Here is a 143,122-nt window from a genome sequence, read left to right on the forward strand (position 1 = left end):
ACATTGATAATTCAATTCAATTCAATTTTATTTATATAGCGCTTTTAACAATGGTCATTGTCTCAAAGCAGCTTCACAAAAAATTTAAGAATTTTTTATTTTTTTTTTAGAAAAGAAAAGATAAGGAAAATATTTGGAAGTGTGTATGTGGGAAAAAATGTGTCTATATAATAATTAGATGAATGAATGATGAATGAAATGTCTCTGATGAGCAAGCCAAGGGTGACGGCGATGGGGGCAAGGAAAAACTCCCTGAGATGGCAATAGGAAGAAACCTTGAGAGGAACCAGACTCAATCAGGGAACCCATCCTCATCTGGGTGATAACAGATAGAAATAACATCATGTGTGTTGTGCAGGGGAAAGTTCAATATAACAGAAGTTGTGTAGATTAACATGAAGTCCAGTTCAGCACAGGGAGTCAGTAGGTGCAGAGGGCAGATGGGGTCTGGGTCACTGGAAGCACAGGAGCAGGATGTGTAGCTCCAGCCGTCATAAAGCAGAATCCAGCTGGCACAATCTCCAGATGCCTCGGGATGGGTAGAAAAATACAGAAAAGATGGAGAGAATTAGCATAGTTGCCATTCAGGATAGGTGTACTGGAGTATGAGGTTATGGGATGAGTTACGCGTATGCCAGATTAAAGAGATTCGTCTTGAGTCTACTTTTGAATTGGGAAACTGTGTCTGCTCTCCGAACACTGTCTGGAAGGCTATTCCAAAGTTTTAGAGCTAAATATGAAAATGCCCTTCCCCCTTTTGTAGATTTTAAAATTCTGGGAATTACTAGAAGTCCGGAGTTTTGTGATCTTAAGGAACGTGGTGGATTATAGCGTATCAGAAGACTGGTTAGGTATGTGGGAGCTAAACCATTTAAAGCCTTGTATGTAAGTAGTACTATTTTGTAATTAATTCTAAACTGAACAGGTAGCCAGTGCAGGGATGATAATATAGGTATATAGGTAATATAGTCCAGTCTGGAGGTCATGAATGCATGAACTAGCTTTTCTGCATCAGATACGGATAGGATACTCCTAAGTTTGGCAATATTTCTAAGATGGAAAAAGGCTGTTTTTGTGATATTGGAAATATGATTTTCAAAGGACAAGTTACTGTCTAATATTACACCCACGTCTTTTACTGTTGAGCTGGTAGTAACAGTACATCCTTCTAAACGCAGGCTGAATTGGGAAAGCTGTTGTGTGCTGGTTTTTGGGCCGATGAGTAATATCTCTGTCTTATCTGAATTTAGTAAAAGAAACTTATTGATCATGCAATCTTTTATGTCCTGGACACACTCGGTTAATCTAGACAACTTGGGTATTTCATCTGGTTTTGTTGAGATATATACTGTAATTGGGTATTATCAGCATACCAATGAAAACTAATCCCATGCCTTCTAATGATGTTTCCCAAGGGAAGCATGTATATTGAGAACAGCAGAGGTCCTAAAACTGACCCTTGTGGGACCCCATATTTCACTGGCATTACATCAGACAGTAATCCATTTAGATCTACAAAATGGTTTTGATCAGACAGGTATGATCTAAACCATTTTAATGCCTGCCCCTGAATACCTATATGATTTTGTAGGCGATCTATGAGAATATTATTGTCTATGGTGTCGAATGCAGCACTAAGATCAAGTAAGACTAGTATTGAGATGCAGCCTTGGTCTGAAGCTAAAAACAAGTCGTTCACAATCTTAACTAGTGCAGTTTCTGTACTATGATGGGGCCTATGATAACAAGAAAACATTATGTACAACTAAAGGTAATGCTCAACCATGCCCCCTGCTGCCACAATTAGATTTTAGAGCATTTGTTTTCATCACTACTGTCGTTATAGTTCCTATTTACAGAAGTGATTTGCTTGTGTGTGGCAAGGTGGTGTGATGGTCATTACTGTTGCCTGGCACTGATTTTCAACTTTGTTCTTTGTGCATGGAGTGATCATGTTCTCCCTATGATTGGCAGCTTTCCTCTACATACTCCAGTTACACTTACATATATACCAAGCCTAGTGCCCTGGGATAGGCTCAAGGCCTTCCTTGCCCCTGTACAGGATAACTGGTATAAAAAATAAGTGAGTAAAAAAGTTTTTATCTTGTTGCTTCTTGTGTTTTCTTTAGCCTTTAGTTTCTAGTCTAGTCATAGATCGTATGTTGCTTTTTAGTTTCTTGCTTGTTTTTATCATTTTGAAGCTTCCCTAAGCAGCACACATACGAAATGAAAATGAGCCTATATAGAAGCCTTGCCGACGAGATTCAAATGTGGTGCTCATTCATTCCCTTATGAAGTCTTAGGGAATATTAGGTCTTAGTGTTTAAAATATTAGTGATCTTTGTGGTTGTAGTGGTTCCAGAGTTTATTGCATGACTTAATAGCCATAAAACGAATATATTAGCAGTGAGATTTGTTGGTGTAAAGACAACTATAAAATCATTGTGTTCTTTTTTTATATCTTTCAAAACATTTTTGTTTACAGATACAGTTACAGATGTAACTTTTGATTGTTGAAAAGGGTTAACCCTTTTAAACCCTCAACTCATAGAAACAACTTTACCATATCAATAACCAGAGATTATAAGATTTCTAGTTATTTTATGTTCAGAAACAGCATGTTTTTACTTTGTGTAATAGTAGGCATGGATGTGCAGTGTTGTTACTATAAACACCATAAAATATAAGTAAACTTAATTCAATTCAATTTTATTTGTATAGCGCTTTTAACAATTGTCATTGTCACAAAGCAGCTTTACACAATCAAAAGAATTATTTAAGTTTGTATGGAATGTGAATGTGTATGAATCAGAATGATCAGATTGTCCCTGGTGACAAGTGGCAAGGAAAAACTCCCTGAGATGGTAATAGGAAGAAACCTTGAGAGGAACCAGACTCAACAGGGAACCCATCCTCATTTGGGTAAAACAGGAAGCAGGAATTGATCTGCATTTATACTGTGTGTTAGGTGGCAGCCAGTTCAGCTATAACAGGTGATGTTAATTGATGTTAATATGAAGTCCAGATAGTTATTGGAGACTCAGGTAGACTTGTAGGAAATTCCAGTCTTGAACTATCGAGCAACTGCAGCCAAGTCAAGTCCTCAGAGAAACAGCTGTCAACACCAGTCGAGGCCAGAACCATTTTCATGGTAGAGTGAAACCATCCCCTGACACCAGACGCATCCCAAAGAGACACATGGGGCATCCATGCGTCGAGATCTCCAACCAGAAGCGGGGCACCAGGATGGGTCAGACAGGTCCGGAGGGCAGAGGGAGTCTGGATCACCGGCAGCTCAGGAACGACATGTGTTGCTCGACAGAGAGAAGGAAAGACAAAGAGGGGAAGAGAGGTAAGAGAGAGAGGGGGAGAGAGAACAGGAGAGGGTAGAGCTGAAAAGAAGAGATAACAGTTAGGTATGGTCACAGTCACATAATGTATAATATGAATGAATATTTAGTGTAGAGTGCAAGCAGAGACTTCGGCAGGACTAACTATAACAGCATAACTAAAAGGGAGAGCCGGAAGGAAACACAGACATGAGGGCTCGCTCAGATGTAAAGCAAACAATCACCTCACCATCAACAAACCTGAGTGATCAATCAGAGTGGGGAAGACAGCATCTAAATCCTTCCTACCTGTCTTTGGTTGGCTGTGTTCTTAATTGATCGTCCTATTGGGGGTTGGTCCAATACTATTTAAGCTGGGGGTAAGGTGGCTTGGGGTTACGGGTACCGCCCCCTATCTTTCATTGTGTGTCGTCACACCCAGAACAGAACCGGGAAGTTCGGAGGTGATTGTGTTGCAGGTAAGGGTGTCAGTCGCGGTGTATCTGTTTTCGGTGGGTTTTACATATTATAGCGGTGTGTCGTCTGTGGTATTTACACAGTTCAGCAAGCCTGATTTAAGTCGGCGGACACGGACATTCTCCTGTTGTGGAAGTGATTGTTCCTCCCAACAAACTGGCAGTCTTCCTGTAGAACTGATTGGGTTTTCAGCTTCCCGGAACCTGGCTTAAATGCCCTTCTGGTGAGACTTGATGCCACATTGCATGGTATGTAATTAAGTTGCTCATGTTTATGCAGTATGCTTTGCCGGTAATGGTTTTAATTGTCATTTTTATGCAACAGATTGGGGTGGCACGACGTGTGCTAGCTTCCTGTGGTGCTGCAACGCAAAGAGCATTATCGGCGGCCGCTGCTGTTTTGTTTTATGCTCTTTTATTCTGTTTTATGTTTTGTTTTGTTACAATCCGTTTGCTAACGTTGTTAGCCGTGTTGCTTGGTAGTAGCGGCGGTTGCGATTTTTATTTTGTTTAAGTTTGTTTTATTTACATTGTTTAAAGTACACTCAAAAAAATTAACATGGCTACCAGTTACATGTACTAAAATGTAATATGTGATTTGTACATAATAATTTCATGTTTCCAAGATGAACATGAATAAATTATGTTGTATCTACATGAAATTCAACAACTTAACCTCTATTAGATTTAATCATGTTGAGATAAACCAAAGAGATCTTGTCGGAAATATCAGATCAAACATCGCGAGAAGATATCGCAAGAAGAGAACTCAGTGTGTTGAGAAGACAAACGTTTGGCGGGCGTGTGGAAAAGGTAAGCAGGAATTAATTCCCATCTTTCTAAATAGAAACGAAATACTGAACATAAATGTCACCTGCTGTTTAGCGATGTTTAGTCACGTTATTTTGGTTTAAGCTATTTCTTGTATTTTTAATCACACTTAAAATACCGACAGTTATATGCGCGTGCTTAATCTGCGGTTCGGTTCTGGTTTCGGTCTGTTCTCATGAGTTGTGAAGCGAGAGGAACAAAGTATAAATATTGTTTATTTGCTAAATTAAGTATCATGAATTTTATTTGAATCTATCTCTGTATTTTTTCACAGGAGTTTGTGAGTGAAAGTGTCCTGTCTGAGTGTCCAGCGGAGCATGCGTGTCTCTGCGGTGTGGTGGATCAGCATGCCGCGCTCATCAATCAGCTAACCGGAGAGCTCGCTACTCTGCGTCAGAGCGTCCAAGACGTCGCGGCCTTGCGCCGCGAGGTGGCGGAGCTCCGGCGGGAGAACGCGGATCTCCGCGCGGCTGTTGCTGACGCGACGAGCCGGCCACCCGCCGCGGCGGCCGCAGCGCCGCCTCCCCCCCCTTCAGATGTCTTTCTAGCTCTACCAGATAAATGGGACGGCACGGACGGAAGATGTAATGTGTTCTTGACAGCATTAGATCTGGTGTTTGAGTTCAACGCCACCAAGTACTCCACCGATCGGCTTCGCATTGCTCTTCTCGTATCGTTGTTGTCCGGGCAGGCAGCTGAGTGGGCCACGGCAGTGCTTCGAGCAGACACCGATACCGCTCATTCTTACAACGAATTCACCAGCCAGCTCAGACTCACCTTCGAACATCCTGCGGGCGAGGTGGAGACCGACACAAAGCTCTACCACCTGCGGCAGGGAGGATTGTCCGTGAGTCGCTTATACTGCCGAATTCCGCACCCTCGCAGTACAGACAGCCTGGGGAGACGCCGCGCTCCGGACATCCTACTACGAGGGACTGGCTTCACGCATCAAGGATGAACTGGCCGGACGAGAACTCCCCGCCACACTGGAGGGGCTAATCCAACTCGCCCTCCGCATCGACCAGCGCCTCCTCTCTCGTCCGAAGCCAGCCCCGAGGACCCTGCCGCCTGCTCCAATCCACGCCTACACGTCTCCTCGACCATCCACCACCTTCACTCCCGCCATCACTGAACCTGTCGGATCTCCACCTCCTGCCGTGGTTAACACCGGAGCTGGGGAACCCATGCAATTAGGACGCGCCTCCCTAACCGTGACAGAACGAGAACGCCGGTTCCGAGAAGGTCTGTGCGCCTATTGTGGGTCAGCGGCCCATCACCGGGCGATCTGTCCGCTACGCCCGGGAAACGCGCAGCCCCGGTGAACAAGAGGAGAGACTCACCGGGCGCCATCCACCTCTCCACCACCACCCACACCACCACTTTCAGGTAGTCTCACGGTTCAGGTAACCCTCCAATTTGGCCACAAACGGGTCCGAAGTACCGCGTTCATCGATTCCGGTGCCGCGGGGAACTTCATTGACTCCACGTATGCCAAAGAAATGGGGGTAAAGATCGAGGCGTTATCCCAGCCACTTCACATCACCTCCGTCGACGGTCGGCCCCTGTCTTCTAGCCCCATCACTCACCAGACCCAACTTCTCTCTTTCATCATCGATCAGCATCAGGAACAGCTACAATTTTTCCTCACACCTATCTCATCACCTTCGGTCATCCTCGGTTATCCCTGGTTACTGCAGCACGACCCTCTCATCTCATGGGCACAGAACCGGATCCTTCAGTGGGGGCCGACCTGCACCGAGCTCTGCCTCCGGGCACCGGCTGGGACGTGTTCCAAGGAGTCCGAGGTCCCCGACGTCGACACCGACGCCATTCCACCTGAGTATCGAGACCTGGCTGAAGTATTCTGCAAAAAAAGAGCCACTCACCTACCACCTCATCGCCCATACGACCTGGCGATTGAACTTCAGCCATGCTCCGCCCCCCCCCCGCGGCCATCTCTACTCTCTATCGACCACCGAGACACAGGCTATGGAGGAGTACGTCGCCAACGCCCTGCGCCACGGTACCATCCGACCCTCCTCCTCACCAGCCGCCGCGGGGTTTTTCTTCGTGAAGAAGAAAGGGGGCGAACTTCGCCCATGTGTCGACTATCGGGGGCTAAACAAGATCACAATAAAGAACCGACATCCGCTGCCACTCACCAACTCTGCCCTGGACGCCCTCTCTGGTGCCACCATTTTCACGAAGTTGGACCTCCGGAGCGCCTACAACTTGGTGCGTATCAGAGAGGGCGATGAGTGGAAGACGGCGTTCATCACACCCACTGGACACTACGAGAGCCTGGTCATACCCTTTGGACTCTGCAACGCACCCTCGGCCTTCCAACAATTTATTAATGACGTCCTCAGAGACATGCTGGGCCGATGGGTGTTCGTCTACCTGGACGATATCCTCATTTATTCCCATAACCTTCAGGAGCACATCCAACATGTTCGGGCGGTTCTTAAGAGATTGCTCGCTCACCAACTGTACTGCAAGCTGGAAAAATGTGCTTTCCACGAGCACTCCACCACGTTCCTGGGTTTTGTCATCTCGCCCCAGGGTGTGGCCATGGATCCTCAGAAGCTCGAAGCTGTGCGTCACTGGCCCCTACCCAGGACCCTCAAACAGCTTCAACGCTTTCTGGGGTTTGCGAACTTCTATCGTCGCTTCATCCGGGGCTACAGTACAGTTGCAGCACCATTAACTGCTTTGACCAGGCCCTCGCTTCACCCGTTTCGCCTTACACCTGCTGCCATCTCCGCCTTCCAAGATCTGTGTCATCGTTTCACCACCGCTCCCATCCTTCTCCACCCAGACGCCAACCAACCTTTCGTTGTGGAGGTGGACGCGTCGGATGTGGGCGCCGGCGCCGTTCTCTCTCAACGAGGTCCAGACCAGAAACTGCACCCGTGTGGTTTCTTCTCCAAAAAATTCAACCCCACTCAGCAGCGATACGGGGTAGGGGACCGCGAACTGCTGGGCATAAAGTGGGCCTTGGAGGAATGGCGTCACTGGCTCCAGGGCGCCAGTGAGCCGTTCATCGTCTGGACCGACCATCAGAACCTCATCACCATCAGGAACTTAAGACAACTGAATCCACGACAGGCACGGTGGGCTCTATTTTTCGAACAGTACGATTTCCACCTATCGTACCGCCCGGGGTCCAAAAACACCAAGGCCGACGCACTTTCGAGACAACATGACGAAGACCTTCCCCGGGCGGATCCCGTGCCTGTCATCCCCGCTTCCTGGATCATCGCACCTCTTCAGTGGAACTTGGAGACAAGGGTCCGCCAGGCACAGGCCGCAGAGGCCGGGCCGGCAGGCGTGCCGCCTGGACGACTCTACGTACCCCAGAACGTGAGATCAGACGTCCTCCAATGGGGCCACTCCTCCGCGGTCGCCGGACACCAAGCGACGAGAAGGACCCTCTCATTCATCCAACGGGCGTTCTGGTGGCCGTCCATGAGAAGGGACATCATCGAGTTCGTCCAGGCGTGCCCGGTGTGCGCCAGGGCCAAGGACACCAATCAGCCATCCCCGGGAGAGCTTCAACCACTTCCTGTTCCTCGGCGGCCCTGGACGCACATCGCCCTGGACTTCATCACGGGCCTGCCGGTTTCCGAAGGGAAGAACACCATCCTCACCATTGTTGACCGGTTCTCCAAGGCTGTGCACCTGGTGGCCCTCACCGGACTCCCATCAGCCAAAACCACCGCTGAGTTAATACTGGAACACGTAGTCCGCCTGCATGGGTTCCCCAAAGACATCGTCTCGGACAGGGGGCCCCAGTTCACCGCCCGGTTCTGGAAGGCCTTCTGCCGTCTGATCAATTCCACCAGTAGTCTGTCATCCGGATACCATCCTCAGACTAATGGTCAGACGGAACGGACCAACCAACAACTGGAGCGCTACCTAAGATGTTTTGTGGCCGACCGCCAGCGCTCCTGGGCCCGCTACCTCACATGGGCAGAACTTTCCCACAACCTACACGTCTCCTCAGCCACCAATCTAAGCCCATTTGAGGTATGCTATGGTTTCCAACCTCCGATGTTTGCCCATCAAGAACCGGAGGTCGACGTACCATCGGCCCAACAGTTGGTCCGTAGGTGTCGACGGCTCTGGAACCAAGCCAACCTCGCTATCCAGAAGGCCAATCAACAGTATACCACTCAACACCGCCGTCGACACCCTCCGGGACGTTTGTACAGAGTAGGTGACAAGGTATGGTTATCCACAAAGAACCTCCACCTTCATACCGAATCCAGGAAACTCTCACCTCGCTTCATAGGACCATACCGCATCACCCTAAGGATAAACCCTGTCACCTACCGGCTCCAGCTGCCTGCGGCGCTCCGGATCCACCCGGTTTTCCACACATCTCAACTCAAACCCTTCATCACCTCTCCAATGATTCCACCCACCCCCCCTGCTCCTCCTCCCCGCATCATTGCAGTGGTCCCGCCTACACCGTGCGTCGGATCCTCGATTCACGCCCTCGGGGCAGAGGCACCCAGTACCCGGTCGATTGGGAAGGCTACGGCCCCGAGGAACGATCGTGGATTCCGGCCCGGTTCATCCTCGACCCCGAACTCATTCGAGACTACCGTCGTCGGGTATCCTCCACCCCAGGACCGTCAGGAGCCAGTCCTGGACAGGGGGGTACTGTCATGCACACTCAAGCCGCGACCGGCACTAGGACCCGGAAGTAAGGCGGTCGCAAACCAGGAAGTATAAAAGGAGTAAACAAACCACAGTACAACGCTCAGTCATTGAGTTGCCCGATGTTGCCTCGTTTGCGGTCATCTAACTGTGAGTACTCACCTTTTTGGTTTCGCTTTCTTGCCGAGTGTGTATTTATAGGACGCGGGTTAGATTGTGTCTTTCCCTTGCTCCCCAATCGTGAGAGTCCTTAGACTAACTGCGTGATTATCCTGCCTATTCGTGTCACTCCGCGTTTGGGTTTACCAGTCACGCTACACAGGGCTAACCGCTAAAGCTACGTCTTCTGGTCATCTCAGGTTAGTTCTTGACACCGTTTGTCTTATGCTTCCTTCCTTCACAGACTTCTGTTGACCAGAGCTTGAAATTTTAATTTACTTGAGTTGGATCAACTTAATTTACAACTGAAAAATGTGTTGTACAACAAGTTAATTTTTTAAGTGTATTTGGTTTTTGTGTTTTTCTTTCGGGTGCGTTTCTCTTATTGTCTTGTGTGCTTCCAGGCTATGCCTTGAAGCTTAATTGTTGTTACTTTCTGTGCCGGGGTTTACAGCCTTTGGGTTGCAAGTCACTGTATGTGTGTGTGTATTTGTGTGTGTGCACGCGCGCATCTTTCCCCCTTTGTTTTTGTAAATGTATGTGAGTGAGTATTGTGTTATATGTTTGATGTGTGTGCAGAGAGAGAGAGAAGCATTTAGAATAAAACCGTGAATTTATTTATTTATTTTAATTTTTTTCCCTTTTTTTTTGTTTTGGTTAATGTCTTGTATTTCCGGGCCAGTTGTGAGGGTGGGCCACCTTTGTTTATTATCTGTGCGTGACTGTACTGACTGTAAAAAAGCCTCTTACTGATAGTGCCCCGTTGGCCAACCAGAGTGTGGTTCTTAGATCTAATATCTCTCCTCAACGGCTCAACGTTGGTGATTCCAGTGAGGAGGGATCTCCTGTCTCAGGCGCAGGGGCCAATATTTCATCCCCGGCCCAAACTTTGGAACCTTCACGTTTGGCTCCTGAACAGGACCAACTAAGTCAAGCTGGTCTTCCAGCCAGCGTAATTGACACTATAAATCTCCCTCCACTGGAAGAGTTTATGCCCTGAGATGGAATGTATTTGAAAGTTGGTGCATGACGAAGCAGGTAGACCCAGTCCACTGCCGAATTGTTTCAGTGCTGGAGTTTCTGCAGGAAAAGTTGTCCTCGGGCTTGTGCCCTAGTACTCTCATGACGTACGTAGCCGCTATTTCAGCCTGCCACGTTCTGATTGATGGGGTTACTGTGGGAAAGCACCCTTTAGTCCCGTTTCATTTGTGGAGCTAAACAGTTGAAGCCACCCACTAGATCCACTGTCCCTTCTTGGGATTTATCTATCGTGCTTGAAGGTCCACTAGAGTCAGCGCCTGTCAGGCTTCTCTACCTCACTGAAGAGAATTGGAGCTCTGCATGCCTTGTCAGTCTCCCCATCCTGCCTAGACTTTGCCCCTGGGCTAGTCAGGGCCAATTTGCCCTTCCGAAAGTTCCATTCTCAACCATGCACCCTGTTGTTCTTGAAGCCTTCTGTCCTCCGCCTTTTACAGCTCCGGAGCAGGAGAGACTTCACTTACTGTGTCCAGTACGTGCTCTTCAGATTTATGTCCACCGCACCAGCCAGTGGCGTAAGTCAGAGCAGTTTTTTATATGCTATGGGGGCCGCAACCGGGAGGCGGCTGCCACTACACAGACCCTGTCACACTGGGTGAGAGATGCTATTGCCCTCTTCTATGAGGCACGTGAGCTTACTTTGCCTCTAGGAATTAGGGCTCATTCAACCAGGGAGATCACCTCATGTATTGCGCTGGCAAGAGGTATTCCCCTGCAGCAAGTGTGTGACGCGGCAGGTCGGTCTTATCCACACATACTTGTTAGATTTTATAGTCTGGATGTTCATGCTACTCTGGGCTCATGGGTCCTCGAGTCAGCCTCCCAGAGATAGTTCTGAGACCTCCTCAGCCTTTGTGTGCACACGCTACACAACCTTGGGGTCCAGACACTTGCAGTATGGCGGCGTTGGTATTCTCGTTCCCATAGCATTTTCACGCAGCATCGAGTGTAGCCTTTGAAAGGGAACGTCTCGGGTTACTTTGCTGTAACCCTGTTCCCTGAAAAAGCAATTGTTCAATTGTTATACATAGTAAGCGTTTAGTTATGGACCCGAGCATCACTTTTGTTCAATTTTACGATGTGATGTGGAACTGGAACACAACATATGTGGACAAGTCCTGTAATGGCATGAATAAATTATTAAAAGCTCATAGTCACCTTCTTTAATGTATTTAAGTAAGTGCCATATAGTATACTTCCTAGTAGTCTTCCTTATAAAAAACTTACAGCTAAGTTGACATCCTAAGTAATAATTAAAGATATCTGTAACACTCCAAATCATTACCTCAGGTTTTTCTCCTGTAATGTGACCAATGCTTACCTCAATGTTTTCTCAACTTGCAACGTGCAAATTATTTATACTCTGAATTTTATTTAACTCAAATTCACTCTCTTCAGTTACCCTTTGTGACCAATAGTTACCTTAATTTATTCTCAACTTACCTGTAGCGTGCTAAATATTTACTCTAATAGTTACTCTCCTCAGTTACCTGTTATGTCACAAATACTAGCCTACCTACCTTACCTGAAAAGGCGGGAACGAGATGCTGCGCTCCAATGCCGCACTGCCTGCGTGATCGGACGTCCCTTCAGACAAAATCAATCTGGGAAATGTTTCCGGTTTACTCCTATTTATAACCTGCAGGTGCGTCTCATCAGATGTTGTCACCTGACCGAGGTTATATAAGCCAAAATTTGGCGTGTTATATACGCACATGTTTCACAACCGGCGAAAAGATGTTCCCATAGCGTTTTCACGCAGCATCTCTTTCCCGCCTTTTCAGGGAACAGGGTTACAGCAAAGTAACCCGAGACGTTTTCATTTAGATGTTCTGATAATATTTAGTTGACAAATTACATTGCTTAATTACTTCAACTTATCTTTTTACATACAGTATATCCTACTCACAAATGTCCATGCTAAATTGTTTTGAGTAAGTTACTAAAGTAACTTATCTAATCACATAAATCACACATAACCATTTCACTTTTGCCAACTGATTAAACAGTTTATTGCAAAAAAAATTCAAATAATACATTATTTATTAGTATTGTAAACCTATGAAATTAATACAATTACTACAACGGCTATTTCATGAATGCTAAATGAGTGGGCCAAAAACAATAGAGCTTAATACGCTACTATAACTCCTCCACCCACAATAACCTCAGTAAAAAAAAATATATGTAGTATGCAGATAACCTGAACCAGGTGTGTTCAGACAACAGAAGTTGGAAGATATCATGTCAAGAGTGTGGAGTAGGGGAAGACAAAATGAATTGGTATCATTCAGCTCCTAATTGACTGAACACACCTGGTCCAGGTAATCAGCAGTGTGTGTCAAGGTGTTACGTCCCAGGTCCAAGGACGACCAACCACAGGGCACGTAACAGCACGTCCAATTAGGGTGGGGCCACCTGTAAGAAAGAGAGAGCAAGAGAGAGAGAGAGAGAGAGCGCGCACAAGCAGCTATGCATGCAACACATACATGCCAACATGCCATCGTAACACAAGGTGTCAAGGCACAAGAAACAAACAATATGGAGAAGCGCATCAGAACACTGCAGCCTAATTTACATTTGTTTTACGAGAGCAGTTTACACTTTAGAGACATTACCCTTGGGCTGGCTTTCAGCCCATCAAGATCCAAGAAAACTTTCTGGAATACTTCAAGAGTTCTTTACTTCTTTTGGGTAGCTCAGATTGAGAACATATATCAGCCCCATCAGTAAGGCACAGGCTTTGGGCACATTAAGGTCTGCTAGGACATCTGTTCCTTCAATGACAATTTTAGCGACGTCTGGGTCGGATATTGCTGCAGCTCTGGTGACCACGATCTTTACCACTTCTTCGGGAAACTGCCCCTCACCATTCTGGCAAGTAGGTCAGAAGGCAACATGTCAGTATTTTGTGTGATATTAAAAGTGTAACACAAAATAATGTGAGATTTACCTACCACATTTTCTCTGAAGAGATCCTCTTCTCTCTCTTTCAGATGCACCATTAGGCAACGGATAACGACCTCTCTCCTTATTTTCACTGAACTCTGGAGAATAAAAAAGGAAAAACAAATCTTAAGGATTAGAATTCACTAGGAGAAGAGACAGAATTGTTACATTTATGAGACTTGCAGTGTACCAATTATTAATTTTTATGCCTTTATAAAAATACAAGAGAAAGTCATTAGAACTCAAATGTCATCTGTGTTACTTAATGGTCTGCTTTGTTTGCACCGTGTTACTAGTAGGATGAGGTCACTGTGACAATAAATGTAATCTCTAATTACAGACTATTATAGATAGTTATGTGAGTTGTGTTCAAGGATTCAATTGTTATATATAGTGAGCGTTTAGCTATGGACCTGAGCATCACTTTTGTTCTATTTACGATGTGATGTGGAACTGGAACACGACATATGTGGACAAGTCCTGTAATGGCGTGAATAAATGATTAAAAGCTCATAACCACCTTCTTTAATGTATTTGAGTTTATACTCTGAATTTTCTTTTTTACTCAAATTCACTCTTTTCAGTTACCCTTTGTGACCAATAGTTACCTTAATTTATTCTCAACTTACCCGTAGCATGATAAATATTTACTCTAATAGTTACTCTCCTGAGTTACCTGTTATGTCAGAAATACTAGCCTACCTATCTTACCTAACTACCTCAATGTATTTTTGACTTAACTGTGACGTGCTAAGTAGTACTTTTTTCTTAGAAGTGTAAAAACATTTTGACTGTGTGTGTAATTCATTTAAGATTTTAACTAAATTATTCACTCTTCAGTAAAAGACAGCCAACAATGCTCCTGAGATAATGAATTAATCATGATTAGATAACCTTACAAAAACATTAAAAGTGAATTATCAATCAAGTTAAATTTCTTTATTCATACCTCTTGCATCATGTACCTTATGTGCTGGATCTTTATTTTTGCAGCCCCTCCTTTTGATGATACCAAGGACATTATTTTTGGGCAATACTGGTCCAGTTTTGACATGAACGTTGTTTCCAGGTTGACGGTGGTGATTCGTCACTTATCTGTATAATACAAGAAACAATTAAACAGCACAATTTTTTATATAAAACACAATGTCTTAAATAGCACAAGCTATCCCTAATTATTAAAAATCACCTGTGCTCCATCAAAAAGTGCAGGCCATCTGTTTCTGAAGTCTGACTGAGCAAATCTTGGATCTCCTTTTTTTTCAACACCTCATGCAGGGACTTTAAAATCGATACATATTGGAAACTTCTCTGTTCCCTAACACTAAGCAAATACTCAGTGGGTTTCACTAAATAAAAATGCTCCTTGAAATATTGGCTACTTTTGTAAGAGAGAAAAAGAGGACCTTTATTCCCAAAAGCCATTTTATTGGGTTGAACTAACAGAGGTCTGCCACCATATCTAAAATGATTAAATCATCAACTTCACAATTATGCTTCTTTAGGCTTAACTGTAAAATATCTTTTAGGATAGGACCTGAAGCAGATAAAGAAATGAATTGTAATTCTTCAACTAACTCATCAATACACCTGTGAGGAACATCGTATATACTTTCCAATTTTAGCAGTAGATGGGCTAAATTTTGCTCAATTAAATTAGCCAATTCAGCAATTTCTTCATCCTCTGCATTCACTTCATCTTCACACGCTGCACTTTCATTATGTTCCTCAAGAGGATCATCTCCTGTGTTTAAAGGATTCACATACCTCTGTAACACCTCAGGCTTGAAGTCATCCAATAAGTAAGGAGTGTGTTTTCAATTCCTATGAGAAGCATATGTTCCATGAACATTTGTTTTAAAATTACAGTTTTCAAAAACACAAGCAGCAGTTTCTATTTTTTTTAAATGAGCTAAGCTAAGATGCTTAAAATATTACCTTTGAGTGGAGAATGTGCTAAAAGAGCAACACATACATTTAAAAGCTAAGACTTCTGAACCTGTCACTGTATCGCTGGATAAATGGCTTCTTGACAAATGGGTTCGCAGACTGCTCCATGTTTTAAATGAACAGTAACAATCCCAGTATGGACAAGGCATTAACACTCCTCCATGGCCATGTCTAAGTCTATAATGCTTTAAGAGCTCATTCTTCCTTGGTGTTTCAAATTTGCACATTTTACAAGTCCAATTCATTTAAAAGTTGTGTGTAACTTGCTAATGCAAACGCTTGACTTAAAAAGCTTAAAATGCTACAATCCCACGTTTCTCATTATGCCTAATACTACTGAATGTAACTGAAGCAAGTCGTGTCTGGACACAGTAATGTTTTTTTTTTTTTTCCTCAGGCTGCAGGCTTATACTTGCGCTTAGAACATCAATAAATCAATATATTTGATTAAATAGTCTTTAGTCGGGCAGAAACATCATCTGTTTTGTCTCCAGTGCGAAGTTAACTTACCGAACACCATCTTGTGGAAACGCACATGTACTCCGACACGACGCTCACAGCTGCAACCGCATCAAGTAAAAAAAAAAACTATGCGGTTTACCTCTGCTTCCTGCATGGTCTCATTACAATGAGCATGCACCTATCGCTAACCAAACTTACACTTCACTAACTAATTTAAGTTATAACCTTCAAAAATAATGATATACTCTTACTTTTGTAGTATAAAAACTAGCATAACACAAGCTCATTGTTGGTTCACATCATTCACCCATTGTGAAACTAAACTAACACACAGGGACAAAACTGTGTTTGCTAGCTAAACAAAACAACTATCTAAAAAAGTTTTTTTTAATCAACTTTACAATGCCAAATTACATTAACAGGACAGAACAGAGGAGATACCCTAGCATTTGGGCCTCTCAGAAACAGGATATGGGATGCCTTGCGAAAAGCTTACCCTACCAAAATGGATCCAGGAAAGCTAGAATCAGTAATACTAGGAGAAGATGAGAATGCTGTAAAGTTTATCAATAACTTCCAAGCTAAATGGAGAGAAGAAACTGGAGGTTCCTGGGATCAAACAGATACAAGTAAGAGCCTGTTCCGAATGATGCTGAAAAAGTTCATGCCTCAAAAAGTACAAGCAGCCCTAGAAGGAGTAGTGGGGTTGAATACCCTACCATGGGAAACATTCCAAGCACATGTTGTACATTATGTAGACCAACATCGAAAGAAGAAGAGGGAGGCCAAAGAAACCGCTGAGTCAATCGCAACCCAGTTACACAAAATACAACTGGGAGAACTCGCAGCTGCAAAGAAAAAGGAAAAAGAGAAAAGTAAAGGTCAAGTCCAAGCAGCAGTAATGGTGCCTGAAAATCAGACAACACCGCCCCCTGCTGGACCAGTGCAACAAACACAACAGCCAACAGCAGTTAATGCCCCTCCAACATATGTGCATCGTGGAAACCAACAAGGACAAAATCCACCAATGAGGTGGCAAGGACAAGGCCCCAGACCTTATGGAGGCAGGGGACAAAGGGGACCATATCAGCAGCAACCAAGAAGACAACAATTCAGAATGAATGCCCCAGGACAAATGTGTCCTAATACTCAAGACATGCAGTGCTGGCAGTGTGGAGGAGCAGGACACATTAGAAGAAATTTTCCACAGCTGGCATGGGGAATCCAAAGTGGACCTCAACCTCAGGGGCCTTATGGAGCAATACAAGCACCTCCAGGAAATGTGGGACCTCCTGGTCTAAGACAACCTACTGGACCATGGACACAAGGACAGCCTCAGAATCAATGGGCAGGTCCCTGGATGGGGCCACAGAACTGGAATTGACGAGGCCCAGAGGAGCCAGAGGCGGAGCAGATGCAGTACGTCTCAACACTGCATCCACAGCAGGAACCAACTGAAATGGTGTCTATAAATAATTCACGACCAATTCCATTTATGATTGACACAGGTGCCACATACTCATGTACAGGACGCGAAGGGTCACAACTCTCTCTCTTAAGCAATACGATAAAAACCACAGGCTTCTCGGGACTATCACAAGTATTGCATTTCACAGAGCCCCAAATAATAACATTAGAAGACACCACTATAACAGCACCTTTGTTATTTTCACCTACTACTCCAGTTAACTTGCTGGGAAGAGATTTATTGTGTAAACTCAAAGCAAAAATTCAATACAGTATACTGGCTACTGTGCGAGGGCAAAGGAGCTCAACATGCACAGAATCTATGGGAAGAATGGATTATGCAACGTGTATGTGGTCAATTGTGTGTGTAATATGTGTAATATGCACAATTGTGGTCAGATGTGATAGAAAACACAGTCACAGATGTGTCCCTAGGAGACATAATTGTAGGCACTCCAGGAGCAGCCATCACTGTACACCTGACTGAACAAATGGAACACTGGCATCAAGTACCTAATGCAGCACCTCATATCTCCTTATTAGTGGGGGAAAAGACACAATCCAAAGAATTAGGACTGATGGTCAAGCAAGCAGCTAAAGTGACTAACTGGGAACAAACCTCCAATCCTTCTGTACACATTTCACAAGATCAGAGATTTTTGAAATTAACATTTTCGGGAATAGATAGAATGAGGGCAACACACAGAGATAGATGGGAACATGACGTTGTTAACACACCCTCAGAGGGGGATGTGTGACGTGCCGTTGTCATCGCATACACAAATGCCAGTTAAGATGTTAGGACATGTAGATGAAACAAAGTCAGCATTAGAAGAGGAATTACTGAAAACAATCCCAGAAAAACTATGGACAAAACATTCTACAGATGTAGGATTAGTTAAGTCTGGAGGACAAGCCTTAATAAAAATAAGACCAAATGCAAAACTGCCTTATCAAAGACAATATCCACTGACACCTCAAGCTATAGCAGGGATTAAACCTACCATAGATGGGTTATTAAAAGCTGGAGTACTAAAACCCACAAAGAGTCCTTGTAATACTCCTATATTTTCTGTCAGAAAGCCCAACTCAGACAAATGGAGACTCGTGCATGACTTACGAGCCATAAATCAAATTGTAGAAGCAGAATTACCTGTAGTGCCTGATCCACACACACTACTGTCTAATATACCAGAAGACACTCAGTGGTACACAGTTATAGATCTATGTTCACCATTTTTCAGTATCCCACTACATCCAGCATCACAACACTTGTTTGCTTTTACCTACGAGGGACAACAGCTGTCTTACAATCACTTACCGCAGGGATACTGCGAGAGCCCATCAATATTTTAAAAAATTATTTAAAAAAAATAAATAAAATAAAAAAAAATCTTTAATTTTTGTGAAGCTGCTTTGAGACAATGACTATTGTTAAAAGCGCTATATAAATAAAATTGAATTAAATTGAATTGAATTAAATATTTAACCGAGTATTAACTCAAGACCTAGCTTCGATAAATATCAAAAGCACTTTGTTTCAGTACTGTGATGATCTATTGATTTGTAGTCCAAGGAAAGAACAATGTATAGCGGATTCATTAAGAGTCTTGACAGTACTAGCTGAAAATGGACATAAAGTTAGCAGAGAAAAAAATGCAATTCTGTAAGCAGGAGGTAGAGTACCTAGGCAGAGTGTTGAAAGGAACATCTAAGCACATATCTCCAGAACATATAGAAGCAATATCAAAAGCACCTAAACCACGAACTGTAAAAGAGATACTATCCTTTCTAGGCATGGTAGGATTTGGCAGAGACTGGATATGTGACTTTGTATTAAAAACAGCACCCTTAAGAGCATTAGTCAAAGCAGTGGGACAAACAAAAAACAGTGCAGTGTTAGCATGGACTCCTGAAGCACTAGAAGCTTTTGAACAATTAAAAAGAGAACTCTGTGCAGCACCAGCACTTGCTAGTCCAGAGTATAACAAGCCATTTCACCTATATGTCTCAGAGCGTGGCGGCTTTGCCACAGGGGTTCTGACACAACAACAAGGTCCTAGTAAACAACCAATTGCTTATTATAGTACAGCGTAAAAAAGGCATGCCTCCCTGCTACAGAGGAGTGGCAGCCGCAGCATTTGCTTATGAGAACGCTGTACACTACCCACGCATTGCATGCACTCTTGACTAGTCTATCGTTTGTGATTACAAATGCCAGAAGAACAGGATATGATGTAATACTCTCTGCACCAGAATTGACCATACGAAGGTGTCAGACAGTGAACCCAGCGGATCGTATAATGACCCCAGTAGAGGGAGATCTTCACGATTGTCAACTAGTGTCAGCAGAATATCTAAAGACACGCCAAGATTTAGAGAACCAACCTCTGTCACATCCAAATTGTATATTTTTTGTAGATGGGTCATGTTTTAGAGATGTGGATAGCAATAAAGCAGGATATGCTATAGTAGCACCAGATCTAGATGGAAAAACATTTAGAATTGCACAAGCAGAACATGTGCCACAACCCTGTTCTGCTCAGTTAGCTGAGTTACTCGCTTTGACAGGAGCTTGTAAGCTAGCAGACGGCAAAGCATGTACGATATATACAGATGGAGCCACGCCAAATAGCCGCGGCCGTGTGAATGGCGTACGAATGGCGTATGGCTGCCCTATGCATGCCGTAGTCCCCCCTCCTTTTCCTTCGAGAAAGGCGTGTCAAGATTTCACAGTAAACACGCCCATTTAAGCCCTATTTATGCATTTACCTTCGTTCTCAAGGACACGTTAACACAAGCCAGCAATTTTGCTGCGCTGAGTTGCAATCACGTGATTTTAACAACCCACCCCCACCCCCGCCGAACTGACGCTACCAAACTGCACTAAAGATGAAGATGGCGGCTTAATGGACTATTTGCGGTAAGTGGTGTTTTAATTTATAAAATTTGTTTGGGATTAGTTTACAGTTTATTTCCCTGTTTAGTTTTTTTATCGGCCGTTTTGAAAATCACTGGCAGCACCAGCAGCGTGCGATGTAACTTTAGATATCTGTTTACCAAGTCTGGAGTTAACATTACAGCTTACTGTCAGTGTCACAAACTCACAATGTCACTCCTCTTTAACTAAAAAAGTCACTAAAGCTTTAAAAATACTATTAATGTCCCTATTACAAAAGCTGCACTACCGGATGAAGAGTGTTTGTGCTCTATAAAAATGCCTTTAGAATCTGACCGCGTGTTGTCTGGATAAATTCAGCATTTATTTATTCTTTGGGTAAGAGTTAATCTGCAGGTTATATCTGTGAATATAATGTGATGCAGTTCATAAAGGACACAAGCTGAGGATAGATGTACAGGAGCTCGCAAGCTAAACGCTCATAACCGGGTTTATATTTTTCTCAGTTCGGCCATGTATAGTATATTTCAATTTATTTCAAGTTGTTTCAGTTTGTACAGTATATTTCTCAGTACAGTATATTTCAATTTGTACAGTATATTTCTATTTTTATGTACATCAGATTTCTATTTTAATTTTTAGTTCTATTTTTTCTAGCATATTTCTATTTTTATTTTTAGTTCTATTTTTCCTAGTTTAATTTAATTTTTCTATTTAATTTTTCTATCGTATTTCTTTATTCATATTTATTCTTATTTGTAAACTTTAATTCTCTTTTAGGGTCAATGGCAGTCGTATAAGCATTTCACTACATTTCGTACTGTGTATGACTGTGTATGTGACAAATAAAATTTGAATTTGATTTGATTTGACTTTGCGTGGTAGCGCGAGCGCTTAGTTACCGAGCTGGATACAAACTCTAAAGTGTTTATCAGTTAAGGAGTGGGGGAGGGGGAGGTGTGTGGGGAGGTGTGGGGGCTTCAGTACTCGGGAAGTTATAGTTTGGCTTCAGGGATGAACTAATTTATACGAGTGTTATATCGCCTAACTTATTTGTATGAAAAGCGCATTAAGTAAATTCTCGGTTAATTTCATGCAGACGATAATACAGACAGACCGGGGTTAACACTAACAAAGTTCACTGGTTAAAGTTATCCCAGTTTATTTACATTCCAGAATTTCCCAAAACAGTATTTTACACACTCTGTGGTGTAGGTTTACTAATATCTTTTATATTTATTACAACTAGATATTCTGTAAAGTTTATTTATTTTTGTCTTCACTAAATTCTCCTGTTTTCTTTAAGCAGAGCTCCGCTGTGGAGGATTGGGGGACAGACGGATGACGGTTGGCCTTTTGGAGCTACTAGAGGAGCCTGAACAAGCTGTTGAGGAAGCTGTAGGAGGGATGACGTCACAGTGCAACAGCTTTAGGATGATGTTTGGTCAGGTCTACTGTATATTCTGAACATAGAATTGCAAAACGTCTGATACTTTAGGGGGGAAACAAAGAATTAAACAGTTCCATCTTTAATATTTAAAAAAAATGATATTTTAATATAAAAGAACCAGATAGAGACTAATAAGCAGCTGGTGTTATCCGGGTATTTTAATGACCTTTAAGCAAAAATTAAACATGTTTTCACCTGTTTTATACAAATTATTGTTTTACCTTTGACTAGTTTTGAAAGAATAAATTTTATTTTTAAAGTCATGCGTGCGTGTTTTAATTGTTGGGGGATTGTTTGTGTATTTTAAAATACATTCACTTAAACCAACAACTTCAATGTGCAAAAAATGGGACCCGATGTTGTTTTAAATAGTCAAAGAGTTGGGCTAATAATAATGATAATAATAATAATTATTATTATTATTATTAATAATAATATTATTACTGGTCATAGAAACAAATGAAAACAATAGTTAAACACTTGATCATATGTATCTGTGCTAGTTTGTGATTATGTGACCCATAATCATTTTTTTCTCAGTATAAAATTTTTTGGAACTCCATCAAAAGAGCAAAGACAAACTTAGAAGAAGTGGAAGGTAAGAAACCTCAGTGGAGAATACTGACTGTGACATGGTGCTAATTGCTCTGTGTGTGTGTGTGTGTGTGTGTTTTTGGTGGGGGGAGGGGTTTTTTAGACTTGTCTGTGCGCAAATGTTTGTGTTAAACCAACGGAGAAATGCAGGAGCGCGCACACACACACCTCTCATCCACAAACGCTTTAACTGTTGTCTTGTAAATCGTTGATTAAACCTATGAACACAGATGTTCAGCATCAGTCCTAAACACAAGCGCAGGGTCTGTTTTTGTCCTTAATTAAAAGACACCAATATGTTGATAATTTACACAATGATAACATGTTGTTTATGTTTAATGTTTATTTTGCAGGAAAAGGTAATAAGCACTATTTAAAATAAAACAAACCAGGAAGTAAGTGTTTTATACATTAAAGTGCTGTGTATAACCAAGTGCCCCAACAAATAGCAACAGTGTGGAGAGTGTGTGCGCTGTGGGGGATTGGAAGGTAAACGAAGATAATCATTTACAAGACAAAAGACGTTCAAAGGTGTGTTATGCCCTAAAACGCCCCGCTATCTTCAAAGAAAAGCTGCCGCCCCTTTTTATTCAAACGCTGCCTAAACAGCAGCAACAACAACCATTATGATCACACTTTGTTGAATTTATATTGCTTAAATATTTCGCAGCTCTGTCCTCTTTGCATTGCTACGTGGTTATTCACTTCCTTTTCGCATCGCACGTAATGCACTCTAAAATCGACACTATCAAACTTGGAAATGATATAATATCCAATCAAACATCGCGTTGTTAAAAGTAACGAATTTGTCACTACTCTTCTCTTATGCAGTAGTGACAAATTTATTACTTTCGTTACTAGACTATTTTGTCTGCAAGTGAAATACATCAATACGTTAATAATTTAGACCACGATAACATTACTGCAGAAGGATCTAGAGACGTGACTTTGAGACGTTCACAGTATATTTGAACCGTAGACAGTGTTTATTTCGCAGAACATTACAAAACAGCCATGTCCAATAAAACAGTGCATCTTTAATAAGCCACATTGGTTTCGAGTCAGTAGTAAAATTAACGAAAGACTGAGAAGCCCCGTAAACTTGACCCTGACAATAATAGTCGATTGTTTTTATATTTATGATTTTTTTATATATATATTTTTTTAAATGTTCAAATTAACGTTTCAGAGTAGCCTATATAATTTGTCTTGTCATCTGTTTACAGCGTTGGCTGATTTTGTGTTTGAGACCCATGGGTTAAATTGAAATATTTTTATTAGTAGTAGTAAGCCCTCTCTCACGCACGCGCTCTCTCTCACTCTCTCTCTCTTACACACATACACACACACACGTACACACACAAACAAATAACACATGAAATCGCGTAAAACCAAATGAAACTATGGCAAAAATATATAAGCAGTAAAAATTACAGTAGTATCCTGTAGGTGAATCCTGTCCTGCAATAACAGGTGCTGACCCTCTGGAACTGTTTAGTTCTGTTAGTATTGTGTTTAAGTGTGAATGTTTATGGGGATTTAATCTGTTTTTGCTGCCGCATCTATTCACCGTAGTGATAAGTGATTAATGTCCCATCAGATCTTTGATGTGGGGATGTTATGCTGGTTAAATGACTAAAGACATACTGATCTGTATGGACAGATATTTGTTCCAGATATTATGCGTTATTAATCGATTTGTTATGTCAATTTTTGACTATCAGCGAAAAAAAAACATTAGCGAAAACATCAAAAATATAACGAAAACAAACTCAAGCAGAAGTTAAATTTTAAGCTTTACTTTGCAGCAAAATATTATCTACCAGTGTATTAAACGGAAATAGGTAAAATACACCATAATGGAAAATACTGTACATAGCCCGCATTTGTATTCCGTACCTACAACGACTGGTATAGATAAATTACAGATGTTACCGTGTCTTTAAGTATTATTAAGGATGTCGTGAAAAATATTGCAATAAGTAGTTTTATTAATTAATTAATTAATTTAATCATTAATTAAAAATAGCATAAGCATCATGGGTTGTGTATTGAGTGATTTAAATCTGTTTTATGAATCGTTTTTATCCCTCTTTTTTACCACATCATCTATTTATGAATCTATGTTGATGTAAGTTATGCTATATATATTAAATATAGTAACCGGCTGCTTGGACACTGCAGTTAACTGAAGCAGTCAATGCTCCATCTGGCGAAATTATACAGCATTGCAACCATCTTTTTAGAAAGCGCATGGGGGCGTTTATGGGGCGGGGTATCGTTAACTACGTCATCGCGGGGGATCACATTCCGTGCACGGATCGATCATGGTCCTGTCACGGTCCTGTCATGGACCTATCATGCTCCAAGCGGCTGTTTGACGTGGCTCCCACTGTACAGATTCAGCTTATGCATATGGAATATGCCATTTGTACGGCCCCATATGGGCACAAAGAGGATACAAAAGAGCAGACGGAACACCAGTAGTACATGGAAAAGCAATATTCAATTCAATTCAATATCAGAACTGTTAGATGCAATCAAATTACCATCAAGATTAGCCATAGTCAAATGTGCAGCACATAAAAAAGATGGTACTTTCGTTAGTGACGGAAATGAAGCAGCAGATGAAGCAGCAAAGAAAGCAGCAGTAAACCAAATAAATATGATGCCAGAGACAATAGCACAACCAGAACCTAATCCGCAGGGAGATAATGAACCAAGCTCACCAGAATCGAGTATTAATCCTGATGAAGAACAAAGTGCAAGTCCAGAGCCAGAGGAAAGATTATTACTTATACCTGAAGACTATGCGCCCCCTACACCAGATTTAACCTCACTAGCGAACATGCAGGCAGCAGCATCAGGAGAAGAAATTCGCAAATGGCTCGCAAGGGAGCAACAAAAAATAATGATACTAATGTGTGGCGAAGTGCAGATGGGCGTTGTGTAGCTCCACAAAATTTTCTTTTAACCCTGATAAGACAAGTTCATGGTAACGATCACGTAGCAAAAGGGGAAGTGATAAGGAGAATCCAAAAGGAATGGTGGTCGCCTTATCTAGGTCCTTTAGTTCATCGAACATTATCGCAGTTTTGCGACATCTGTGCTAGATTTAACATTAGAAAACACTTTACATCACCGATAGGACACATCCCAGAGCCAGATGGGCCGTTCAGGCATATAATGTTTGATTATGTGGACATGGGGGAACCTAGGATACAAGGAAAACGATACATCTTAGTGGTCGAAGACAGATTTAGCAGATGGGTAGAAGCTGTGGCAACAGCTAAGGAAGATGCAACAGCAGTAGCAAAATTCTTGTGTAGAGAAGTGATACCAAGATTTGGAATTCCAGACACGATCAGTTCAGACAATGAAAAACACTTCACAAATAAGATAGTACAGAAAATTACTCAGTGGTTAAAAATCAAGCACAGATTTGGATGTGTCTATCACCCCTAATCTCAGAGGATGGTAGAAAGAGCGAATGGAGTTCTAAAGATGAAATTAGCTAAAATATGTGCAGAGACAGGCATGAACTGGTTTAAGCTTTGCCGTTAGCCTTAATGGGCATGAGATCGCAAACTAACCGTAACAGGCATCTAACTCCACATGAAATGCTTACCCGAATGCTTACTTCGGGTTTGCAATCAGATCCTCAAGGAGACGTGGAAAGACCCAGACAACAAGCATCAGATTCATACGAACGCACCGAAGGGTTGCCGTGGGAGGAGCATGAAGAGGAACAAGGCTATTGGTCAGAGTGGTCTCAAGAAGATATACAAGATTGGGAAGCTGAGCTTGAAGAAACAGAAGCAGAACAAGCAGGACCGTCTCACCGAACCAGAGCTCGAGTTAGACAGTGAGAAGATAAACGTACCAAAATTGAAACAGCACGGAGACAGTTAGAAGCTGATACTGGCTCAGATAGTGATTAGATTATTTAAATCAACTACAGTAGAAAGAACATACCCAACAAAAAACACCCCAAGAAACATATTGTGTAGAGTATTTGGCCATAGTCCCACATGTCACCGTTGTGATCCAGATGGAGAAACCACACTGTTACTACCCCCCAAATCACCGAAGAAAATTTATGGTTGTAATAATACTTCTACTGATTACTTTGACTAGTGAAGGGACGCCCAAGAGTAAAAAGCCTAAACTGGAATGGGATACTGAAGAGAAAAGGCAAATATATTGTGTACTAGCTACAATAACAAGAGCAAGAATAGTAGCTGGTTTATCAACATGGGAAAGAATAGGAAAGTGGGAAGGAAGCTTTCAGATAGAGGTAGACAAGTTACGACCCCAAGGAGATCAGATTCGCATTTATGTAGACTTATGTAGAAAATTTCTGCATCTAACGAGATGATCGCGCTAGATGGATTGATTGAGGCAATACCAAAGTCCAATGAATGGTGCGCTTTTAATAAGTCAAAAAATGGCAAAATACTAGGAGTATGCTTAGGACTACCGCATTGGCATGGATGCAAAAATACCAACCTATAGTATCAGATATTGAGTCAGCAACCTACAGATCTGGCCTCAAAAAACGCACGTTTTCGGAAAAGGGATCCCACGACTTGCCGCGAGTGCGCGCGGCAAGCTGTGAAAATGCCCTTCAATACCTGTAGGGGGCAGTCGTGTTTCAGTCTAAAGTATTGTGTGTCTACTGAAGCCGAAAAATGTTACGTCTCTTAGGCGCCCATTGACGGCAAGCGACAGAGCTCATAAACGTGTCAAGCTCAAACTGATATGTATTTATTCATCATTTTCATTCAGAATTATTATTATTATTAGTAGTAGTTCTCCAAATTTATTATTATTATAATTATTGTAACGCACCCGCGCGTGTGCAAAAGGACTACTATATTTATGCGCTTTCAACACAGACGGGTACTGGTGGCTCAGTGGTTGGTGATTCGCCCGTCATGCGGGAGACCCGGGTTCGATTCCCAGCCAGTGCTCAAAATTCCGGTGGTAAAATACCACGATATAGCCATTACATTATCAAGTTATGCTTCAGTACTAAAAGCATGTTTGCAATTGAGAATTTTTTTTTGCTTAAGCTATGAAACACATTAGCACTCACCTCACAGTTGCTATAATTTAATGATTATCATAAGCAAAAAGTGTAAAACAAAGGATTCACATTTATTACATTTTCACCCAGAGCGGGATTCGAACCAGGGTCTGGACGATTTTATAGAATATACGGATATTATACAGATATTATTTAAGCAACGCCACACCACGTGGAAAGCGGCAAAAATGCTTCAATTTCATTGGCTGTCACTGAGTGTCAGCTATTCACGACTGGCCCCCGCGGACACAGAATCCCCGGGCTTTGACTGCGCTTTCTCCATTCGTTATTACAGGGGCGGACTGGGACCAAAAAGTGGCCCTGGACTTCCTGGTCCACAGCAGCCCACACCATAATACATTGGCTCATTAATGTAGAGATACATTTTTAACACCAGTTACTAGTATTAAAATATAACACAATACAGAAATCAATGCTATTTAAACATGTTATTTGAAGTATCACTGAACATATATTGGGTCAAAGAAACAAACAAAAAAAAAGAACATCAAGACAAACAACATATAAATCTATAAAGACAATATTTTTTATTTTATTCTTTAATTATTATGGTAGTCTATATTAACATGAAATAATGCTGAGAAACATTATTTCAATTAATATTGACCACCATCATAATAACTAGCACAAGTTAATGCTGCTACTAATTTTATTCTGTTTGATTGCCATTCTTTTTACTTGGCTCTGGTAGATCAGGGGAGACGTGTTGGTCATCATCAGCATGTATTATGATGTGGGATGTGGTGCGCTGCTGGATCCAGCCTCACTGTCCCTGACCTGTTATAGGCAGAATCTGTTCATTTGAAGCATTTCACAGCATTTACCTCTAAAGCTTTTTCTTATTTTCGCGTAACCTTTTCTTCTTCCTCCTTTTCATTCATGGAAATTATTATTAATTTGCTCAGAAAATTTGCTGCATAGAGAAAGGATCAATATCTAAAAATTGCCCACGTGTGTGGACAAAGAATACAAAAGTGTATAATCTTTAATAAAGTTAGCCTAATACAATATTGTTTCCAATGCTGAAGCAAACATGATTTTGTTTTAGTCTATTCATTGAATACAACGCGACAGCGCGCTCCAAGGTGAAGCGCACCCACAGTTACTGTAATCCCCCATCTCACCTTTACAACAGGTGTGAAGTCATCAAACCGGTTTCGCTGCTGGGGGAATTCACAGAATTGGGGGTTTTAAAACAAATTAACAAGACTGAGCAGACGTCAGAGAGGGGGTTTGGTTGGTTAGAAGTGGCGCTGACGGGGGTGGGGCGGGAGGGAGTCTCGCCCGGGGAGCAATTCAGTGTAGAACCGCCACTGCCTATTTTCCACCACATCTCGTACTTCCCTGATCTCGGACTAAACTCCGCGCTTTGCTTTTATAATGTGGAGCAAGCCCGAGATCATATTAACGTAGCATTCATCATTTAAAGTTATTCATATCAGTGTATAGTAAGTGTGATTTGAAAAGTGCTATAACTCCACCTGCTACAGTTTCAGCCCAGTGGAACAATCTGACTACACGTGAAGTGCCTTGAAAAAGTATTTGCCCCTTCCTATTTTTTTTCTTTGCATATTTGTCACACTTGTATAGGTGGAATTTTACCTAAACACTTTAGGTGAGAACGTATAGGTTAATATGTATAGGTGAGAACAGCTGATTCACACTTGGGGAGAGTGAATAATTTGCATTTGAATGTTGTCTGGCATTGTAAGCACACGCAGTGACACTAAAAGAACAATAGGATTAATAGGAATAGGAGGCACTAAAGAGGAGGATTTTAATTTAGACTATAAAAAAATTAACCTGCGTCTATTTTTAGGCGTGCCAGCTGCCACTTTTTAGTCTTATAATGCCCACATGACATGCTGGTACAGAGCTGGACACAGCTTATCCATGCCAATTATCCCGGGTTTGCACCCTGCGCTATAAAATACGAGTACGACGGCCATCCGCGGACAGCAGCTCCTGCCTCCGTCCGCTCACGCTGGCTGTTCTTTGAAGTCTCTGGGGCGCGTTCCATTTGCCCCGTTTGCATGCCGCACTTCCGCGTTGTGTGTCCGCGTCTCACTCACACCGCGTAGTAAAATCCACTGTAAACCAACAAACCCCGAGTATTTTATAGCGCGGATGAACCCGGGATCATTAGCAAGAAGAGCTCTTCTTCACTATTCGTGCTTAATTCCGCAGCCCCGCTTCTTTGCATATCTGAAAGAGAGGCCGCCTAACTAGTGAGCGAGGAGCGATATTGATTTGGGCGCACGCCGTGACAGGCTGAAAAAAAACTATTGTCCTCAAAAATGTAACAGATGAGGACTCTGATTAATGTGCAAAAACTATATAATAAAACTATATAAGACTACATGCCTTTATAAGACTCAACTTTTATTTAAGCGCACTCAGAATAACGAAAAAACGTGATTTTATAAATGTTTGAAAGCAAATAAGCCGCGCTGCTCTGTATTGTTTTTGGTGAACTTGAGCGCGACAGAAAATGAACGCAAATGTTTTTTTAAATGGTCGGAGTCAGTCTGCTTGCTGTTTTCCCGACGCGTTTAGAAACCGTTTATAAATTCTTTGCGACATGAGTTGGCCCGGTGTTGTGCGCAGAGCGCCGGGAGATTTCCTGAAGCTCCGAAATCACTGGGGCATTTTTTCTAAATAGATGCTATCTTTAATAACTGATGGAGGTTTTGAGCTGTATATACACGCAGTTTTGAGGGGTTTAAAACGAATTAGTCCGAGCAGACCTACATGAAAGGTGAGAAGTGAGTAACTGCGCGTGCTGTCGCGGTGTATATACTGTACAACAAACGTTTATCAACCTTTTGATAAAAACGCTGCCTTTTGTAAAGTGAAAGTACTTTACAAAAGACAAACTGCTTTATTTCAGTCATGAATTCACAATCACATCACATTTCAGCTATTATTTCCAGCCGTGGTTAAATAATGTATGAAATAATTATTAAATGCTGGACACAAACAGCAAATATGATGATTATTATAAAAAGCCCGAAAAAGTTTGTGGTCATAAGATAATATTTACTTAATAATATAATATATATAGTTCATTCATGTCTTCTGATGATGTCGACACATTTTTTACGTTTTAAATAAGATATGTTGGCATATTTACGAATCAGGACATTCGCATAGTTAAGACTATCAGATAGCCTACTATCAGGAAATTAAATTAATTTCAACACCATGTAAACCGAGACATTGCCATGTCTTTCACTGTTTTGTCCCTGTTAAAACATTACAAAAAATATATAAGAAACTTATTAAGAATTTTAAAGCACGAATTTGGGCATCTCATTTCATCATTATGAAAATAATATGAAGCACATATACACACATTTATCATGAAAGATCTGTTGTAAAGCAAAATAAAATTCATGTTTGCTTCAGCATTGGGAACAATATTGTTTTAGACTAAGTAATTATACACAATTCTTCGTTGTACAGTACTTGGTCCGGCGTTTAAATAAAGTCCTTCCATGCGCCATCTGGCGGATATTCAGTGAAGCACAACACATTTATTTAAATTCCCGAATGTTGCTTACGGCAAGTCGCGGCACGCCGCGCGCTAAATTGAGGCATCCCGCGGGAAAACCCGCGCAGTCTTTATGACCACATCTGTATGTAACCATAATTCCACAAATAATAAAACAGATACCTGGAAACAGAAAAGAGTCTGACCCGACAACGAAAAATTGACAATGGTTGAAGTTCACAGCTGTTTCCTTAACAAAAAGAGACTGCATTGTGTGTCATGATAGAAGTAACAAACCACCAAAAGTAGTAATAACACAAGGAACAAGTGAATGTAAAGACGATCCAAAATATAGTGAATCACGATTATGTCCTATTAGCTGTCTCTTACATTCAGTTGCAGTAGATTATGGTCCAGAATGGATGCAAAATATAAGTAAATGCACATATCAACCCGTAGAAACAATCGACGCTGTCCAACAAGAAATAACACCTGTTCAACAGAACTATCCTCTGTGCATCTGCTCAGAGAGAAGTGTAGAAATAGGAAATATTTCATCAAGCTACAACGAAACCCAGCCCGCAGCAGGCTTTTCTATAGAAATGCGTCGGATATGTGACAGAGAAGCTAACGATACGTTATGTAGCGAGAGAGTAAAAGTAAGACAACCAGATTTAAGGCATGGTACAATGCCTTTAGCTGACATATTTTGGTACTATGAGGGAACCACGGTTAGACAGACTGGAGACTGGAGTGGATGCTGTGCTCCAGTATTACTAGAAGGAGAACTAATTGTGATAGGATTACAAAACAAACAAGGCAAAAGGAGCAAACGTGAGGTAAAATTTTTGGATCCAGTGGGTCAAGATGGATTATAGAAATGGGAAGTTTGATAGGGAAGGAGGTATAACAGTGAGTTGGGATGGCATTCCACTAGGCGTACCAACTGAACATGAGGTTATAAACAGGGTAGCAGGAGCATTTACGACAATTTTCCTTCCATGGGTTCAAATTGCGAAAAACGCAAGATGGGTAAACCTACTATGGTATAATCAACAGAGATTTTGGAAATCACACGTTAAGTGTTTTAGGACTCAGTGTGTTTTAGTGTACAAGAACAATTAGACAGAACAACAGTAATGGCGATGCAGAATAGATTTGCCCTGGACACTATGTTAGCACCTCAACGAGGAGTATGTGCCTTAATTGGAGAAGACTGCTGTACATATATTTCAAGACACACAGGCCCAGAGGGCAATATAACCAAAATACTAAGAGCCATGCGGAAACTAAGAGATGAACATGTTAGAGTCACCCAAGAAGTACAGAGAACTACCGCGTGGACCTCTTGGTTTAACTGGCTTAAACCTTCTAATTGGTATGGACTACCTGTGAAATTAGGAACAATAGTTCTAATAGTGCTAGGCACCCTACTCACCTTGTCATGCTGCATTATCCCCCTGGCCAGAGCAAGCATTCAGAGAATGGTAGGACAATATACTGTTGTTGTGGAGTACCATGACCAGATAACACCGGATGAAGATGAGGAGGAGGAGTCCACTTATATGGAAATGAAGTACAACACTGGATAAATAACCATTGACTACTTATTGAATCACATGTACATTGAAAACTTGTTTAGCATAGCAGCATATTTTAATCTAACATATTTAACCCATGCTTAAGTAGCTATATCAGAGAAAAAGTAGTATAGAAGAAGTATGTTTTATGTTTGGTGTTTTGTTTTGTTTTTGTGTTTTGTTTCTGCTGTACACGTATGTATTGCAGGATGGAACCGGTACCTGACCCAAGGTGGATAGTTTCCTGTTCAGTCTGCGGTGGTGCATGGAAAGAGGTTATGGAAAAGACCCCAACGAAAAGATGGGCGGAATTGAGACATGACCTGGTTGACTGGCATCCGCAACACCCAATATGGACCAAGGAGTTAATCACCATGGCTAACATCTTGACAAAGGATTTCAAATGGATTAAGGCAAAGACACAGGAAGCTTTCGACCTAAACATGAGCCGAGGACTTCGTCTGGAAACAACTACATATCAGCTTGGGAGACATCTGAAGCTAGGCGTTTATAAAGGTATTGGGATTGAAGAAGAGTGGGCTGGATATGATATCTGTGGAGTAGTTGAATTTGATGATGTCTACATGGCAGCAACTAAGATCATAGCTAAAGTAATGTTGGGGGATGACATTTTATGGACAAATACACAGATGCCCCTGCAACATGCACTGGATACTCTTCCGGAAGTTGATGAAATGTGGCTAGATTTTTTGCGTCTGGAGACGGGCAGGATAAACCGAATTCCACTGGGGAACTGTGAGGACCTGTATGTGATTGAATTCACTAAGGAGGACCGTAAGACATTGATTGAAGAAGGAACTGAAGCTCTTGAAACACTATCTTTAATTTACAGAGATGCTAACGGACTCCTTAAGTGGCTTTGACGGTTTGGAATGTTTTTGTCAAATATGTTTAATATAGGGATTAAAGTCCTGGTGATGAATACACTGTCGAGCACAAAAAGCTGGCAAGGTGTGGAATTTTCCTTCTGAATGGGCTGTATTGAAGGTTTTTTCACCCACCTCTGGACTCATCCTATCATAACCATTGCATGTTTATTTTACTCATATATACGTATTCCTACTTATATTTACTCATTTTGCTTGTCTTTCTTAGGCTGATTGTTTGATGAGGGGGTAATATGTAAGGAATATATAAGGTTAAGTTGTTACTAGTTAAGTTGTTACTAGTTTAGTTTTTTTTCTTGTTACTAGTTTAATTTTTTTCCTTCTTTCTAACTATTAGTGTCTAATTACTTTTTTCTTGTTACTAGTTTAATTTTTTCCTTCTTTCCAACTACTAGTGTTTAATTTTTTCTTTCTAATATGTACGGTTTATTTCTTCTTATTTTTTCTTTCTGTAAGGTTAATGTGTAAGGTTTCTTAGATTTTTTCTTTGATTTGATGTAAGGTTTTTAATCAAAATAGTTTAAATTTTATTTAATAGCTTAAGGATAAATAGTTTAAGGTTTCCTTCTTAGTATATAAAGTTTATTTCTTTCCTTACCTGTAATAGTATGTAAGGTTAACGTTCATAAGTTAGTATTAAGTTAGTAGTAAGCATTATTTTCTTTGTGTGACTTAAAAGTCACAGAGGGGGAAATATGTAAGCATATTTTAATTAAATATACTTGTGCATGCAGCATTAACTAATAAAATATTAATTTTGGTCAAGACTTATAGAGGTAGGGTGAGGATAACAGAGTGAAGGCAAGAACAATGTGATGTCACAGTAACAAGGACATCATCAGTATGTACCCAACGAACCTTAGACTTGCAGCCATCTTAGATATGAGATGCACATGATGTCATAGTAACCTAGACACGACACGAGCTCAGCAGATCTTACTGTGATGTAACAGGCACTGGATACACGTGCAATATATCAAATCAAAGAGACACAGACAAATAGCCAAAATGACACACACCCAGTTATATGAATAATAAATTTAATAAGAGTAGACACAAAAACAAAATAGTATGTGCATCTACATAGTAAGAAATATAAAAATACAAAGTTTACGGCCCAAAATAAAAGTACAAAAAACATAGGGGGCCTGGGTAAGCATCAATAGCATAATGAAATGCATAAAAAGTCAAGTATCTGACCTCCTTTGAGGCAGGACAAAACCAATTTGAAGATCAGTGAGAGGAACAAAAACAGACATACCGCGATTTAAAATTGGCACAGGCGCTGGAGTAAAAGCTGTTTGGGTACCAACAGACACTTTAGAATCAGTCTGGGTGCCAACATTCACATGACAAACAGGTTTTAGGACCGATGGAGGCGGAGTAGTAGACTCGGGCCGTACGGGCCTAAAAGAAAATGGATAAGGGCTATCCACACAAGGTCTTTTAGAAGGACCAGGTTTGGAGTCATCCTTCCTAAAAAAAGTAAGCCCTGTCTCCTCTAGAAACTGCAATAGCGATTCAGATGGCTCAGGCTCATCCTCAGCAAAACTCACCGAGGCCCGGTCCATGACAGGTTCAGTAGGAGTGTAGTCAGTAGGGCTGCGAGCCGGACTGCTCTGGCTGTCCGAGTCGTTTGGAGGGACGTAGTGATCATTCGTGCAGATGCGATTAGCTATAAAAAAACAAAATAAAACATGTAAATACAACAAACTTGACGAAATAAGACAAATGGGTAAAATAATGTGAAGGAGATGCTTACCCATGGCCTGTCTCTTGAAAACTGTAGAGTAAACCAAGAGGAAGCACCAAGAATTTATAGTAGACGTAAGCGCCACCCCATATTTTTTTAAGGTGGACAAGAAAAGTGAAAAGATAATGGAAATCTATTCATAAGAAAAATAAGTTATAATGGAAAATAATATCAGTAGAAGGTGGAGTTAGATGACGAGGTATATGACGTAGCATAGAAAGTGTAATTATAATGGGTAAAAAAATGTTTGATAAGAAATTTAAAAAAATTGTACAAAGGAGGGGGCTAGGTGAGTGCGCCGCCCATTTGAAATTGTATAAAAGAGGCACCTATGTCACAGTTAAATCAGTCTGTTTCTTGGCGATGCTTGGAGTCACATCCTAGGCATTTTCAAGGCTGGCTCACTTTGTTTTATTGCTGCAATAAAACTTGGTCCTTACTTTATCTAGATCTACACGGAGTCCGGAGTCTTTCTTTGATGTCTATTACTAAAGTTACAGTATTTGTTTAATATTTTAAATTAGGGCAACTTCGATGTGGGGAGAATAAAAAAAATCCACCACACACGTGTGAACACTCTCATTGACTCCTATGTGTAGAAAACACTCGCTTGATCCGTGCTCACCGGACGCTATGAACGCCAGAAAAATGCTCGATTTTAACGCCCGTGTAAACAAGGCCTAAAGCATTAAATTGTCTCGTGCTGCAGTATCTGAGTGAACTGCTAGTGTGTTACGATCCGCCATGCCTACTTCGATCAAAGGATGCAGGCTGCTTGTCAGTACTGCTTGTTATGAAAACTATAGCTGGGCTATAACTATCCAGGCTAAATACCTATTTATTTAATCAAGCATTTTTATAAATAGTTTTGCCTTGGCTAAAGGTGCAGATCTGGGGACTCATGGACATAGAGTATTACGGTAAACTGGTATGTTTAGATGCTGTCCTTCCCACTCTCATTGATCACTCAGGTTTGTCGACGGTGGGGTGATTGTTTGCTTTATATCTCACGGAGCCCTCATGTCCGTGTTTTCCTTCTGGCTCTCGCTTTTAGTTATGTTGTTATAGTTAGTCCTGCCAGAGTCTCTGCTTGCATTCTACACTAAATATACATTCACATTATATATTATGTGACTGTGACCATGCCTAACTGTTATCTCTCCTCTGTTATGTCTCTGTTTGACCCATCCTGGTGCCCCACTTCTGATTGGAGATCTTGTCGCATGGATGCCCTGTGTGTCTCTTTGGGATAAGTCTGGTGTCAGGGGATGGTGTCGCTCTACAATGATGACGGTTCTGGCCTAAACTGGTGTTAACAGCTGTTTCTCTGAGGACTTGACTTGGCTGTAGTTGCTCGATGGTTCAGGACTGGAATTTTCTAAAGTCTACCTGAGTCTCCAATATCTACCCGGACTCCATATTAACATCAATTAACATCAACTGTTATAACTGAACTGGCTAACACACCGAACACACAGTATGAATGCAGATCAATTCCTGATTTCTGTTTTACCCAAATGAGGAAGGGTTCCCTGTTGAATCTGGTTCCATCCTATTACTGTCCCAGGGAGTTTTTCCTTGCCACTGTCGCTCTTGACTTGCTCACCAGGGACTATCTGACCATTTTAATTCATGCACACTCACATTCCATACAAACATAAATAATTCCTTTGATTGTGCAAAGCTTCTTTGCGACAATGACAATTGTTAAAAGCGCTATACAAAGAAAATTGACTGCATGAGCTCCCGCGGTACATTCACCCTTACCGAGAGCAAGCTTTTGTGATCCAACCACTAAAAAGAGAAAAGGCCACTGTGCTCGCCTTTAGAGTCGCTGTTCCCAGCTAGGGAAGCTGCCCAGCCGCCTGGTATCATGTCGGATTCCTATCTGCGGCCGCACCCAAGGAGAGCTGGGCTGGGCCGGTTGGCCGAGACAGCAAGGAGAAAAGCATTTAAGGAGCTTACTGCTGCCCACACAGGCCCACTCTGCCTGCTGTCATCACTCGCCAGCCTCGTGGCGACATGGCAGCTTCGCAATGTTTCCAGAACTGCACATGCACCCCCTTACTAATTTCCTTCCCTGCTTTCTCTCCTTAAATCCTTTTTCCTATTTTTCCTAATAAAATGACCCTTTTCTTGTTAGACCTCATCTCGTGTGTGTGTCTATGGTGCCACTCGAGTGAAAGGTCTTACAATATGAGCATAGCTGCTGTGCTACTCCCTTTTCTAACTGTTATTTCTCCATCTCTTTGCTCTCTCCTTTTCTGCTCTCTCCTCTCTCTCTCTCCCTCTCTCCTTTTTCCTTTACTTATCTCTCTGTCGAGCTATACATGTCGCTCCTGAGCTGCCAGTGATCCAGACCCCCTCTGCCCGCTGGACCTCTCTAACTCATCCTGGAGTCCTGCTTCTGGTTGGAGATCTCATCACATGGATGCCCCCGTGTGGTCTGCCTGGAATGCGTGTGGTGACCGGGGTTGGTTCCACTTTTCCATGAAGGTGGTTCTGTCCTCGACTGATGCAGACAGCTGTTCTCTGAGGACCTGTGACTTCAGTCGCTCAATAGTTCAGGACTGGAATTTCTCACAGTCTACCTGAGCCTCCAGGTACAAACTGGACTTTAATCTGACACATCTCCTCTTATACTGAACTTCCAGTCTCGCATATTATGCACATCAATCCCTGCTATCTGTTTTCACGCAGATGAGGATGGGTTCCCTGTTGAGTCTGGTTCCTCTCAAGGTTTCTTCCTATTACCATCTCAGGGAGTTTTTCCTTGCCACTGTCGCCGTCGTCCTAGGCTTGCTTATCAGGGACAATCATATAATTTTGATTCATACACATTCACATTTCATACAAACTTAATTATTTTGATTGTGTAAAGCTGCTTTGTGATGATGTAAATCGTTAAAAGCGCTATACAAATAAAATTGAATTGAATTGAATTGAATTTTCTAGGATCTTGGAGATAAATGGGAGGTTTAATATCTGCCTATATTTAGACAGCTGACAGTTTAATAACACCTACTTTAAAATATTTTGGTATTTTCCCACTGCTGAGTAAAGAGTTAACTATTTTTTATGTTTTATAGTTTAATTTTTTTTTTTTTATCTGGTTCTATTTGCTTGAGGAAATGTGTACAGTAGGTACAGGATCTAGTGAACAAGTTGATGATTTTGCAGAAGATATAAGTGGAATTAGTTCAGTCTCATAAGGGGAGTAAAATATTCTTGGTGATAATCTAATATGGTTATTGTATCACCTGCATCAATGTTTATTTAATTGTCTGGGTTTAAAGCCTGAACATTTTGTCTGATGTTTACAATTTTGTTATTAAAAAAGTTAATTTCCTACTAGTACACGTTATTGATGTGAATGTTTCTGTAGTGGTCTTATTTCTTATTGATTTTGCTATGGTATTAATTAAGAATCTATGATTATTTTTTTTATTTTTTATGGGAGTGAAAAGATATGTTGATACCTAACACTAAGAGCTTTTTATAGTTTAAGATGTCTTCCTTTCATGCTATTTGAAATACTATCTATTTAGTTTAAGGCCATTTATGTTCTAATTTTCCAGTGGTTAGACTGAAACATTTCAAATGTGTGTGATCATTACATCAGAAAGCAAGTTTCTTATCTTTAATTAATTTTCTTTTAACTGGAGCTACATTATCTAAGGTATACAGTAGAATGTTGACCCTAAATATTCAGTCATCTGATCGAGTGCAGTGGGGTCGGCTGGTAATCCAATTATATCTGATAATTCTGGGAGAATACTGATAAAGCCCTTTGCTAGTGTAATTGACCGAGCACTTATTAGTGACCACACTTATGTTAGTAGAGAGAACTTCAAATTCATTAAATTTGTCTGTGTTTTTGTATGATGCTCAGATTATCATTATAAATAACTGCGACGCCTCCTCCTCTGCCGATGTACTGTATGTAGCTGTATCCAGTAGAACTAGCTTCTTTTAATGCTACATACTTATTCTGTTTAATCCAGGTTTCAGTTAAACACAGAATATCAAATTCCTGACCCATTATTGTTTCATTAACAGTAAGCGATTTAGATGAGATCTAATATTCAACAGTCCTAGCTTTAGATCAGACTGTGTATTCAATTAAATTTAATTTTATTAGTATAGCGCTTCTAACAATTGGCATTGTCCCAAAGCAGCTTTACACAATTAAAAGAATTATTTAAGTTTGTATGGAATTTGAATGTGTATAAATCAAAATGGTCAGATTGTCCCTGGTGAGCAAGCCGAGGGTGACAGTGGCAAGGAAAAACTCCCTGAGATGGTAGTAGGAAGAAACCTTGAGAGGAACCAGACTCAACAGGGAACCCATCCTTATTTGGGTGAAACAGAAAGCAGGACTTGATCTGCATTTATACTGTGTGTTAGTTGGCAGGCAGTTCAGCATAACAGTTGATGTTAATTGATGTTAATATGGAGTCCAGTTAGTTATTTAAAACTACGGTAGACTTGTATAACGTTTCAGTCCTGAACTATTGAACAGTGAAGTCCTTAGAGAAACAGCTGCCAACACCAGTCGAGGCCAGAACCGTCTTCTAGGTAAAAAGAACCATCCCCAGACACGAGACGCATCCCAAAGAGACACACGGGGCATCCATGTGACGAGATCTTCAACCAGAAGCGGAGCACCAGGATGTGTCAGACAGGTCCGGGGGGCAGAGGGAGTCTGGATCACTGGCAGCTCAGGAACAACATGTGTAGCAGACAGAGAGATGGGGAAGGAGAGAGAGGGGGAAAGAGGGAAGAGAAAGAGCAGGAGAGAAAGCAGAAGAAAAGATATAACAGTTAGGTCTGGTCACAGTCATATAATGCATAATGTAAATGTATATTTACTGTAGAGTGCAAGCAGAGACTCCGGCAGGACTAACTATGACAGCATAACTAAAAGGGAGAGCCAGAAGGAAACACAGACATAAGGGCTCCCTGAGATGTAAAGCAAACATCACCTCACTGTCAACAAACCTAAGTGATCAATGAGAGTGGGGAGGACAGCATCTAAACATACCAGTTCACTATAATACTCTACGTCCATGAGTCCCCCAGATCTGCTCCTTTACCTAAGGCAAATCTATTTATAAAAATGCTTGGCTAAATAAATAGGTTTTTAGCCTGGACTTAAACACTGAGACTGTGTCTGAGTCCCGAACACTAACTGGAAGACTATTTCATAATTTCGGGGGTTTGTAAGAAAAAGCACTGCCCCCAGCTGTAGTTTTCATAATACGCGGTACTGATAAGCAGCCTGCATCCTTTGATCGAAGTAGGCGTGGCGGATCGTAATACACTAGCAGTTCACTCAGATACTGTGGCGCGAGACCATTTAATGCTTTATATGTCAAAAGTAGTATTTTAAAATCAATGCAAAATTTCACAGGGAGCCAATGAAGTGAAGATAAGATAGGTGTGATGTGCTTGTATCTTCTGGTTCTAGTGAGGACTCTCGCTGCTGCATTCTGGACTAGCTGAATCTTGTTTATGCACCTAGTTGAACAACCAGACAGTAAGGCGTTACAATAGTCCAACCAAGAGGTAATAAAAGCATGAACTAGTTTTTCTGCATAGTTTAGCAACAATATATTTCTTATCTTGGCAATATTTCTGAGGTGAAAGAATGCTATCCTGGTAATATTATCTACATGAGCTTCAAATGAAAGGCTGGAAACTATAATCACACCGAGGTCTTTTACTGTTGCACTTGATGGAACAAAAAGGCCATCTAAAGTTACAGAGTGATCTAGAATCCTACTTCTAGCTGTATGCGGTCCTATGACTAGAACTTCTGTCTTATCTGGACTAAGCAGAAGGAAGTTAATGAGCACCTAATTTCTTATGTCCTGCACACATTGCTCAACTTTGGTAACCTGGTTTATCTCATGAGGTTTTGCTGAGACATATAACTGTGTGTCGTCAGCATAACAGTGAAAACTAATACCATGCTTACGGATTATGTTGCCCAGAGGAAGCATGTAAAGGGAAAAAAGCAATGGGCCTAAAACTGAACCCTGTGGAACACCAAACTCCATTAGAGAACATTCAGAATAATCACCATTTAAGTCTACATACTGATACCGATCGGTCAAGAGGAGAGGGCTGTACCCTTAATTCCTACTACATTTTCTAACCTGTGAAGAAGAATACTCTGATCAATGGTGTCAAAAGCTGCACTGAGGTCTGGTAATACAAGCATGGTTACACAACCTTTATCAGAGGCCAATAGGAGGTAATTTACTACTTTAACAAGTGCTGTCTCTGTGCTGTGATAAGGCTTAAATCCTAACTGATACAGTTCATGTATGCCATTTCTATGTAGATATGAGCATAGCTGCTCCGCTACTATCTTTTCCAGAATCTAAGAGATAAAGGGGAGGTTTGATATTGGCCTGTAATTGGACAGCTGACAGGGGTCAAGGTCAGGTTTCTTAATAATCGGTTAAATAACTGCTAATTTAAAAGATTTTGGAACATACCCAATGCTGAGTGAAGAATTAATTATTCTCAACAGGGTTTCTGTTATTGCTGGTATTATCTGTTTAAGAAAATGTGTCGGTACAGAATCTAATGTACAGGTTGATGAATTTGCAGAAGAGATGAGTGAAATTAGTTAATTCTCTTCAAGGGGAGTAAAGTATTCTAAGTTCCGATCTGACATGGCTAGTTTAACATCTGCATCACTTACATTATTTGGTTTCAAAGCCTCAATTTTATATTGTAAAAATATTAATTAATTATAAAAATATTTACAATTTTACTATTAAAAAAGTTCATGAAGTCCTCACTATTACACAAAGTTGTTGTAGAGATTTCTGCAGTGGTCTTATTTCTGGTTAATTTGGCTACGGTATTAAATAAAAATCTAGGATTATTTTTGTTATTTTCTATAAGAGTGGAGAGATACATTGATCTAGCTACACTAAGAGCTTTTCTATAGTTCAGGATGCTCTCCTTCCATGCTATTTGAAATACTAACAATTTAGTTTGACGCCATTTATGTTCTAATTTCCGAGCGGTCTGTTTTAAAGAGCGTGTATGATCGTTATACCAGGGAGCGAGTTTCTTATGTTTAATAATTTTTCTTTTAACTGGAGCTACATTATTTAAGGTATAACGGAACGTTGACTCTAAATATTCAGTCGCCTGATCGAGTTCTGTGGGGTCAGACGGTGATCTAATCAAAGTTGATAACTCTGGGAGATTACTGATAAAACTCTGTGTGGTAGTTGATGTGAATGTACGTTTATTACGGTAGCGCGGGGCTGTGTGTACTTTATTACTATAACACACTTGAATTGAGACGAGATAGTGAGATCTGATATAGCTTCAGACAATGGATTTGTAAATAAATTTCTTATACTTAATCTGAAGAATATTATTAAATCTAAAGTGTGACCAGTATGGACATAAATGCTTTACACACAGGGTCTTCTGGATTCTCAAAATGAATATTAAAATCTCCAGCAATTAACGCCTTGTCTACAGAAACGACTAGCTGTGAGAGGAAATCTGCAAATTCACTAAGAAATTCAGAGTACGGCCCTGAAGGTCTGTAAATGACAATTAGTGGAATCGACTGAGCTGACTTAATATTTGTAGCTACACTTGTTATGTTACTATAGAGAACTTTAAATGAATTAAATTTGTGTCCGTGTTTTTGTATAATAGTCAAATTATCATTGTGAATAACTGCGACGCGTTCTCCTCTACCAGTTAACCGAGGCTGGTGTATGTAGCTGTATCCAGGAGGACTAGCTTCATTTAGAGCTACATACTCGTCCTGTTTAATCCAGGTTTCTGTTAAACAGAGTATATTAAATTCCTGATCAGTGATAATTTCATTAACTATAACTGCTTTAGATGCAAGAGATCTAATATTTAACAGTCCTAGCTTTAGATCAGAGGTGCCGGCTGCACATTCAGTGTGATCTGAGTTTGTGGTATCTATGTTAATTAAATTACTAAAACAGACTTTGAGTGTTACTACATTTTTGCTTAGCTCGGGGAACAGACACAGTCTCAATACAGTGAACTTTGAATGACGGCTCTATGCAGCTAGCAGACGGTTGGTTTAGCCTGTCTGTCTGCTCCCTGGCCTGGGCTCTGGATTGTCACCGATTAACTAGGCCTCTTCTGAGACTATGAGCTATACTACAGGAAATGAGAGCAGCACCTTCCCGAGTGGGATGGACACCGTCCTGCCCTTACAGGCCAGTTTTGCCCTTAAAGGTCTTCCAATTATCTATGAAGCCCACGTTGTTTTCAGAGCACCACCTGGACCTCCAGCGGTTCACCGACCATAACCTGCTGTAAGCTATGTCGCCACGTCTCATTGGGATGGGACCAGAGCATACTACTTCATCGGACATTGCCTTCGCTAATTTAAACACTTCTGTAAAGTTATTCTTACTAACCTCTGACTGACGAAGGCATATATCATTAGCTCCAGCATGTACTACTATCTTGGAGAACCTATGCCGTCCTAGACCCCTACAGTAAGATTACCTGCTATGTACGGTGCTCTGGCTCCCGGGATACACCTAACCACTGCCGCCCCTAAAAACCTGGCTAATTTCACATGTCTCATGTATTCAGTGTGCTTAGAATTTATGGTCTCTATATTAATTAGATTACTAAAACAAACTTTTTGAGGCTTTCTACAGTACATTTTTTAGCTTAGAGAACAGACAGTCTTAATCTGCTCCCTGGCCTGGGATCTGGGCAGTCGCCGATCTACTAGGCCTGTTCTGAGACTATGAGCTATACTGTAAAGCAGTTCGACAAAGCGGAGTGAAACACCAACACCAGGTTCCAACAAAAACATGCTTTTAATTTACAAGGTGATAAGCAGCATCTTATAGAGTGCCTCTTTACGTTCCTCTTCACTGTAGCCAATAATCACACACTCTCTGTGGCAGCTGAGAGGGCTGCCTGGGTGAGGTGGAAGGTGTCTGGCTGGCGAAGAAGTCACTCTTGCATCTCTTACGGTTAAAGTTTTCAGTGTGACACACTTTAAAGAGTAGATCAGATAGATATAGCAGGGAGGGCATTTTAGCGCATCCCAGACATCTGTCTGATATCACCTATCCTCTATCTGATCTACTCTTTGAATTGTGTCACACTGGCAATGATCTTAAATGGCTTTTAATTGTATTATTCAGTGGGTGAATATAATGTCCCATGCATGCATGTCTAAAAGAAGTATTGCCAAAATTTCATGCTCAGCAGACGTGCATTAAGAAAAGTAACTAAGGGTATTGTCTCATTGTTGCTTGGGTGATACCATTAAGCGTAGATTCTTTATAACTTTATTAATGTTTTAACTATACAGTAACCAGTATATCAGACATGTCAAACTTATTGCCCCCAAAATTATTTTATTGTCCATGTTCTAAATAGTCTAAATGTGTCTAAATGTGTCCATGCTCTTAATACTGCTCCTGCATTTTTGGTTATTGTTTCTTAGTTAATATACAAGCTACATTCCACCTAGTAAAACAGTATAACATCAGTATTTACAATCAGGTTAATGTATTTCATAGAAACTCAAAAGGAGAAACATGCGAAGGGAAGAATAAGACAATAATTAACATGTATGAAAAACAAATTAAAGTGTATGGGCAATACATTTCAAATCAACATGTACCATTTATGTAGCATATCATCATCATCATCAATCATCAGTAAATCATTTTGCACTTCTAGTACTAGTATTTAATGCTGTCAATAAAAAGTAAAAGCAGTTAAATTTTGGGAATAAGTTAGGCTTACAAGACACAATAAAAGGTAAAAGCACTACTTAATAGGCATTGTGTCATACATGCCTATATATGTTAAATTGATTTGAATTTAAATAAGTTAATTAAGTGAGACACCAAAGGATTACATTTAGCCAAAGGAAGAGTGGCAAAAACAACCAACATTCTACAGCTATAATGCTGGCTTTACTAGTGGTGGGATGAGACATGGACGTTGTAGTGGTATTGACAGTTGAGGTGCTGTTTGCCATTACAGGGGGTGCAGTGCTGGTGATCGGTGCAGTGCTGGTAATTGGTGCTGTAGCTCTTACAGTTTTGTAGCAGGTGGCAACATTTCCAACTGTATCCACAGCAACCAGTTCCAGGTCTGGGGAACAGCAAGAGGAGTTGTAAACGACCATAGTGACATTCACGCCTTTGTCATTGAGCACAGTGGTGGTGGTAAGGTTGCCATTTCCTTGGAGGATTCTTATATTCTGTACGCCTGATCCATTTCCATCAGTCACATTGGTAGTGAGATACCACGAGAAGAGGCTGCAGTTGGCTGAACAGTTAGCATTTACACTTACTGCCTCACACACTGGAGAAGTTAAATCGGTTACCTTAAAGCAGCGGGGGGAAAAAAAGGAGATGAGTTGCTACACAACTAATATTTGAAAATGTTTTAACGAATATTTCTATTTCATTTTTCTTGTGAAATACATTAATTAGTTTTGTGTTCTAAAGTTGAAGTGCCTTCCATTTGGTCTAGCTCTATCACCCCGCACATATACAAAATGTATGGATGCAGTCCTGGCTCCCTTGCAACTCCAGGGCATCCGTATTTTAAATTACATAGACGACTGGCTGATTCTGGTCTCTCTTCCCAGTCTCAGCAGCTAGCACCTCAACATCGGGATGTCGTCCTAGCTCATCTCCATTCTTTAGGATGTAGACTCAACGCTACGAAAAGTGTTCTCTTTCTAGTTCAGAGGACAACATGCTTGGGTGTCACATTGTCATGCGGGCACAGCTGTCTCCCGCTCGTATCGAATCCATTCTCAACACCCCGAAGGAAATCAAGCTAGACCAGAATTTGGCAGTTCACTTTCAAAGATCTTTGAGTCTCATGGCAGCTGCATCCACGGTGATACCTTTGGGCCTTCTGCACATGAGAGCGTTTTAGTTGTGGCTAAGAGCCAGGGGATTTCACTTTAGGGCTAATCCTCAAAGGCATATAAGGGTTACGCGCAAGGACTTTGTACCCTTTCTATGTGGTTCAGACCCCGTATTCTGACTTTGGGTCCCACTCTATGTCCGTCTTGTCATCGCAAATGCTAACGACAGACGCTTCCCTGACGCTTCCGTCTTCTCGCGTGGCACATCAATTGCCTTAAAATGATGGCTCTATTTTTGGCCCTAAAGCACTTCCTCCAGCAGTTGAGAAGCTACCATGTTTAAGTGCTGGTGGACAACACATCGGTAGTCTCGTACATAAATCACCAGGGCGGATTGCGCTTGCGCCGCATGAACAAGCTAGCGCACCAGGTTCTGCTTTGGGCACAGGAGAAGTTCCTGTCCCTCAGGGCGATTTACATTCCAGGGCACATGAATGTGGGAGCAGACTTACTTTCCAGACAAGCTATGACACATGGGGAATGGAGACTCCACCCAGAAGTAGTCAGTCAAATCTGGAGAAGATTTTTTATAGCAGAGGTGGACCTCTTTGCCTCCCAAGAGACAGCACAATGTCCCCTTTACTACTCTCTGACTCTTCCAGCTCCCCTGGGTCTGGACGCGATGACCCATACGTGGCCCAGATTACGCCTTTAGGCGTTTCCTCCGATAGCTTTGCTCCCGGGATTCCTGGCGAGGGTCTGTCAACAACGTTTGTGCCTCTTATTGATAGCGCCCCGTTGGCCGACCAGAGTGTGGTTCCCGGATCTCCAGTGAAGAGGGATCTTCTGTCTCAGGCGCAGGGGACAATATTTCATCCCCGGCCCGAGCTTTGGAACATTCACGCCTGGCCCCTGAGCAGGTCCAACTAAGACAAGCTGGTCTTCCCATCAGCGTAATTTAAACTATTCTAAGTGCTAGGGCTCCCTCCACTAGAAGAGTGTATGCCCTCAAATGGAATGTATTTGGAAGTTTGTGCATGACAAAACATGTAGACCCAGTCCACTGCCGAATTGTTTCAGTGCTGGAGTTTCTGCAGAAAAAGTTGTCCTCGGCCTTGTGCCCTAGTACTCTCAGAACGTACATAGCCGCTATTTCAGCCTGCCATGTTCTGATTTATAGGGTTTCTGTGGAAAAGCACCCTTTAGATGCCTGTTTCATTTATGGAGCTAAACGGTTGAGGCCACCCACTAGAGCCACTGTCCCTTCTGGGGATTTATCTATCGTGCTCGAAGGTCTGATTGACACCCCTTTCAAACCACTAGAGTCAGCGCCTGTCAGGCTTCTGACCCTTAAGATGGTTTTTCTGATGGCCATTACCTCTCTGAATTGGAGCTCTGCGCGCCTTGTCAGTCTCCCCATCCTGCCTAGACTTTGCCCCTGGGCTAGTCAAGGCCATTTTGCAACCTCATCCGAACTATCTTCCAAAAGTTCCATTCTCAACCATGCACCCTGTTGTTCATGGTTGAGAATGGTCATGTGTCCAGTACGTGCTCTTCAGATTTACGTCCACTGCACCAGCCAGTGGGTTAAGTCAAAGCAGCTTTTATATGCTATGGGGGCCGCTGCCACTACACAGACCCTGTCACACTGGGTAAAAGATGCTATTGCCCTCTCCTATGAGGCGCGTGGGAATCAGGGCTCATTCGACCAGGGAGATTGCCTCATCTATTGCGCTGACTAGAGGTATTTCTCTGCAGCAAGTGTGTGATGCGGCAGGTTGGTCCTCTCAGGTCCAGGTCATTCCTATTTATAACCTGCAGGTGCGTCTCATCAGACAACGTCACGTGACCGAGGTTATATAAGCCAAAATTTGGCGTGTTTGATACACACATGCTTCACAACTGGACACAGGAAAAGATGTTCCCATATCGTTTTTACGCAGCATCTCGTTCCTGCTTTTTCAAGGAACAGGGTTACAGCAAAGTAACCCGAGACGTTCTCTTGTTTGTTTGTACAATTGGTGTTCAATTTAAACTGGGACTTGCGATGTAAAAAAAAAAAAAACGTAACAAGAAAACTTTCTACCTTGATGATATCCAAGCACTACTGAAATGCTGGATAAGTGTATTAGTGGAGCAGAGGATTATATAGAGAATTAATACGTTTTTACTATCATAACTGTGTTTTGTTATTCTGCATCAAAAGTCCTGATTTTGTTTGCTTTTCAGTATGATAAAATTTGACAATATTAAATAAGTATTCCATTGCATTCTCAATTCATGACAGCTTTAACCTTTGTATATATAAAATTATGAATTTTCATATATTGAAGTTAGTGAAATTGTGGCCTTTATTTTAAAGTTTTCATGTGATGTGACTTCTGACAAAACTGCTTTCTACCCGGAGAAGCTGGAAGCATCTGCACATAATCCTGGCAAACTCCACAAGATATCTTTACTACTCATTATCTATTCTAACAAGCCTTGTGATCTGAGGAACAGCATGGCAATGGTTTGCTTCTAACTTAGAAGATAGGTTGTATGAGGTGACATAAAGGGGATACACATCTGCCCTACACAGACTCTCTACTGGTGTCTCACAGGGCTCAGTACTGGGTCCTCATCTGTTGTCCCCTTATACCTGGTTCTTGGTTAAGTCATATCATCGCATGGCTTTTCATACAATTTTATGCAAATGACACAACTTATTCTCTCCTTTTCTCCCTCAGAAACTCAGTTTTCCACCTGGATCTCAGCACATCTGACATCTCATCCTAGATGGCAGCTCATCAGCCAAAGCTAAATCTCAGTAAAACCGAACTGCTATTCATCCTTGGTGATTCATTCCTTAGTCAAGACCTTGTGATCTTGACAACAATCGTCCAGTACACCCTCAGCCACTGCCCGCAATCTTGGGTTAATTCTGGACAACCAACTGTCATTTTCTCCACACACTGCTAACCTTACTTGCTTCTGTTGATTTTTTCTTTACAACACCAAAAGAATCTCTTTCTTCACAGGCTACTCAGGTGCTTGTTCAGTCCCTTGTTATTTCAAGGCTGGACTACTGCATTGCTCAGTTGGCCCCATCTCTCTGGGATTTATGAAGATGTGCATCTAGACTTTTTCAGTTCTGGCTTCTGGCACCTAGGTGGTGGAATTAACCTCCTCCAGATGTCCATACAGCTGAATCTTTGGCAATTTTTAGACTACGACATACCTGTTTCTTCAGTACTTGGGCTGGAGTCTGTGCTAGGCTAAAAACAAACCTGGCCAGCTCTCCTATCCATCATCCTATGCAACGTCAGATCCCTGGACGATAAACTGGATTACATCCAACTAGCTAACTAAGGGCCATCTTGGACCTTAAGATCCTACAGCTGATAGTGAGGACAGGCAAGATGATCATTGAGGTCTCTCTACCCTCTGTCGAAGACATTTACACCACACACTGCATCCACGAAGCCACCAACGTTGTGGCTGATCGGACACACCCCTCACACACACTTTTTATCCTCCTGCCATCTGGAAAAAGGTACCGATGCATTCGGGCACACACATCCAGACTGTGTAACAGCCTCTTTCCACAAGCCATCTGTCTCCTCAACAAAAAGGGACTGGACTGATAAAACAATTGTACATACCAACCTGAAATGCTCTTTTGCACAAGATTTGTTATTTGCACAAAAACTCTTCTCTATTTTTGCTTTTACTTACAAGGACATGTTAACTGTTTTTCATCCCACTACCTTAACTCATTACCACAAAATATTGAAATTTGTCATGTTGTCACTCGTTTGCACATTTGCATGTTCATTTTATGTTGTCATTTTCTGTTAATTTATTATTTTCATCTGTTTTGTCTCAGCTAGTCAGCTAATTAGTTTCTTAGTTAATTAGCTAGTTAGTTTTTGTTAATTTATGTTGTATGTAGCACCTTGGTCCTGGAGGAACGTTTTTTCGTTTCACTGTGTACTAAACTGTATATGGTTGAAATGACAATAAAAGCCTACTTGACTTGACTTAACCTAGTAACCCAGCATAAGCATCCATCCATAATGGAAACTACAAAGAACTCTTGTAAGCTAAGTAATCTGCCAAATGCCTAAATGTAAATGTAAATTGTTTTTAATTAACTTGCCTTGTTTCCTGCTCTTGGGATGTGTAACCCATGTTTATATGTAACCCCAGTCCCCATTACACATAAACACTTTAAAAAATTTTAATCTGGTAACATCTCTATACCTGGTCTCTTGGTAAGGTCTCTTGTGTCTAATACCACTTACTTCTAGTATATGCATTGTGAATGATTTGTAATGCAAAATAACTTTGACAGCTGTCTGGAATATTTAATGTGATGTAAGTTATTACCGGAGCAATGACAGCAAGACGCAGCACTGCATAGTTGGAGTTGCTTCCATCAGGAGCTTCAGCTTGAATTGTCATGGTTACATCAGTTCCAGTGGAAGTATTTGCAGGAACAGTCAGAGCTACTGTACCATTCGCACTGCCTCCACTCTCGAGAGTTAGGGACGTGTTAAAGAGAGTGTCAAAGCTGCGATCATTGCTGACACTGATATTAAAGCTTCCTCCAGAGCCTGTGGTTGCCACTGTGAAAGGCAAAGTGAATTGTTTTCCTGGTTCCACTGTTCCAACAGGTGGAATCTGAGCGTAAGTATAAAAAAAGATCTTCATGAACATTATAATATGTTCTGGCAAACTTTAACTGCGCATGAGCAGTAAATGTGGAACCAAAAATAATTGTTAATAAATAGGATTCACAAAACTTTGCAAACATTTCCTCTTAGTTGAGTTAATTAACTTTGTTTAAGAAGTTTTAATTTTAACCTTACAGTAATGGTCACAGGTGATGTTTGGAATTGAGTTGGTGTTTGTCTCTGAAAGAAGTCATCCAAAGTTTTAGAGGAACTGATTTGTCCAGTTACTCGAACAGTAAACTCTACTGCTGGTGTCCTGTTGAAAGTCACCAAGTATTGACCACCATCTACTTCTTCCAGTGTCCCATTAAAAGAGTTTAAACTTGAGGCTTCAATCATAGACACCGCTGTAGGTGTCACACTGTCCCCACCAATCATGGAGACCAACAAGGTAAGGTTATTGTCTGCATTAAGAAAAATATTTTGTAGAAACATAGTAAAAGAGTTTAAGTGCAATCAACTTCTTCTTCATATTCTTCTTCTGCTTCTTCTTATTATTTTTATTAAGAGTTGTTTACTTACTTGCTGCAGGCCTGCTGTTTAATACAGCATAGCTTGGATGAGCTCCTTGGGAAAGTTCTACAAAGTCAAAAATGAAGTCAATCTTGCTTTGACCTGGACAGGAAAAAAGAATGTTATGTACACTGAACAGTTTCATAACCATTAACAGACTTATAAGCAGGCAAAAGGACAAAGAGAACTAATTTTACCAACAACTCTGATGGTATATGGCTGTGTTGAGTTAATACTGAAGAGCCAAAGTCCAGTCTGAACTGAGATATTTGGTTGTACAGTATAGAAGTTACCAACATTCCCCATTAGGCCCAATGCCCCGTTTAGTTCAGCACTGCTTTGTGAGGTTCCTGGGTTAGATAATAGGATTGTTGGAAAAGTGAAAACATTCCACTGTATATTACTGATCTTGTGTTTCTGCGCACTGTTGTATCTCAGAATGGTATTTTGAGTTTATATATAAATCTACACACCTGAGGGACTGGTGATAAAGAATTTTGGAGAGGTGCCTGTAATGTAAATTGTCAGATTTTGCACAGAAGAATCCACAAATACTGAGAAGTTTTCAGCTTTGGCTGGATTTCTTATGGCCTGAAAAAGAGTAACCTGAAGAAGCAAAAAAAGTGAGTGTTACGCTTGTACGTATGCTGTAATGGTTCTGGCCTGTATGCTGATCTTTACTGATAATGTTAAAATTCTTTTTTTAATTATTTTTTTTTTTATCAGAAAACAAGTATAAGTGTTTAAGGAGCAAATAACATTGCATATCTCATTGCAGGACTGGTCAAATACCCAAAATTAGATGTTCAAAATTATATTTTTTCTTTTTGTCCAGTTGAAGAGCTATGATGTTGCATATTTTAGCGAAACAACACTGTGTAAACTACAATGTGTTAACAGCTATTTGTATTTAATCCTTTTTACCATAGGCTCCTGAGTGTAAGGGTCCTGGATGCTGAGATTAAGACAATTCAACCCACCGTCTTGATTCTGGTATTAATCCAAATGGTAAAAGGGACATCTAATTGTAAAATAAACTGTTTAGGGTCAATTATAATTCTCGCTTTATCCAGAGACAGGGAAAAAAATACCAGGGGCACCTAGCTCCTAACAACCTAGGAAAGTAGTTTAAATGTACCAGCCTGTTTAACTTTTAAAACTAGGTGGGAAAAACAACATCAACAACATATATTAGTTCATCTCTTGTATTAAGAAACCAAATACTATAACAGAATTGTTGGGTTTTAAAATAAAATATGTTCTTTGCACAGACCAGAAAACAAAATAAACTAAGTATGGCAAATAGCTTAGTCTTTAGACTTACTTGGTTTGATTTATTGTGTTGTATGGGTTTAGTACTGGTTGGTTGCCCCTGTGTTTTTGCAAACCTGGCCAAAAAAATTCTAATTCTAGCTTGGGACATAAGTTTCCCTCATAGTTGGTACAACACCTCTTTCTTTTCTTTATTTAAATTCAACAAAGTAATAAAATAATGATTGGTATTTGGTGGCTTCCATTTTACCTTTGTTTTCTTGCTTAATCCATTGAGAGTTTTAAGTGCTGGTAGAAGTGCTAGAAAAAAATGTTTTTTTCATTGTAATTTATTATATATAATATAATATTAATAATTTATATAATTGACCTGTCTTTCAAGGTCCTAGGGTCAAAGTCTCCAGGTGGTGCTGTTTTGCATCTTTTTGTTTTACAGTATGTTGTTAGAATTGCGACTGCACTTTGTCACAAAGCTATGCCACTCCAAGCAATATTTACAGTGCAACTGACATTCTGCTGAGTGAGCCATATTTGCCTATATATGTTTCTTATTACCAGTGTAGATATGGAGGTCGCTGCAATAATGTCAGTAGCTTGGCCCAGGGTGCCTTTGGTGACCTCAATTGCTTGCCCTCCAGAGGCCTGAGCCAGGTTCTGGTAGAGCTGGGTAAATGGATTTAACATCCTAGTGGAGACTTGCTGTTGGCCATCCATAGCACTAGCACTCCTTCTGCGACGTCCAAAGCCAAAGGCATTAGTTAGCAAAAATGACACCTTAAGACAGAGAAATATAGAAGGTTTTAATCAGTGTGTGAGCAGTTTGTTAAATCTAAGTGTTAGTTCACTTAGATTTTTAAAATAGAATATACCAGTATCAGGCTTGTAGGACCATTTGCATGCACTCACTTTAGACTTTGTTTTCTCAATCAGTGCTTGGACAGTGCTTTTTAGCCATGTGTCTTTTGCATCAGCATCAGTGAAAACAAAAATCTCAGTCTGGGGTGGAGCTCCAGTGAGGGCCAGCTGAAAAAAAAGTTGCTTGTACTTAGTTAAGACTGTGTAAATAAAACAAGTATTATATAGTGGACAGCCTACAATTGTTGTTGATTGAGTGACTGAATGTGTCTAATTAATTGACTAAGTTAATAAATTACTCTGCCTGATTGTCTTTTTGACTCTCTGAGCAAAAATAGCATACATTGAAAAGTTTGAAAGCAAAAGCCACTGTTGACCAAATAGAACACAAAGGCTTGTCTCCCATTTGCCAAGAAAAAGCGGGAACGAGATCCTGCGTGAAAACACTATGGGAACATCTTTGTGTGTTGCCGGTTGTGAAGCATGTGTGTATAAAACACGCCAAATTTTGGCATATATAACCTCGGTCAGGTGACGTCATCTGATGAAGCGCACCTGCAGGTTATAAATAGGAGTGAACCGGAAACATTCCTCAGATCAATTTTGGCTAAAAGGGCGTCCAGTTTGCAATCAGTGCGGCATTGGAGCGCATCTCGTTCCCGCTTTTTCAGGGAACAGGGTTACAGCAGAGTAACCCGAGACGTTCCTTTTTAAAAGCTACACTCGATGTTGCGTAAAAACGCTATGGGAATGAGAATACCAACGCCGCCGCACTGCAAGTGTCTGGACACCCAAGGTTGTGTAGCGTGTGCGCACAAAAAGCCAAGAAAGTCTCAGAGCTAGCTCTGGGAGGCTGACTTGAGGACCTGTGAGCCCAGAGTAGCATGAACATCCAGAATATAAAATTTGACAAATGTCAACCTGCCGCATCACACACTTGCTGCAGGGGGACACCTCTTGCCAGCGCAATAGATGAGGCAATCCCCCTGGTCGAATTAGTCCTAGAGGCGAAGTGAGACCATGCACCTCATAGGCTAGGGCAATAGCATCTCTCACCCAATGTGACAACATTTGTGTAGTGGCGGCCGCCCCCTGGTTGCGGTTCCCATAACATATGAAAAGCTGCTCTGACTTACGCCACTGGCTAGTGCGGTGGACATAAATCTGAAGAGCACGTACTGGGCACAGTAAGTGAAGTCTTTCCTGCTCTGGAGCTGTTAAAGGCAGAGGACAGAATGCTTTGAGAACAACTGGGTGCATGGTTGAGAATGAAACTTTTGGAAGATAGATCGGGTGAGGATGCAGAATAGCTTTGACAAGTATAGGCAGGATGAATAAATAAATAAATGGAGAGACTGACAAAGTCTGCAGATCTCCAATTCTCTTTAGAGAAGTAACGGCCATGAGAGTGCCCAAACAGCATGACCAAACAGGTGCTGACTCTAGTGGTTCAAAAGGGGTGTCAATCAGACCTTCGAGCACAATAGATCCCCACATGGGACAGTGTCTCTAGTGGGCGGCCTCAACCATTTAGCTTCACGAATAAAACGGGCAACTAAAGGGTGCTTTCCCACAGAAACCTTGTCAGTCAGAACATGACAAGCTAAAATAGCGGCTACGTACGTTCTATAAGAAGTAGGGCATAAGCTCGAGGACAACTTTTCTTGCAGAAACTTCAGCACTGAAACGATTCGGCAGTGTACTGGGTCTACATGTTTTGCCGTGCACCAACTTTCAAATACACTCCATTTGAAGGCATAACTTCTTTTAGAGGTGGGAGCCCTAGCACTTAATTGGTCCCGATGCGGGGCCAGACGTGAAGGTTCCAGAGTTCGGACCGGGGATGAAATATTGCGCCCTGTGTAACCCTTATTGGAGATTGGCCCCTGGAGTGAAATTCCCTGGTTCTTAGCCACAACTGAAATGCTCTCATGTGCAGAAGGCCCAAAGGTATCACACCATGGATGCAGCTGCCATGAGAGCTAAAGATCTCTGAAAGTGATGAACAGTCACTTTCGGGTCTAGCTTAATTTCCTTGAGGGTGTTGAGAATGGATTCGACATGAGTGGGAGACAGCTGTGCCCGCCTTGCGATCAAATCACCTGTGACACCCAAATATGTTGTCCTCTGAACAGAAAAGAGCACGCTTTTCATGGCGTTGGGTCTCAATCCCAAGAAACAAAGATGAGCTAGGACGACATCCCAATGTCGAAGCGCTAGCTCCTGAGACTGCGCCAGCCAGTCGTCTATGTAATTCAAAATAGGTATGCCCTGGAGTCGTAAAAGCCAGAACTGCATCCATGCATTTTGTGTATGTGCGGGGTGAGAGAGCTGGACCAAATGGAAGGACCCGATACTGGTAAGATTCGCCCCCCAAAAGCAAACCTCAGGAACCTCCTGTGTTGTGGCAATATTTCTATGTGAAAGTATGCGTCCTTCCGATAGATTGTCCCAAATCAATCGCTTGGTTGGATTTGAAAATAATCACTTTGACAGTCAACATTTTAAAGCTGTATTTATTTATTTTTAGATAGCAGTCCAATCTAAAAATTGGACGCAGCCCTCCGTTCCTCTTGGGAACCGAGAAATACCGACTGTAGTAGCCTGACTCTCTGTCTGGTAAGGGAACATGGTCTATGGCCCCTTTTCCCAGCAACTTTTGTTAGCAGATGTGCCCTTTCTGGTTTCACGGAAGTGGAGACCACGCCGTTGAAACACAGAGGAAGATGCGAGAACTGAATCCTGTAGCTTCTCTCTACAGTGCTTAGTACCCAAGGAGATATACTTGGCAGTAGCTTCCATGCTGCCAGTTTCTCCAAAAGGGGCAAAAGTCTCGGCAGCTTGGTTAGACAGGGGCGGGATGTTAGATGTTCGGCATCCTGAAACATGGCAGAAAAAAAAAGAAAAAACTAACACTTTATTGGAGACCGGTGTTGCCTGAAACACCAGTAGTGGCGGAGCATGAACACTTCATTCTTGAAAGGAATTCTACGTGCCTCTCTCCGTTGGGGGGCCACCCCATGGTCCTGGGCACATGAGCCTCCGGACTTCTTTGTGAAGAAGACAGTATGCTGGTCCGACTTCTTTGAAGCGGATTGCGAAGCGCGGCGCGCCGCACCCCAATCTTTACGAGGGGGTGCCCGGCTCAAAACACTCTCCTTGTGTGTTTCACGCCTCGCAAGAGTCAAACCCAGTTGAGACTGGGTGGCCAACAGTTCCGACTCTTGAGCACGGCGGGGAAGAAATTTCCCGAAGGCTTGTTCATATAACTTCACCTCACGAACCTAATGGCGACCGAGTTAACAGGGTCGCCAAACAGGCCGGAAGGCGAGATGCACGATCCCTATCCTTGATGCCCATGAGATTCAGCCACAAGTGCCTCTCCGCGGAAACCATCGCAGCCATAAAACGGCCGATAGCATGAGCCGTCTGCTTTGTTGCAAAAGAGACAAGTCTGTGGCCCGGTGTAATTCCAGAACGCCCTATTTTCAAGAGCCCCGCCGGTGCTTAAGTCTCTCAGCAGGTCAGCCTGGTAGGCCTGCAAAACCGCCATGGTGTGCAGTGGAGCACCAACCTAACCTGCTGCCTAAAAAGCTTTTTCCTTACAGGGAAGATGAAAGTCTACACAGCTTGGTAGAAAGTGTTAGTTTTTCAGTGAGGATGATAGAGATAGGAGAGAGATAGCCTGGAAGTGTCTCTTCTATCTGGAGCGTCATCATATAACCCTGCACTTCCACATCAACTATATTTAAATTAATAAATAAGTCGATGGCATGAAAACAGGGGATGAATACAGCTTACTCCATGAAAGGGGTAACTCATCATGGAGGTTGCTAAGAAAAGTGAGTGAGGGTCGAAACTTCAAAACAGTAAGTGTGGAGATCGCCCTCCGATATGGATTTATCACACACAGAGGGACATCTCGTTTAAACTCTGCCACATTGGTGAGTTAAACATTTTCTTATTTTTGCGGGTTTACACACACACACACACACACACACACACACACACACACACACAAACACACACACGCAAACACAACTAAGCAGTCATGAAGACAAAAAGATTTAAGGAGTGTTTCTGGTTCACTCCTATTTATAACCTGCAGGTGCGCTTCATCAGATAATGTCACCTGACCAAGGTTATATATGCCAAAATTTGACGTGTTTGATACACACCTGCTTTACAACTGGCAACACAGAAAGATTTTCCCATAGCGTTTTCACGCAGCATCGACTGTAGCTTTTGAAAGGGAACTAAAAGAGAATGAGCATGTCCATCAGTTTTTGACCTCAAACCCAAGCACACTTGGGTTATGCAACAGGACAATGATCCGAAATATATTAGCAAGTCCAACTCTGAATGGGTTAAAAAAGCTAAATGAAGGTTTTAAAGTGGCCTAGTCCAGACTTACGACTTAATATTCTGGAAAAGTTGGGACATTTTTTTTTATTTGAAGAAAAAATAACCACTAAAAGACTTACAAATCACCTGAGCCAATATTTCATTTACAATAGGACATACAGAATATAACAAATGTTTAAAATTGAGAAATTTTACAGTTTTATCCACTACATGAGCTCATTTTAAATTTAATGCCTACTACAGGCATTAAAAAACGTCAATCTTATCATCTACAGGGCAAAACATCATCAAAAGATTCCGATAAACTGGAAATATCTCTGTGTGTAAGGGACAAGGCAGTAGACCTTTGGTGGATGCCAGTGGTCTTTGACATTTGACATTCTTTTTGGAAATCACAGACGCCGTGTCCTGCTGTCGCAGAAAAAAAAACAGGGAGTTTTCTTTTCCCTACACTTTATATATTCTTATCTGATCCTAGGGTAAATTATAATATTGATCTTAGGATATCTGACCCACAGAAATACATGTAAAAAATGTGGCCCCATTTTTCAATGTGCAGAAACCTGTCACTCCTAGTTATTAATATTACATGAAACACAGCTGAACGTACATTTAAAAGTTTTTAATTTTTTCTTATTATTTATTTCTTTTTTAACTTTTAGCTGCTAGACTATTTAAACAAACTTAGAAAACAACTTAAAAATAAATGTCATCTCTTTGGGTGATTTGGATGGTGGGTAAGGTAGGCCCTATTTCATTCATTTGTTTCCAAGATGGCGCTGTGAGGTAGGCTTTCATGAAGACTGCTCAGTGCCCTTTTTTAAATGTATTTATTTATTTATTTATTTTTATTAATTTTCCATAACCTAAAACTGGCAAATTCTTCACCATTACTTACAAAAGTTAAAAGATGAACTTTTTTAACTTAAAAAAAAAAGTTTAAGAAAAAAATATCTAAGTACTATACAAAAGACAGCAAAAGACAACATAAAGTGCATGTGCAAATGTGCAAATAAGAATAACAAAACAACAACATGAAACCATTAAATTCTCTGTGGTAATGAGGTAATGGGTTGAATAAGTGTAAGTAACTTGTCCGTAAGATGATAGATGAGAAACAATAAACATTTCTTGTTGAAGTAGCAGCAAAGGTAAAAAGAGTTCTTGTTTAAATATTAGGTATTAAATATTGTGCAAATAAAGCAACTGCAAGTTACTATGTGAAACTGCTGTATGGTTGTAGATCAGTGTGTCTAATGGAAACAACCATCAAAAACTTTCCAAATTAGAAGCCGTGGGTGAATAAAACCACCTGTGATGCTCTGAGATGCCGATAATGCGAGAATTGCATCGGGTGGCATAAACTTGTACAAGGCTGCGTCATATAATGTTTGCAAAGTGGTGAAGGAAGCAAGGCAGCATTATGGGAGGAAAATAAAATTACAGTCCCAACAGAGTGATTCTAGGAGCCTGTGGCAGGGACAAAGGACAATAAGTGTTGTGTCTCTGGCAGATGAGCTGTCTTCTATGCCTGCTTCGAGGCTTCAGCTACCAATGCTAATAGCACTAGCAATGCTAACAATACTAATGCTAGCAGTGCTAAGGCTGCAGACAGGAAGAGAATGCAAACACCAGAAATGCGTTCATCATCTCTGAGCATGATATGAGTAAAGCTTTCAGGAGAGTGAACACCTGGAAGGCAGCAGTATCTCTCCTTATCTCAATTAGTAATCCCCACATGTTTAAAAAAATCCATCATTGCTCCTCTCCCCAAGAAACACCATGCTGATTTCTGCAACAAATGATGCCATCTGTCACCTCCTTCACACATCACTCAGTTATCTGGACACTAGGAAGGGAAATTATGTTAAAATACTCTTTGTTGACTACAGTTTAGCATTTAATACTATAATTCCCTCCACAATCACCACCAAGATTAGAGAACCTAAGAATGATATTAGAATGATATCTCAGCCTCCCTCTCTCTCAGCACTGAAGCCCGGTAGTATTTCCACCACCTCAGGTGCTTGAGAGACTTTAGACTGCCCTCTAAGGTGCTTAGGAACTTTCAGTCCTGCACCACAAGTGGACACAGACACTGCCTTATGCGAGCTGCATAAGGCACTCATACAGCACCAAACACAGCATCGGGACGCTGCGCTTATTGTGGCGGGGGACTTTAATAGTGCCAACCTTAAACGTGCAGCGCCAAACTTTCATCAACATATCACTTGCCCCGCCAGGGGTGAAAGGACACTGGACCACTGTTACACTACAGTCAAGGACGGCTACAAGGCACAATCTCGTCCTCTGTTTGGTAAATCCGACCACGCCGCCACCTTCCTAATGCGAAAATACAAACAAAGGCTGAAACAGGAAGTTCCAGTTCAGAGGGAAGTCGCCCGCTGGTCGGACCAATCGGTGGCTGCGTTACAGGACGCACTCGATGGCGCAGACTGGGACATGTTCCGAAACAGCTTCGATGATGACATCAGTGTGTTTATGAAAGCGGTGGTGGGATTCATCGGGAAACTAGCGGATGATACCGTGGAGAAAAAGACTATTATAACGTTTCCCAACCAGAAGCCGTGGGTGGATAAAACCATCCGCCACGCTCTGAGATCTTGCACCGCTGCCTACAACACGGGACTTGCGTCGGGGGACATGGAACCATACAAGGCTGCGTCATACAGCGTCCGGAAGGCGGTGAAAGAGGCGAAGCAGTGTTACGGTAGAAAACGTCTCGGGTTACTTTGCTGTAACCCTGTTCCCTGAAAAGGCGGGAACGAGATGCTGCGTGAAAACGCTATGGGAACATCTTGTCATGTTGCCGGTTGTGAAGCATGTGTGTACCAAACACGCCAAATTTTTGGCTTTTATAACCTCGGTCAGGTGACGTCATCTGATAGGACGCACCTGCAGGTTATAAATAGGAGTGAACCGGAAACATTCCTCAGATTGATTTGTCTGAACGGACGTCCGGTCACATAGGCAGTGCGGCATTGGGACGCAGCATCTCGTTCCCGCCTTTTCAGGGAACAGGGTTACAGCAAAGTAACCCGAGACGTTCCCTTTCAAAGGCTACACTCGATGCTGCGTGAAAACGCTATGGGAACGAGAGTGCCAACGCCGCCGCACTGCGAGTGTCTGGACTCCAAGGTTGTGTAGCGTGTGCGCACAAGGCCGAGAAGGTCTCAGAACTATGTCTGGGTAGCTGACTCGAGGACCCGTGAGCCCGGAGTAGCATGAACATCCAAACTATAAATGTAATTAATGTGTGCGGAGAGGACAACCCTCCGTGTCACACACTTGCTGCAGGGGAATACCTCTTGCTAGTGCAATAGATGAGGTGATCCCCCTGGTTGAATGAGCCCTGATTCCTAGAGGCGAAGTGAGCCCACGCGCCTCATAGGAGAGGGCAATAAGCCCAGTGTAGTGGGGGCCACCCCCCGTTGCGGCCCCAGGCCATGTAAAAGCTGCTTTGACTTACGCCACTAGCTGATGCGGTGGACGTAAATCTAAAGAGCACGTACTGGACAAAGTAAGTGAAGTCTTGCTGCAAGGGAATACCTCTTGCTAGTGCAATTGATGAGGCGATTCCCCTGGTTGAATGAACCCTGATTCCTAGAGGCGAAGTGAGCCCACGCGCCTCATAGGAGAGGGCAATAGCATCTCTCACGCCGCTTGCGGCTTCAAAACATGTAAAAGCTGCTCTGACTTATGCCACTGGCTAATGCGGTGGACATAAATCTGAAGAGCACGTACTGCAAATGTGTGCGGAAAGGAACCAACCCTCCGCATTACAGACTTGCTGCAAAGGAATGCCTCTTGCTAGTGCAATTAATGAGGCGATTCCCCTGGTTGAATGAACCCTGATTCCTAGAGGCGAAGTGAACCCACGCGCCTCATAGGAGAGGGCAATAGCATCTCTTACGTAGCTTGCGGCTTCAAAACATGTAAAAACTGCTCTGACTTACGCCACTGGCTAATGCGGTGGACGTAAATCTGAAGAGCACGTACTGGACACAGTAAGTGAAGTCTCTCCTGCTCCGAAGCTGTAAAGGCGGAGGACAGAAGGCTTCAAAACAATAGGATGCATATTGGCAAATGTGTGCGGAGAGGACCAACTCTCCGCATTACAGACTTGCTGCAAAGGAATACCTCTTGCTAGTGCAATTAATGAGGCGATTCCCCTGGTTGAATGAACCCTGATTCCTAGAGGCGAAGTGAACCCACGCGCCTCATAGGAGAGGGCAATAGCATCTCTCACGTAGCTTGCGGCTTCAAAACATGTAAAAACTGCTCTGACTTACGCCACTGGCTAATGCGGTGGACGTAAATCTGAAGAGCACGTACTGGACACAGTAAGTGAAGTCTCTCCTGCTCCGAAGCTGTAAAGGCGGAGGACAGAAGGCTTTAAAACAATAGGATGCATATTGGCAAATGTGTGCGGAGAGGACCAACTCTCCGCATCACAGACTTGCTGCAAAGGAATACCTCTTGCTAGTGCAATTGATGAGGCGATTCCCGTGGTTGAATGAACCCTGATTCCTAGAGGCGAAGTGAACCCACGCGCCTTATAGGAGAGGGCAATAGCATCTCTCACGCAGCTTGCGGCTTCAAACATGTAAAAGCTGCGGTGGATGTAAATCTGAAGAGCACGTACTGGACACAGTAAGTGATGTCTCTCCTGCTCCGAAGCTGTAAAGGCGGAGGACAGAAGGCTTAAAAACAATAGGATGCATGTTGGCAAATGTGTGTGGAGAGGACCAACCCTCCGTGTCACATACTTGCTGCAAGGGAATACCTCTTGCTAATGCAATTGATGAGGCGATTCCCCTGGTTGAATGAGCCCTGATTCCTAGAGGCGAAGTGAGCCCACGCGCCTCATAGGAGAGGGCAATAGTTGTCCGATCCTCTTAGAGAGGTAACACCACTTAGAATAGTCTTAATTACGCTGGCTGGACGACCAGCTTGACTTAGAGTCAGAGAGTAGTAAAGGGGACATTTGTGATCTTGCGAGCCAAAGAGGTCCACCTACGCTACATGAGATTTTCCAAGAATGTAAATCGCCCTGAGGGACAGGAATCTGGTGCGCTAGCTATTTAGCGGCGCGAGCACAGTCCGCCCTGGCGATTAATATACGAGACTGCCATAGTGTTGTCCACCCGCACTAGGACATGGTAGTCTCAACTGCTGGAGGAAGTGCTTTAGGGCCTGAAATAGAGCCATGATTTTGAGGCAATTAAGTGCCGCGCAAAAAGATGGCCTCTCCAGCTCCCTTGGGCTGGACGGTCATTTAAGACCGCACCCCAGCCCATGAGGGAAGCGTCTGTCGTTAGCATCTGCGACGACAAGACGAACTTAGAGTGGGACCCAGAGTCAGAAACCGGGGTCTGAACCACATAGGAAGGGTACGAAGCACCTGGCGCGTAGCCCTTATTGGGGATTGGCCCTAGAGTAAAATCCCCTGGTTCTTAGCCACAACTGAAATGCTCTCATGTGCAGAAGGTCCAAAGGTGTCACCGTGGATACAGCTGCCATGAGAGCTAAGATCTCTGAAAGTGATGGTCACTTTCTGGTCTAGCTTGATTTCCTTGATGGTGTTGAGAATGGATTCGACACGAGCGGGAGACAGCTGTGCCCGCTTACGCTCAAATTCCATGTGACACCCAAAAATGTTGTCCTCTAAACAGGAAAGAGCATGCTTTCATGGCATTGGATCTCAATCCTAGGAAACAAAGATTAGCTAGAACGACATGCTGATGTCGAAGCGCTAGCTACTGAGACTGGGCCGGCCAGTCATGTAATTCAATACGGATGCTCTGGAGTCGTTAGAGCCAGAAATACATCCATGTATTTTGTGTATGTGCGGGTGAAAAAGCTAGACCAAACGGAAGGACCCGATACTGGTAAGCTTCGCCCCCGAAAGCGAACCTCAGGAACCTCCTGTGTTGTGGCAATATTTCCATTGATTTATTTTAGATAGCGGTAAAGCCCGCAAAATCTAAAAAATTAGACGCAGCCCCCCGTTCCTCTTGCACTTTCCGGTTTCATGGAAGTGGAAACCACGCCATTGAAACGCGGAGGGTGATGTGAGAACTGAATCCTGTAGTTTCTCTGTACAGTGCTTAGTGCCCAAGGAGATATACTTGGCAGTAGCTTCCACGCTGCCAGTTTCTCAGAAAGGGGCAAAGCTCAGCGGCTTGGTTAAACGGGGGGGAGGGATGTTAGATGTTCGGCATCCTGAAACACGGCAGGAAAAACCCGAAGAACTAACATTTTATTGGAGACTGGAGTTGCCCGAAACACCAGTGGTGGCGGAGCAAGAACACCAACCTCCTGGGGGTGCCAGGGAAAACACTTTATTCTTTAAAAGGAATTCTGCGTGCCTATCCCCATTGGGGGGCCACCCCCCACGGTCCTGGGCACATGAACCTCAGGGCTTTTTTGTGAAGACAATATAGTCTGACCTCTTTTGAGGCGGACCCGGTCGAGACTGGGTGGCCGACAGTCCCGACTCTTGAGCAAGGCGGGGAAGGAATTTCCCGAAGGCTTGTTATACAAACTTCGCCTCATGAACCTAGTGGCGACCGAGTTAACGACATCGCCAAGTAGGCCGGGAGGCGAGATGGGGCATCGAGGAGGAATACACGATCCTTCTCCTTAATGCCCCTGAGATTCAACCACAAGTGCCTCTCCGCGGAGACCATAGCAGCCATAAAACGGCCGATAGCACGAGCCGTCTGCTTTGTTGCACGAAGAGACAAGTCTGTGGCCCGGCGTAAATCCAATACGCCTTACCTTGCAGAGCCCCGCCAGTACTCAAGTCTCTCAGCAGGTCAGCCTGGTAGGCGTGCAAAACCGCCATGGTGTGCAATGCGTCAACCTGACCTGCTGCCTGAAGAGCTTTTCCCTCCAGGGAAGATAAAAAGTCTACACAACTTGAAAGGAAATAATAGCTTTTCAGGAAGGATGATGTCCCAGAAGAGAGATAGCCTGGAAGCGTCTCTTCTATCTGGGTGTCATCATATAACTCCGCGTTTCTACCTCAATTATATTTAAATAAATAAATAAGTTGATGGCAGGAAAACACGGGATGAATACAGCTTACTCCATGAAAGGGTTAACTTATATGGAGATTGCTAAGAAAAGGGAAGAGAGCGTCGTTGAGGCTCCGCCCCCGGCCACCCGACAGAACCTGCCGTCTATGTTTTTTTTTTTTTTTTTATTATTTTTAAGTGCTTAGAGCCTATTACCATCTCCGCGGAAGCAGGAGAGGATGTTTATCCTTGCCCATTCACAAGAAGCGCGGCGCGCGCTTGCGAGCGGACAGAGGGATTTCCCGATCCGATGAGAACGCGAAAGAAAGGAGTTTTAAATCCGTCTCTCACTGCTCTGCCGGATGCACGAGTTTAAGCCCCAGGAATGCGCGGCGGCTCGAAGATTCCCAAGGAATGCGAGGCGCGCGCGTAGCACTTAATCGAAGCAGTAAAGTGTAGAGATCGCCCTCCGATATGGATTATACACACGGAGGGACATCTCGTTTAAACTCTGCCATTATCGGTGAGTTAAACACTTATTTTTGTTGGTTAGACACAACACGCTCACAACTAGACAAGGTGAAGACAAGAATCTGAGGAATGTTTCCGGTTCACTCCTATTTATAACCTGCAGGTGCGTCCTATCAGATGACGTCACCTGACCGAGGTTATAAAAGCCAAAAATTTGGCGTGTTTGGTACACACATGCTTCACAACCGGCAACATGACAAGATGTTCCCATAGCGTTTTCACGCAGCATCGAGTGTAGCCTTTGAAAGGGAACTAGAGTCACAGCTCCAACAGAGTGACTCTAGGAGCCTGTGGCAGGGATTAAGGACAATAACGGACTATAAAACACCAACATCCGGTATGACGAACGCGGACGGGTCTCTGGCAGACGAGCTGAACACCTTCTATGCTCGCTTCGAGGCTGCAGCTAAAGACGCTAGCGATGCTAATGCTAGCGCCGCTAATGCTAGCACCGCTAATGGCTGCAGACAGGAAGACACTGCCAGCACCGGAAACGCATTCATCATCACCGAGCATGACGTGAGGAGAGCCTTCAAGAGAGTGAACACCAGGAAAGCAGCAGGACCAGATGGCATCTCAGGTCGTATTCTCAGAGCCTGCGCAGACCAGCTAGCACCTGTGTTCACCGAGATATTCAACATCTCTTTATCTCAGTCGGTGATCCCCACATGCTTCACAGAGTCCATCATTGTTCCTGTTCCGAAGAAACCTCATCCTGCTTCTCTCAATGACTATCGTCCTGTAGCCCTCACCTCAGTAGTGATGAAGTGCTTTGATTGCCTGGTCCGAGACTTCATCATTTCTTCACTACCGGACACACTCGACCCACTACAGTTTGCATACCGCCAGAACCGTTCCACAGACGATGCAATCTTTCATCTTCTCCACAAATCACTTACTCACCTGGACACTAGGAAAGGGAATTATGTGAAAATGCTCTTCTTCGACTACAGCTCTGCATTTAATACCATAATTCCCTCCACACTCACCACCAAGCTGGAGCACCTGGGACTTAGCTCATCAATATGTCAGTGGATCTCCAATTTTCTGACTGGCAGACCACAGGCAGTAAGGATGGGCGGACATGTCTCAGCCTCACTCACTCTCAGCACTGGAGCCCCCCAGGGTTGTGTTCTGAGCCCCCTGCTGTACTCTTTGTTCACCCACAACTGCGTGGCACTACCAACTCCACCGCCATCATCAAGTTTGCTGACGACACTGTCGTGGTGGGCCTGATCATCAACAATGATGAGTCGGCATACCTAGAGGAGATTGTAAATCTGGAGAACTGGTGCCAGAGGAACAATCTCCTCCTGAACGTCAGCAAGACAAAGGAGCTGATAGTGGTCTTTAGTACAAAGCAGGAGAGGATCTATCAGACCCCCATCATCAACAGGAGCCCAGTGGAGAGAGTAGACAGCTTCTGATACTTCGGTGTTCACATCACGCAGGACCTGTCATGGTCCTGTCACATCAACACCGTGGTGAAAAAGGCCCAGCAGCATCTCTACCACCTCAGATGCTTGAGAGACTTTAGACTGCCCTCTAAGGTGCTCAGGAATTTCTACTCCTGTACCATAGAGAGCATCCTGACGGGAAACATTACGACCTGGTTTGGAAACAGCACCATGCAGGACAGACGAACTCTACAGAGGGTGGTGCGTTCAGCTGAGCGCATCATCTGCACCGAGCTCCCTGACCTGCACTTGATCTACAGCAAGCGGTGCTGGATCAAGGCCAGAAAGATCGTGAAGGACCTCAGCCATCCCAACAATGGACTGTTTTCTCTGTTGCGGTCTGGGAAGCGATTCCGCTCCCTGAAGGCCAACACAGAGAGGCTGAGGAGGAGCTTCTTCCCGCAGGCGATAAGGTCTCTCAATCACACCACCACACAGGAGTAATATCTTTTAAACATTGACATTGACTAGACAATCATGGACACATTCATGCAATACATATTTACATATCTGAAGCCATTGCACATGTCACTTTTCATACTGTAAGTCACTTTATACAATACATGTTTATCTGCCATTGCACATGACACTTTGACACTCTGCCACTTTGACACTTTAAAACATTTTAATGCCACTTTAAAACATTTTAAAACATTTTTAAATTTTTATATATACAGTGGTGTGAAAAACTATTTGCCCCTTCCTGATTTCTTATTCTTTTGCATGTTTGTCACACAAAATGTTTCTGATCATCAAACACATTTAACTATTAGTCAAAGATAACACAAGTAAACACAAAATGCAGTTTTTAAATGATGGTTTTTATTATTTAGGGAGAAAAGAAATCCAAACCTACATGGCCCTGTGTGAAAAAGTAATTGCCCCCTGAACCTTATAACTGGTTGGGCCACCCTTAGCAGCAATAACTGCAATCAAGTGTTTGCGATAACTTGCAACGAGTCTTTTACAGCGCTCTGGAGGAATTTTGGCCGACTCTTCTTTGCAGAATTGTTGTAATTCAGCTTTATTTGAGGGTTCTCTAACATGAACCGCCTTTTTAAGGTCATGCCACAACATCTCAATAGGATTCAGGTCAGGACTTTGACTAGGTCACTCCAAAGTCTTCATTTTGTTTTTCTTCAGCCATTCAGAGGTGGATTTGCTGGTGTGTTTTGGGTCATGGTCCTGCTGCAGCACCCAAATCGCTTCAGCTTGAGTTGACGAACAGATGGCCGGACATTCTCCTTCAGGATTTTTTGGTAGACAGTTGAATTCATGGTTCCATCCATCACAGCAAGCCTTCCAGGTCCTGAAGCAGCAAAACAACCCCAGACCATCACACTACCACCACCATATTTTACTGTTGGTATGATGTTCTTTTTCTGAAATGCTGTGTTACTTTTACGCCAGATGTAACAGGACACGCACCTTTCAAAAAAGTTAAACTTTTGTCTCGTCGGTCCATAAGGTATTTTCCCAAAAGTCTTGGCAATCATTGAGATGTTTTTTAGCAAAATTGAGACGAGCCTTAATGTTCTTTTTGCTTAAAAGTGGTTTGCGCCTTGGAAATCTGCCATGCAGGCCGTTTTTGCCCAGTCTCTTTCTTATGGTGGAGTCGTGAACACGTGTATGCACACATGTTAAAAATAAAACTTTGTGCATTAATAAAATAAAGAAAACAAACTGGGTGCGCTGTCTGTTGCTTTGGTTTTCGTGAACTGCAGGGAGAAACATGTCATTAAAATGAACTGAAACTCAGCAAATACTCCACAGAGAGACACAAAATACATATCTATAGAAAGCTTGAATTGTCTTCTTTTACATTTACCAATTCAACTCGAAAATAAATAATCATTTTTTATGCTTTTTTTGTTTCATTACAGCTGATGTGATCCAGCCTCCCTGTGCGCACGGGAAGGCGGGATCACATTAGCTGTAATGAGCCGATACAGGAGAATCTGTACCACTCCTTACTTTCATACAGATTACATAAAAACAGATTATTTGCTTTCTATAGATATGTATTTTGTGTCTCTCTGTGGAGTCTTTGCTGAGTTTCAGTTCATTTTAATGACGTGTTTCTCCCTGCAGTTCACACAGACCAAAGCGACAGACAGCGCACCCAGTTTGTTTTCTTTATTTTATTAATGCACAAAGTTTTATTTTTAACATGTGTGCATACAAAAAAAAGTAGACACTTTACAGATTTTATTAATATATGGATCTTGTCTGTACGATTAAAACTGAAAGTGTAATTTAAGTTCTTAGTGGCGTCATCAGGGGAAAACGTCTTAAAACGCATATATGCGTGCGCGGACCTCAGAGGGTTAATTGAGGCAAGTGAGGCCTGCAGTTCTTTATATGTTGTCCTGGGGTCTTTTGTGGCCTCTTGGATGAGTTGTCTCTGCGCTCTTGGAGTAATTTTGGTCGGCCGGCCACTCCTGGGAAGGTTCACCACTGTTCCATGTTTTTGCCATTTGTGGATAATGGCTCTCACTGTGGTTTGCTGGAGTCCCAAAGCTTTAGAAATGGCTTTATAACCTTTACCAGACTGATAGATCTCAATTACTTTTGTTCTCATTTGTTCCTGAATTTCTTTGGATCTTGGCATGAGGTCTAGCTTTTGAGGTGCTTTAGGTCTACTTCTCTGTGTCAGGTAGCTCCTATTTAAGTGATTTCTTGATTAAAACAGGTGTGGCAGTAATCAGGCCTGGGGGTGACTACAGAAATTAAACTCAGGTGTGATAAACCACAGTTAAGTTATTTTTTTAACAAGGAGGGCAATCACTTTTTCACACAGGGCCATGTAGGTTTGGATTTTTTTCCCCCTAAATAATAAAAACCATCATTTAAAAACTGCATTTTGTGTTCAATTATGTTATCTTTGACTAATAGTTAACGGTTTTTGATGAGCAAAAACATTTAAGTGTGACAAACATGCAAAAGAATAAGAAATCAGGAAGGGGGCAAATAGTTTTTCACACCACTGTATATATATATATATATATATATATATATATATATATATATATATATATATATTCCTTTTTTTTTTTTTGGTAATAGTAGCATGGATTAATGGGCGGAGCACTGTCCCACTTTGAGCTAGTAGTCACTTAGACCAACAAGCTGAGGTTAGCCATTACTATGAAGTTTAAAAGTAAACATGAAATCTTTATTCACTTTTGTGTTTAAAGGTCTGTTAGCTTTTATGAAAGGGCATTATTTTACCCATACTGCAAATATTGGTAAGTCCCAGAATGCACAAATAAAAACATTATATGGATAAATTTTGAAATGGAATTGATACAATAGAATTGGCATGAATTTAGCTCATGTCAGTGTAATCTAAATATCCTAAAATAAACTCCCTTAAAATGACAGAGCACTGAAAATTAGTAGGTAAACTATCTGCTAATATCAGAGAATAATTTCAATTATCCTGCGAAATTGAATTATGTTCATGGGTTTATTGTATTATCAGTAGTGAGCACTTACAAAGCAACAGAATGCAGTTATTTTAAAGGTGTGTGTGGGGTGGTGTTTCTTTCTATACATACTGTAATTAAGATTTGCTAAGAACTTGAGCCAGTCCAATTTTTGTTTTTACTTTTTTTTTTTAAGATCAGTAATGAGTTTCTGAAAATTACAACTGCTCCACTTTAAGCAAGATTGCAGGTTTCCTTGGACAAGAAACACTACAAACTAATTGAGATCATCAGAAACAAGGGAGGAATTGTCAGAGAGAAGACCAGAGATATAATCTTCATCTTCAAGTTCTTGATCTGGTATGTACTTGCTTAAAAAAGCAGAATTAGCTTGGTGTCAAATGTAATATTGTGAATGAACGCCACAGGCGCTGAGCAAGGCATCCAAATCAAGTTGGCTGTGACACACTAAATTAAAACATAACTATCAAAATAAAACATTTTAGTTTAACTTGTTCACAGGTGTATGCTGTCTGAATACAGGATTGCAATGTCTGCCATGTTCATTTTATTACGCTTCACAAGCCTAACATAATACTATGTTTGTTTTTACATGCCTAGAGCCTGGAGGTGAATGTAATGTATGAAGAGAGTATCTCCTGAAATGTCTTATGGTGTATTTAGTGGAAGATGTGGACCAACTGATTGGTAAGCATTTGTTCATGAAGCATTTCAACCTTAGGACTGAAAAATGTTACGAGGTCAGTGGCATTATCAGCTGCAGCACAACCTTTACACAGGGCCATTATTTTTTTAAATCATAGTATGTATTTACATTAGTTACATACATGCTCCTTAAACTTGTGGAAAAACTTCACAGAAGAGTTGAAGCTGTTATAGCTGCAAATGTCCAACATCAATATCATATGAAACGCTATAATCCACCACGCTCCTTAAGATCACAAAACTCCGGACTTCTTGTAATTCCCAGAATTTCAAAATCTACAAAAGGGGGTAGGGCCTTTTCATATTTAGCTCCAAAACTTTGGAATAGCCTTCCAGACAGTGTTCGGGGCTCAGACACAGTTTCCCAGTTTAAAAGTAGACTCAAGACGCATCTCTTTAATCTGGCATACGCGTGACTCATCCCATAACCTCATACTCCAGTACATCTATCCTGAATGGCAACTACGCTAATTCTCTCCATCTGTTCTGTACTTTTCTACCCATCCCGAGGCATCTGGAGATTGTACCAGCTTCAGTAGACAAAGGCCAACCCTGCGAGGATCCTGAGGCATCCAGAGAAGGACCAGCTCCAGCTGAATTCTACCATATTATGGTTGGAGCTACACATCCTGCTCCTGTGCTCCCAGTGATGGATGCATCCACTGACTCATCCCTATGTTGAACTGGACTTCATGTTAATTTAAAGAATTTCTGTTATATTGTACTGTACTTTCAGCTGCATAACACACATGGTGTTATATCATCTCTATCTGTTATCACCCAAATGAGGATGGGTTCCCTGTTGAGTCTGGTTCCTCTCAAGGTTTCTTCCTATTACCATCTCAGGGAGTTTTTCCTTGCCACTGTCGCTGTCACCCTTGGCTTGCTCATCAGAGAAATTTAATTCATTTATCTCGTTATTATCTAGACACATTTTTCTCACACATACACAAATTATTATTATTATTATTATTATTATTATTTATTTATTTTTTTTGTGAATTTCTTTCATCTTTGTGAAGCTGCTTTGAGACAATGACCATTGTTAAAAGCGCTATATAAATAAAATTGAATTGAATTGAATTGAATATTAAACCCTATGGATTAAGAAATGGTTGTTACTTAAGTTCATATGCATGTGAAGGCAGGCGAGCCAATACTTTTGGCAATATAATGTAATATATAATGTTTGTGTATATGTATGTCAGTTGTTTTGGCCTATTCATTGACATAATTAAATTTAACTTAATGCACCATAATCCTAGGTGTTTTTTTGCACTCATAGGGAGCATTAAGTGATTTTTACATGCATACTGTACATCAGACACTGTTTTGCCAAGTAGAGCAACTTGTCTAACAAATGTGCTTTCTTTTATTAGGTTGTTTAGAAAGATGGAGCTTCATCTTTCTGAACAACCTAATAAAAGAAAACACATTTTTTAGACAAGGCAGAACTTGAGAGGTGCACGATGGCCCTGTTTGTCATCAGGGAGGAAGAGGACTGTCTTCAGCCACCACAGAAAATTGGGATTGTGACTTATTGAGTTTCCATCAGTCGCACATGAATGTTCCATGTTTGGCCTTATCTATACGTTAAACTTGAGCTATCCTGGTGAGCTCAAACACACATTTGTGGCCCGGCAGAAAATATTTAGGGAAGGTATTCTATATTGACATTAAAATATTGGTCACTTTATTTGTCAAACAATTGTCAGATTTTCACATGGTTAGCAAATAGGTTTATACAGTTCTTAAGCTTAAGTTATTAAAAATGCATTGTTTTATTGATTTTATTTTTGTTTTTTTTGTCTTTTATTGGAGAAATAATTTAATAGTACAACATGGTATGGTTTCAAAGATGGTAATAAATGTTTTTGGAGGAGAACTTGTTTGTTCATTGTCTTCATTTATAAATGTAACTCTACTCTTAATAAATTAACTTTTTTGGCTTGGAGATAAGTAATTTTTTATTTTAGAAAAAGACTATATATTGATTTTTACATATAATTCATACAAAACTACTATAATTTATTCTTATTAGTTTATACTACATGAATGTAATTTGTTTCTTTCAAGGTAAAAACTAAACTTAAATATAATGTTAAATTTTAGGTTTTTCTAAAGTGAGATAATCAAGTTGTTACAAAGTCAAATTAGTTTTACTGGCCTAAGGCATTGTAATAACTTTTGTATTTGATTTGGATGGATGGATTTGTTTTTGTTTTTTTTTTGCTTTGGGGACTCTTAAAACTTATATCTATATTTAATTAAAATTAAACCTTAAATAAAATTATAACATTTGAGAAAAAGTAAAAAAAAAAAAAAAATACTTGTAACAAATTTTTAAAAGTTGATCCAAAGTATCTTTTTTTCATTTAAATTATAAATGCCTTAAATCTTTATTTGACGCAAAAAAAAAGAGTTAATTTGCTAAAACATTGAAAAGTGGTTTATATCAATTTTATAATTTCAGTTTAGATTTAGCAGAATATTTACATTAAGTAATATAGCCAACTCATTTATTTTGATTTAGAACAACTTTAAATATTTGGTTTAATTCACCTTTAGAAATTAGTTTACATGAACATAAAAATTTTAAGTTACAGTAAATGGTTAATTTACATTACATCAATGCAATTTAGTGCACTTGATGACACAGACTGGAACATGTTCAAAAACAGTTCTGATGACATCAGCGTGTTTACGGAAGCAGTTGTGGGATTCATCGGAAAACTAGCGGATGATACCATGGAAAAAAACGACTATCAGAACGTTTCCCAACCAGAAGTCATGGGTGGATAAAACCATAAATGACGCTCTGAGTTCTTGCACCGCCGCCTACAACGTGGGACTTACGTCAGGGGACTTCGCCCTATGTTCCTTTGTTTTTTAAGTTAATTTTCAGTAACTTTAAACCGGCAAATTTATCACAATTGAGTGCATTAAGAACGACAAAAATAGTCTTATTTCTATTGGTGTATAATGTACTCACAATTCAACGTTTTTAACTTCGGATCTGAGCTGGCCGAGTGAGATCTTGAGGGAGAACAAAGAAGGCGACCCAAAGCGGTGGTCCCGAGGGAAACGAGCAGGCGTCAGGAACAGGCTGAGAGCCCATGCACACCGCACACCTCTGCCTAGCATCCTGCTCGCCAACATCCAGTCACTGGAGAACAAACTCAATGACCTCAGGGCCAGGGTAAAGTTACAGAAAGACATTTGGGACTGCAATGTCCTCTGCTTCACCGAGACATGGCTGAACCAAGCTTTGCCGGACCACACCATCCAGCCGGCCGAGTTCTTCTCAATTCACTGCATGGACAGGACACGGGACTCGAGGAAGTCAAGGGGAGGCAGTGTGTGCTTAATGGTAAACAACAGCTGGTCCAGCAGCGCGAGCATTGTTCCTTTTACATGCTCCTGCACTTCCAACCTGGAATTACTGACCATCAAATGTCGTCCTTTTCATCTGTCATAACCAGTGCCGTTTATATTTTACCACAAGCAGACACGGACACTGCCTCATGCGAGCTGCATGAGGCACTCGCACAGCACCGGACACTGTGCTTATTGTGGCAGGGGATTTCAACAACGCCAACCTCAAACGCGCAGCGCAGAACATTTATCAACACATCATCTGCCTTGTTTATGGAAGCGGTTGTGGGATTCATCGGGAAACTAACGGATGCTACTGTGGAAAAAACGACTATCAGAACATTTCCCAAACAGAAGCTGTGGGTGGATAAAACCATCTGCGACACTCTGAGTTCTCGCACCACCGCCTACAACGTGGGAGTCACATCTCCAACAGAGTGACTCTAGGAGCCTGTGGCATGGACTAAGGACAATAACGAACTACAAAGCACCGACATCCGGTATGAGGAATGCGGCATGACTCTGGCAGACGAGCTAAATACCTCCTATGCTCGCTTCGAGGCTGCAGCTAAAGACACTATCTGCAGCAATATGCTAATGCTAGCAGCAATAACAGCAGCAAACAGGAAGACACTGCCAGTACCGGAAACGTGTTCATCATCTCTGAGCACGTGAGGGAAGCCTTCAGGAGAGTGGACACTAAAAAAGCAGCAGGACCAGATGGCATCTCAGGTTGAGTCCTTGAAGCCTGCGCAGACCAGCTAGCAACTGTGTTCACAGAGATATTTATCCTCTATTCATCTCAGTTGGTGATCCCCACATGATTTATGGAGTCCATCATTGTTCCTGTTCCAAAGAAACCTCATCTGGCTTCCCTCAATAATTATCATCCTGTAGCCCTCATCTCAGTAGTGATGAAGTACTTTGAGCGGCTGGTCAGAGACTTCATCATCTCTTAACTACCGGACACACTCGATCCACTACAATTCGCTTACTATCCAAACCGTTCTACAGATGATGCCATTTCTCACCTCCATCTGCCATCACTTACTCACCTGGACACAAGAAGGGGGAATTATGTTAAAATGCTCTTTATTGACTACAGCTCAGCATTTAATACCATAATTCCCTCCACACTCACCACCAAGCTGGAGCACCTGGGACTCATCTCTGTGCCAGTGAATCTCTAATTTCCTAATTGGCGGACCACAGGCAGTAAGTATGGGTGGACATGTCTCAGCCTCCCTCACTCTCAGGACTCAGGGTTGTGTTCTGAGCCCCCTGCTGTACTCTTTGTACAAGCATGACTGTGTGGCCACTACCAGCTCCACCACCATTATCAAATTGATGACACCGTTGTGGTGAGCCTGATCTCTGACATCGATGAGATGGCCTACCTGGGGAAGATTGGAAACCTGGAGAACTTGTGCCAGAGGAACAATCTCCTTCTAAACATCAGCAAAACTAAAGGAGATGATAGTGGACTTCAGCACTAAGCAGGAGAGGAACTACAAGACCCCCGTCATCAACGAGAGCCCAGTGGAGAGAGTGAACGGCTTCAGATACCTTGGTGTTACATCACGCAGGACCTGTCATGGTCCTGTCACATCAACACCGTGGTGAAAAAGGCCCTACCACCTCAGGCGCTTGAGAGACTTTAGACTGCCCTCCAAGGTGCTCAGGAACTTTTACTCCTGCATCATAGAGAACATCCTGACGGGAAACAACACAACCTGGTTTGGGAACAGCACCATGCAGGACAGAGGGTGGTGCGTTTAGCTGAGCGCATCATCTGCATCAAGCTCCCTGACCTGCACTCAATCTACAGCAAGCGGTGCTGGACCAAATCCAGGAAGATCGTGAAGGACCTAAGCCACCCCAGGAATGGACTGGTAGGTCTCTCTGTTGCGGTCAGGAAAGAGCTTCCGCTTCCTGAAGGCCAATACACAGAGACTAAGGGGAAGCTTCTTCCTGCAGGCAATACAGTCTCTCAACCAGATCTATGCACAGGACTAATCATCTCTGCGTTTTTACACATCGCACAGAAAATGTTGGACACTTATGGACAGCATTCATCTGTTCACTCATGCACAGATGCACATACCCCGGTACGCTGTAGACCGGACACTCATAAACATTGCACATTTGCACATACATGCACATTTGCATACTTTCTGGACATTTCCATTTCTGGACATTGCACATTTGCGCATACACATTTGCGCATACATGCACATATAAGCGTCATTTTTGGACATTTCTATTTATTTCCATTTTTATTTTCACTTAAACTGATATTTTGTCTTTTGTACATATAGGTTTTTATTTTTCTTATATATTTCTCTTTGATATATTTTTAGATTTTTTAAATATTTTATTCTATTTTCTTATAGTTTAAACTATTTATTTCTTATTTCTTGGTAATTGTTTAAAAAATTTTAAGTTCAGGTGCGGTCGTATAAGCATTTCACTGCATATCGTACCGTGTATGACTGTGTATGTGACAAATAAAATTTTAATTTAAATTCAAATTTTGCACGCTTCGCCTCTCTGATGGCCCAGAAAAGGTTGGCCCTTACTGTTCTTAGGGCCACCTTGTCCTGCGCTCTGAAGGCAGAGTCTCTGATCTTCAGAAGTGCATGCACCTCCGCAGTAAATATAAGGTTTGCATCTAACAGTCACAAACTTTACCATAAGCACATAAGCAATATCTATAAATGAGTAGTTTAAAGTTTTTGCACCATTTCGTCTTGATGTAAACACACAAGCCACCGCAGCGAGTCTTACCGCACAGAGCTGCATTTCTTTTGGCGCGAAACGAGGCTAGCCCGTCTAGTTAAATGGCGGCATTCTGTACTCTGCCACTGAACCATGTCTATGTGATATGAAAATGAAAATAAAGACACAGCAGGCTGCTGGAGTCAGATGTAGTCCAGTTTATTTTCCAGGGAGCAGACGTTGGATAGGATGATGGATGGGAGAGCCAGCCAGCTAGGTTTTTTTTTTAGCCTAACAGACTCCTGCCAGCTTGCCGTGCTTCCACCTACTTGTGCACTGATTTCGATGTCCCCTCCTCCGGCCACCTTCATCAGGCAACACAGAGGCCTCAAGGCCTGGTTCACGCAGCAAGCTGAGGTCGCATAGCTTTTCCCGCAGCTCATTGTGGATGTCATTAACTGGGTTATTTATTTACTAAAGTGTCTGGTGGTGGTATATACGAACACCAGTTGCACGGATGTCCACATACAGTGTGAAACAAACGCGCTACAACACAAATGTAAACAAAGTAGTGGCCGCGGTGTGCTACTGCCACGCCGCCATCTTGGATATTTTAAAATCATCTTGTAGAAACTTTTTAAAAACTTTTACTTTTTTGGGGGGGATTAGTTGTCTTTTGTGACGAATATATAATAGGACAAACAAGAGAATTACTGCCTTATATCAACAAAATAATGTTTTAAAAACATCCAACAACAACTAATTGTTAATCGTAATTTAGCATACCTGGAGTCCTGAGAGACACATTTCAGGAGCATCTCCTCCACCAACAGCTTTAAGTGCATTGATTTGCTGTTTAAACACATTAGGATCTGCTGTTCTTATTAAGGGCCCATAATCTGAAAAAAGGTAAGCAAACAGACAAACAATGAATTAATCCATTCATTTATTTATTCATTCATAGTTTCTTAGGATGTTATGCTATTTTTTAGCCATTTTAGCTGTGTAATAGGCTATTTGCTATTTTAGTTTACATTTCATATCTATTGATTATATTGTATTTATTATAAATGGTTCACAGCATGTTAAAATGTCAAACAAACAACCATATACAGTGAAACTTTGAACTATGAGCATAACTCGTTCTGTAAGCGTGCTCATAAATCATAGTGAATTTCCCCATAAGAAATAATAAAAACTCAGATTATTCATTGTACAACCACAGGGAATAAATACGGTGGGGGAAATAAGTATCTGATCCCCTACAGATTTTCTAAGTTTGCCCACTTACAAAAAAATTAAGTGTCTATAATTTTTTATCATAGGTTTATGGTAAAGGATTGAGACAGAATATCCACCAAAAATCCAGAAAAAGCACATGATACAAATGGTATGAATTAAGTTGCATTTCAATGAGGGAGATGAGTATTTGATCCCCTATCAACCAACAATAATTCTGCCTCTCACAGACTGGTTATGTGCTCTTGTGGTACACATATTAATTTAAGAAGGTGCTCCTAACAACAATGTGGTATGTGTATAAAAGCCACCTGTCCACAAAATATCTTCCATTCAAACCTCACCACCATCGGCAAGACCAAAGAGCTGTCAAAGCAAGTCAGGAACAAGGTTTTGGACCTGCTCAAGTCTGGAATGGGCTACAAGACCATCAGCTAGAAGTTTGGTGAGAAGGAGACATCTGCTGGAGTGATTATTTACAAATGGAAGAAATACAAAGTAACCATTAATGGCCCTATATGCAAGATTTCACCTCATGGAGTAAGAATAATCATGAGAAAAATGAGGGACCAGCCCAGGACTACACGGGAGGAGCTTGTGAATTATTTCAAGGTAGCTGGGAGCACAGTCACCAAACAAACCATTGGTAACACAATACGCCTGCATGGATTAAAATCCTTCAGTGCAGCAAGGCTTCCCCTCCTCAAGAAGACACACGTACAGACCTGTCTGAGGTTTGCCAACGAACAGAGAAAGATTGGGATAAACTGCTGTGGTCAGATGAGACCAAAATTGATCTCTTTGTCATCAACTCGACTTGCTGTTTTCGGAGGAAGAAAAATGCTGACCATGACACTAAGAACACCACAGTCCCTACCGTCAAGCACAGAGGTGGAACATTATGCTTTGGGGCTGTTGCTTTGCTAAAGGTACAGGTTCACTTTGATGCACTGAGGGGCCAATGGATGAGGCCATGTGTTGTAAAATTGTGGATAAGAACCTCCTGAAGATGGGTTGTGGATGGGTCTTCCAGCATGAAAATGACCCCAAACATACTGCCAAGGCAAATAAGGAGTGGCTAATGAATAAGCACATTAAGGTCATGGAGTGGTCTATAGCCAGTCTTCAGGCCTTAATCCAATAGAAAAGTCACGGAGAAAGCTGTAACTTTGAGTTGCCAAGCAGCAGACAAGAAACCTTAAACATTTTGAAAAAATCTGTAAAGAATAGTAAATCAAAATGCATCCCAAGATGTGTGCAAATCTGGTAAACAACGACATGAAACGTCTTCCCACTGTGCTTTCCATCAAGGGTTTCTCTACCAAGTACTAAGTCATGTTTTGCTTAGGGACCAAATACCTATTTCCCTCATTGAAATGCAACTTAATTCATAACATTTGAAACGTGCTTTTTGGGGGGGGATTTTTGGTTGATGTTCTGTCTCAATCCTTTACAAGTGAGCAAACTTAGAAAATCTGTAGGGGATCAAATACTTATTTCCCCCACTGTACATAAAAATAATTAATACAAAATATAAAGTATGTGTTTGTGCGTGCAAGCGCTGTGTATTCAATTAAATTCAATTTAATTTAACAATAGTTATTGTCTCATAGCAGCTTTACAAAAATGCAACAAAAAAAAAAATTAAAAGAAAATTCATGGAAGCATGTGTGTGTGAGAAAAATGTGTCTAGATAATAATGAGATTGTCTCTGATGAGCAAGCCAAGGGTGAAGGTGACAGTGACAAGAAAAAAACCCTGAGATGGCAATAGGAAGAAACCTTGAGAGGAACCAGACTTAACAGGAAACCCATCCTCATTTAAGTAATAACGGTTAGAAATTATATAACATCATGTGTGTTATGCAACTGAAAATTCAATATAACAGAAGTTATTTAAATTAACATGAAGTCCAGTTCAGCACAGGGATGAGTCAGTAGGTACAGAGGGCAGATGGGGTCTGGATTACTGGGAGCACAGGAGCAGCATGTGTAGCTCCAAACCATCATGAAGCAGAATCCAGCTGGAGCTGGTCCTTCTCTGAATGCCTCAGGATCCTTGCAGGGTTGGCCTTTGTCTACTGAAGCTGGTACAATCTCCAGATGCCTTGGGATAGGTAGAAAAATAAAGAACAGGTGGAAAGATTTAGCGTAGTTGCTATTTAGGATGGATGTACTGAAGTAAGAGGTTATGGAATGAATTATGTGTATGCCAGATTAAAGAGATGCATCTTGAGTCTACTTTTAAGACTGGGAAACTATGTCTGAGCCCCAAACATTGTCTAGAAGGCTATTCCAAAGCCTTGGAGCTAAATATGAAAACGCCCTATACCCCCTTTTGTAAATTTTGATATTCTGGGAACTACCAGAAGTCAAGTTTTGTGATCGTAAGGAATGTGGTAAATTGTAGCGTATCAGAAAACTGGCTAGATATGTGGGAGCCAAACTATTTAAAGCCTTGTATGTAAGTGCAGGAATGATAATATTGGGGTTATATGATCATATTTTCTTGATCTAGTGAGAACCCTGGCGGCTTCATTTTGGACTAACTGCAGCTTGTTTATTGAGGATGCAGGACAACCACCTCGTAATGCCTCGTAAGTACAATAATCCAGTCTGGAGGTCATGAATGCATGAACTAGCTTTTCTGCATCAGATACGGATAAGATGTTCCTAAGCTTGGCAATATTTCTAAGGTGGAAAAAGGCTGTTTTTGTTTTATTGGAGATATGATTTTTAAAGGACAAGTTACTGTCTAATATTATGTCCAGGTCTTTCACTGTCGAGCTGGTAGTAACAGTACATCCTTCTTAACGCAAGCTGAATTGTAAGAGCTGTTGTGTACTGGTTTTTGGGCCAATAAGTAATGTCTCTGTCTTATCTTAATTTAGTAAAAAAAAAGTTATCGGTCATCCAATCTTTTATATCCTGGACACACTCAGTTAGTTTAGACAAATTTGGTATTTCGTCTGGTTTTGTTGAGATATATAATTGGGTATCATCAGCATAACAATGGAAACTAATCCCATATCTTCTAATGATGCTACCCAAGGGAAGCATGTATATTAAATCAGCAGAGGTCCTAAAACTGACCCTTGTGGGACCTTATATTTCACTGGCATAACACCAGACAGTTCTCCATTTAGATCTACAAAATAGTATCGATCAGACAGGTATGATCTAAACCATTTTAATGCCTGTCCCTGAATACCTATGTGATTCTGTAAGCGATCTATGGGAATATTATGATCTACAGTATCGTGTCGAATGCAGCACTAAGATCAAGTAAGACTAGTATTGAGATGCAGCCTTGTTCTAAAGCTTAAAACAAGTCATATGCAATTTTAACTAGTACAGTTTATGTACTATGATGGGGCCTGAAACCTGACTGAAATTGAGAATATTGTTTTCCTGCATGAATGTACATATTTGAGCTGATACTACCTTTTCTAATATTTTTTATATAAATGTAAGGTTTAAAATCGGTCTGTAATTTGTTATTTTATTTGTGTCTATTGATTTTTTAAGAAGAGGCTCAATAACTGCCAACTTGAAAGGTTTAGGAACGTGATCTAGATATAATTAATAATTAATAATGTTTAGAAGCGGCTCCCCAACTGTATGCATCACTTCTTTTAAAAATCTGGTTGGGATTGGATCTAACAAGCACCTTGTTGATTTAACCGAGGTGATAAGTTTATACAGCTATTCCTGTCCTATACCTGTAAAGCACTGAAAATCTAAATGTGAAGCTTTAGACTGTACTGGATCATGAGATGCTATTAGAGGTTTAACTATCGATTTTTTCATTAAAGAAATCCATAAAGTCTTCACTTCTAAACCGTGATGGGATACTCTCTGCAGGCATCATAGGTCTTGTTAGGCGAGCCACTGTACTAAATAAGAACCTGGAATTGTTTTGGTTTATTGCTCAGATGCTCGGCCCTAGCAGCTTTTAGAGCCTGTCTATAGCTGCACATACTATCATATCACTGTGATATCATCACTTTAAGGTAAAATCTCTATAGTAGAGACATCTATACCATGGAATATAATCAAATCTAGCAGATGATTTAAGCGGTGGGTTGCTCCATTTATATTTCCTCCATTTATATTTGCTCTATTTATATTCCCAAAGGAATTTAGCAAATCCATAAATGTTAAAGTCTCTTACTATCAACACTTTGTCAGAGTTTATCAATAGGTCTGACAGCAGATGTCCAAACTCTCTAAGAAAATCAACATATCCCCGGGGGTCTGTATACGGCGGCCAGGGTAAAATATAGCAAGAGTTTATTATGTATATTAAATGTATATTTCACTGAGTGCAACATTAATGATAAGCACTTTAAATGAGTTAAACCTGGGTCTTGTTTTCTGAGTAACAGTCAGTACATCACTGTAGATACAGTAGTTGCGACACCAACACCATGACCAGTTTGACAGGCTTTGCTTATAGGAATATCCTGACGGAGTAGACTCATTCAGACCAATATATTCATTTGGTCTAAGCTATTTACTTACTTAAGTTTATCTTAAATCTATTTATCTAGATTTATGTAAAGTGTTTTTTGTTTAATTGTGATGATTACGGCTTACAACTTATGAAAACCAAAAATCCTTCATAAGATTTTTAATAAAAAAAATAAAAAAAAACTTGCCTGGGATGCGTGTGGTGACTGGGGATGGTTCCACTTTTCCATGAAGAGGTCCTGGCCTTGGCTGATGCTGACAGCTGTTCTTTGAGGACTCATGATTGCAGTCTCTTGATAGTTCAGGACTGGAGTTTTCTATAGTCTACCTGAGACTCCAATAACAAACTGAAATCCATATTAACTTTAACACGTCTTCTGTTATACTGAATTTCCAGTCGTTGCAGATCTGCAGATCAATCCCTGCTATCTGGGTTCCCTGTTGAGTCTGGTTCCTCTTAAGGTTTTTTCCTACTGCCATTTCAGGAAGTTTTTCCTTGCCACTGTCTTATCATTTTGAAATATCAATATTTAAATAAAATTGAATGGAATTGAATTAAGATTCACTGTTTGGTTAGTAAAGACCGTTAGAATACCAATAAACATTTAGTATTACTTATATTGACTGATGCAATCTTATTTATGTAATTATCTTTTTAAAAAAAATAAAAGAGTAAAAGTCTTTCAATTCTTTTACTTGGGATTTTCTTCCATGATTTCTTGCAAAAGGCTTCTAGTTTTGTAATATTCTTTGGTCGTCTTGCATGCACAGCTCTTTTAAGATCTACCCACAAATTTATAATGTTTAAATCAGGAGACTGTGAGGGCCATTTCAAAACCTTCACTTGCATCTCTGGAAGTATTCCATAGTGGATTTCGAGTTATGTTTAGGATCGTTGTCCTGTTGTAAAAGCCATCCTCCTTTTAGCTTCAGTTTTTTTTTTTTTACAGATGGTGTGGTGTTTGCTTCTTAAATGTGCTGGTATTTATTGGAACCCATTCTTTTTTCCAACCCCAAAGCATGATAGATTCAACCCCATGCTTAATAGTTGGCCAGGTGTTCTTTTCATGAAATGCTGCTCCTTTTATCAGTCCACAGCACTTGTTTCCAAAATGCATTAGGGTTCTGTAGATGTTCTGTTGCATACTTCTGACGTTGGATTCTATGATGGGGTAAGGTTTTCTTTTGCTGACTCTTCTATGAAGGTCTTGTTTGTGCAAGCATCGCTGCACAGTGGAATGGTGCACCACCACTCCTGAGTCTAAATCATTCTGCAGGTTTTTTGCAGTCAAATGGGGGTTTTGATTTATTTTTCTGACCAGCATACGAGCAGTTCTCTCTGAGAGTTTTCTTGGTCTTCTAGGTTTCATCTTGATTTCCACAGTTCCCCTGAACTTCCATCTCTTAATTACATTTTTCACTGTGGTAACTGCAAGCTGACAACGCTTTGCTATCTTTTTGTAGCCTTTTCCTGCATTGTGGGCATCAATAACTTTCATTTTCTTATACACCTGCTCAGAGGAACCCATTGTTGTTGAGTGTCCGCAAGTGTGTGCACAAGGTTTGAAGGGTCAAAGTATTTTAAATTAAAATTGGCATTTACTAAAGACAGCTGTTGCCATGCATTAGATTTAATGAGCTGACTAATGTCTGAAACCTTATAAAAAGAACCTGAGACTCTGGAACTCTGAGAGTGCCCAAACTTTTGCACAGTACCATGATAATGTTTTTATTTTTGTTTAATTTATGGCATAAAAGTAACTATGCATCAATGTTTGCTAATAATAGTGTGCATTTTTCCATTTTTAAGAGAGACTGTGTTAACATCTTGTCATGATTTATGCCCGGTCTGCCTTGTGCTCCCTTTTTCCCACGCTGTCACTTTGTCCATGTGCTCATGTTTACCTTAGTCTGTCTGTGTCCTTTCCCACGCCCCTGTTTCCGCCCCGTCTGCACACCTGTCTCTAATCCCCGTCTGATTACTCCAGCATTTAAGCACGCGCTGCGCGCTGCTTAAATCGCTGGATTATCTTGTGTATTTTGCCTCGATTCTCTCGCGTTATTTTTGTTCCTGCTTTCACGTTGCCAAGTCTGCTTTGTTTCTCGTTTTTGCTTTCGGTTTCTCGTCTCGGTTTTGTTTGCCTCGCTCTTTGATCTCCCGGTTTTGACCTCGCGCTTCCTTGCTTTGACCACGGCTTTTGTCTCTCGTTTTTTGGTTGTCGCTTCGCTGATTGATTTTCCGGTTACCGATTAAACACCTCCCCTTCTGACTACTGCTCTCGTTTTACGATTTGACTTAAACGCTGCGCTGATTTATCTCCCGGTATTGACCTCCGATTCCGCTTTCCGACCTCGTTCTTGTGTTCACGTTGCTGCCACTCATCTGCGCCTGGATTCACCTCGTTCCGCTCTGCACCGTGACAGAATAATCCAGCCACGAAATGAATCCAGCAGATATCGACCGCCTGAAATCAGCGCTGGGGAGTCAAGGTGCACTTCTCGGAGCTCACCAGCAGGAGCTGCTCAACACCAAGCAAACCCTCACTGATGTCATGAATCAGCTCCAACGGCTCCATCTCTCTCCGGCACAAAATGGGGGTCTCTGCACGCAACGGGAGCCACGACTTCCCGCGCCCCCCACGTATAAAGGAGATCCAGGCACCTGTCGCTCCTTCCTCTCTCAGTGCACGCTGATATTTGAACTTCAGTCATCCACATTTCTCACTGAACGCTCCAAGGTCGCCTACGTGATAACTCTCCTCTCAGGACGGGCTAGGGAGTGGAGCACTGCACTCTGGGATGCTCATGACCCCTGCTGCTCCAACTACGAGCACTTCGCTAAGGAGATGAAGAGGGTGTTTGATCGCTCGTGTCACGGCAGGGAGGCAGGTCACAAACTGTTAACACTCCACCAAGGTTCACGTTCAGCCTATGACTACGCCATAGAGTTCCAGACCCTAGCTCTCTCCAGCGGGTGGAATAGTCGGGCCCTAAGTGACGCCTTCTTTGAAGGTCTAACTGAGACGCTCCAGGATACCTTGATCTCCCAAGAACTTCCCTCGTCGCTCCAAGATCTCATGGATCTAGCCGGCCGAGTAGATTCGCACCTCCGCCTTCGAAAGCCAACTGGACTCTCGCCTCCTAAAGACCTCCCGCGACCTCACTCCCCTCAAACTGATCCTCAGGAGAGACCCATGCGACTGGACGGGACCCGCGTCTCCCCTGAAGAACGACGACGACGCAGAGTAGATGGTGCCTGCTTCTACTGTGGGAGATCTTGTCATCAGCTCAGGAACTGTCCTGTAAAAAGGGAGCGTCTTCTTGTACAGCTGGGAGGATTGGAGGGTGTGACACCAGAAAGATTCTCAAATCAACGCCGCCTGTTTCCAGTCTTCCTCATCCACGAGCAACGGACCCATCTGGTGCAGGCACTGATTGATTCAGGTTCAGATCGCAACCTGATCAATGCGACTTCTGCCAAGACCCTAGGAATCCCCGCTCTACCCTTGGAGACCCATCTCAAAGTTCAGGCGCTCGACGGTAGCCCGCTCCCACCTATCACGCACAGAACGCCCCTCATCGGGCTAAGGGTCTCAGGCAACCATTTTGAACAGACTTCATTACTTATCATGGAGGGATCACATGCTACTGTTGTCCTGGGCCTGCCCTGGCTAACCCGTCACAATCCTCAACTCGATTGGGTCAGAAACACAATCATAGCTTGGAGCCCGTCATGCGCCACTACCTGCCTGCGAGCTGCAGCCACGTCTTGCCTCAGTCCTGCATCTGTGAAGTACCCGCTGGATCTCACAGACGTCCCGCCAGAGTACCATGATCTCAAGGAGGTCTTCACTAAATCTCGTGCTGTCTCCCTGCCCCCCCACCGACCATATGACTGCGCTATCGACCTGCTCCCAGGCACCACGCCCCCCAAGGGCCGCCTATATTCTCTGTCACCCAGGGAACGTGAAGCTATGAACCATTACATCTCGGAGTCCCTCGCGGCAGGGATCATTCGCTCCTCCTCCTCCCCGGCGGGAGCCGGCTTCTTCTTCGTGGGCAAAAAAGATGGGTCCCTTCGTCCATGCATCGACTATAGGGGCCTGAACCAGATCACAGTAAAGCACCGCTATCCCCTTCCATTAATGACAACCGCCTTTGAACTTCTCCAGGAAGCAAAGATCTTTTCCAAACTGGACCTTCGCAACGCATACCACCTCGTCCGAATCCGAGAGTGTGACGAATGGAAGACCGCTTTTAATACTCCAACAGGACACTATGAGTACCTGGTGGTCCCGTTTGGCCTGACCAACGCCCCGGCCGTCTTTCAGGCTCTCATCAACGATGTCCTCAGAGATTTTCTGCATTTATTTGTATTTGTGTATTTAGATGACATTTTAATCTTCTCCCGAGACCAAGGGGAGCACCAACACCATGTTCGACGGGTGCTACAAAGACTGTTAGAAAACAATCTCTTCGTCAAAGCAGAAAAGTGCGAATTTCACACAACAACCACCACCTTCCTGGGATTTGTTATTGGCCCCTCAGGCATCGAAATGGAGCCTGCCAAGCTCCATGCAGTCACAAACTGGCCCACGCCCACCACAAGACAGGAACTTCAAAGATTCTTGGGTTTTGCCAACTTTTATCGTCGGTTCATCCGAGGCTACAGCTCCATCGCTGCCCCTTTAACGGCCCTGACTTCTCCCAAGATGTGTTTCCGTTGGGACATGACCTCTGAAAAAGCCTTCTCGGAACTCAAGAAACGCTTCACGTCTGCCCCAATCCTGACTATTCCAGATCCGTCACGCCAATTTGTTGTGGAAGTCGACGCCTCCAGCACAGGGGTAGGAGGTGTCCTTTCCCAGAGAGCTGCACATGACAACAAGCTACACCCGTGCTCTTTCTTCTCTCACCGCTTAACTCCTGCTGAGGTGAATTACGGCATCGGCGATTGAGAACTGCTGGCCATCAAGCTGGCCCTAGAAGAATGGAGACACTGGTTAGAGGGGACGGAGACCCCATTTTTGGTCTGGACCGACCACAAGAACCTCGAATATCTGCAGAACGCCAAGAGGCTAAACTCTCGCCAGGCTCGGTGGGCACTGTTCTTCGCCAGATTCAACTTCGTTCTCTCCTATCGTCCTGGGTCCAAGAATTCCAAGCCAGATGCACTCTCCAGGCAGTTTTCTCCTACTCACGACTCCGCTGCCAACGAAACCATTATTCCCCCGTCATGCTCGCTCGCAGCTGCTGAGCTTGATATCGAAACCAAGGTCCAGCAAGCCCTGTCTCATGAACCCGGGCCAAGTAACGTGCCTCCAAACCGCTTGTTTGTTCCACTTCCCCTACGTTCTCAAGTTCTGGAATGGGCACACAGCTCCAAGCTTTCCTGTCATCCTGGCTCAGCTCGAACTCTGTCTCTAATCCAACAACGTTTCTGGTGGTCCAAGGTCAAGGAAGACACCTCCAGCTTTGTGGCAGCATGTGACACCTGTGCTAGATGCAAGCACACCAACACCGCGCCGGCAGGCCTCCTCAGACCATTACCTATCCCATCTCGTCCATGGTCTAACATTGCCCTGGACTTTGTCACAGGGTTACCCTCCTCCAACGGCCACTCATGCATTATGACCGTGGTGGATCGGTTCTCTAAGGCCGCCCATTTCATTCCGCTACCCAAGCTTCCATCCGCCAAGGAAACCGCTGATCTCATGATAACGCACGTTTTCAGGCTGCACGGTCTCCCCAATGACATCGTCTCTGACCGTGGGCCCCAATTTACATCACAATTTTGGAAGGCGTTCTGTAGACTCTTTGGAGCCACCCCCAGTCTGTCCTCAGGCTTTCACCCCCAATCCAACGGACAGACGGAAAGAAAGAACCAGTCCCTTGAGGTAGCCTTAAGGTGCATGACCTCCCGAGATGTCGCCTCCTGGAGCAAGTTCCTGCCTTGGGTGGAATACGCCCACAACTCCCAAGTATCGTCATCTACTGGTTTGTCTCCCTTCCAGTGCTGCCTGGGCTATCAACCACCCTTATTCCCGTCTCAGGAGGAGGAGGTCAGTGTCCCATCAGCCCAAGCTTTTGTTAGGCGCTGCAGAAAGACCTGGCTGCAAGCGAGGAGAACACTGTTACGGGTCGGCAGAAGATATAAGACACAGGCTGACCGCAGACGCTCTCAGGCTCCCAAGTACAGGGTGGGGCAGAGAGTCATGCTCGCTGCCAGAGATATTCCCCTAAAGACCACCTGCCGCAAGCTTTCCCCTCGTTACCTCGGCCCCTTCACCATCACCAAGATAGTCAACCCCTGCGCTGTTAAACTCTTGCTCCCCTCAACCATGCGACGAATCAATCCTACGTTTCACGTGTCCCAGCTGCGCCGTCTCGCCTCATGTCCATTAAGTCCTCTCGCGTTATTTTTGTTCCTGCTTTCACGTTGCCAAGTCTGCTTTGTTTCTCGTTTTTGCTTTCGGTTTCTCGTCTCGGTTTTGTTTGCCTCGCTCTTTGATCTCCCGGTTTTGACCTCGCGCTTCCTTGCTTTGACCACGGCTTTTGTCTCTCGTTTTTTGGTTGTCGCTTCGCTGATTGATTTCCCGGTTACCGATTAAACGCCTCCCCTTCTGACTACTGCTCTCGTTTTACGATTTGACTTAAACGCTGCGCTGATTTATCTCCCGGTATTGACCTCCGATTCCGCTTTCCGACCTCGTTCTTGTGTTCACGTTGCTGCCACTCATCTGCGCCTGGATTCACCTCGTTCCGCTCTGCACCGTGACACATCTTTTCAATTTAAAAAAATCACTTAAATCTGTTATTTATCAAGGTGGTGCCTAAAGCTTTGCGTAAGACTGTATCTCTGTAAGAGAGGAATACCATTAGCAGAGCAACATCAAGAGATTGTAAGTAGATTGATGGGTAAAGCTAAAGATGTAGTTGGAGATACTATTTGTTTTAATTCAGCTTTCAACCCTGTTGTAAACCCAAAGACACCTTTTAAACAATATTTATGTGATGTTAACTACTTATATATGCCCTTGGCCGACTTATATGGTACTGTTCCATTAGCAGGAGAAGATCCTTTAGAGTACTGAGTGTGGTGGAAAAAGCAGTAGATCTTGCGGAAGGAAGCTTTGAAGAGACTCGGAAGTTGAATCAAGGATCCATGTCAAGAAGCGGCCATGATGTTTTTGAAGTACTGCGCTGACTACACTCTTGCTGCAGTATTCTATTTTAAAGCTCCAGAAGATTTAAGAACATCTTAAAGAACTGCAGAAAGAGCAGATGTCGACTAAGCTGAAGCAATATATCAGAAACTGACATGAAATCAGCAACTTCATGAAGCTGGACAGCAGAGGGAAGCATGAAGTGTATTATTATTATTATTATTATTATTATTATTATGTGCCTAACAGAATGAAATGTGTAGAATCAGAGCTACTATGACTGATAAAAAAACACTAACAACTTTTTAAGTTTGGTCTGCACAAGAATAATATGCTTATGTGAGCCATTATATGTGTACCAAAAAGAGGCGCACAATTATTATTATTATTATTATTATTATTATTATTATTATATTGACTTGACTTAGATGAAGATCAGATCACATTTCATGACAAATTAATGAAAAAAAACATGAAAGTCCAAAAGCTTTTTCTCGCCACTGTCAACAGAGCATGCTACTTAATATAAATATTTCTCCAGGAATTAAACTTACCAGGGTCATTAAATGGCACCAGGATGTATTCTGAAGGTTCAGCTGCTGTGCCTGTCCTACTGTCAATGATGGATGAAGTGGTGTTTCTGACCGTGGCAATGTCATTAGACATGCTTCCAGTAGTGTCAATAACAAAACACAGCACTGATGCCTGGCCGAGTCCCATCAGTCTAATGAATTAATTAAAATGACTTTCTATTAAGAGGTTGCAGAAGAGCTAAGTGCAAATAGGACTGTAAAATGTGTGATAAATCCTGACATTCTTAACACTATTATTGAGGAATCATTAAAGTATTGCTGTAAAAACAGTGAGAAATGTAAAGCCAGAAAACTACACAAACAGGCAAATGGCTATGGTAAATATACTTTAGGAAGCTAGGATAGGGGTGTTTTTTATTATATTATTGCTTAATCCCCTATACTAGTTATTAGATACCTAAGAAATTTAGAATCTCCAACTGTCGCTCGAATATCTTGCAGCAGTTCTTTGGTCGCAGCAGTGGCCACTGACGCTGCTGCTTCATGTAGATAACCATGACTGGATGTTGATTCATCCTTATTTATGCCACCTTGCCACCAACTTGATACATCAAATAGTCCTCCATGGCTGCACTTTCCTTAAGATAAAATAAAAAATTTAGGATTTCATTAGTTTTCTTTGTGGCTAAAAAAAAAAAAAGTACTTTAAACTTTGCCAACAATTTACCAATTAACCTTTTGGTTTGGAAAATCCAAAGTATCCAGATGTTAGTTTCTGCTGTGCAATGACCTCTTCCAGGATGTTTCCTGTGCAGACATCACTATTACAATTTCTGCATGTTTCTGAATCTGCAAAAACAGGTAAGAAATGTATGCATGTACTAGAAACAATTATAACTTATATAATTTTAATACAGCCTACATTATTTTCCATTGAATACAACCTACACTATTTTATATATATACTTGTCACATATATGATACATTACACTCACTCAGCATCATCTATACTGCTTTATTCTGTATTCAGGGTCACAGGGGCCTGGAGCCTATGCCAGGAGACTTGGGGCACGAGGCAGAGTACACCCTGGACAGGGTGCCAATTCATTACAGGGTACACACACATACACACTTACATGCTCTAGCCTAATCTTCATGCCTTTGGACTGTGGGAGAAAACTGGAGTACTAGAGGAAACCTACCTAGCATGGGGAGAACATGCAAACTCAATGCACACAGACCTGAGGCGGGAATCAAACCCGGAACCTGGAACTTCAAGGTTTTGTTTCTGTTTGAAATCCAGATAGTTTAACTTTAAGCTCATGGATAGCCATCTGACGGTGCTAAAGATTTGTATCAGGAAAAAAATAGTACAGGAAGTCCCAAACTTACGAACATCCGAATTATGAATTTCCAAAGTTATGAATGGACCACAGTTTGCATCTAACATTTGTAGATGCGAACGAATCGGTACTAGCTCCTGTGCATTGTAAGAAAAAAATAAACACTGCAGTGCACCAGATATTTACAACTATATACAATATATTCAGTGTGTCAATGTGAATGTATAAAATGTTTACATTTCGGTATATTGTAAGTATGTGTGTGATGAGTGAATGAGTCGGCCTCATCGGTTTCTATGACTCAATCCGGGAGCACAGTGATAGAAAATGTCTGTCCTGTAAAGCTGTATAAATCCTCAACAAAAGAGAGTCCCCCCTCCTCATCCTCCTTTTCTTCTGTCAGGGCTGATTCTTTTTAAAGGTAAAGTGCAGGTTCATTAGTTTTATTTTTTAAATTTATATTTTTTTATTCATTATTATATGAATATTTTTGTGTTGTGGAACGAATCATTGGAGTTTCCATAATTTTTTTTATGGAGAAATTCGCTCTGAGACAAAAATGAGTCCAGGATTCTCCTTGTGATTTAAAGGCACCATGCGATTAATTTTCTTAGGTTTAGTTATGGTTTTTGGCCACATGATGGCAGTGTTGGGAAAGGGAACAGATTTAGTCAAGTGGATTGGTATGCTTTATATTGTATATCTGTGTCAAATGAGTATAAGACTTTATAACGAACAAATCCGATTTACAAATGTGCTCCTGGAATAGAACTTGTTCATAAGTAGCGGACTTACTGTATAAACTCCTATGTAGCAGCTTTTTAAATCGTATTCAGTCAATCTAATTTGGAAAATAGTATTAGTAGTTCACAACCACTACTTCTGTCTGGCATCCACCCAGATAGCTTGAACTGCAACTAAAAATAAACCTAAAACTGACCATGCTGTATATTCATTCAACAGGAAAAAACATGTAAGGAGACCAACAAAAAACCCACTCAGTTTTTATTTACCTGCTATATTGTTAATTGGGGTGTCAGGTTTAATCAGGTTGGAATAAGGTTCTGTATTTCCCAGTTCAATCCAGTTACTATGACTGTAGAAATCCTGTAATGAAAGACATGAAACTGTGGCAGAACTATAACATGATTACTGCAAATTATATTAGACTGTGACTTAATAAACATTAAATCTCATTATCTTCTGTTGATATTCACAATTTAATGTGAAATCTATTTTTAAATACTCTATATTTCTTCATTTGACTTATTAGCAATACTGAGTAATGTAGTGCCATACCTGCAAAGTGTGTAAGATTTTACCAAGTGTCTCTCTGGCAGCTTGATAGCTGTGCTGCTCCACACTATATTTGACAGCGTAATAACCTTTAGTAATAAGTTCCCATCCAGACTGAAACGACTCATTATCAAAATGGTGACCTGCACTAGCTGCATGCCTAACATCGACCCAGGCATTGTGACCACTTATTTCATTAATGCTGCTTTGAAAATCTTTGCCTGAATCAGAAGAGGAACAAGCTTCTGCTACTGACTCTACTGTCAATCCTGCCTGGATTAAGAAAGATAAAAAACAAACACTTTTAATTACTTTTAATTAAAAATAACTACTTAATTTAATAAATATGAACTCAAGTATTTACCAGAATAAATTTGTGTCCCCTCAGGTCTGCTCGGAATTTGCAGATATCAGCTGTTGTCTGTAGAATTGCATCACGAGTTATGTCCTGGTGCGTCTTTGACTTTGAGCGCAAAGGCATAAAGGCCAGAGTCTGACTTGTTATGAGGATCATTGTGAGATATAGACAGACCTGTGCCTGAATCTGTACATTGGTGGCTTTCATCATCTTTCAAACTGTAAGGAGAAGAAAATAGTATACATAGCCTTTTTTCCCACTCAACATGTATATAGTTCTAAATTAATTAAATTCTAAAAGTAGTGTCGTGTAAATCATACCTTAAATCTTTAGTCTTTAGATGACTGCAGTGGATCTACACTCCGTAGTAGTGAACAATCTGTTGTGCCTATATAAGAACAGATATTAGGAGTGTCACAAGATTATGAAAGCCACTCCCATACAAAATTTTAATATGCTTCCCTTTTTGTGTAATTCAGTCAAAGGATTTTATTTCTAGTAGATTCTAAAAAAAAAAGGTTTACTTTTTGAAAGAATTGCTACTATTTATTGATTAAAATTTGTATTAATTTAATAACAAATGTAACAGATATTACATACAAATGATAAAAATCCTCTAAACCATGTCCATTTTATACCGTAGATAGCATATATTACAGACTAACAGCCTATTTAGGGTTTTACATCTTCCCATGTAATTCACTTCACATGTCAGTGGATTTATTATTATGGATGATGGGTGTTGTTATTATTATTATTATTATTATTATTATTTTGTTTGTTTTTTGTTTTAAGGTTATAAAAGGCACACAGATGAAGACATTTAAAAACATCACATCGTAATAAAATCTTGGCCTTTTTAAATTAAATTTTTAGAACATTTAATAGCCTTAAAAATGACAAAGGACATTCCATAACTGTCTGTCATAACTGATAACATGAAATTTTTCCCAATGCATAATTTGCTGTAGCACCCACAAACCAAAGTCTGTGGGTGCTACAGCAGGAAAAACAGCCCCACAGGAATAAACACATTCAATACAGAAAATACCCAAAAACAATACACAATGTTTTTTTTGTTTTTTATTATTATTATTTTAACACAACCACTATTATTTATTTTCTAAAGTAATATAATATTTATCTGGCCCATTTTTAAATATATCATTTAAAATTAATGCATTTTAAATGTAAACAAAATGTTTTAAATTTTATAAAAAGTATAGCCTAATTTATTAATAAACATCCAGAAAAAAAATCATATTCCGCTTTACTTGACCCTTTTTATGTCACTCTCTCTGTCATTACTCACACCCTATGCACATTTGTAACAACAGTGAAAATTACCATGAGTGTCCAGTCTACCAAAATTACTCCAAAAGCACAATGCCCAATCATCAAGGGGCTTACACATTAAAAAAAGATCTTCAGGCCTCACTTGCCTCAGTTAAGGTTAGTGTTCAGGATTTAACAGTAAGAAAGAGACTGGCATTAATAGGAGAGTTCCAAGGTAAAAGACTTTTGAAATAATTATTCTGTGGCCTGATGAGAACATTTGGAAGGTGTGCATGCCATTACATTTGGCATAAAAATTAAAAAAAGGGCAACATACCAACAGTCAACCATGTTGGTGGTAGTGTGATGGTCTGGGGCTGTTCAGTTCAGCTTTTATTCATCACACATACTGTACATTACTGCACAATGAAAATCTTCGATCTTCGCATATCCCAGCTTCTTGTTAATAGGCAGGGGTCAAAGTGCAGATTAACCCATTTTACAGACAATTTGCCATAATTAAATGAACCAGAAATTATGTGCTCTACCAGAAAATCCTGAAAAAGAATGTCCGATCATCAGTTATGCAGCAGAGCAATAATCTGAGAGTCCACCTTTTCATGGCTCAAAAATTTCAAAATAAAAGGATTTGGGGTTTTTGGAGAGATTTAAGTCCAAATTTAAAACTGATCCTTAAACAAGCTGTTCATGCTTAAAAACCCTCCAGTCCAGTCCACACCGATAAGCCAGGCTGCTTCTGATGTTCGCTGAAATGGTTTAGTGCCTATGTTTATGGAGGATGAAGGTGATTTCATACTTTGTTGTGTTTGAAAGAATTGCTACTACATTAAACTGGTTATACCTAGGTTACATACAGTAAGTCCACATTCCTTACTGCCTCACATGTAACCTCGATCCTTTACTTATGCTATGCAGCCAAACCCTAGGTTGTTATGTTGCTATTAAAGGTAGAAAAACATGCTGAATAAATTATAAATCCATAGACATAAACAGGCTTAAGTGCACACTTAAATTATCTGAATAATCTAATGCCATCACAGGCCTCAGTGTGCTCATCAGGGAAAATCTAATCATTTTGATTCATACATATTTTCTCACACATTTCATACTTATTTCCCTAATTATCTTTTGATTCTGAAAAGCTTCTTTGCCACAATGGCTGTTGTCAAAAGTGCTGCATAAGAGAAACAAAATTTTATTTAATTATTTGCACTAGACTGATAAATGTGATAGAGGATTGCACTGTCAGCATAACTTTAGTCTTTGTCTTCTGCTCTCAGATCAGAGGCCAGTAGGTATTCATTTACTACTTTAAACAGCACCGTCTCTGTGCTGTGATGAGGCCTAAATCCTGACTAATACATTTCATGTATGGTATTCGTATGTAGATATGAGCATAGCTGCTCCGCTACTACCTTTTTTAGGATCTTAGAGATAAAGGGAAGGCTTGATATCAGACTGTAGTTGGACATCTGAAGGATCAAGGTCAGGTTTCTTAATTAGGGGTTTAATAATGGTATTTTTTATTTTATTTTAGTACATACCCACTGCTGAGTGATGAGTTAACTGTTTTTAACAAAGGTTTCATTATTGCTGGTACTATTTGCTAGAGAAAATGTGTCGGTTTAGGATCGAGTTCACAAGTTGATGATTTTGCAAAAGAGATGAGTAAAATGAGTTCAGTCTCTTGAAGGAGAGTAAAATATTATAGGTGCTGATATGGTTATCACTTGCGTTAATGTTTATTACATTTTCTGGTGTTTTTTGGTTTGTTTGTTGTTTGCATATTTTTGGTAAAAATTAGTGCCAATAATTTTGCAACTTCCTATTAGGATATTTGATTAACTTATCAATGACACTATACTAATGTTTTTAAATAAAATTAACTTTACATATAATCAGACATTTAATTTTTTTAACATGTTTCTTTTTTAACAAACTTATTCTCGTAAAGAAAAAATTATGCAAAAATTTTTGGACTGCAAATGCAAAAAAATTAAAAATAATAATAGTATATACAGTACTCTACCCGTAGAACAGATTAGCTGTGTGATTTGGATCTCCCTTTTAGTTATGCCGTCATAGAGTACCTGCTTGCACTCTGCACTAAATATACATTCACTGTATACATTGTTTGACTGTGACCATACCTAACTGCCATTTCTCCTTCTCTCCTGCTCTCTTCCTCCTCTCTCTCTTCCTCTCTTTTTTTCTCTCTACCTGTCTCTCTGTCGAGCTATACATGTTGTTTCTGAGTTGCCAGTGACCCAGACCCCCTCTGCCCTCTGGACCTGTCTGACTTGTCCCCCGCGTGGTGACTGGGGACAGTTCCACTTTTCCACGAAGACGGTCCTGTCCTTGGCTGATGCAGACAGCTGTTCTCTAAGGAAACAAAAAGCAGTAAATGATCTGCATTTATACAGTGTGTTAGGTGGCAGGCAGTTCAGCTATAATAGCTGATGTTAATTGATGTTAATATGGAGTCCAGGTAGTTATTGAAGACTCACGTAGACTTGTAGGAAGTTCCAGTCCTGAACTATCGAACTGTCAAGTCCCCAGAGAAACAGTTGTCAACACCAGTCGAGGCCAAAACCATCTTCTAGGTAGAGAGAATCATCCCCAGACACCAGACCCATGCCAAAGAGACACACGGGGCATCCATGTGACGAGATCTCCAACCAGAACCGGGGCACCAGTATGGGTCAGACAGGTCCAGAGGGAGTCTGGATCTCTGGCAGCTCAGGAACGACATGTTTAGCTCGACAGAGAGAGAGAAAGAGTGAACGGAGGAGACAGGGGGAGAGAGGAAAGAGAAAGAGGGGGAGAAAGAGAAGAAGAGGAGAGATGGCAGTTAGGTATGGTCACAGTAACATAATGTATAATGTGAATGTATATTAACTGTAGAGTGCAGGCAGAGACTCCGGCAGGACTAACTATGACAGCATAGCTAAAAGGGAGAGCCAGAAGGAAACACAAACATGAGGGCTTCCTGAGATGTAAAGCAAACAATCACCTCATCGTCAGCAAACCTGAGTGATCAATGAGAGTGAGGAAGACAGCATCTAAACATACCAGTTCACCATAATACTCTACATCCATGAGTCCCCCAGATCTGCTCCTTTACCTAAGGCAAATGAGGATGGGCCAGATGGGCCAGGGGTAGCTCAGTGGTTAAGGTATATACATATATAAGGGGTAGCTCAGTGGTTAAGGTATTGGACTACGGTTCGGAAGATCCCAGGTTCAAACCCCACAACCACCAAGTTGCCACTGTTGGGCCCTTGAGCAAGGCCCTTAACCCTCAACTGCTCGGATGTGTAATGAGATAAAAATGTAAGTCGCTCTGGATAAGAGCGTCTGCCAAATGCCCAAATGTAAATGTAAATGCAAATCTATTTATAAAAATGCCTGGTTAAATAAATAGGTTTTTAGCCTGGACTTAAACACTGAGACTGTGTTTGAGTCCCGAACACTATTTGGAAGACTATTCTATAATTTTGGGGCTTTGTAAGAAAAAGCTCTTCCCCCAGCTGTATTTTTCATAATACGCGGTACTGACAAGCAGCCTGCATCCTTTGATCAAAGTAGGCGTGGTGGTTCGTAAGACACTAGCAGTTCGCTCAGGTACTGCGGCGCGAGACCATTTAATGCTTTATATGTCAAGAGTAGTATTTTAAAATCAATGCGAAATTTCACAGGGAGCCAATGCAGTGAAGATAAGATAGGGGTGATGTGCTCATATCTTCTGGTTCTAGTGAGGACTCTCGCTGCCGCATTCTGGACTAGCTGAAGCTTATTTATGCATCTAGCTGAACAACCAGACAGTAAGGCATTACAATAGTCCAACCTAGAGGTGATAAAATCATGAACTAATTTTTCTGCATCATTTAGCGACAATATATTTCTTATCTTCGCAATATTTCTGAGGTGAAAGAATGCTATCCTGGTGATATTATCTACATAAGCCTCAAATGAAAGGTTGAAATCTATAATCACACTGAGGTCTTTTTTCTGTTGCACTTGATGGAACAGAAAGGCCATCTAAAGTTACGGTGTGATCTAAAATTTTACTCCTAGCTGTATGCGATCCTATGACTAGAACTTCTGTCTTATCCGGATTAAGCAGAAGGAAGTTAATTAGCATCCAATTTCTTATGTCCTGCACACAGTGCTCAACTTTAGTAAGCTGTTTTTTCTCATCAGGTTTTGCTGAGACATATAACTGTGTATCGTTAGCATAACAATGAAAACTAATACCATGCTTACGGATTATATTGCCGAGAGGAAGCATGTAAAGGGAAAAAAGCAGTGGACCTAAAACTGAACTCTGCGGAACGCCAAACTCCACTAGAGAACATGCAGAATAATCACCATTTAGGTCTACATACTGATAACGATCGGTCAGATAGGATCTGAGCCAGGAGAGGGCTGTACTCTTAATTCCTACTACATTTTCTAATCTGTGAAAAAGAATAGCGTGATCAATGGTGTCAAAAGCTGCACTGAGGTCGAGTAATACAAGCATAGTTACACAACCCTGATCAGAGGCCAATAGGATGTCATTTACTACTTTAATGAGTGCTGTCTCTGTACTGTGATGAGGCCTAAATCCTGACTGATACAGTTCATGTATGCCATTTCTATGTAGATATGAGCATAGCTGCTCCGCTACTATCTTTTCCAGAATCTTAGAGATAAAGGGGAGGTTTGATATTGGCCTTTAATTGGACAGCTGACAGGGGTCGAGGTCAGGCTTCTTAATTATTGGTTTGATAACTGCTAATTTAAAAGATTTTGGAACATAACCAATGCTGACTGAAGAATTAATTATTCTCAACAGGGGTTCTGTTATTGCTGGTACTATCTGTTTAAGAAAATGTGTCGGTACAGAATCTAATATACAGGTTGATGAATTTGCAGAAGAGATGAGTGAAATTAGTTCATTCTCTTCAAGGGGAGTAAAGTATTCTAGGTTCTGATCTGACATGGCTGGATTAAAATCTGCATCAATTACATTGTTTGGTTTTAAAGCTTCAATTTTATGCCTAATATTTACATTTTTATTATTAAAAAAAGTTCATAAAGTCCTCACTATTGCATGATGTTGTTGTGGAGATTTCTGCAGTGGTCCTATTTCTGGTTAATTTGGCTACAGCATTAAATAAAAATTTAGGATTATTTTTGTTATTTTCTATAAGAGTGAAGAGATATGTTGATCTAGCTACACTAAGAGCTTTTCTATAGTTTAGGATGCTCCCCTTCCATGCTTTTTGAAATACTAACAATTTAGTTTGACGCCATTTACGTTCTAATTTCCGAGCGGTCTGTTTTAAAGTGGGCGTGTGATCGATCAAGGTTTCTTCCTATTCCATCTCAGGGAGTTTTTTCTTGCCACTGTTGCCGTCGACCTCGGCTTGCTCATCAGGGAAAGTCTTATTATTTTGATTCATACACGTTTACATCTCATACAAACTTAAATAACTCTTTTGATTGTGCAAAGCTACTTTGCGACAATGTCAATTGTTAAAAGCGCTATACAAATAAAACTGAATTGAATTGAACTGTGTTTCCCCACATTATCGATTTAGTAGAAACATTAATCTGACCACCAAAGCCAGATTTACTAGTAATCTGCCGGATCTGTCCCAACACATTACTAAGCCCCTAAACCTACTGTAGATAAATTAACTAACAGCATAGGAACTGTTTTTACCAGCACATTAAACACTGTTGCTCCCATCAGATTAAAAAATGGTCTGAGAAAAAACACCTGCACCATTGTTCAATAGTCATAGCACACCCTCAAGAGAGAAAACTTCGAGCGAAAGTGGAGAAAAACTATAAATTAAAAGTTTTTAGAATCACATATAGAGATAGTATGTTCAGATGGGCAAGCTATAGACACAAGAGCTTCTAGGTCCGAGCATCGGAAGCAAATGATAGGAAGAAACCAAAACAGTCCCAGGTTCTTATTTAGTACAGTGGCTAGACTAACAAAAAAATATCTGCAGAGAGTACTCCATGACAGTTTAGTAGTGAAGACTTAGACTTTCAATACTTTACAGGTATAGCTCAACAGTAAAAGACCTGGGTGTAATATTAGACAGTAACTTGTCCATTGAAAATCATATTTTCCAATATCACAAAATCAGCCTTTTTCCATCCTAGAAATATTGCCAAACTTAGGAGTATCCTATCCGTATCTGATGCAAAAAAGCTAGTTCATGCATTCATGACCTCCAGACTGGACTATTGTAATGCTCTTTAAAATCACAAAACTCTGGACTTCTTGTAATTCCCAGAATATCAAAATCTACAAAAGGGGGTAGGGCGTTTTTTTATATTTACATCCCGAGGCATCTGGAGATTGTACCAGCTTCAGTAGACAAAGGCCAACCCTGCGAGGATCCTGAGGCATCCAGAAAAGAATAAGCTCCAGCTGGATTTTGCTTTATGATGGTTTGGAGCTACACATCCTGCTCCTGTGCTCCCAGTGATCCAGACCCCGTCTGCCTTCTGCACCTACCGACTCATCCCTATGCTAAACTGGACTTTATGTTAATTTAAAGAATTTCTGTTATATTGTACTTTCAACTGTATAACACACATGATGTTTTATCATCTCTATCTGTTGGATGGGGATGGGTTCCCTGTTGAGTCTGGTTCCTCTCAGGGGTTTCTTCCTATTGCCATCTCAGGGTGTTTTTCTTTGCCAATGTCGCCGTCACCCTTGGCTTGCTTATCAGAGACATTTCATTCATTTATCTCATTATTATTTAGACACATTTTTCTCACACATACACAATTTATTATTATTATTATTTTTTTTTTTATGAATTTCTTTTATTTTTGTGAAGCTGCTTTGAGACAATGACCATTGTTAAAAGCGCTAAATAAATAAAATTGAATTGAATTGACTAGGACAGGAAGAGATGTACAAACTTATCACCACGGCTAAATCAACAACGTGCTTGTTAGATCCAATCCCAACTAGATTTCTAAAAGAAGTGATACATACAGCTGGAGAGCCGCTTTTTACATTATTAATTCCGCACTATATTAGGTCATGTCCCTAAATCTTGGGAAAAAGTTGGCAGTTATTAAGCCTCTCCTTAAAAAATCTAATTTAGACCCAAATAAAACATCAAATTACAGACCAATGTCAAACCTTCTTTTTATATCAAAGACATTAGAAAAGGTTGAAAGAAAAGTCACAAGTTATTAATAGCTAACAAAATATGTTTAAATATCTGTGCTGTGCTTAAATGTTATTATTATAGTTAGTTGGTTGTTGTTGTTGTCAGAACGTAAATTGGGACGTTGCTAGCTCATGAATTTCATACAGATGAAAAAATAAATATAGAAGAGTTGGACTTGGATGAAGTTGCTTTGGAAGCTGGTCTGTTTGAGCAGCTGTACAGATGAAGAGGTGAGAGAAGTGGGCTGCCTGTATAATAAAGTGCTTCTGCATCACCTTTTTTTGTAAAAAAAAAAAATATATATATATATATATATATATATATATATATATATATATATATTGACACAACTATCAGCAGGTCATCAAAGGACATATAAGTAATATAGAACAGAGTAAAGACTTTTTTCTTTTTTATAACCAAAAAAGGGCCACTAAAAAATATCATAATATATAAATTGTTTCGAAATTTAAAGATCCAGAGGAGGACGACCTCCAGCTGGATTCTTCTTTATGAAGGTTTGGATCTACACATGCTGCTCCTGAGCTTTCTGCACCTGCTGACCCATCCCTGTGCTAAACTGGACTCTATGATAACTTCACAATCTCTGTTATCCTGAACACATGATGTCATTATATAATTCCTGCTATCCGTTTTCACTCAAATGAGGATGGGTTCCCTATTGAGTCTAGTTCAAGGTTTCTTCCTTTTTTGTCATCTCAGGGAGTTTTTCCCTGCCACCGTTGCCGCTCCTCTAATGCTACCATATTCCTCGCCAGAGTGTTAACTAACTAAAACCAAGTTTAAGTTTTTAATAACCGATTAAGTTATTACTATTGACAGAGAATGAATGACCCCACATTCTGCACTCAACACATTGTACAAGCTCAGTGTAAGCCATGATAACGTCCAAGAGACAGGGTTTTGTTTTCAGTGGATACATGAAATGGATCCGGTGTGGATGGATTCTGCTTCTTGTTTTTAGACGAAGAAACTAGCGCTCATGAAAATTCTCCAAAAAGTGGAAAAAAGACAAAAGTGGAGGAAGCAAGAAAAATAAAACTGTAAAAACTGTTGATTTCTTAACATAAATGGTAAAAAAGCTGTATAATTTAGATTCCAATACAAATGAGGAATGTTTCTGGTTAATTATTCAAAAACAGGAAGTTTCATAATAAAGTACTTTTTTTTTGTGGGTCAGCAGTGGGTGCCTGTGTTTGATTTGCTCATATTAGAGTGGGTTGTGTGGGTCGGCTCTTGTTTTGGTAGCAAACATACATGACCCGTGCATCACTACAAAGCTATATTAATAATGATATATTATTTACCATGCTTGTAATTTTTATATTTATTTTATATTAAATTAACTGGAGAAAATGGCTCCACTCTTTACTACGATTGCTGGTGGAGTTCATCTTTTCACCATTTCTCTTCTGCTTAAGAAACTCCTGAGCCTCTTAAAAGTCCTTGTCACTATTCCTAACAATTTTTCACCCTAGGAGTGTAAGATGCTTCATGAATAATTTTGATCTTTATTAGATCTACTCTTTCATTTTAAGGAGAATTTTGGGAAAATGGCCACAATTCTAAGGTTGTTCTTAAAATTTACTGTATTCACTCAGAAAAAATCTTTGCAGTAAGAATCGAGTATAATTCAATTCAATTCAATCCAATTTGATTTGTATAGCGCTTTTAACAATTGTCAATGTCGCAAAACAGCTTGACACAATCAAAAGAATTATTGTTTGTATAGAATGTAAGTGTGCAAAAATCAAAATGATCAGATAGTCCCTGGTGAGCAAGCCGAGGGTGACAGTGGCAAGGAAAACTCCCTGAGATGGTAATAGGAAGAAATCTTGAGAGGAACCAGACTCATTTGGGCGAAACAGAGAGCAGGACTTGATCTGAATTCATACTGTGTGTTAGTTGGCAGGCAGTTCAGCTGTAACAGTTGATGTTAATTGATGTTAATATGGAGTCTAGGTAGTTATTGGAGTCTCAGGTAGACTTGTAGGAAATTCCAGTCCTGAACTATCGAACTGTCAAGTCCTTAGAGAAACAGCTGTCAACACCAGTCGAGGCCAGAACCATCTTCATGGTAGAGTGAAACCATCCCCTGACACCAGACGCATCCCAAAGAGACACACGGGGCATCCATGTGATGAGATCTCCAATCAAAAGCGTGGCACCAGGATTGTTCAAACAGGTCCGGAGGGCAGAGGGAGTCTGGATCACTGGCAGCTCAGGAACGACATATGTAGCTCGAAAGAGAGAGGGAAAGAGAGAGAAAGAGAGAAAACAGGAGAGGGGAGAGCAGATAAGGAGAGATAACAGTTAGGTATGGTCACAGTCACAGTGTATAATGTGAATGTATATTCAGTGTAGAGTGCAAACAGGGACTCCGGCAGGACTAACTATGACAGCATAACTAAAAGGGAGAGCCAGAAGGAAACACAAACATGAGGGCTTTCTGAGATGTAAAGCGAACAATCACCTCACCGTCAACAAACCTGAGTGATCAATGAGAGTGAGGAAGACAGCATCTAAACATACCAGTTCACCATAATACTCTACGTCCATGAGTCCCCCAGATCTGCCCCTTTACCCAAGACAAATCTATTTATAAAATTGCTTGATTAAATAAATAGGTTTTTAGTCTGTACTTAAACACTGAGACTGTGTCTGAGTCCCGAACACTATTTGGAAGTATTTTTCATAATACGCGGTCCTGACAAGCAGCCTGCATCCTTTGATCGAAGTAGGCGTGGCGGTTCGTAAGACACTATCAACAAGAGGTGATAAAAGCATGAACCTTGTTTTTCCTCTATCGTTAAGCGACAATATATTTCTTATCTTGGCAATATTTCTAAAACGAAAGAATGCTATCCTGGTAATATTATCTACATGAGCCTCAAATGAAAGGTTGGAATCTATAATCACACTGAGGTCTTTTTTCTGTTGCACTTGATGGAAGGATTGTAAGGATTTGTTGAATTTTGGTAGACCTCCTTTTGTCTACTCAGTGCTCAGCCTGTATTCTGCTTGTCCCGCCTGGCCAGGGAACCCCTCAATGAAACACACAGAAGTCAGTGCTCAGTGAGACGTTTAAAGTTTATTGTGGGAGACAGGAGTATATATACGCACACACAAAAAAACAAAGAAAAGGTGGATGCAGGAGTGTTTACATCCGGTCTGGAATGTTTTTAAAAGATAAGGTAAAGAAGAACATAAATTTAGGAGTAGCTCCGCATTTATGAGCGTTCAACAGTTTTACGACTTTTATCATAAACTACTATAGAATGTGTTTATTGAAAGTGCAGCTCGTGTCGTGAGAAAAGGAAGAAAAACACTCACGCACACAGAATATCATGAAACACACTTGAAATAAAATATTCCCTACAATATTTATAAGAAATATCGTTGAATAAAACTCTCCTATCTCCTATCCTACTCCCGCGGATAATAGGTCATCGGACGCGGCACAGGAACATAACTTGAAACATACTTATACAAAAGATTTTGCACACAGTGAAAAATAAATGGACCTAAATGAAACTTCATTCTACGGCAGGAGAGGTTTCCACTCTACACCTATTGCTGTTCTACAAACTCTACAGGATGGAGTGTGACCAAAAGAATACACAGAAATATAACAGGTTGAATGCAAACTCATAAATAACTACTAGTGGTGAAATATTGCCTTTCTAGCACCTTACAAGGCGCTAAGATACCACCAGGAATGGTACACTAATAGCAGAAGTAAAGTCGTCCAGTGGCAACCCCAGACAATCCCTCTGTGTCACGTCATTCTCTCTATGTCACATCACGGGTTGGACATCACTGCAGCACGTCTTTAGTCTAGGAAACAAAATCACAGAGACAGAAAGATAATAATACACACGCATTTACTCATCTTTTGGTCTCATGCCGACAGGACATCTTTTCAGCCTAGTAGCATGGATCCACTGTGAAAAAAGATCAGTTAAGACAGCAGTACAAGTAATTGCGATTATTTCTGCTGGTCTGTCATATTTACAATCTCCCAGTTTTCTGGGGGTCAAAGATTTTACCAGAACAGTATCTCCCATATTAAAAGGATGTGTGGGTTTTGTTGAGGGTATTGGAGTCACATCAGCAATTTGTTTATAATGTTTAGTTAGAGTATCTATTAGAGCAGCAGAATATTCAGCAATATGTACATCAAGATCAGTTGTTCCTATCGCAGGTTTACCTTTCCTCCATGGCACGGGAAAGGGTCTGCCAAATATAATTTCATGTGGGGACATGTGCACGTCTTTCCTTGGTGTCATTCTCATTTCAGCTAGAACAGCAGGTAACAGATCAACCCAATTTTTACTCCCCATGGTTTGCATTGCTTTTGTCAATTTTTCTTTCAGTGTCCTATTTGTTCTTTCTACTATACCTGGTGACTGTGGATGATAAGGAATGTGAAAATGCCAGGACAGTGAAAGATATTTACACAAATTCTGTGTTACCTGTGATGTAATAGGTGTTCCTTTATCTAAGTCAATAGCATGAGGCACGCAATAACGAGGTATTATTTCTTTCGCTAAAACTCAGGTCACCACCTTTGCATTCTCTGGAGCACATGGGAAAGCTTCCACCCACCTAAAAAACTTGTCGACCAAAACCAGAAGATATTTGAATGTGCCACATGCAGGCATATGCGTAAAATAAATTTTTCACTCTGCATACGGGGCAGTAGGTAACAGAAGACTTTCGTGTTTACCTAAACCCTTTGTCACATTATTCTGAGCACATACCAAACATCTAGATATTTAATGAATCAATTGTTCCAAGCATGTTGGCTATGCAAAAAAGTATTTTCATATCTTCCTTAACCCCTCTTCGTGGAACGAAAGACAATGAGACGGCAGGCACAAACGACCATCAGCATAATACCATAAACCATCAGAAGCAATGTAGACATCTTGAGCTTGCCAAAAAGAGGAATTATTCGGCGTGGCTGAAGCTTGCAAATACCATAAATCTACATCGGGACTTCCATAGAGTCACCAGAAGAATGAGCCTTAGTTTTTACAATAGCGAGAGTACTAGGTAGATGGCATGCGTCCATCAAATCCTGAATTAGAGAAGAATGAGAAATTGTCTTACCCTCAGCAGAACGAAAACCCCTGGATTGCCAGATGCGGCCAAAGTTGTGGGCGATACCAAAAGCGTAACGAGAATTAGTGTATATAGTAAAATCTTTTCCTTCAGAAAGAACACACGCACGAGTTAGAGCAAAAAGTTCAGCCTGAGCAGATAAGAAAGGGAGAGAGTAAGCTTCAATGGTTATATCTGGCAGTGCACACACAGCATAACCACAGAGAAATTTCCCATTATACGGTTTTGAACAGGAACTATCTACAAACAGAGTGTCACCTATTCTTAATGGGGTAGAAGACAGATCAGGGCGTATTCTAGTGGAGTGAATGATTTCTGAACAGCAGTCATGATCTGTATCTACTAGCGTGTCGTCCTGTGCATTGATCAAGCGTGCCAGAGCATACCCAAGGGTGTCAAAAGAAGAGGTGGATTTTATCTCTAAGTAACTTGTAGAACAAAGGGTAATCTCATACCCAGACCTTCTCTGAGCCGTCATATGTTGTGTTTGAAGGTTCTGTAGCACTTGTTTAACCTGATGTGGAGAATACAAAATTAAAGGATGAGAGAGAACAATCTTCTCAGCATCTTGTACCATCACCGCACAGGCGGCCACAGCCCTGAGACAGGCAGGCAAACCTTTTGCCACAGCATCTAAAGTTTTAGATAGTTTAACAACACCCTGCTTGAGCAGTGAGCTTAAAATCTTATCTATTCCCGAGGCCTTGGCCTCGGAGAGTGGATATTGTTTGATGTACACAGGTTGCAAATGTTTTAATTTAAGGCACACAGTGAACTAACCCCACCTCATCCTATGTTCAACCCACAGACTGCTTGGCACACATTCAAGGGCAGCAGAAGGAGAGCTGTTCTGTGAAGAAAGGAAACAATTATTTACACGCATGTTCGTGAGGTGGGAGAAAGAAACTAAATCAGGCACTTCAACAGTGCGTTTCGCGCCAGAAAAAGTCATGGACATGTGTAGCCTGCTCATTAAATCGCGACCTAAAAGATTAAAAGGTCAATCAGGCATACGAACAAAACGATGTTTTTATCTAAAGGACATGTAACAGTTACCTGAGGAGTAAAATAATTTCGTTGAGCAACCCCTTCAATTCCCACAGAGCTGATACTTTTATTCGAAAGCGGCCCCTCATAATCACGACCCAAAGACAACATTGTAGCTCCTGTATTCACCAAGAAAGAGAATACGGAACCATCTATACATAATTCTATAAAGGGCAACTCATTAACCTGAGGTGACTCGAAAGTACAAAGTAACATCGCGGGGCTGGAACTCTGCGGGCATCCCTATGCATCATATGCTCCTACCTGCATCCCTGAGAAGGGATTGGGTCTATATTGCTGTTGTTGTTGTTGTACTCGCTGTGGTGGCTGCTGGGAAGGATTAGGAGAAAACACCTCATTAGCATCATTCAATTGATTATACACATTTTGTTCACTACTGTACGTCCCTCATCTCGGGCCTTCGTGCGACTTTCACGAGCCCAATGACCTTCTTTTTAACACACTTATAGGTATAGGGCAGGCCTACAGTTTACAGCCTACGCTAATTAACCACTTACATTTTTTTTTCACTTATCACACGGAAATGTTCATTTAGCGTTTTTACGTTTGCTGTAGAAAAAAAGAATGCTAAAACATTAGATTTAGCAGCCTGACCTTTTTTTCTTTTAATGACGTAAATTCCCGACCTCAATTTTTTTCCGCACCTCGTCTTCCATCTTCACTTTTATTTCTTTGTTTTTGCTGTGACTGGCAGCGGTAACTGCTTGGCGCTTTCGTCACTTGTCACGTGACATAACCCTAATAAAATATAAAAATAAATATTCCTAAATATTTAATTCAGGGCTATAGGGAATTGCATGCAACATACATGTATTTTTTTATTTATTTATTTTGTTTTTAATGACCCGCCCCAACCCGCCCCGCAAATAAAGTGACAATTTCTTTACCCGACCCGCGGGTTACCTGCGGGCTCCGCGGGTTACCAGATGATCCGTGCATCACTAAAAGCTACAGACTCAGCATACAAGCATGATCTGTGACAGAGAATCGCCACCTCACAGGGAACAGAGACAGGAAAGTGCATTGGCTGCTGGTCATCTCAGGGACACTGATGGTATGATAACGCGCTTTTTACTTATACGAGGGACTGATCACTTGTATCTTGATTGAGTTACTTGGTATTTAATTTATTCACTATAGTGCTCATTACAAGAGTAAGAGTAACTTATGTTATGCTGTGATTGTTGTTTAAGTTTTTAAATGTATTCACAAAAAATGTAATATGATGTTGTGTATTACATGTATTTTAAAGGATTAATAGAATAGCATGTTAGTTAGTTGTGTTAGAAGCTTAGTTAAACAATTATGTTGTGTTTATTTACATTTTATTTAACTGTTGCTTTTAGGAGTATGTGATTTAACTGTTATTTATTAGGAATAGTGATGTACCCTTTTTCTGATTTTTATTTAAGGTTATCAACCTCACTCTCTCTCCCTTACTTAGTTGAGTCTACTTTGAACAATTGTTGTGTAACCCGTAAAGCTGTCAGACACAAGAATTAAAAGTGATTCCAGAGTTGATCCCCATGTCCACTGTAGTTGGCTTTTTCGAGTTTGAAGCGGAGGCTGATGTGCAAATTCCCAGATAACTAGACAATCAATGGTGTCAAAAGCTGCACTGAGGTCGGGTAATACAAGCATAGATACACAACCCTGATCAGAGGCCAATCGGAGGTCACTTACTACTTTAACAAGTGCTGTGTCTGTGCTGTGATGAGGCCTAAATCCTGACTGATACAGTTCATGTATGCCATTTCTATGTAGATATGAGCATAGCTGCTCCGCTACTATCTCTTCCAGAATCTTAAAGATGAAGGGGAGGTTTGATATTGGCCTGTAACTGGACAGCTGACAAGGGTCAGATTTCTTAATTATTGGTTTAATAACTGCTAATTTAAAAGATTTTGGAACATACAGTACCCAATGCTAAGTGAGGAATAAATTATCTTCAACAGGGGTTCTGTTATTGCTGGTACTATCTGTTTTGAGAAAAACCTCTCAGTTCCGATCTGACATGGCTAGTTTAACATCTGCATCAATTACATTGTCAGCTTCAATTTTATGCCTGATATTTACAATTTTATTATTTAAAAAGTTCATGAAGTCCTCACTATTGCATGATGTTGTTGTGTTTTTACAGTGGTCTTATTTCTGGTTAATTTGGCTACAGTATTAAATAGTGGAGAGATATGTTGATCTAGCTACACTAAGAGCTTTTCTATAGTTCAGGATGCTCTCCTTTCATGCTATTTGAAATACTACAGTAACAATTTAGTTTGACACCATTTATGTTCTAATTTCAGAGCGGTCTGTTTTAAAGTGCACATGTGAACTTAACTGGAGTTACATTATCTAAGGTATAAAGGAACGTCGACTCTAAATATTCAGTTGCCTGATCGAGTTCTGTGGGATCAGATGGCGATCCAATCAAAGTTGTTAGCTCTGGGAAATTACTGATAAAGCTTTGTGTGGTATTTGGTGTGAATGTACTGTTAATACGGTAGCGCGGTGCTGTGCATACATTATCACTATGACACACTTTAATTGAGGCAAGATAGTGATCTGAGATAACTTCAGATAGTGGAATTGTGAATAAATTTCTTATACTTAATCCAAAAATTATTATTAAATCTAAAGTGTGACCTGCTTTATGAGTGGGTCCTACTACACACTGATTTACTCCTACTGAGACCAGTAAAGACATAAATGCTGTTCTCAGTCTTCTGGATTCTCAAAACGAATATTAAAATCTTCAGCAATTAACGCCTTGTCTACAGAAACGACCAGGTTTAAAAGGAAATCTGCAAATTCACAAAGAAATTCAGAGTACGGCCCTGGAGGTCTGTAAATGATAATTAGTGGGATCGACTGAGCTGACTTCATATTTGTACAGTAGCTACTGTACACTTGGTATGTTACTATAGAGAACTTCAAGTGCATTAAATGTGTGTCCATGTTTTTGAACGATAGTCAGATTATCATGGTAAATAACTGCGATGCCTCCTCCTATACCAGTTAGCCGAGGCTGTATCCAGGAGGACTAGCTTCATTTAAAGCTACATACTCGTCCTGTTTAATCCAGGTTTCTGTTAAACAGAGTATATCAAACTCCTGATCTGTGATAATTTCATTAACTATAACTGCTTTTGATGCGAGAGATCTAATGTTTAACAGTCCTAGCTTCAGATCAGAGGTGCCGGCTGCGCATTTAGTGTGACCCGAGTTTGTGGTATCTATATTAATTAAATTACTAAAACAGACTTTCTGAGTCTTTCTACATTTTTGCTTAGCTCGGGAAACAGACACAGTCTCAATATGATGAACCCTGAGTGACGACTCTATGCAGCTAGCAGACATTTGGTTTAGCCTGTTTGTCTGCTCCCTGGCCTGGGCTCTGGATTGTCACCGATTAACTAGGCCTCTTCTGAGACTATGCACTATACTACGCACAGGAAATGAGAGCAGCACCTTCCCAAGATGGCTTTGCCCTCAAAAGTCTTCCAATTGTCTATGAAGCCCACATTATTTTCGGAGCACCACCTGGACATCCAGCGGTTCAGCGACAATCTTATTGTCTAGAATAAAGCTTGAAACGGGCTGGACAGCTGACGCGAGATCCTTATTAACTTGCTTGGTGCTGGAGCTCTTGTTGCTCTGTGTAGGGAAGCAGAAAGAGAGCTGCACTGGAATGCGGAAGTCGGTGTGAGCGCTCCGTGTACAGCGTGAGTCCTGCAGGAATGCAGAAGCGTAAAGGACGTAAAAGCGAGCAAAAATCGCGCAGGTTGGTGGCTGGTTTTGCAGGGCTTATTCGTGGTCAAAGGCAAGCAGTGTTCAGATCCAGAAAGACAAGTGTCGAGTCATCTGGGAATTTGCACATCAGCCTCTGCTTCAAACTCGAAAAAACCCATAGTCAACTACAGGGGACATGGGAATCAACTCTGAAATCACATTTAATTCTTGTGTCTGACGGCTTTGCGGGTTACACAACAATTGTTCAAGGTAGACTCACATAAGTGAGGCAGAGACAGATAACCTTAAATGAAAACCAGAAAAAGGGTACATCACTATTCCTGATAAATAACAGTTAAATCACTACTTTTAAAACACAACAGTAAATAAAACATACTATTCTATTAATCCTTTAAAGGACATGTAACACATAACATCATATTACATTTTTCGTGAATACATTTAAAAACTTAAACAACAATCACAGCATACCATAACTTACTCTTTCTTTTGTAATGAGCACTATAGTGAATTAATTAAATATCAAGTAACTCAATCAAGATTCAAGTGATCAATCCTTCGTATAAGTAAAGAGCGGTATTATCATACCATCAGTGTCCCTGAGATGACCAACAGCCGATGCACTTCCCTGTCTCAAATGTTACTGACTGCAGTCTGTTACACGCAAGTTTTTATACACAGACCCTATACTGTTACATCATAGTTACATCATAGTAGATACTGTGAGGTGGCGAATCTCTGTTACAGATAGTGCTTGTATGTTGAGTCTGTACATTTGACCCATTAATGACTGTGAGGTGATGCATACTGTTATGTCATACTCTGATCGTGTCATAGTTGTTCCTTGTCGAGTGACTTCAGCTCCACCATTATACTTATTTAACTTTACAACAAGCGTGAGTTTGTGATCCAAGTTCGTAGTCTTCAAACAAATCCAATAATCAATAATATAAAGTCCGTGAGCATGGGAATCCAAAGCGTAAAAAACAAGAGCGAGGTCGGAAAAAACGAAGCGCAGTCGGTAACAAGAAATCAAGGCATAGGAAACCGCTGGAAAATTGGGCTATGGTAGTCACTCAATAATCTGGCGATGTGGTGCCGTCAGTGTGTGGTTTAAATAGGTAAGGGAAATGATTAGTGATGGTGCACAGGTGTGTGGAGAGTGGAAGGTGAGATGGTAAGATATAAGGAGCAGTTGGGAACATGAAATAGGAGTGTTCATGTACTCATGAGCTGTGGCAGGTCGTAACACTTTTTTCAGCACAAAATAGTCAATGATGAACTGAATTTTAGTTCATTTACCAACTACCCAAACATGACGGAGCAAAACTAATTAAATAAAAAGTGAATTACATAGGTAAAGAAATAGCGTAGTTACACCTGATCACATGGTTTTATTGTTGTTTTTGGTTGTTTCTATGACCAACGATATGCCTCTTTTTTGAGAGTTCTACATTTTTGTGAAGTCATTGTCATATTCTAGTAAAATTCACCCTTTATAAAAGTAATGATAACTTTCGTTTTACCTGACATAACTGAAAACCTATATATATATACACTACCGTTCAAAAGTTTGGGGTCACTTTCTAACTCCATGATCGTTCCTGATTTTTTATTTCTTTCTACATTGTAAAGGCATGCTGAAGGTGTCCAAAAAATGCAAATCTCTTTTGAACGGTTAATGGTGAGATGTTTCTAATCTGAGGTCCTGTTAATTGATCATTTTTCAGGCTGATAACTCTAAATTAACTTCTCGTCTGCGGCATAGGTAGGTTTTGGTCTCGCCCTCCTGGGACGGCCTTCATGAGAGCCAGTTTCATTATGGTGCTTGATGGATTTTGCAAATGCACTTGACAATACTGTTCTTAAACTGTATTTCTTAACTATTACAGAAAGGCTGACCTCTGTGTCTTAAAATAACAACTAACTGTTGTTATGTAATTGCCTAATTCCATATGTGTTATTCAAAATAGTTTTGAAATCCACAGTATTGTTGTAGAATGTAGAAAATAAATCACTAAACCAAAACCAAGTTGCCAACAAAATTTGCAAGTGACCCCAAACTTTTTAACGGTAGTGTGTGTGTATATATATATTATACACTGTACACTACTCACAATAAGTTAGGGGTATTGTTATTTACATGAGTGCTTTTCCTATTTGCATTAAATATATAATTTGAATGAAATATATAAAAGTTTCCTTTGATATTACTAATAATGTATGAGAAAAAAACCCATTTTCATTAAATTAATATTTATTACCCCAAAATTTTAGACAATAACAGGGATAGCCCCAAATAACAAAAATTGATAATGACAGTAGCGGGTGTTTCCACCATTTGCCGCAATGACAGCTTGACAGGGAAGTCTCATGCTCCTCACTAGCCTTATGATGTTGTTCTGAGGCAATGCATTCCACTCTTTCACAAGTGCTACATGCAGTTCTGCCAGGTCACGTGGGGGTGGGGTACGATCATCCAGTCTCTGCTTCAACTGGTCCCAGACGTGCTCTATGGGGTTTAGGTCTGGGGACATTGATGGCCATACCATATGAGGTACTCTAACTTTCTGAAGTTGAGCTGTGACAATTCTGGGGTGCTGGCGAAATTGGGGGATGATGATGTGTTCTATGATGTCTCTGAGGTAAAAACGTGCAGTGACTGAGCCATGTGCAATAACCAAATCTGTTTTGCGCTGACTGGTGATGCCTGTCCAGACTGCTCACCTCCTCCACCAATGCAAACCCTGGGGACTATGTTGACCTCTGCGTATTGCTCACTTCGCCTTCTCCAGCAACGCTGACAATAATCATTTCTGTGCACAGGACGGTAGACTACTGCTGCATTGTCCAGGTCACATGGTCTTGTGCCCACTGTAAACATTTACGGCGGTGTCTTGGTGTCAGTGGAGGTCCTTTGCAACGGTTGTCTGGCATTCAAGCCAAGACGGTGGAGTCGATTGCGAATGGTTTGTCTGGAAACCCTAGTACCCCTCGCATCTCGGAAATGGTCCTGCAGCTGTGTGGCAATTGTGTAACGATGTCTGAGTGCATAGGTCCTTAGGTACTGGTCATCTGTCACTCGTGGGGCTCCACTCCTGGGTCTGTCATGAACTCTGCCAGTAGTTCTGTGTCTTGATGCAAGTCTGCTGTTGACACTTTGAGACACACCAAGTTCAATTTCTGTAGTCACCCCCAGGCCTGATTACTGCCACACTTGTTTCAATCAAGAAATCACTTAAATAGGAGCTACCTGACACAGAGAAGTAGACCAAAAGCACCTTAAAAGCTAGACATCATGCCAAGATCCAAAGAAATTCAGGAACTAATGAGAACAAAAGTAATTGAGATCTATCAGTCTGGTAAAGGTTATAAAGCCATTTCTAAAGCTTTGGGACTCCAGCGAACCACAGTGAGAGCCATTATCCACAAATGGCAAAAACATGGAACAGTGGTGAACCTTCCCAGGAGTGGCCGAACGACCAAAATTACCCTAAGAGCGCAGACAACTCATCCGAGAGGCCACAAAAGACCCCAAGACAACATCTAAAGAACTGCAGGCCTCACTTGCCTCAATTAAGGTCAGTGTTCATGACTCCACCATAAGAAAGAGACTGGGCAAAAACGGCCTGCATAGCAGATTTCCAAGGCGCAAACCACTTTTAAGCAAAAAGAACATTAAGGCTCAACCAGTTATTAGGATCTGGGGGCAATTACTTTTTCACACAGGGCCATGTAGGTTTGGATTTTTTTCCCCTAAATAATAAAAAACCATCATTTAAAAACTGCATTTTGTGTTTACTTGTGTTATCTTTGACTAATAGTTAAATGTGTTTGATGATCAGAAACATTTTGTGTGACAAACATGCAAAAGAATAAGAAATCAGGAAGGGGGCAAATAGTTTTTCACACCACTCTATATATATATATATATATATATATATATATATATATATATATATATATACTCAGCAAAAAAAGAAACGTCCCTTTTTCAGGACTGTGTATTTCAACAATAATGTTGTAAAAATCCAAATAACTTTACAGATCTTCATTGTAAAGAGTTTAAACAATGTTTTCCATGCATGTTCAATTAACCATAATCAATTAATTAACATGTGGTCGTTAAGTAGGCATTTAAGGTCACAGTTCTAAAAAGCCAGGACACTAAAGAGACTTGTCTACCGACTGTGAAAAACACTCAAAAAAAGATGCCCAGGGTCCCTGCTCATCTGCGTGAACGTGCATTAGGCATGCTGCAGGGAGGCATGAGGACTGCTGATGTGGCTAGGGCAATAAATCGCCATGTCCGCACTGTGAGTCGCCTAAGACAGCGCTACAGGGAGACAGGAAGGACAGCTGATCATCCTCGCAGTGGAAGACCACGTGTAACAACACTTGCACAGAATCAGTACATCCGAATATCACGTGACAGGTACAGGATGGCCACAACAACTGCCCAAGTCACACCAGGAACACACAATCCCTCCATCAGTGCTGTGTACTTACTAACACTTGCACCAATAGATTATTCAGAAAAGCTAAACTGAAAATTTTTCCTGGGATTAGTTCATATTTTCACTATTACTGTGTCTGATCCGATTGCACTATGCTCATACCAGATGCTTATCATGCACTTACTACATTCTCATTGCATCCGATGGGTCAAAATAAATTGATGGGGTGTTGAATTGGATCCATTATTTATATAAAGTTCTCTGAATGTGACATAGATGCAAATCTGGTGCATTATTTTTCGGACGTAATGACAACGTGGCTCAGTGTGATGGGGGCCTTATTCAAACCACTCCAGGCGCTGTATTAATAAAAATTCTTACTGCAAAGAGTTGCTCCTAATGACGAAATTCATAGATTTGTAAGTTTTTCCCTAAGAATTCTCCTTAAAATTAAATAGTAGATCTAAAAAGGTCAAAGTTATTCATGAAGCAACATACTGTAACCATTAAAAGAGCTTCTAAAGTAAAAAAATGTTGGTGTAGGGAGGATACATTTTCAGAGGCTTAGGAGTTTCTTAAGCAGAGGTAAAATTGACACAGAAAGACACACATAAAGTACCTGCTTCCATGTTTGCTACTTACAGACCAACCCGCCACTTAAATGGATACACCAATAAAGAGTGGAGCTATTTTAATCCAGTTACTTTTAAATAGATTAAGTAAAAACTCACTAAAATAAAGCAAATAAATATGTGTTATTCGGATAAAATAGGCTAAATATGGCTGTATTTTAAATTAAAGGGTTATAATAGATATATCGCTATTATAAGTGGGCAAGGGTGGCTTGGTGGTTGAGGTGTTGGTCTGCTGACCAGGAGGACCTCGGTTCAAGCCCCAACATTGACGGGTTGCCGCTGTCGGACCCTTAAGCAAGGTACTCCACCCCCAAGTGCTCAGATACAATCATGCATCGGGCTGGCAACCCAACCCTGTACATAAATGCCACAGAAATTACCAATATACTTTATATCCATTGCCCGATGTGACGAGACGGACCACACACAGCTATCATAATAAAAAGCATTTGTAGTGATGCAATCCAAATCTCAACTTTATGCTTGGTCAATAGGAGATACCATCATAGAGGCAATCAGGAAAGAAGTGCAACATCTGGCCACACGACTATATACTGTAGACCTCCTAAATTCTGCACTTGGTGTGCAGACGTTAGTTTTGACATCCACTATGTCAGAGTGGATCTATGTCGCTCTGGTATAGAAAAAGAAGTGTTGAAAAGAAAAGAGAATAGACAAAATAAGAGAAACCAATTGTTGAAACAAAAAGGAGAAGAAAAAAACAAAGGGTTACATTGAAAAGAAAAGCGAGTTTATATCGAAAAATGTGTGTTGCTGAGAAAAGAAAGAAAAAGGAAAACGTGTTTAAAACAGAAAAAATATTTTATGTTGATTATAAAGAAATTACATACAAGAATGAAAGAAAAAAAATATATTTTTTATAGTGAGATAAGATCCATCTGCATAGCACAGCTTTACTTTTGAATTGGAAGAATTATCCTGGAAAGTACACACAGTCACTCCATCAGTCGTTTGCCTCATCGCTAAGGCTGCAATGGGCTCTCACTCAACTCACTGAACTCCTGCCCTCTTGGCTTTTTAACATTACATGCTTTCATACATACAGTATCAGTGTGTGATGTGTGTGTGTGTAATGACAAAGAGAATAAAAGAAATAGGAAAAAGAAAGCAGAAAGTAATTCGCATAATAATTAGGAAGATACACTTTATCGGTCATGGAAGCACCCAACCACAATCCAAAAATCTTCCCAAAAAAATCACACAGGACCAACCTGACCTGATGGTATGTTCACGGGTCGTGTGGATTGTGGGTTGACCTGTTCATCACTAGTATTTTTTATATTTGTCAATCCTAGCAACAGGGTCAGCCTCACCATATATTCTCACTCACAATATTTTTTTTGCCATTTGTCTTTAGTCAAATCAGTTGCTCCAATCTGGTCCTAAAACACTCTTAAGCCAAGACTCCTAGGTAGAAGTTTTTAAGATAATGCTAGTGATGGAGAATTCTAAGAAGCTTTATGAAGACGGGCCCAGAAATTGTTAGCATAATATTGGGTTCAATGTCTCTGAGTTTGTGTTAGACTTGCTGTGAAGTTCTGTAAAATAATCAGCCAAATTGATTTGCCTGAGCAATTAGCTGAAACACCTGGGATCAAATTCATGAAGCTTTTAAGAATCCACTCAGAAAGCCCATAACTTAGCTTGGGGTTCGCTGGGGATTGGTGGATCCAAGCGCAAAAGGGGAGTAACAATCGTATAAAGTAACAAAACTTGGGAACAATCCCTAGTTGTTTGTATGTGATTGAAGATGATATTTGGCTGAGAAATTCATGAGGCAGGAGTAGTGGGTCAAAGAGTTGGTACTGGCGTGGCTTGAGCTCTGCAGCAACTAGTTATTTCTTCTCTTTTTAAAAATTTATTTTCTTTTGTATCATTTGTTTTTGGGGTTAAATTGTTGACCCCTTGCCTCTTTTGTCTTGTATTGACAGTTGTGAAAAAAAGCAAACACCTGTATATCAACACCCATTTACAAACACAAACCAAAAGTAAAAGTACATCTGTGCTTGAGGACTATGAAAAGCAAACCAGCATGCAAATATAGGTAAACCCACACCTATTGGCGCACACATACCAAGATCTAAAAGTACATCTAGAGTGTAGGATCGGTATGAACACCTCAAACAGGCATTTTATTGTGGTAATAGGGTTAAACTTTGTCTATCAAACCTGCCCATAGACTCTTTTCGTTTTAAGATTCAATTTTGTTTTTGTATCATGTGTTTTTGGATTACATTGTTTACCCCCATGCCTCTTTTTTCTCTTGTATTATAAGTTGTAAAACAAGAAAAGCAAACAAGTATGCAAATACGCATATACCCACACCCATTAACGTACACATACCAAAAGTAAAAGTAATCTGTATTTGTGGACTATGAAAAGCAAACCAACATGCAAATAGAGCTAAATCCACACCTATTGACGTACACGTACCAGTATCTGAAAATACACCAGGGCCTGTATTTATCGTAAGACCTAACACCGAATCTCACCACGAGTCAAACCGCATAGGTGAGATAGGAGTATAAGTGGCCAAAAATTCTTATAATGACACCATTTTGGTCCTACTTTTAGGAGTAGAAGTAAGAGCAATTAATCAACGTTCTTAAAATTGGAAACAACTCCTATCTCCACAAAAATAAAGAAGAGTTTTGGAGGTGTCCTAACTGGTTAGGGGTAGAGAGGAAATGGTTTTCAGATAACATGCGTGCAAAGGAGAGATGTTTTAGTAACACTAAGTGTCACAGAGCTTATAAAAGATTTGTTTGGACGAAAAATAGAATCCTTTTTTTTTTTAAACATCGTGAGCGGTAGTAACTGGTTCATTAACAAACATTTTGTATGTTGTATCAACAGGTGACTAATACTGTAAGTTTCTTTTTCGTGACAGCAAAGATGCATCTTTGAAACAGTGACACAGCCTACAGTGTCGGAAATAATAAATTAAACTCGCAGTTGGTATGCAGATTCATACATTCCCCCCACCACGCACCACGAAAAACTACTGGCACTGGTGCTTTCACAAATTGCCTCCACTCACTTTTTAGCTTTGGATTGATTATGCTTTAAACTGTTGTGATTGGGGCAGTCTGATTAGGAGATTGTTATGCAGCCAAGGCACACATCTATAAGTTTGTGTGCATAAAGCTTTCACACAACTGGCCCTGATTTCACCATTTCACTTTTCCACTGTTTAAAACTACAAAAATCTGTTAAAACTGAACACCCATTATAACGTACAGCCTACTTTGCAGCTGTCAGTGTCGTAAAAAGTGACGTCACACGCTTTTCTTGGCGCTGTCCTACTCCTTGCGGGGGAAAAAAAGAGTAGGAAGCTTCATAAGGAAGTTTTATGTCCTACTCTGAGATCGAAATATTTTCAGTCCTAACTGGATTTTGAGGCCTGATTCCTACGAGTGATTCTGAGATGCTTAGTTAATACGGGCCCTGGATTAAAGGAACGGCATGAACAAACCTATTGGTATACTGGAAATAACAGCATACCAATTACTTAGTAGAATCCTGTTGTCACGATCTGGGTGTATTGGCAGGTGTTGAACGCCGTGGGCGGAAGGAGCAGGCATAGAGGCAGAGGGGTGGTGTAATCAAAAAAAGAGTCTTTTTAATAATAATTTAACAAAATATAAATAAAGATACAAACAAAGAAACAAACAAACTTAAACGATACTTAACTTTGTGCTGACAGGGGCTCTCTGGTAAGACACAGACAGGGCAAGACACATAACACGCCCTGCGGCGAGACACATAACACGCCCTGCGGCGAGACACATAACACGCCCTGCGGCGAGACACATAACACGCCCTGCGGCGAGACACATAACACGCCCTGCGGCGAGACACATAACACGCCCTGCGGCGAGACACATAACACGCCCTGCGGCGAGACACATAACACGCCCTGCGGCGAGACACATAACACGCCCTGCGGCGAGACACATAACACGCCCTGCGGCGAGACACATAACACGCCCTGCGGCGAGACACATAACACGCCCTGCGGCGAGACACATAACACGCCCTGCGGCGAGACACATAACACGCCCTGCGGCGAGACACATAACAGGGGGACAAACACAACAGGACATAAACGAGGTGTGGAGCTGAAACGAGACACTAGGGAGAACGGGAGACACTAGAGACACGGGAGACACAGGAGACACTAGAGACACAGGAGACACTAGAGACACAGGAGACACTGGAGAGGACAGGAGACACGTAACGACGAGACGAGAGACCAAGAGAGGGACAGGACAAGGGCTAAAGACATGGCAATCAGCTAGGCATGGCTTCTAGCTAAACATGGTTAAGCACTGCTTAACCATGGCAGTTAGCTACACATACACCTAGCTAAGCATGTCTTCAGCCCCAACATGCACTAAGCTATACTTACCTAATAGCTAAAACACACTAGGGAATAGGGGCTCAAAAATCACAGACAAGGATACCCAGTGGCTAGGCGAGGCAGCCCTCCAAGACTAAGGGAGGCAGCACTCACAAGCTAGTCGTTACTCCCAAGCCAGGAGGGACAGCACTCTAAACCTAGGCACACTGGAACACTAGGGGTAGAGGAAACACAGGACAGCTAGAGACACAAAGGGGTTAAGGCTAGAAGCATGCTAGTTACTGTAACACAATATAGATCTTAGCTAAGCACGCTCCTAGCCCCACACACACCTAACTACTTACCTGCTCTAGCTAACCACAAGAACACAGGAGGACAGGACTGAATCAGCTCCACTAACACAGACACACAAAACATACACAGAGACATTGCCGGTAAGAGAGCCCAAGTCAACACAACTAAAATCAAAGTACAAACTAAACATAAAACTAAACAGAACAAAAGCCCACACATGTGACAGTGGTAATACCCAAAAATGCTCGACCCAGTTTCCCAGTCTAAACAGCTATTTATAGATTGGTTGATGGCTACCTCGGTTCAGGTGTGCACTGCATCACCTGACCGAGGTGCCTGCTGGGAAACTGAGTCGGCCAACAAAAACTACAAACTAAAAACAGTGACCTCTAGTGGAGGACCCTTACACCTGTTATAGTACAGATTATGGTGTCTGATATATCAGTTTACAATAAGGTTATCTCTTTCCTTATACACCAATGCCTGTAGAATTACTATGCTTGTAGAAATCCTTATGGTCAAAGTACAATAAAAAGACTGCAAAGTAAGTTAGACATTCTTGTATATTAATTGAGCCATAAAAATTTATATTTCTGTTTTGTACATTACATTTGTAAATACTAGATAAATCAAAAAAAGAAAAACTTAATTTGTAACTGTTTACATTGCAACAAAGTAAAATTATTTCAACTGTACATGTTAAAGTCAGAGTGGAAGGTTGGGCATAATATGACACCCATAAAACAGGAGAGTATAGGCACTGTTTAGGAACCCAGCTTTTGCCGCTTCTCAGTGGTCAGGCTTTAACGTAGCATTTTAAAGTCTGAAAAAATATAAATAAAATTTTGAACTGAACCACATTACGCAAAAGCCACTATTACTTGCTTATTTAATTTGCATTTAATGTTATTGTGCAATAAATTGTTCATAAAATTATATTAAGTAACACAAAACCTATTTCTATTTTTTATAGTTACAAAGTAATTACTTATATATTCGCTAAGTGTATTCACTAAGCATCTCAGAGTAGGAAATCCGAAAATTCCAAAAAAGTGGGCAAAAATTCTACGGTGACTACGGTGGCTCAGAAGGGCAAATCATCTTTCCCGTATATGTGTATGATTTTTTCCCCTTGTAAGTGTGTTTTTTCCCTTAAAAATATATGCTTTTTCCCTTGTAAATGTGCTTTTTCCTTGAAAATGTATGCTTTTTCCCATTTGTGCGCAACTACTTTTTCCCTTGTGAGGACTCTCTTTTTTTTCTCCCGTTTTTTTCAAGCTAAAGCTAAAGCTAATGCGCAAAGGACTATAGGAGTGAGGTCAAAATGCAACTGAACACGGAACCTTTCCGGATATCAGCTCCAGGACTTAACATGATGGAGTATACAGTGAATTATAGCAGGATAACGTTATAATTTTTCCAAAAATTTTAACTGGACACACCAGGTAATGTTTAATATATAAAATTAATCAGATGTTACTGTTTTAGGCACTAATGATAACTTTGTAGCAGTGTTAATACTATTGGAGTGTAAATGGCAGTGATTAAAAGGAATACCATTTAGACCATTAAACACTGATGTAAACCATCAGCTCCATGGCATCTCTGTAATATACATCCACATATGGAGTTATAAGCAAGCTAATATCACTATGCTAACCGCTAGTGCTTAGCATGGAGAAACTAGCTTGTTCATTAATATATATTAATTTAATAGTGTATTTGGACACATATATGTGATGTAAACAGTTAGCTTCATTGTTTCTGCAAAATGCCTGTCTAAATATAAATCTATAAGCAAGTTAATATAAGTATGCTAAGCGCTAGCAGACTAAAAGAGCTAAGATAGCAGACTATTAACTGTTGCCTATCAACTATTGCTAATTATCCCTGAGCTGCTCCTGTTATGGGTTAAATGTTACAGATGGTTAACGAATTGTTGTATGTAGTTTATTGGAGCTCCTGAGTGCCATATAATGTACACTGCTGTATAATGTAGTGGTTTTATCGTAGCTAGAGATCTTCTGAATAGTTAGTTATGTGCTTACACAATGTATGTAATAGTCAAGAAAAGGGGCTTTTGTTCAGGTTCTATCTATTCTATTATAAAGTCATTAAATATATGTTTATACTCCTTATAATATGTATGCTTGTATGTTTTCCTTTTTCACATGTATGTAAATCAACTACCTGTGTATCAGCTGATTTCTACACCAGCTTTACATCCTGAGCAGAAGGTGAGTGCTCAGAAGTATTTACCTCTCTTTTCAGGAACACCAATGAGCAAATCTTAATCAGGGGACAGGGACCCATTTTTCTTTATGGACATGATGTGTGTTAACGAATTGTGTAATCCTTAATAGCAAAACCAAATAATTGTACACATCATTACTAAACGCTTGCATTCCATGAAATTTTGTGTGTGTGCATGCCTGCCTGCGTCAAATTGCATACAGTAGTAACATCACGAAGTCTGTTATTCAGAAAGTAAAACTTTTTGTTTTCATTTAAATGATTACTGATTACACCTCCATTAAAAAATAAAAAATCCAGAATGTCAAAATATTAGAATATTTCACTGCGATCATGGGGAAGACTGCTGACCTACCAAGTTGTCCAGAAGATGATCATCTACACCTTCCAGAAGGAGTGTAAGCCCCCTAAGGTTAAACTTTACTACCATCTAGTTGCTTGTTTGGCCAGCCATCTCACCTGACCTTACGTTTCATGGGAAAGATGATCTGAAATATGGGATAGATTTTACAAGCTAAATGCTTCAAGTGTGATCTGCAAACATAACCAGGGTATCATGTTTAACAGCATAATGCAATGGGTTACATAAAAACATGGAGGCTTATGAATAGTAGCAACTTATATCTATGTACTGTGAATGGAATGTTCAAGAATAAGAGTATTATAAATTGCCAAATAATTAAAATACACATGTAAACAATGAGTGTGACATTTGTAATACAGTTTATCTAAAAAAATTAGAATATCATGCAAAGACGTTTAAATTTTTTAATTATTGGGGGGAAAACACAGAAAAAACAAACACACTCACAAGGGAAACGTCATACACAAAAAGAAAGAAAAAATCATAGACCACAAGGGGAAAATGATACATTCACAAGAAGAAAAGCATACACTCACAAGGGAAAAATACTACATTCACAAGGGAAAAATTGTATACTTACAAGGGAAAGGTAATACACTCACAAGGGAAAAAATCATATTGTAGCGTTTTTCACCGCTAAGCAGGCACTTGGAGAGACGGGTGAGCTTCCTGGCTGCCCAATGCAAATGGCTGGGAGTAGTTTATTATGTTGTAGCACGATCTCACAATAATAACACATTTATAAGACTAAAATAAACATCTAACACACACACACACCCCTGGCCGAAACCACTAACCCAAACACCTTTTCCCAACAGGGTGAACACAAAACAATCCCTCCCGCAAAGCATGATGGTAGCCAATCAAAACCCCGCCCACGCCACACTGCCCCCACCCAAGCTGTGACCGTCCCCGGTCATCATGGCGAACTCAGTCTAGGAGGCGTGCCGGTGATCGGCGCTGGCGTTGTGAACGCCAGAGTCTCTTTGCGGAGGGAGGAGGGGTGCAACCGTCCTCCTGAGGCGGCCGGGCCTCCACAGAGTTCGATGTCTCGCTGGCGTTGGGCTGATAGTGAGCGAGACGGTCCCGGTGGAGCACGACCACTCGCGACCGCCCCGTCAACCGCACCCGGTAGACTACATCGGAGAGCTGGCCCAGTACCGTACAGGGCCCCACCCAGTGAGACATAAGCTTAGGCGAAAGCCCCCTTTCCCTTCCGAGGGAATACACCCAAACCTGCTCCCCAGTAGCAAAGTCATGTCCCCGGCTGTGGGTGTCATACACGCGGCGCTGCTTAACACCAGCGTCCGCCAAGTGTCTACGCGCCAACTCGTGGACACGGAACAGTTTGTCTTTTAGCGAACAAACCACTTGTGGAGGGGGACCGAACACAAGGTCCACGGGCGTGCGCAATTCGCGACCGAACATTAACGCCGCTGGCGTCAGCTGTGAGGACTCCTGCACTGCTGTGCGATAGGCCCACAGCACGAGGGGCAAATGTTCGTCCCAATCCTTCTGCCGGGCGCTGATAAGCATGGCGAGCTGGGTGGTGAGTGTCCGGTTGAAACGCTCCATGAGGCCGTCACTCTGCGGGTGGAAGGGCGTGGTTCGGGTCTTTTTCACCCCAAGGCGCTCGCACACCGCTGCGAACACCTCCGACTCAAAGTTACGCCCCTGATCGCTGTGCAACTGCTCCGGGGCGGCAAAACGGCTGAACACCTCATCCATCAGCACTCGAGCCGTGGTGGAAGCGCTCTGGTCAGGAACAGCAAACGCCTCCGGCCACTTGGTGAAGTAGTCCATGGCCACCAGCACATACCGGTTCCCGCGATCAGAAATGGGAAACGGCCCGAGAATGTCCACGCCCATACACTCCATAGGTGCCCCCACCCGAAAGTCTTGCAGGGGTGCTTGCGAGCGCTGGGTAGGGCCTTTTTTTGCCGTGCAGACGTCGCATCTGTGCACAAAGAGTTCGTTGTCAGTGGCGGGCTGGCGATCGTGGCGAAATCCTTTACGAACCGGCGATAGTACGAGGCTAACCCGAGAAAGGTGCGTAGCTGCGACACATTTAACGGTTCAGGCCAATTCTGTACCGCAGCAATTTTGGCCGGATCGGTGGCAATCCCTTGGGCGCTAATCACGTGTCCCAAAAATACGGCCTCTTGCCGCAACAGCTGACACTTTTTGGGATTGAGCCGCAAGTTCGCCCGCCGGATGACTAAAAATACCTGCCGTAGGTTAGCTAGCGGGACCTCAAATTCCTTGCCGTGCACCAGTAAATCGTCTAAGTAAACAACACACCGGTTGCGAGGAATATCTGCCAATACTTTCTCCATCAAGCGTTCGAACGTAGCTGGAGCGTTACATAGGCCAAATGGCATGCGCCGAAATTGCCAAAGCCCTTGCCCGATCGAGAACGCTGTTTTAGGACGTGCTTCCGGGGCGAGTTCTACCTGCCAATACCCGCTACGCAAATCCAGCGAGCTAAACCAGGCCGAGCCCGCAACGTGTTCAAGCGCATCATCTATTCGCGGTAACACATAAGAATCTTTGCGCGTTACCTCGTTTAACCGCTGGTAGTCCACACAAAACCGGCACGATTCGTCCTTCTTACGCACAAGCACAACCGGCGAAGACCACGGTCCAGACGCTGGCTCTATGACACCCGAGTCGGCCATCTCACGCAGCTTCTGCTCGGCGATAGCCCGTTTAGCTAATGGAAGGCATCTCGGATGTAGCCGCACAGGAGCTGCGTTACCCGTATCGATTGTGTGCTGCACTAAGTTGGTATGAGTGCACTTGCGCTCGTCTACCGCGAAAATATCCGCGAACTTGTGCAAAAGGGACTTCACGGCGTCGGTCTGTGTCGGACTTAGCCCCACACTGCTAGGCTCTATCAGCTCGGCCATTATCCTCGCTCGGTCGGCTACCGGATGTTTACCTGGCGCGTCTACCGGAAGTTCCGCCCCCCTGGTGCGTGCTACTAACACGTCCGGCTGCGCTTTGGGCAATAGCAACCTAGCTAACCCGAAGTTACCGCGCAGAGTCCCGTCCGCGAGATTCAGTACCGCACCCCACCTTTGCAAAATGTCTAACCCCAAGATACAATCATCCTCGATGTCTGCCACAAAGAATGGATGAGAAAGAATGATTGCGCCTACTTGTATTCGCACTGTGCGACAGGCCCGTATCTCCAGAAAACTCTCCGACACGGTGCGAATGTTCAAAGCCGGGTCAGGCAGCATACAACCGCGCTCGCCGCGCTCCTAAACGTCCCGACCGGAAGTTCAATTTTCAATTCAATTCAATTTTATTTATATAGCGCTTTTAACAATGGTCATTGTCTCAAAGCAGCTTCACAAAGATGAAAGAAATTCATAAAAAAAAAAAAAAAATAATAATAATAATAATAATAATAATAATTTGTGTATGTGTGAGAAAAATGTGTCTAGATAATAACGAGATGAATAAATGAAATTTCTCTGATGAGCAAGCCAAGGGTGACGGCGACAGTGGCAAGGAAAAACTCCCTGAGATGGTAATAGGAAGAAACCTTGAGAGGAACCAGACTCAACAGGGAACCCATCCTCATTTGGGTGATAACAGATAGGGATGATATAACACCATGTGTGTTATGCAGCTGAAAGTACAGTACAATATAACAGATTATAACAATTCTTTAAATTAACATGAAGTGCAGTTCAACACAGGGATGAGTCAGTAGGTGCAGAGGGCAGATGGGATCTGGATCACTGGGAGCACAAGAGCAGGATGTGTAGCTCCAACCATAATAAGGCAGAATTCAGCTGCGTCTTGAGTCTACTTTTAAACTGGGAAACTGTGTCTGAGCCCCGAACACTGTCTGGAAGGCTATTCCAAAGTTTTGGAGCTAAATATGAAAAGGCCCTACCCCCTTTTGTAGATTTTTGAAATTCCGGAGTTTTGTGATCTTAAGGAGCGTGGTGGATTATAGCGTATCAGAAGACTGGTTAGGTATGTGGGAGCTAAACCATTTAAAGCCTTGTATGTAAGTAATACTATTTTGTAATTAATTCTAAACTGAACAGGTAGCCAGTGCAGGGATGATAATATTGGGGTTATATGATCATATTTTCTGGATCTGGTGAGAACCCTGGCGGCTGCATTTTGGACTAACTGAAGCTTGTTTATTGAGGATGCAGGACAACCACCTAGTAATGCATTACAATAGTCCAGTCTGGAGGTCATGAATGCATGAACTAGCTTTTCTGCATCAGATACGGATAAGATGCTCCTAAGTTTGACGATATTTCTAAGATGGAAAAAGGCTGTTTTTGTGATATTGGAAATATGATTTTCAAAGGACAAGTTACTGTCTAATATTACGCCCAGGTCTTTTACTGTTGAGCTAGTAGTAACAGTACATCCTTCTAAACGCAGGCTGAATTGTGAAAGCTGTTGTGTGCTGGTTTTTGGGCCGATGAGTAATATCTCTGTCTTGTCTGAGTTTAGTAAGAGAAAGTTATTGGTCATCCAATCTTTTATGTCCTGGACACACTCGGTTAATCTAGATAATTTAGGTATTACGTCTAGTTTTGTTGAGATATATAATTGGGTATCATCAGCATAACAATGGAAACTAATCCCATGTCTTCTAATGATATTACCCAAGGGAAGCATGTATATTGAGAACAGCAGAGGTCCTAAAACTGACCCTTGTGGGACCCCATATTTCACTGGCATTACACCAGACAGTTCTCCATTTAGATCTACAAAATGGTATCGATCAGACAGGTATGATCTTAACCATTTTAATGCCTGTCCCTGAATACCTATGTGATTTTGTAAGCGATCTATGAGAATATTATGATCTATTAGTGTCGAATACAGCACTAAGATTAAGCAAGACTAGAATTGAGGTGCAGCCTTGGTCCGAAGCTAAAAACAAGTCGTTTGCAATCTTAACTAGTGCAGTTTCTGTACTATGATGGGGCCTGAAACCTGATTGAAATTCTTCAAGGATATTGTTTTCCTGCAAAAATGTGCATATTTGAGCTGATACTACTTTTTCTAATATTTTTGATATAAAGGGGAGGTTTGAAATCGGTCCATAGTTTGTTATTTTATTTGCGTTCAAATTAGATTTTTTAAGAAGCGGCTTAATAACTGCCAACTTGAAAGGTTTAGGGACGTGACCTAGATATAATGAAGAATTAATAATGTTTAAAAGTGGCTCTCCAACCGTATGCATCACTTCTTTCAAAAATCTGGTTGGGATTGGATCTAACAGGCACGTTGCTGAATTAGCTGAGGTGATAAGTTTATAAAGCTCTTCCTGTCCTACACCTGTAAAGCACTGAAAAACTAAATGTGAAACTTTAGGCTGAACTAGATCATGAGATGCTATTAGAGGTTGAACTTCCGTTATTTTCTTCCTTATGCTATCGATTTTTTTCATTAAAGAAGTCCATAAAATCTTCACTACTAAAATGTTGTGGAGTACTCTCTGCAGGCATCTTAGGTTTTGTTAGGCGGGCTACTGTACTAAATAAGAACTTGGGATTGTTTTGGTTTCTTGCTATCAGTTGGCTAAGATGCTCGGCCCTAGCAGTTTTTAGAGCCTGTCTATAACTGCACATACTGTCTTTAAACACAATTCGAAAAACTTCTAATTTAGTTTTTCTCCATTTTCGCTCGAGGTTACGGGTTGCTCTCTTTAGGGCGCGAGTATGATTATTGTACCAAGGAGCAAGTGTTTTATCTCTGACTTTTTTTATCTGATGGGAGCAACAGTGTCTAATGTATTGATAAAAATAGTACCCATGCTGCTAGTCATTTCATCCAGATCGTCTGCATTTTGGGGTCTAATAAGAATTTGAGACAGATCCGGCAGATTACTCGTGAATCTGTCTTTAGTAGTCGGATTCATATTTCTAACAAATCGATAACGTGGGGAGACACAGCTAATCTGTTCTACGGGTAGAGTATATATCAGGAGGTGATGATCTGTTATATCATTACTTTGAGGTAAAATCTCTATATTAGAGACATCTATACCATGAGATATAATTAAATCTAGCGTATGATTACAGCGGTGAGTTGATTCATTTATATTTTGTTTAACCCCAAAGGAATTTAGTAAGTCCATAAATGCGAGGGCTAAAGCGTCGTTAGCATCATCTACATGAATGTTAAAGTCTCCTACTATCAAAACTTTGTCAGAGTTAACAATTAGGTCTGATAGCAGATGTCCAAATTCTTTAAGAAAATCGGCATACGGCCCTGGGGGTCTGTACACGGTGGCCATTGTAAAAATGGCCACCGTGTAAGGTAAATCCAGCAGTTGGGGAAACAAAAACGGCTGTGGGAGGCGGCTTCCCCTCGGCGCCCCCCGAAGCTAGTTTAACAGCTGCTGGGGTACGCTGTCCTCAGGCCTGAGAACATTGCAGCGGTAGTCCGGCGGTCCCTGGCCCCGGCGTCGTCGCGGAAACTTGGAGGCTGGGTCGAGGCCTAGCCGCGACGGGTAGCCCTGTCCCCAGCTAGGTTCACCTACTTGGGCGAGGAACGCGTGGGGCTCGACGGCGCCTCTGTAGGCAGGCAGGCGCAGCTGCATGTCGCCTCGCCCGCTGGCGGCGCACGGAGCTGTAACTTGCTCCTGCGCTGCGTCACTGGAGGAATCCCCTCCAAAATCCTGGAACCTGAAGCGCGCCGCTCCGCTCCGGTCGCCGCTCTCTGCTCGCGCTGGCCCCGTCAGGGAGGGTTTTCTTTCTCCTCAGCCGCTCTGCCACTCGGCGGCCCTACCTGAATCCTCCGGATTTCCTCCGGGGTGCGCTCCAACCCGCTTCTCTCCATCCCACTTCTGACACCAAATGTAGCATTTTTCACCGCTAAGCAGGCACTTGGAGAGATGGGTGAGCTTCCTGGCTGCCCAATGCAAATGGCTGGGAGTAGTTTATTATGTTGTAGCACGATCTCGCAATAATAACACATTTATAAGACTAAAATACACATCTAACACACACACACACCCCTGGCCGAAACCACTAACCCAAACACCTTTTCCCAACAGGGTGAACACAAGACAATCCCTCCCGCAAAGCATGATGGTAGCCAATCAAAACCCCGCCCACGCCACAATATACTTACAAATCATACATTCACAAGGGAAAAATAAAAGACCACAAGGGGAAAAAAAACATGCTCCAGAAAGGCAAAGCATCTCTCCCGTGTACAAGAACTTTCTTTCCCATTTAAGATACAAGCTAAACGCTAAAGCTAATGTGCAAGGCTCTATGGGATTTTCCGGCCAACACGGAAAAAGTGAACACTCCAGATCATGCCAGGGGTATGTGCTAAAATGCCCCAAACCCTCTGCCACGGATTTCCATATTGCTTATTTTATAAATAAATTCGTTGGGTGTAATTTGTTATTTGTAAATCATAAACCTATAAATTTATGTTCTAATATAATATTTGATAGAGATTATGTAGGGGGACAATCCGTGGCAGTGGGGGCATTTTAGCGCATAACACCGGCAAGGTTCCGTGTTCAGTTGCGTTTTGACCTCACTCCCATAGTCCATAACTTTTAGCTTGCAAAAAGTGAGTTCTTACACGGAAAAAAAGTAGTTGCACACAAACAGGAAAAATCATACACTTACACAGGAAAAAGCACACATTTACAAGGGAAAAAGCATATATTTTCAAGAGAAAAAGCACACATTTTTAACAGAAAAAAGAACACACAAGGGAAAAAACATACACATATACGAGAAAGATGATTTGCCCTTCTGGGTTACCGTAGAGTGACACAATTTTGGTATTACTTTTAGAAGTAAGAGCAATGAATCAACATTCTTAAAATAAGAAATCACTCCTACAGATCTGGCCATTAAAAATGCACGTTTCGAGAAAAGTGATCCCGCGACTTGCCGCGGCTGTGTGCGGCAAGCTGTGAAAATTCCCTTTATTTCCTGTTGGGGGCAGTTGTGTTTCAGTCTGAAGTATTGCGTGTCTACTGAGCAAGCAACAGAGCTCATAAACGTGTCGAGCTTAAACTGTAAATACTGATATGTATTCATTCTTAATTTTCTTCTCTCCTTTAATGATGGTTCTTCTTTGCCTGCGCTTTTTCTATTCAGTATTATAATTATTATTAGTAGTAGTGCTCCAAATTTATTATTGTTATTATTCTTATTTTTATTGTAACGCACCCGCGCGTGTGCAAAAAGACTACAAAGATGTATGATATAAACACTGCCTTGCGCAAAGTGAAAGTGAGTTGCGCGTGCGGCTATTTGATCAGAAGGCTGATAAACGAGTGCACAGATTCACCGATAAAAGTACAGACATGTAGTAGACAAAAAAAAAACCCACAAAAATATGTGCTACCTGCTAAATACAACGCGGCAGCACGCAGAATCCCCGGGCTTTGACTGCACTTTTTCCATTCGTTAGTATTGTAGTAGTACACAAAAAAAAAAAAAATGCTGGGCATCGTTGGGTTTTTTATGCTGGGTCAAAATTCTGTGTTATGTCGGGTACTTTAATCACAAATGTTGGGTTGCTTTTGCTATGAATACTAAAAGTGCTGCATGATTAAACTCAATGCAAAAAAATGAAAAAAGAAACTTCTCCGTTTTGTCCCTAGACCATTTGTTCCTGTCAAGAACTAGCCTTAGGTGACCAGACGACGTAGTTTTAGCGGTTAGCCCTTTGTTGCGTGAATGGTAAACCCAAACGCGGAAGGACACGAATAGGCAGGATAATCACGTGATTCCGAAAATGGATCCGAAGTGGCATGGGCGAACTCAATGACTGAGCGATGTGCTGCGCCATCTTGTCTCGTTTTATGCTTCCTGGTTCGCGACCGCATTACTTCCGGGTCCTATGTGTGCATAACAGTACCCTTATGTATAAAGAAAATATAATTTATATATTCGTGTTTAATTAAATTCTTAACATTTTAATGGTTAGTCATTGTTGCAGGGAAGGGATTGGCTTGTACAGGTTACAGTCAGTGCCCCGCTGTAACCAGCAGATTAAAGGAGCAGTTATCGGCTATGACATGTAGCCTTCTGAGTTTGGAAGCCAGGGTTGGTTGGTTGGAAGCATGTTTGAAGATACGTTGGGGAAGATAACGTCACAAACACACACACAAACTCTACGTGCACACACACACAATCTTTCCATGCAGATACACCGTGCAGGGAACAACTGAACAGGTCTTCACTTCGTAATACACCTGGCCATAAATAAAAATGAATATTTAGGCCTAAAAAGATGCTGTAAAATTTATCTAAAATTTATTAATTGCGTGTATAAACCTACAGCCTTAACAAAAGGCAGCGTTTGATCAAAAGGATGATAAACACGTGCGGAAAAAAATGCAGAAATGAAGGACTAGACTTGACAAGAGTATAGAGAATAAGAATCATGTTTATAATAAGATAATTAATAAAATAATAAAATTGTATCAAATAAGAACTTTATCTAAAAGCCAGGCCGACCAAATTTCTCATTCACTCCTGAAGTAGTTAAATATGCTTATACTGTAGATACGTAGGTGGCATTATAAAAGTACAATCGCAAGTAAATTACAAACTGTTAATTACATCACATATTATGAAGGTGTTTGAGAGACTTATCCTGGATACACTTCATCCCCAGGTGTAGTCTTCTTTTGACCCTCTTCACTCCTGGGAGTAGTTGACGCCATTATACACCTGCTCCACCGTACCTACTCCCACCTCGACAAACCTGGGACCAGTGTGAGGATTATGTTCTTCGACTTCTCCAGTGCCTTCAACACCATACGACCGGCTGTACTGGGGGAGAAACTAAGGATCGTGGAAATTGTCACTCCCTTGGTCTCCTGTATAATAGACTACCTGACCTGTCGTCCCCAGTATGTTCGTTCTACAGAACTGTGTGTCTGACACTGTGATCTGCAGCACTGGTGCTCCTCGGGGGACTGTTCTGTCTCCATTTCTTTTCACCCTCTATACATCAGACTTTAAATATAATTCAGAATCATGTCATCTACAGAAGTTCTCTGACGACTCTGTGGGATGTATTAAGGACGGTGACATATCCGAGTACCAGTCTGTGGTAGATGACTTTGTTTTCTGGTGTGAGCACAACCACCTTTAACTCAACATCAAGAAAACAAAGAAACTGGTGATCGACTTTAGGAAAGGTGGAACCCCTGTGACTCCTATATCTGTCCAGGGAGAAACAGTGGACATGGTCTCTGAGTACAAATACCTAGGTGTGCATCTGGATAATAAACTGGACTGGTCAGTTAACACAATGGCCCTTTACAAGAAAAAACAGAGCAGGTTGTACTTTCTGAGAAGGCTTAGATCTTTCAACATCTGTAATACCATTCTTCAGAGGTTTTACAAATCTGTGTTGGCGAGTGTTGTCTTCTTTGCTGTGGTCTGCTGGGGCTGTAACATAAAAGCGGCAGACAGAAACAGACTGGACAAGGTCATTAAAAGGGCCGGATCTGTCCTGGGTTTGGATCTGGACTCTGTAGATGTTGGCAAGGAGGAGGATCCTGTCCAAAATACGCACAATCTTGAACAATCCTTCTCACCCGCTATATAGAGTTCTCACCGACCAGAGGAGCAACTTCAGCCAGAGACTAATTATGACCAGGTGTTCTACGGAGCGCCACAGGAGATCTTTTCTCCCTATGGCTATATAATTATATAACTCTTTTCTGTAGCATCTTCACTACGGGCCAGGGACTGTCAGTAGTTCCTGGCTAATAACATTTTACACTTTGACACTTCTGTTTACACAACACAATGTTCTAAGAGCAATATCTGATTATAATTCACTTGTGCAATACTTCTTTTTACTTACACTACAGTTCTAGTGCAATATGTATCTAAATTATATGCCAGAGCTAATTCTATTCCATTCTATTTTTACTTCTATTTATTGTTATTTTTCTTTAAATTTTTACACTTCTATTTCTTTAATTAAATTTTTCTGTCTAATATATATATATATATATATATATATATATATATATATATATATATATATATATATATATTTTTTTTTTTTTTTTCCTAATCTAACTTTCCTTGCTTCCCGGTAAATTAAACTGAGCAACAGTATGACCAAGAGCAATTTCCCTCTGGGATTAATAAAGTTCTTTTAATCTTGAATCTTGAAGCAGACATGATTTTGTTTTAGTTTATTCTTTAAATACAACGCGACAGCGCACTCCAAGGTGAAGCGCACCCACAGAACCCAGTTACTGTAATCCCTCTTCTCACCATTCATTCACGATAGTTGTAAAGGTATCAAACCGGTTTTGCTGCCGGGGGAATTGGCAGAATTGGGGGTTTTAAAACAAATTAACAAGACCGAGCAGACATCTCTGCCTTAAATGTATTTTGTCAGCAAAACAAACATAAATAGGAAAATAAACATAAGTAGATATAAAATGTTTACTGGTAACAAATAAATCAGACTTCACAGTTGGATTTGATACTTTGTGTGTAATTCATAAATTTAGCGTAGTAAAAGTACCCTATCATGAGTTAATATATACCTATATCAAACAAAGTTTCATATTATACACACACATTGATTTATATATATATATATTTATCTATATATATGCAGTGGTGTGAAAAACTATTTGCCCCCTTCCTGATTTCTTATTCTTTTGCATGTTTGTCACACTTAAATGTTTCTGATCATCAAACACATTTAACTATTAGTCAAAGATAACACAAGTAAACACAAAATGCAGTTTTTAAATGATGGTTTTTATTATTTAGGGAGAAAAAAAAATCCAAACCTACATGGCCCTGTGTGAAAAAGTAATTGCCCCCTGAACCTAATAACTGGTTGGGCCACCCTTAGCAGCAATAACTGCAATCAAGTGTTTGCGATAACTTGCAACGAGTCTTTTACAGCACTCTGGAGGAATTTTGGCCCATTCATCTTTGCAGAATTGTTGTAATTCAGCTTTATTTGAGGGTTTTCTAGCATGAACCGCCTTTTTAAGGTCATGCCACAACATCTCAATAGGATTCAGGTCAGGACTTTGACTAGGCCACTCCAAAGTCTTCATTTTGTTTTTCTTCAGCCATTCAGAGGTGGATTTGCTGGTGTGTTTTGGGTCATTGTCCTGCTGCAGCACCCAAGATCGCTTCAGCTTGAGTTGACGAACAGATGGCCGGACATTCTCCTTCAGGATTTTTTGGTAGACAGTAGAATTCATGGTTCCATCTATCACAGCAAGCCTTCCAGGTCCTGAAGCAGCAAAACAACCCCAGACCATCACACTACCACCACCATATTTTACTGTTGGGATGATGTTCTTTTTCTGAAATGCTGTGTTACTTTTACGCCAGATGTAACGGGACACGCACCTTCCAAAAAGTTCAACTTTTGTCTCGTCGGTCCACAAGGTATTTTCCCAAAAGTCTTGGCAATCATTGAGATGTTTTTTTTAGCAAAATTGAGACGAGCCTTAATGTTCTTTTTGCTTAAAAGTGGTTTGCGCCTTGGAAATCTGCCATGCAGGCCACTTTTGCCCAGTCTCTTTCTTATGGTGGAGTCGTGAACACTGACCTTAATTAAGGCAAGTGAGGCCTGCAGTTCTTTAGATGTTGTCCTGGGGTCTTTTGTGGCCTCTCGGATGAGTTGTCTGCGCTCTTGGGGTAATTTTGGTCGTCCGGCCACTCCTGGGAAGGTTCACCACTGTTCCATGTTTTTGCCATTTGTGGATAATGGCTCTCACTGTGGTTCGCTGGAGTCCCAAAGCTTTAGAAATGGCTTTATAACCTTTACCAGACTGATAGATCTCAATTACTTTTGTTCTCATTTGTTCCTGAATTTCTTTGGATCTTGGCATGATGTCTAGCTTTTGAGGTGCTTTTGGTCTACTTCTCTGTGTCAGGTAGCTCCTATTTAAGTGATTTCTTGATTGAAACAGGTGTGGCAGTAATCAGGCCTGGGGGTGACTACAGAAATTGAACTCAGGTGTGATAAACCACAGTTAAGTTATTTTTTAACAAGGGGGGCAATCACTTTTTCACACAGGGCCATGTAGATTTGAAGTTTTTTTTCTCCTTTTATAACGTAAAACTTCATTTAAAAACTGCATTTTGTGTTCAATTATGTTATCTCTGACAAATAGTTAACGGTTTTTGATGATCAGAAACATTTAAGTGTGACAAACATGCAAAAGAATAAGAAATCAGGAAGGGGGCAAATAGTTTTTCAGACCACTGTAGAGAGAGAGAGAGAGAGATTCTGGTTGACTTTTCAAATGCAGATTAACCTGTATATCAACCTACATGAGAAGCACGCACACACAATCTCTCCGCGCGAAAACAACACGAGTAGCCTATATACGGTACATGTATTTGTCTTTGGTGCATTTCTGGATGTCTGCATTTTTATCGATAAATCGCGCGTGATTAGCAGCCTTTTGATCAAAATGCTGCCTTTTGTGAAAGTACGAGCCGCGGGTTTCCGCACGGCAAAGAACAGCTGTATTTATTTCAGTCATAAATTCACAATCACTTTCCAGCTCTTATTCCCAGCCGAGGAATAAAAGACGAGGCATTGCCATGTTTTTTATTAATTTGTTAAGACATTACAAAAACTATATAAGAAACTTACTATGAATTTCAAAGCACGAATTTGGGCATCTTATTTTATCATTATGAAAATAATATGAAGCACATACATTGTATATGAGACATGCGCGCGGACACACACACACTCAATCTCTCCGTGCAGATACACCGTGCAGGGAACAACTGAACAGGTCTTCAATTTGTGATACACTTGGTCATTAAGAAAAATTTATATTTGGGCCTAAAAAAAAAAGCTTTAAAATCTTTTAAAATTCATTCATCAGCGTGTATCACGCGGCTACGGTGGCCCAGAAGGGCAAATCATCTTACCCGAATATGTGTGTGTTTTTTCCCTTGTAAGTGTGTTTTTTTTTTCCTTGAAAATGTCCGCTTTTTCCCTTATAAATGTCGTTTTCTTTCCCTTGAAAATGTCCGCTTTTTCCCTTATAAATGTCGTTTTTTCCCTTATAAATGTTTTTTTTTTCCTTGAAAATGTGCGCTTTTTCCCTTATAAATGTCGTTTTCTTTCCCTTGAAAATGTCCGCTTTTTCCCTTATAAATGTCGTTTTTTCCCTTATAAATGTGTTTTTTTTTCATTGAAAATGTGCGCTTTTTCCCTTATAAATGTCGTTTTTTACCTTATAAATGTTTTTTTTTCTTGAAAATGTCCACTTTTTCCCTTATAAATGTCATTTTTTTTCCCTTATAAATGTCATTTTTTTTCCCTTATAAATGTTTTTTTTTCCATTGAAAATGTCCGCTTTTTCCCTTATAAATGTCGTTTTTTCCCTTATAAATGTTTTTTTTTTAGATTGAAAAAATGTGCGCTTTTTCCCGTGTAACTGTGCGCTTTTTCCCGTGTAACTGTGCGCTCTTTTCCGTTTGTGCGCAACTACTTCTTTCCCGTGTGAGAACTCTTTCTCCAGTATTTTGCAAGCTAAAAGCTAATGCGTAAAGGACTATGGGAGTGGGGTCAAAACGCTACTGAACACGGAACCTTTCCGGATATCAGCTCCAGGACTCAACATCATGGAGTATACAGTGAATTATAGCGTGATAAAGTTATAATTTTCACTAAATTTTCAACTGCACACAATTACCAGGTAATGTTTAATATATAAAATTAATCAGATTTTTACTGTTTTAGGCACTAATGATAACTTTGTAGCAGTGTTAATACTATTGGAGTGTTTGGGGGAAATGCCGAGCCGAGTGTAAATGGCAGTGATTAAAAGGAATATTATCTCATTTAGACCATTAAACACTGATGTAAACCATCAGCTCCATGGCATCTCTGTAATATACATCCACATATGGATTTATAAGCAAGCTAATATCACTATGCTAACCGCTAGCGCTTAGCATGGGGAAACTAGCTTGTTTATTAATATATATTAGTTTAATAGTGTATTTGGACACCTATACGTGATGTAAACAGTTAGCTCCATTGTTTCTGTAAAATGCCCGTCCAAATATGGATCTATAAGCAAGCTAATATCACTATGCTAACCGCTAGCGCTTAGCATGGGGAAACTAGCTTGTTTATTAATATATATTAGTTTAATAGTGTATTTGGACACACATACGTGATGTAAACAGTTAGCTCCATTGTTTTTGTAAAATGCCTGTCCAAATATGAATCTATAAGCAAGCTAATATAATTATGCTAAGCGCTAGCTTACTAAAAGAGCTAAGATAGCAGGAATTATTGCTAATTATCCCTGAGCTGCTCCTGTTATGTGCTAAATGTTACAGATGGTTAACGAATTGTTGTATGTAGTTTATTGGAGCTCCTGAGTGCCATATAATGTATACTGCTGTATAATGTAGTGGTTTTATCATAGCTAGAGATCTTCTGAATAGTTAGTTATGTGCTTACACAATGTATGTAACAGTCAAGAAAAGGGGCTTTTGTTCAGGTTCTATCTATTCTAGTCATTAAAGTCATTAAATATATGTTTATACTCCTTATAATATGTATGATTGTGTGTTTTTCTTCTTACAGTGAACTGTGTGTAAATCATCAACTGCCTGTGTATCAGCTGATTTCTACACCAGCTTTACATCCTGAGCAGAAGGTGAGTGCTCTGAAGTATTTACCTCTCTTTTCAAGAACACCACTGAGCACATCTTAATCAGGGGACAGGGACACATTTCTCTTCATGAACATGTGTGTGTTAATGAATGGTGAAGATGGGGCCAAATTTTGCAGCAATCCTTAATAGCAAAACCAAATAATTGGTTTTAATACACAGCATTACTAAAAGCTTGCATTCTATGAAATTTTGTGTGCGTGCCTGCCTGCGTGTGTCAAACTGATGTCATATGATGTCAAACATCATGAAGTGATATTAACTTGCTTATAAACCCATATGTGGATGTATATTACAGAGATGCCATGGAGCTGCATAGTAACACCATGAAGTCTTTTTACTAGACACTTATAATAACATGTCTTTATTTCTCCCCTGTTGTAGATTGTCGTGGAGAGGACGGACCCTTGATGCTCTGCCTTTTTGCACCAACAATACATACATGTATTTTATTAATTTGTAAATAAAGTCTTTAATATAATTTTATAGTTGAGTATTTATTTCTAGTTTGCTTATTATTTAGCAAAACAGTTAAAGTGCATGTAAAGCATTGCTGCAAATGACACTGAATAGAATCAGATGTTACTCCACTCTGTGTGAGGGTACAGGCTTATATACAGTATGTGATTTTAGCATCAATAATGTTTTTCTACTAACTAAAGCATGCTGCCTTGGAGATATTAGTGACATCTCTGTTTCAGTTCGAACAACATATTCCATAATATTTATGAATACATTAATCCCATATGTTCAGCAGTTAAAACAGAGGTTCTTAAACATTTTACAGCGAAGGACTCCTTCAACTGTAAAACAAACACCTCTGCATACATTTACTTATAGTGCATTTCCAAAATTACATTTTTATGTTATTCAAAAAGTAAAACCTTTTGTTTTCATTTAAATGATTAATGATTAAATGATCCATGAAAATCAAAAATCTATTATGTCAAAATATTAGAATATTTCACTTCGATCATGGGGAAGACTGCTGACCTTACAAGTTGTCCAGAAGATAATCATCTACACCTTCCAGAAGGAGTGTAGGCCCTCAAGGTCAAACTTTACCACCAACTATTTCACTGACCATGTTGTTGCTTGATTTGCCAGCCATCTCACCTGACCTTAGGTTTCATGGGAAAGATGAGCTGAAATCTGAGATAAATTTCAAGCTGAATGCTTCAAGTGTGATCTGCAAACATAACCAGGGTGTCATGTTTAACAGCTTAATGCAATGGGTTACATAAAAACACCAACTATTTGAAAATATGTAGGCTTATGAATAGTGGCAACGTATATCTACTGTATGTACAGTGAATGTATGTTCAAGAATAAGAGTATCATAAATTGACCAATAATTAAAATACACATGTAAACAACGAGTCTGTCATTTGAAATGCCGTTTATCTAAAAAAATTTGAATATTGTGCAAAAGTGTTTAAGTTTTAAAATTATTGGGGGGGAAACACATTCACAAGGGAAACGTCATACACATAGAAAAAAAAATCATAGAGCACAATAAAAAAATTATATATTCACAAGGAAAAAAATTATAAATTTACAAGGGAAAATAATACATTTACAAGGGAAAATGTATATACTTATAGGTGAAAAATAATACATTTACAAGGGAAAAATTATATACCTACAAGGGAAAAATTCCCCCTTGATAATACATGCTGTTTCCCTTGTAAATGTGTTTTTTTCCCTTGTAAGTGTGTGCTTTTTCCCTTGAAAATGTATGCTTTTTCCATTATAAATGTCATTTTTCCCCTTGAAATGTATGCTTTTTCCCTTATAATTGTGCGTTTTTTCTCTTATAAATGTGTGCTTTTTCCCTTATAATTGTGCTTTTTTTCTCTTATAAATGTGTGCTTTTCCCCTTATAATTGTGCTTTTCTACCCTTGTAAATGTCCTTTTTTCCCTTAAAAATGTGTGCTTTGTTCCTTATAAATGTGCTTTTTTGCCCTTGTAAATGTCCTTTTTTTCCCCTTATAAATGTGTTTTTTTTACCCTTGTAAATGTGTTTTTTTACCCTTGTAAATGTCCTTTTTTCCGCTAAAAATGTATGCTTTTTTTTCTTATAAATGTGTTTTTTACCCTTGTAAATGTGTGCTTTTTCCCTTGTAAATGTTTACTTTTTCCCGTGTACGTATATTATTTTTTTCTTGTATATGTGTGCTTTTTCACGTGTACTTATATTACCTTTTCACCTTGAAAATGTGTACTTTTTCCCATGTAAGTATATTATTTTTCCCTTGTTAGTGCATAATTTAACCCTTGTTAGTGTATTATTTTTCCCCTCGTAAATGTATTATTTTTCACCTATAAGTATATAAATTTTCCCTTGTTAGTGTATTATTTTCCCTTGTAAATTTATAATTTTTTTCCTTGTGAATATATAATTTTTTTATTGTGCTCTATGATTTTTTTTTCTATGTGTATGACGTTTCCCTTGTGAATGTGTTTCCCCCCCAATAATTTTAAAACTTAAACACTTTTGCACAATATTCAAATTTTTTTAGATAAACGGCATTTCAAATGACAGACTCGTTGTTTACATGTGTATTTTAATTATTGGTCAATTTATGATACTCTTATTCTTGAACATACATTCACTGTACATACAGTAGATATACGTTGCCACTATTCATAAGCCTACATATTTTCAAATAGTTGGTGTTTTTATGTAACCCATTGCATTAAGCTGTTAAACATGACACCCTGGTTATGTTTGCAGATCACACTTGAAGCATTCAGCTTGAAATTTATCTCAGATTTCAGCTCATCTTTCCCATGAAACCTAAGGTCAGGTGAGATGGCTGGCAAATCAAGCAACAACATGGTCAGTGAAATAGTTGGTGGTAAAGTTTGACCTTGAGGGCCTACACTCCTTCTGGAAGGTGTAGATGATTATCTTCTGGACAACTTGTAAGGTCAGCAGTCTTCCCCATGATCGAAGTGAAATATTCTAATATTTTGACATAATAGATTTTTGATTTTCATGGATCATTTAATCATTAATCATTTAAATGAAAACAAAAGGTTTTACTTTTTGAATAACATAAAAATGTAATTTTGGAAATGCACTATAAGTAAATGTATGCAGAGGTGTTTGTTTTACAGTTGAAGGAGTCCTTCGCTGTAAAATGTTTAAGAACCTCTGTTTTAACTGCTGAACA

General features: G+C 41.0%; 1 protein-coding gene and 1 long non-coding RNA gene across 2 annotated transcripts; one reads left to right on the top strand and one right to left on the bottom strand.

Moving 5' to 3' along the window:
• Positions 1 to 45,005: 45,005 nt before the first annotated feature.
• On the bottom strand, positions 45,006 to 93,616 carry LOC128528823 (von Willebrand factor A domain-containing protein 7-like). The gene is made up of 15 exons (XM_053501972.1): positions 93,413 to 93,616; positions 93,052 to 93,321; positions 92,766 to 92,859; positions 91,145 to 91,258; positions 90,867 to 91,047; positions 90,431 to 90,600; positions 77,786 to 77,898; positions 53,408 to 53,524; positions 53,057 to 53,275; positions 51,703 to 51,835; positions 51,427 to 51,579; positions 51,239 to 51,331; positions 50,852 to 51,120; positions 50,370 to 50,663; positions 45,006 to 45,503 (listed from the first exon to the last, which is right to left on the bottom strand). Exons 1-15 carry the CDS (start codon positions 93,614 to 93,616, stop codon positions 45,006 to 45,008), a joined length of 2,922 nt encoding a protein of 973 aa, XP_053357947.1.
• Positions 93,617 to 138,840: 45,224 nt separating this feature from the next.
• On the top strand, positions 138,841 to 140,423 carry LOC128528873 (uncharacterized). The gene is made up of 3 exons (XR_008360993.1): positions 138,841 to 138,952; positions 139,855 to 139,927; positions 140,327 to 140,423. It is a non-coding gene; the product is annotated as an uncharacterized LOC128528873 (long non-coding RNA).
• Positions 140,424 to 143,122: the final 2,699 nt, after the last annotated feature.

The sequence above is a fragment of the Clarias gariepinus genome, chromosome 8 (genome assembly GCF_024256425.1).
Source record: "Clarias gariepinus isolate MV-2021 ecotype Netherlands chromosome 8, CGAR_prim_01v2, whole genome shotgun sequence".
NCBI lineage: Eukaryota > Metazoa > Chordata > Actinopteri > Siluriformes > Clariidae > Clarias > Clarias gariepinus.

Coding starts and splice junctions, on each gene's coding strand:
- LOC128528823 (XM_053501972.1), bottom strand. CDS start 93,616: ATGATGAAAGCCACCAATGTACAGATTCAGGCACAGGTCTGTCTATAT. Junction 53,525..77,785: donor TGTGTCTCTCAGGACTCCAG/GTATGCTAAATT, acceptor CTTTTTTTTCAG/CTGGCCCTCACTGGAGCTCC. Junction 51,332..51,426: donor ATATACCATCAGAGTTGTTG/GTAAAATTAGTT, acceptor TTTCCTGTCCAG/GTCAAAGCAAGATTGACTTC.